The sequence below is a fragment of the Gorilla gorilla genome, chromosome 4 (genome assembly GCF_029281585.2).
Source record: "Gorilla gorilla gorilla isolate KB3781 chromosome 4, NHGRI_mGorGor1-v2.1_pri, whole genome shotgun sequence".
Lineage (NCBI taxonomy): Eukaryota > Metazoa > Chordata > Mammalia > Primates > Hominidae > Gorilla > Gorilla gorilla.
The window spans coordinates 10013008-10137657 of record NC_073228.2 but is presented as its reverse complement, the minus strand read 5'-3'; the positions used below and the strand labels follow the sequence as shown (position 1 = coordinate 10137657).

Genomic DNA, 124650 nt, shown 5'->3' with positions numbered 1-124650 from the left:
TGATTGGCCAAGGGATGCGCGCACTCTGCGCGTTCCTTCGTCGAACGTGGCAGTGGGGCGGAGTTCCCAGTCTAGGGGCGGAGCTGCGGCTGCGCCTCCGAAACCCCTCGTGTTGCATTCTGACTGGACCGCATACCCAACTGGCACGCCCCCCGGACCCCGGGCCGGAAATTGGGGTGACGCAATTTCCGGCGCGCGTGTCAAGCGTGCGGCGGCGGCCCTGGAAGGTGGGGTTGGCCGCCTAGGGGCGGCGGTGGGCTCGGTGTGTGATAGCCGGCCCGGTCCGACGCGCTCCGCGAGGTCACGCGAGACACTCACCGAGGCAGGGCGGCAGGGCGGCAGGGCCTGGGCATGGGAATCGTGTGCACAGTGCGAGGAAGCCTTGGAGGGGATACGAGCACAGGGCGGGTGGTTAGGAGAATGGGGCTGGAGAGACGGGCGGGAGGGGCGGGACCTGGGCCCCGGGGACCTGCCGGCTCCCAGGCCCCAGGATAGACGCTGCCCATGCGTGGAGCGGCCGCAGGAAAGGTACTCCCCGCTAAGGCCTTCAGGGAGCGGCCCTTTGCCCTGTGCGATCTCTTCCCTCCTTTCCCACGGGTTGCCAAATTCTGTGACGCTGCCCCTACTCTGGTGCTTCTCAGATGCTCTGTTCGGCTCAGGAGACCTCGCAGCCGTTACACAGCTGTGGAAATACCCTGGGCGCTGCTTCACTCCGAAGGCAGCAGCTGGGTTTGCCTCCCGACTCGACCCGCCACCGAGGCTGCTGAGCACTTGAAATATGGCCAGTCCACCTGAGACGGGCTGTGAGTGCGCAATGCACATCAAACTTCTAAGATTGAGTGTGCGGGGCCGAGTGCGGTGGCTCACGCCTGTAATCCCAGCACTTTGGAAGGCCGAGGCGGGCGGATCACGAGGTCAGGAGTTCGAGACCAGCCTGATCAACATGGTGAAACCCCCCCCCCCCCGGCCTCCCGTCTCTACTGAAAATACAAAAATTAACCGGGCCTGGTGGCGCGCGCCTGTAATCCCAGCTACTCGGGAGGCTGAGGCAAGAGAATCGCTTGAACCCAGGAGGCAGAGGTTGCAGAGATCGCGCCATTGCACTCCAGCCTGGGCAACAGAGCGAGACTCCATCTCAAAAAAAAAAAAAAAAAGTGTGGGTGTAGGGGCTGGGGGACAGAAGGTACAGTATTTCGTTAATAACTTTACATTGATTACTACATGTTGAAATATTCTGTATGCACATGTTGGATTACATAATAATATTGAGGTCAGGTGCTGTGTGGCTCACTCCTGTAATCCCACCACTTTTGGAGACCGAGGCAGGAGGATCCCTTCAGCCCAGGAGTTCGAGACCAGCCTGGGCAACATAGTGAGACTCCCGTCTCTACAAAAAATAAATTAAAAAAATTAGCCAGGCGCGGTGGTGTGCACCTGTGGTCCCAGCTACTTGGGAGGCGGAGGTGGGAGAATCACTTGAGCCCAGGAGGCTGAGGCTGCGGTGAGCCATGATCCCACCACTGCACTCCAGCCTGGGCGACAGATCGACACCCTATCTCAAAAAATAATAAAAAATTTCCTTTTTTAAAAATTTTTATTTTTTATTTTTTTGAGACAGAATCTCACTTTGTCATCCAAGCTGGAGTGCAGTGGGCGATCTCGGCTCACTCCACCTCCCGGATTCAAGCGATTCTCCTGCCTCAGCCTCCCGAGTAGCTGGGATTACAGGCATGCGCCACCATGCCCAGCTAATTTTTGTATTTTTAGTAGAGACAGGGTTTTACCATGTTGGCCAGGCCGGTCTCGAACTCCTGACGTCAGGTGATCCACCCGCCTTGGCCTCCCAAAGTGTTGGGATTATAGGCGTGAGCCACCGCACCAGGCCTCCTCTTTTATCTTTTAACGTGGCTTTTAGAAACTTTAAAATTACATAGATGGTCTGCATTTTGTTACTGTTGGACACTGGCAGCCCTCCGTCTCCCTCACTGCCTGGAATCTGCCGCTCTCCTTTTCCCCAGGTGCCTGCCCTCTCCATTCCTCCTCACTTTCCTCCGCTGGGAATCGGCACCGCCACTGATTTTAAAGTTGAAACTTGGCAGGCAAAAGGGAGGTACTCCCACGTTAAATGTATACACATTGACTGCAATAGTATCCTGACTTTTGAAATGGTAAAACGTAGAGCAAGTTGCTTTTGTACTTTGAGAGTTTCTGTTTGTTGATCAGTTGTTCCTGAGAACATGCTTCTCCTTCCGACAGGGAACTCCCTCCACTAGAATATGAGTTCCTTGTGGTCAAGACTGGGTCCCGGCCCGGTGCGGTGGCTCACGCCTGTAATCCCAGCACTTTGGGAGGCCGAGGCGGGCAGATCACGAGGTTAGGTGATCGAGACCACGGTGAAATCCCGTCTCTACTAAAAATACAAAAAATTAGCCGGGCGGGCTTGCGGGCGCCTGTAGTCCCAGCTACTCGGGAGGCTGAGGCAGGAGAATGGCGTGAACCTGGGAGGCGGAGCTTGCAGTGAGCCGCGATTGCGCCACTGGACTCCAGCCTGGGCAACAGAGCGAGACTCCGTCTCAAAAAAAAAAAAGACTGGGTCGCCTGTTTCCTTCCCCCCAGTGCCAGCGGAGCGAAGGTCAGTCAGCGGCATAAGTTGTACCTGCTGGGAGAACTGTGTGCTTCCTCCGGGTGACTTTTCTGGCCAAGAAGGAATATGAGTATATGCCTCCCTGAGCACTGGCCTGGAGCCCACTCAGGAAACACCATCTCTTCATAAATGGTTTTGATCGCAGGCATTGTCCCTTCTGCTCTCTGGACGATGGAAATTGCTTCAGGTCACTGCACTATCTTCCAACGTTTTTGTGGTTGCCATGAGCTGTTGTACAGACCACAATTTGGGGCCTGAGACAAGCTGGGCATGGTGTTGCATGCCTATAATCTCAGCTACTTTGGAGGGTGAGGCAGGAGAATAGCTTGGGCCCAGGAGGTCGAGGCTGCAGTGAGCCATGATCATACCACTGCACTTCTGTCTGCGTGACAGAGACCCTGTATCTTACATAAAACCCCAGCCCACATTTGTACCACATCTAGATACGAGGTCAGAGTTCAGATGCCTAAATATTGGAGCTTGTGTTTTGTCCACTGTTGGGGGAAGAGTGAAGAGATTTGACATACCATAATGTTGATTAGCTTGTGATGGTTTGGCGGCAGCTTAGGCCAGAGCATAAAGTAAAAAGGAAAAGTGTTCACAGACAATGAAAACTGGGACCAAGTGGAGAATACTCAAGGCACACAGACCAGGCAAGGATCCCAGTGGCCGTGGATGAGTCTCAGGCTGGCTCTGGGCCAGTGGAACACACCTCAGTGTGGGTGAAGGCCTAGCCAGGGTAGCAGAGGGCAGGGCTACAGAACAGCAGCCCAGGTGGCTGTGGCCGACCTGACATTCTCCTATGAAAATCAGGTGCTCAACCAGCACTAACCTAGATAGATGGCAGCATTTTTTTTCTTTAAAGACAGGATCTTGCTATGTTGCTCAGGCTGGTCTTGAACTCCTGACCTCAAAGGATCCTCCCCTCTTCAGCTTCCCAAAGCACTGGGGTTACAGGTGTGAGCCAGCACGCCCAGCCGAATTAGTATCTTAGACAGATGCCATGGCTGCCCATAGGGTCCTCTCAAGGTGCCTCTGCCCTTGGACTGGCTTCCTACACCAACCTGACAGGTGCAGCAAAGGTGGACTTTCTGGTAAGGCTGGAGGAGGAAGCCTGGTCTGCAATGGCCTGAGACGCCCTCTGTGGGGGTTGTTGAGTGGATGGAAATGTGCAGGGCATGGGTCCTGCCCCCAAGAATGCAGGCTGGTTCCGCTGGGCACCTGCAGAGGGCTGATGTCCTTTTCCTGAGGCCTGCTCCTGTGCCTTCTAACCCTAGGGTGAGAAGATGGGCCATGTTCACCTCCTCCCCAGGCCCTTCGAGGAGTGTGCCCTTGGGGGTCAGAGCCCCCCTATGGCTGGTATTTCTTTGGATCATCACAGGTGCTCCAGACATCCTTTAGGGAGTCTCAGGCTTGGTGAAGGGATCCATTAAATGTTACTTAGTTGGTTTTTGTTTGTTTTTTGTTTTTTCGAGACAGAGTCTCTCTCTGTTGCCCAGGCTGGAGTGCAGTGGCGTGATCTTGACTCACTGCAACCTCCACCTCCCAGGTTCAAGCGATTCTCCTGCAACCTCCGCCTCCCAGGTTCAAGCGATTCTCCTGCCTTGGCCTCCTGAGTAGCTGGGATTATAAGCGTGTATCACCAACCCTGGCTGATTTTTGTATTTTTAGTAGAGACAGGGTTTCACCATGTTTGTCAGGCTGGTCTCGAACTCCTGACCTTGTGATCCTCCTGCCTCGGCCTCCCAAAGTGCTGGGATTACAGGCGTGAGCCATCATGCCCAGCCAACTGGTTAGTGATTAAATGTTTTGATTGATGCAGTTTTTGAAATGTACTGTGTGTACAATATTACTCTTTTGAGACAGGGTCTCACTCTTGTCACCTAGGCTGGAGCACAGTGGTGCAGTCATGGCCCACTGCAGCCTCTGCCTTGTGGCCTCAAGTGATCCTCCTGCTTCAGCCTCCTGAGTAGCTGGGACTACAGTTGTGCACCACCATGCCCACCTAATTTTTATTTTTTTAAAGATGGGGTCTCCTGTGTTGCCCAGGCTGGTTTTGAACTGCTGAGCTCAAGTGATCTGCTTCTGGCCAGCTACTACTCTTAAAAGTAGAGTTCTCAGAGCAAAACAGCTCTCTTTCAACCTTCAGTCCAGTCGAAGGTGTGGTGGGGGTAACAGCAGGCTCATGGATACCTGGGCAGTGCTCCGAGGTCCCTCCTGTGTTCCCACTGAGCAGCAGCCCGCTGTGCCTGGAGTGGAGGTGAGAAATCCAGCAGCAGTGCGGTGGTGAGTGTGGGCCCTGCGGAGTGTGGCAGGTGCTCATTATGGTGCAGGGCAGTGTTGGGCACAGAGAAGGTTCTCAGAAACCACAGTAACCCATGGTTAGTTGGTCACATCCCAGACCCTGACCTAGCACTGGCTGGCACTGTGACTTGTCACCCTCCTGAATGGAAGAAGTGTCCAACTGGGGGTGGCTGAGGAGGTGGATGCTAGGGGACTGCTGGGAGCCACGGACCTGTGGAGGTTGGGAGAGGAGACTGCAGGCGCAGGCTGCTGGAGGCGAGGAGGCCTCTCTGGAGCGCCAGGCCGTACAAACAGGTCCCAGGTGGGGCCACGAGGATCAGGTTAGACTTGGGACCCGAGAGACACGTCATGCCCACTGTGCAGGTGCCACCTCATGTTATCCTGCACCAGGGGAGGGGCCAGCCCAAAGTCCTGGCTGCTGGCAGCATGCCTGTACAGCTTGGCACCTGGGTCTGAGTTCACATGTCTAGCAAAGCTAGGAAAATCCAGGAGCAAGAAGGTGAAGCCCTTTGGCTCAGCCCAAGCTCAGAAGGCCCTTGCCCGATGAGCCGAACTGCTGACAACACCCTGGCACTGGGCTTGGGGACTCCCCTGGAGCATGTAAGAAGTGAACTGGGAGTGTGGGGGAAACTGTCTGGCAGGGGCTGCTGCCTCGGAGCTCACCCTCCCTGGCTGTGCTGGTGTCTGTCCAGTGGGATTAGCCTCCATCCTGTGGTTTCACCACCCCACCAACTCCCTCCCCCACAGCACAGGCAGAAGCAGCAATGCGACACGAGACCACCTCGCTTGGGGCTAGTAGCAGTTTTGGGAAAGGCTCAGTAGGGTCTTTGCTCCCTGCGGAATCAAGGGCTGGGGGCTAACCCAGGCTTTCTCTATGGCTGCTCCCAGATCTGGGTCTGGACCAGGTTCTGCAGGAAGGCGCCATTCTGTTGGGGTGTCTGACACAGGGTCAGCTCTAGGCTCAGCCTCTGCGGCCCCCATAAAGGCTTGGCAAGGATAGGGCAAGGTGGCAGTGGTGCCCGCACGCACTGCCCTGCCACAGGTGTGTGGTTAGTGATCTGAAGCATGAGGGCATCTCCCTGCCCACCCCAGCTGGCGATAAGCCCCTTGCGGGACCCACCCTGCTGATAAACCCCAGAGCAGTATGGCCTGTGTCAGAATGACCAGTAGGAGGGCCCCAGGGTAGCAGCTGCCCACCCCAGCTGCGCGTGTGAAGTATTTTCCTCAACACCTTATACCACAGAAGGCAGATTTTGAAACTGGCATCAGGCCAGAAAAAGAATTTCTGAATGGACACTTCTAAGGGGTACCTGGTTACTCATCTGCCTCTTCCCCCTGCAGGGTAGAGGGGCATGGGTTTGAAGTTCCCGGGGGCTCTTGGAGACTGCAGACACGGAGGAGCTGGGGTTCCTGGATGCTGCAGCAGTTGGGGCCCCTGGCTGAGCACACCTGCCCCAGGAGGCCCTGCGTGGTTCCCCTAGTAGCCCCTTTGCACCACACCGCAGTGAGGATGCCCTCAGTCTCCTGCCGATCCCATCACACCAAGCCTTTTTGCTGTTGGGCTCCTGGCACTGCCTGATCCTGGAGGGCACTTGGCTGCGGCTGTGAAGGGCTGGTGCTCTAGGCACCTCCGTGGCCCCCATTGCCTGGGTACCTACTTCCTGCCTCAGCCACAGCTGCACCCACGTGCGCCAGGGGCCACAAGGCCGACCCTGGCTTGGGCCCGTTCCTCCCTGGGTTTCCTTGGGATCCAGTCATTGGAAGGCCTGCCCACAGCTGGGCCAACTCGACACCTCCAAGCCCGGCCAGGGAATCAAGCAGCTCTCCCTCTGGCAGCATCTGAGCTACACAGGCCAGGCCCGTCTTCCCATTCCCTTAGCAAGGACGGGCAACCCCAGCCAAGGCCTTCTGCACTGTTCTAGACTGTTGCTGCCTAGGGCTGCTGTAGCTGGGAGTCACATTCCTTTCTCCCCAGATAGTTGCAAGGAGCCCAGCAACCACAGCACTTCAAGGGGGCCCTGCCCTTCCCCTCCCACCACCCCACCAGGGTCCCCATCTTCCCTTTTGTCTCCTAAAGCCCGTGAGGCAGCAGAGGAGCCAGGCCCTCCCCTGCCACACCCTGGAGATGCCAAGCAGCAGACACCCCCAGCTCCTTCAGGGGCATTTATTTCCCGGTCAGAAAAGCAGGGACAGGCGCCTCTGCCTGAGCCTGGCAGACACAACACGAAGACCGGGGATGGGGCGGGGGAGGCACAGGAGACGGCTCTCAGCAATGTGTGCACTTGGTCCCTTGTTTGTTCCTGGCTGGGTCAGGGAAGGCCTGCCGGGGGTGGTGGCACTGAGAGCCTGGGGGAACAGGCGGCAGGCCAGTGGCCCAGAGACGGCACGGACGGAGGCAATAAATACTGATGGCCAGGCGGGGCTCCTGGCTGGGCCCAGGTGGGGTGGGTGAGGCTGTCCATCGAGGGCTCTCTGGGGGGTGTGGGCTCTGGGCACTGCCCGCTGAGACAGAAAAGGCAGAGGCAGGACAATACCCAGCCTCCTGGATGGTACTGAGGTGACTTGAGTTTTGGCAATTTGGCTTTCCCCAAGTCGCCGGAGCCATCCCCACAGCCCTGTCCAGGGAAGGGGGCAGGCTGGCCAGGCACTGGTGGGCTGGGGAGCAGCAGCAGCACACCCCACGTGTCCCTGGGTCACTGGGTTCGCCACCGGGGAAGGGACGGGGAGGCCACATGCTCATGCAGACACAGGGAGTTAGAGGCTAGTGAGGCCCCACGGCACACTCCACATGTTAAGGCATCATGGTTAGACGGGACTGACAGCGACAAGGGGGCTGGCCAGGGAGCAGCGGGGCTGGAGGACGGCCCGGCCCCCACGAGGCCGTGCATCCCACACCCCAGCTCCACCCCGGAGCAGCAGACGCACACGTCCAGGGGCAACCACGGGGCCTGGAGAATGGCTGCTCCGCTCCCTCTTGAAGCCAGGCCTCGGGTGTGACGGGGAGATAGAACCTGGGGGGCACAGAAAGGGCAGCAGAGGCCTGGCTGCGGCCTCTCTCCCCCACAGCACAGGCAGAAGCAGCAACGAGACAGGAGACCGAGGAGGCTGGGCCTGTGGGCGGGGGAGGGCTGAGGAGGGGGGTCGGAGGCACTCGGTTGAGCCAGGCCAGGGAGGCGGACCAGGGTGGGAGGGGCAAAGAGGGCCTGTCAGCACTTTGGTATGGGGAGGGGAGGGGCTGGGGGGACACATCCGCCTGTCCGTCGTCCGTCCGTCAGTCTGCCCTGCCAGCCTCTGGCTGGGCTCAGTCCTTCCAGTCCTTCTTGATGGTGAGATTCCACTCCCAGGACAGGTGGTCGGTCTTGTCGTCGTCTGTGAAGCGGGACTTGATGCTGTAGCTGCCCCGGGCCAGCATACCCTTGGGTGCCTCCTCCACGGGGGTCAGGAACTCGTACTCCTCGGCCCGGGGCCCATAGCTGCCTACCATGTAGTCAGTCTTGTCAACTGCGGCACAAGGAAGAGGGCGGTCAGGGGCTCTGCTTCCCCGCCTGGCAGCACGCACCCAAGCGGCCCCCTCTGCCCTGCCCGGGGCCCCACTCACTCTTGACGCCTTTCCTGTACGTGTGCTGGATGTACTTCATGCCGGACACTATCTCTCTGTTAACCTGCAGGACCCGAAGCGAAGATCAGGGAAGGTCGGCCCGGACCCCAGCCCTAGCCCCGCCTCCATTCCCTGGCCACAGCAGCCTGTAGCTTACCCGGAAAGAGATTTTTATCCGGTACTCCACACCCTCCTTCAGCACAAACGACTGCTTCTTGAAGCTCTCCAGGTCGCCTGTTGGGGGGAACTCCCCCTCAATGACTGCCCAGCAGCCCTGGGGCCCCCAGCCCTGCGCGAAGCCCCAGCCCCGCACGGCCCCCTGGCTGCACTTCCCGAGATCCCCACCAGGGGCCGCCCGAACCCCCGCGGCCGCAGGGCACTCACCCGTCAGGTCCAGCTCCAGGGGGCCCGGGGCCGAGCTGCACACCAGGGTCAGGCCAGTCACGACGACGTTGGGGACGTTGGGGTCTGGGGAGTGACAGCAGGTGAGGGCCCCACCCCCACCAGTGGAAGTAGGGGCTGGGGAGCGGCAAGACAGCTGGAGTGAACGGGCGGCCACCCGGCTCCCGCAGCCCAGACTCACCTGCGGAAACGGCCACGCGGCCCAGCAGGGCCTCCTTGTACTTTCGCAGGCTCTCGTCGTCCTTGTCCAGCTCCTGGATCTCCTGGATGCTCTTCTGGGCCGGGGGCTTGTAGTTGACCGAGTGCTCATCCTCCTCGTTCTCCGCTGCAATCTGGGCCAGCTGCTCGGCTGTGGGCTCCTGCTCAGCCATGCTCAAGCTTAGCCTGGGTCGGGACACCTGTGGGCGGGACGGTGACAGGCCTTGGACCTGGATCCCCAACGGAGACGCACTTCTGAGCAGGAGTGTGGGCTGCAGCCGGAGCTCCAAAAGGGCTCCAAGGGGGCCACCTTCGCTCCTCTCCACCCCCGCGATTCCTCCTCGGGGGCATCCTCTGGGGCAGTGTGAGGTGCCCCCACCCCAGGTATAACATCTAAGACAAAATGGGAACTGCAGCCGATCCTGGGGAGAGAGGACACACCTCCCCCTCCACGACGGAGGAGGCAGCAGCCCCCTGTATGTGTGGGGCGGGGCTAGCAGGCCCCAGAATCAACCGGCAGGGCCCACACTAAACCCTCTCTTAGGGTCTCGCCGCTCTTGAGCTGCCCAGGCCCTCGCCCTACGGGGTGACGGGGCTCGGTATCCCTCAGTAGGGTTGCTCCTCTGGCCGTGGTAGTCACATGTAAACGTGTGTGGTCGGCTCAGCGTCATCTTTCAAACAGGATGCCCCTGGAGATCGGATGTTAGGGGCAGCTAGAATACCGCATGGGGCCACCTGGACACGGGGATCCCAAGTATCTCCGGTTTCTCCACAATTGTGAGGGTCTGTGACCTACAACTTGGGAGCTACCACAGCCACTCAGTACTCTCGGGCCCTCTTGTAGATCGTGGGCCAGGAGTGTCCGGGGCAGCACTGACCCGGCAGGGGGTCTGTCAGGCTCAGATCCTTCCCGGCAGCGTGGGAGGTGGGTCAGGGAGCAGCACACCCGGGACACCCAGGCCGGGGTCCAGGCCGCCCTGCTTCCTCCAGGCGCTGGGGCCTCCGCGCCGCGCGAGAATAGCCGTAGGCGCCGGGATCCCAGGGCGCGGCCCGCACTTCCGCAGGGCCCGCAATCCGTGCCGGGCGTGGCCCGGGCGCTGGGGGAGGCCGCGCCCCAGTCCCCGCGTCGCCCCCGAACGCGATGGACCGCGGCTGCCGGCCCGGCGCCCCCCGCGTCCCCAGGGAGGGGCCCTCAGGTCTGGCCCGGGCCCCACGCGCCTCTGCGGCCATGAAAGAAGCTCCGGGCCGCTCGGGAGGGGCCGGCACTCCCCTGGCCCCCGCCGCCTCTCCGGCCCGGGACCCGCACGTGGGGCCGGGGCCGCCGCCGCCCGGTCCCGCCCCGGCCCCGCCCTAGCCCGCACCGCCCTGGCCCGCTGTCACCGCGCCCCCGCCCGCCGAGACCCTGCCGCGGGCTCAGGGCGGGGCGCGAACAAAGGCGGAAGCCCCCACCCCAGCGCCCCACGCCCCCGCCGGCGCCGCCGGTCCCCGCCCCCAGCCCCGACCGGCCGCCTCCGCCCCGCCGCCTCCGCCCCGCCACGGCCACTCACCGGAGGGTTCGGCCGCGCGGTTCAGGCTCCCTCCCGCACTAAATGACGAACGTCGTCGGCCGCACCGCCCGCCCGCCCTGCCTGTCACTTCCGGGGTCACGAGACTTCCGCTCACTCGGGCGGGGAAGGCCAGGGCGCATGCGCGGCGCGCGGGTGGCCGGGGGCACACCGTCGCCATCTTGCGGCCGGGCCTCGTGGGCGCGTTCCGCGTGGGTTCTGGCGTCGTCACCTTCCACCCCAAGTCCTGTCAGTGGTCACCTCTGTAAGCCAGGGCACTTCCCTACGCGAGCCCAGGGCGCCCGCACCCGGGAGGCGACGTCCGGTCCCGCCTCTCGCTGGTGCCCAACCCGCGCCCACTCGAGGCCTGCGGCGGCCGCGTGGGCTGTGGAAGCCCGCGCAGGTGCAGTGCGCTGCCCTCCCCGGCCCAGTCGGTCCGACTGCGACTCTTGCTTCGGGGCCTTGTCACCTAGTCCCGGGACTTCGGGGAGGTAACGGGCACGGGGATTAAGTTCTCGTTAAACACGGGCGAGAGCGCTGGCGCGCGGGCCGTTCCAGTGCCGTGGTGTCCCCCGTGGAAAGACAGGGCTGTGGGGCTAGGAGGAGCCCCTTGCACGCCCCGCGGAAAGCTCGTGGTGGGCGAGGGCGCAGCGGAGGTTTTTTTCTCCGGGCTGAGACAGAATTCGCGCGCAGCACGCGTGGCTGCCTGGCGCAGGCACCGCTGCAGAGACCCTTGTGTCCCTGAGGAATCCCGCGGCTCCTCAGGACCAGGAGGCAGGGAGCTCCTGGCACCGTGAGCAGATGAGGGGCTGCCTCAGCCTGGGCTTCACCGCAGACGCCCTGTTCCCCACTCCACTTGTTCCGAGATTTCACACATTCGCCCACAAGGGCCGTGTTGAAGTATCAGGAACGGCCGCATAACGTGAGTGGCCTGGCCCAGCAGCAGTGTTCGCACCCAGCCCTGGGCTCGCCTCTCCTGGAGGCCAAGCCCCTAAATGCCCTGCACCAGACACTGGGTGGGACGCTGCCCCACGTCCAGCCTGCAGCACTTGTTAGGACTGTGGACTCGTTAACGTGGACGCCTCTGTTATTTATTGATTGATTATTTTTTTGAGACGTAGTCTCAGTGTCGCCCAGGCTTGAGTACGATGGCACAATCTCGGCTCACTGCAACCTCCACCTCTCAGGTTCAAGCGATTCACCTACCTCAGCCTCCCGAGTAGTTAGGATTACAAGTGTGAGCCAACATGCCCACCTGATTTTTGTATTTTTAGTAGCGACAGGGTTTCACCATGTTGGCCAAGCTGGTCTCGAATTCCTGACCTCAGGTGATCCACCCACCTCAGCCTCCCAAAGCGCTGGGATTACAGGCATGAGCCACCGGGGTGCCCAATCTTTTTTTTTTTTTTCTTCAAGACAGGGTCTTGCTCTTTTGCCCAGGCTGGAGTGCAGTGGTACAATCTCAGCTTACTGCTGCCTCGATCTCCTGGGCTCAAGCAGTCCTCCCACCTCAGCCTCCCGAGTAGCTGGGACTACAGGTGTGCAACACCATGTCCAGCTAATTTTTTATTTTTTGTACAGACAGGGTCTCACTATGTTGCCCAGGCTGGTCTTGAACCCCTGAGCTCAAGCGATCCTCCTGCCTCAGCCTTCCAAAGTGCTAGGATTACAGGTGTGAGCCACCATGTCCGGCCACCCAGCCTCTTTTAATCACTCTTGAGCCCCATGCAGACAGGGCCCTGTCTGTTTGGCCCATACTGCCAGGCAACCGAGGCTGATGAAGAGAAGTGGAGACCACACGCGCACACACACACGCACAGCTGCTTTGTTCAGACACAGACCTGAACACAGGAGGGCATTTTTGGGGACAGAACTATGCAAAATACCGAGCTTGGTGTCTTGAACGTTTCTCAGTGTTGGAGGGATACTTGTGAGTTTCTGTAACTGAGCCACACTCAGTGCCAGGTCATCAGCACAGCGTTTCCTAATCGGGTGTGAAATGCTTCACTGTTAAAGACTCAGAGCCCCTGTGCAGGTGATCATGTTGCCCAACTTTCCAATAACCCAAGTGCTTTTTAAAAAAAAACTGTTGGGCCGGGCGCGGTGGCTCACGCCTGTAATCCCAGCACTTCGGGAGGCCGAGGCAGGCTGATCACGAGGTCAGGAGATCGAGACCATCCTGGCCAACACGGTGAAACCCTGTCTCTACTAAAAATACAAAAAATTAGCTGGGCATGGTGGTGGGCGCCTGTAGTCACAGCTACTCGGGAGGCTGAGGCAGGAAAATGGCATGGACCCGGGAGGTGGAGCTTGCATTGAGCTGAGATCGCGCCATTGCACTCCAGCCTGGGAAGCAGAGCGAGACTCTGTCTCAAAAAAAAAAAAAAAAAAAAACAACTGTTGGCGGGGCACAGTGGCTCATGCCTATAATCTCAGCATTTTGGGAGGCCAAGGCAGGTGGATCATCTGAGGTCAGGAGTTGGAGACCAGCCTGGCCAATGTGGTGAAACCCTGTCTCTACTAAAAATACAATAAAAAAAATCAGCTGGGCGTGGTGGCGGGCACCTGTAATCCCAGCTACTCAGACTCAGGAGGCTGAGGCAGGAGAATTGCTTGAACCTGGGAGGTGGAGGTTGCAATGAGCTGAGAGCATGCCATTGCACTCCAGCCTGGGCGACAAGAGTGAAACTCCGTCTCAAAAAACTCCATCTCAAAAAACAACAACAACAAAAAACTGTTGGCTGGGCGCGGTGGCTCATGCCTGTAATCCCAGTACTTTGGGAGGCCGAGGCAGGTGGATCACTTGAGGTCGGGAGGTCAAGATCAGCCTGACCAACGTGGAGAAACCCTTTCTCTACTAAAAATACAAAATTAGCCGGGTGTGGTGGCGCATGCCTGTAATCCTAGCTACTCGGGAGGCTGAGGCAGGAGCATCGCTTGATCCCAGGAGGTGGAGGTTGTGGTGAGCTGAGATAGTGCCATTGCACTCAAGCCTGGGCAATAAGAGCGAAACTCTCCATCTCAAAACAAACAAACAAAAAAACTGTTGGCTGGGTGTGGTGGCTCACGCCTGTAATCCCAGCACTTTTGGAGGCTGAGGTGGGTGGATTACCTGAGGTTGGGAGTTCGAGATGAGCCTGACCAACATGGAGAAATCCCGTCTCTACTAAAAAAATACAAAATTAACTGGGCATGGTGGCGCATGCCTGTAATCCCAGCTATTCGGGAGGCTGAGGCAGGAGAACCGCTTGAACCCAGGAGATAAAGGTTGTGGTGACCCGAGATCACGCCATTGCGCTCCAGCCTGGGCAATAAGCGTGAAACTCTGTCTCAAAAAAACAAAACAAAACTGTTATAGAAAATTCCAAACACATGTTACTTGTAATTTATTACTCTGAAAGATGTACCCTGGGCCAGGCGTGGTGGTTCACATCTGTAATCCCAGCACTCTGGGAGGCCAAGGCGGGTGGATCATGAGGTCAGGAGTTCAAGACCAGCCTGACCAACATGGTGAAAACCTATCTCTACTAAAAATGCAAAAATTAGCCAGGAATGGTGGCGTGCGCCTGTAATCCCAGCCACTCAGGAGGCTGAGGCAGGAGAATTGCTTGAACCCAGGAGGTAGAGGTTGCAGTGAGCCGAGATCCTGCCACTGCACTCCAGCCCGGGCAACTGAGCGAGACTCTGTCTCAACAACAACAGAAAAAGTAACTCTGAAATTTAGCAGCTTCACGTAATCAACATTTATCATTTACACAGTGTCCAAGGATCAGAGAGGAACTCAGCTGGGCGGTTCCGGCTGCCACTCTCATCAGGCCACACTAGCACCAGGCTGTGGTGTCTGGAAGGCTTTTCAGATCCTGTGCACAGGGCTGTGGCAGCAGGCCTCAGGTCCTCGGGAAGCTGTTGGCGGGAGGATTTAGCTCCCTGCCACCCACAGCCCCCAGCCTCTCCCTAGTGCTACTCAGAGCAAGGCAGCTGGCTTCCCCCAAGGGAGGTCTCAGGCAGAGGGAGAGCAGACACCCAGGAGGGAGCCACAGTGTCTTTATCACCTGGCCTGCCCTGTGGATCACACAGACCCACATTCGCGCAGCGGGAGGGGGCAAGACCAAGGCACACGCACCGGAGTCTCCAAACGCCACAAAGGCCAAAGCAGCACTGCCACCAGCTTCCACAGGTATGTTTTCCTTGATTGTATTGTGAATTCTTTTTAAAAACAATTAGAATCCAGGCCGGGTGCGGTGACTCAGGCCTGTAATCCCAGCACTTTGGGAGGCCGAGACGGGTGGATCACAAGGTCAGGAGATCGAGACAATCCTGAGTAACACAGTGAAACCCTGTCTCTACTAAAGATACAAAACAATTACCCGGGCGTGGTGGTGGGTGCCTGTAGTCTCAGCTACTCAGGAGGCTGAGGCAGGAGAATCACTTGAACCCGGGAGGTGGAGCTTGCAGTGAGCCAAGATCGCACCACTGCACTCCAGCCTAGGTGACAGAGTGAGAATCAAATGATGTTGCATACACTGCATTAAGTTGGAGTCTCTCTTCATCAATAGAACTGGTCTTGTCTTAGTCCAGTTGGGCTGCTATCAAGAACACCATACACTGGCTGGCATATAAACAACAGAAATTTCTCATCGCTCTGGAGGCTGGGAAGTCCCAGAAGGTGCCAGCAGATTGGATGCCTGGTGAGGACGGCGTCCTTCGGTATGTGATGGTCTCATTACCTCCCAAAACCCCCACTTCCTGGTAACATCACCGTGGCATTAGGATTTCAACATATAAATTTTGGGAGGACACACCCCTCCACCCCCACCAGCCTCCTTTTACCCCCTGCAGTGTTCTGAAGGACAGAGGTGCTTCCCTGGAGTCTCCGATACCCGGACCTGGCTGGGGACACTGCGCCCCAGTGTGGAACATACTCCTGTTTCCCCATCCTGCTGGGGCGTGGCGGTCAGACCCACAGGAGCCAGAGCCCTGTGAACGTGCAGCATGCTGGGTCCTTTCGTTTTTCTTTTGTTTTTGTTGCCCAGGTTGAGGTGCAGTGGCACAGTTGTAGCTCATTGCAGCCCCAAACTCGTAGGATCAAGCAATCCTCCTGCTTCAGCCTCGAAAGCAGCTGGGACTACAGGTGTGCTCCACCACACCCAGCTAATGTTTTGTATTTTTTGTAGACACATGGTTTCGCTGTGTTGCTCAGGCTAGTCTCGAACTCCTGGGCTCAAGTGATCCACCCACTTGAGCCCATCAAAATGCTGGGATTGCCGGCATGAGCCACTCTGCCCAGCCCCAAAATTCTTTTGAGCTATTTTCACTTGATACCTGCTCCCACCACCCACACCCTACACCCTGTCCTAGTAATCACAGACCTGCTTTCAGTATCTATAAACTTGCCTTTGATGGACATTTAACATAAATGACGATGACACTATGTAATGTTTTTGAGGTTCACTCATGTTTTAGAGAGTATTTTATCCTTTTAAGATTCCATTGTGGCCAGGCGCGGTGGCTCACGCCTGTAATCCCAGCACTTTGGGAGGCCGAGGCGGGTGGATCACAAGGTCAGGAGATCGAGATTGTCCTGGCTAACACGGTGAAACCCCGTCTCTACTAAAAATACAAAAAATTAGCCGGGCGTGGTTGCAGGTGCCTGTAGTCCCAGCTACTCGGGAGGGTGAGGCAGGAGAATGGCCAGAACCTGGGAGGCGGAGCTTGCAGTGAGTGGAGATCTCACCACTGCACTCCAGCCGGGGCGACAGAGCGAGACTCCGTCAAAATAAATAAATAAATACATAAATAAAATAAAAAGATTCGACTGTGTGGGTATACATTTTGTTTGTAACCATTTCAGCTGGCAAATATTTGGTTTCTTTTTTGTCCATTATGAATAATACTGCCATAAACATTTACGAACATTATAAACCATTATGAATGTTGCATTAAGCCTTTTCATGAATATGTGCTTTCATTTCTCTTGGGTAGATTCCTAAGTGGAAGTCCCCAAATGTTTTCCAATGTAGGTGTGCCACTTTGCACCCCCTAGCAACGCTGGGCTGCTCCAGGTGGCCACAGGCTCAGCAATACGTGCTGTGCTTGATCCCAGCTGTACAAGTGTGAAGCAGTGTCGTGTCACACTGTGAGTCGCACCTGCACTTCCCCAGTGAGTGTTCCTGGGCAGAAACCTATTTAAATCTTTTGCTCATTTTTAATTTGGCTGTCTGATTAAGTTATGAGTACTTACATATCCTGTATACAGTCCTTTATCAGATACATGAGGCTGGGCGAAGTGGCTCACGCCTGTAATCCAAGCACTTTCAGAGGCCGAGGCGGGCGGATCATCTGAGGCCAAGAGTTCGAGACCAGCCTGGCCAGCATAGCAAAAAAACTGTCTCTACCAAAAATACAAAAATTAGCCGGGTGTGGTGGTGCACGCCTGTAGTCCGAGCTATTCGGGAGGCTGAAGCAGGACAATCGCTTGATCCCAGAAGGCAGAGGCTGCAGTGAGCTGAGATTGCCCCATTGCACTCCAGCCTGGGCAACAAGAGCAAAACTCTGTCTCCAAAAGAAAAAGATAGGTGATTTGCAGACATTTTATGTGGTTTGTCTTTCATTTTCTTAATGATGTCTTCTCAAGGGCAAAACCTTTTATTCTAGTGCAGTAGTTTTTTCCACATGGTGCATGCCTTTGCTATCGTAAGAACTCCTGAGCTGAGGTAGGCGGATCACTTGAGCCCGTGATGTCGAGGCTGCAGTCAGCTATGATTGTACCACTGCACTCTCCAGCCTGGGTGACAGAGATCCTGTCTCAAACACAAACTCTTAGCCCAACTGGATATTGTAAAGATTCTCTCTCATATTTTTTCTGTGATCTTCTGCTATATTTTGTTTGTTGACATTTAGATATACAGTCTTTATTTGGGTTAACTTTTCGTATGGAGTGAACATCTTTTCTGTGTGTAGGAACATCCACCTGTCCTGGCACCCCTTGTTGAGAAACTGTCGTTTCCCCCAATGCAATGTCTCACCGCCTTTGTTGAAAATTTATTCACCATAGGCCGGGTGCAGTGGCTCACGCCTGTAATCCCAGCACTTTGGGAGGCCAAGGCAGGCGGAACACCTGAGGTCAGGAGTTTGAGACCAGCCTGCCCAACGTGGCAGAACCCCATCTTTACTAAAAATACAAAAATTAGCCGGGCGTGGGGGCACATGCATGTAGTCCCAGCTACTCGTGAGGCTGAGGCGGGAGAATGGTGTGAACCCGTGAGGCAGAGGTTTGCAGTGAGACAAGATCGTGCCATTGCACTCCAGCCTGGGCAACAAGAGCAAAATTCCATCTCAAAAAAAAAAAAATTTATTCACGTAAATCAAAGGGTTTATTACAAAAATTAGCTGGGCATGGTGGCACACACCTGTAGTCCCAGCTACTCTGGAGGCTGAGGTGGGAGGATCACCTGAGCCTGGGAGGTCAAGGTTGCAGTGAGCTGTGATCATGCCACTGCACTCCAGCCTTGGTGACAAAAGGAGACCCTGTTGCTGGGCACAGTGGCTCATGCCTGTAATCCCAGCACTTTGGGAGGCCGAGGTGGGTGGATCACCTGAGGTCAGGAGTTCAAGACCAACCTGGCCAACATGGTGAAACGTGGTCTCCACTAAAAAATATAAAACTAGCCAGGCATGGTGGCACATGCGTGTAATCCTAGCTACTTAGGAGGCTGAGGCAGGAGAATTGCTTGAAACCGGGAGGCAGAAGTTGCAGTGAGCCGTGATAGCGCCATTGCACCCCAACCTAGGGGACAAGAGCAAAACTCTGTCTCCAAAAAAAAACCAAAAAAAGGCCAAGTGCGGTGGCTCACGCCTGTAATCCCAGCACTTTGGGAGGCTGAGGCAGATGGATCACCTGAGGTCAGGAGTTCAAGACCAGCCTGGCCAACATGGTAAAAATCCCATCTCTACTAAAAATACAAAATTAGCCGGGCCTGGTGGTAGGTGCCTGTAATCCCAGGTACTCGGGAGGCTAAGGCAGAATTATTGCTTGAACCTGGGAGGCAGATGCTGCAGTGAGTTGAGATGGCACCATTGCACTCTAGCCTGGGCAGCAGAGACCCTGTCTCTCAAAAAAAAAAAAAAAAAGGACAAAAAAAGACAGACAGACATATATGTCTTTGCCAATGCTACGTCCTAAAATGATGGCATCACATTAACTGGCTTTCTTGCATTACTAAAAGGATGAACTTTTAAAATAATTTTGTTACTTAAAAACCTTGTTTATTTTTATTTGTTGAGATGGAGTCCCACTCTGTTCCCCAGGCTGGAGTGCAGTGGTGCGATCTTGGCTCACCGCAACCTCCGCCTCCCAGGTTGAAGCAATTTTCCTACCTCAGCCTCCCGAGTAGCTGGGACTACAGGCACGCACCACCATGCCCAGCTAGTTTTTGTATTTTTAGTAGAGGCGGGGTTTCACCGTGTTGGTCAGGCTGGTCTTGAACTCCCGATGTCATAATCTGCCTGCCTCAGCCTACCAAAGTGCTGGGATTACAGATGTGAGCCACCGTACCCGGCCAGAAACAACTGTTTTTTTATTTTTCTTTTGAGACGGAGTCTGGCTCTGTTGCCCAGACTGGAGTGCAATAGTGCGATCTCGGCTCACCGCAACCTCCGCCTCCCGGGTTCAAGCGATTCTCTCCTGCCTGAGCCTCCTGAGGAGCTTGGGACTACAGGCACACGCCACCACGCCCAGCTAATTTTTGTATTCTTAGTAGAGACGGGGTTTCACCATTTAGGCCAGGATGGTTTTGATCTCTTGACCTTGTGATCCGCCTGCCTCGGCCTCCCAAAGTGCTGGGATTACAGGCGTGAGCCCCTACACCCGGCCGAAACAACTTTTTAAGATAGGATCTATGTTGTTCAGGCTGGATTCAAGTTCCTGGGCTCAAGTGATCCTCCTACCTCAGCCTCCCAAGCAGCTGGGACTATAGGCATGTACCACTTCATCCAGCTTCCGGCTTTTTCCATGGTTGTAAACTGCCTATTCATGTTCTTGGTGGTAAATGTTTCCCAAGGTTGTTTGTCTTGAATTTGTGAGATTGTCTGATTTACAGAAGTTTTTGTTTGAGAGTCTTGCTCTGTCACCCAGGCAGTACAGTGGCACAATCTTGGCTCAGTGCATCCTCCACCTCTGGAGCTCAAGGGATCCTCCCACCTCATCCTCCCAAGTAGTTGGGGCCACAGGTGGCACCATCATGCCCAGTTAATTTTTTTCTTTTTCTTTATGTTACAGCAATGAGTCTGGGTACTTTTTGCATTTTTAAAATTTTTTTTGGTAGAGATGGGTTTTGCATGTTGCCCAGGTTGGTGACTTACAGAAGTTTTTTTTTTTTTTGAGACGGAGTCTCGCTGTCGCCCAAGCTGGAGGGCAGTGGCCGGATCTCAGCTCACTGCAAGCTCTGCCTCCTCGGTGTACACCATTCTCCTGCCTCAGCCTCCCGAGTAGCTGGGACTACAGGTACCCACCACCACGCCCAGCTAATTTTTTGTATTTTTAGTAGAGACGGGGTTTCACCGTGTTAGCCAGGATGATCTCGATCTCCTGACCTCGTGATCTGCCCGCCTCGGCCTCCCAAAGTGCTGGGATTACTGGCGTGAGCCACCGCGCCCAGCCTACAGAAGTTTTAAAAAGTCCTTACTGTCCTGCAAAGATAGGGACTCTTTTTTACCTAACAATACCATGAACACACCCACCAAAACTGACAATGCTTTCTGACATCTAATAGTCTCTGCTCAATTTTCCCCAAGTCTCTTCTTGCAATTGTGTCCCCACATCAGGATCTGGACAGAGGCCACGCTGTGCACTGGGATGCCCACTGCCTCTATTTCCTCTTCTGCGCTTGGTGCCACCCAGGTGTCCAGGAGCCAGTGTGTTTTGCTGACAATGTCCTGTGTTCTGGATTTGCTGGGCTGAACCCTCCAGGTGTCCTGTGAACCCTCTCCCGTCCTCTGCACTTCTTAGGCAGGATGAGCCCAGTTCGAGTTTTAGAGGCGGTGCTGGGGGCCTCCTGCTGCTTCATGTCATTGGACTTGTCTTCTGGTCCTACCTGTAGTGAGGTATGGTTGGTTCTGGGAAGCTGGGCTGGCCCACCCATTATCAGTGGCCTCCTCAACTGTCGTCTTCAATTTTCACTGTTTCTCACATGCATCATTTTATTGGACACTTCAAAATGGTGATTTTCTAATTTTGGGTTTTTTTTTTTTTTTTTTTTTTGAGAGAGTCTTGCTCTTTTGCCCAGGCTGGAGTGCAGTGGTGCACCCTCGGCTCACTGCAACCTCCACCTCCTGAATTCAAGTGATTCTCATGCCTCGGCCTCCCAAAGTGCTGGAGTTACAGGCGTGAGCCACCGTGCCTGGCCTGATTTTCTAATTACTTCTGTATTTCTTAGCGGGAATTATTATTATTTTTTTTTTAAAAAGGACCCCGTCATCAATTGTTGCCCCAAAATTATATAGTTCATACAGAAAAGACAAATTAAATGCCCGATTCTTTCCTTTTATTTGCCAATTTTTATGAGTCAGTGCCTTACAACTTCCAAAGGTAAACATGAGGCTTCTTTCCTTAAGCATCATCATGAACTCTTAGATGTTGATTTATTCAACACAAACTAAAAAAGGAATGTTCAGTCTTAAGATATCATTAATACTAACTTGCATTACTTGTTTATGAAGGATTTATATACTAAATAGAATATACGCTCACATTTTTATATGTAGATATTAATTTACAAGTAATTAACATGCTAAAACATTTTATAATTCGCTTCAATAACGTGTATAGATAACACAAAAATTAACTCTGGCCTACCTTAGGCTACATGATCACAGACAAGCTGATGTAATTAAAATGAGAAGATTTATTTCTCGGTACTTTCATGGCTTTATTTTTACATTAAAGTCTTTCATGATGTATTATTTATTGCTATCTTCCACCAAATGCTTGGCCAGTCAATCCCAGGGTGATCTTAATAATAACAACTAATACATGTAAACCATAAACATTTATGAAAATTATATATCCTCATATAAATTTCATAATAACATATGTAAGTTACAAAAGAAAGAAAAAGTCAACAAGGATATGGGGGAAGCCAAAAGGAATACAAACTAACAAATGAACCTAACTATGTACAAATTATGCAAATCACATAATTTGCAGGAGGAGGTGGAAAGAAAAGAACTCATCTAGGCAACTGTTGAAACCAGTACTTAGATGCTACAGGTCAAACACAAAAACAACAGTACACGATTAAGGAAGTAAGGTGCCTCCATAGTGACTGCGCCTCCCGGGGGCACAGGTTGAACAGTTCACCTACAGCACTGACATGGCCTAAGCGAATGTCCTGTCAATCTGAGAGCCAGGTTTCTCCCTGTCACAGGAAGAAACTACACATAAGGAAAGGGGCAGGTGAGACAGGAACAGCAGGAACTAGACAGCTACAGAAACCAACAGGGCGGGTAAATGCACAAGCACGTGTCATAGATCCACTTCCCAGCTCTGTCCCAGGAGGGCCCAGAAGCAACAAGCACAGCCAGTGCCCAGGTCTTGGTTGCTAAATCGCAGTCTCCAGTGAGGGAGGGCTCCCTGGAGAAGCAGCTGGGTGCAGAGCTGGGACAAGGAAAACTGAAGACATCCCAAAATAAACAAGTGCTTAAATAAGGATGGGGCACAGGAGACAATCTCCAGGAGCTCCCAATGGCCAAAGCGTGGAAACAGTATCAGATTATGACTCACAGAATCCAACAAACAGCCCTTGCGTTCATACTGATATATAAAGAAAGAAATCGTAGGTCAGGTGCAGTGGCTCATGCCTTTTGGGAGGCCAAGGCGGGTGGATCACTTGAGCTCGAAAATTTGAGACCAGCCTGAGCAACATGGGGAAACCCCATCTCTACAAAAAATACAAAAAGTCAGCTGGGCATGGTGGTGAGCACCTGTGGTTCTGGTTACTCAGGAGGCTGAGATGGGAGATCACGTGAGCCCGGGAGGTCGAGGCTGCAGTGAGCCGTGATCGAGCCACTGCACTGCAGCCTGAGCCGCAGAGCAAGACCCTGTCTCAAAAAAAAAAAGGGAAAAAAGCTGAAGAGACTGCTGTTTCTTAGAGATGAATTCCAATTAATAAACGTCAAAGGAATGAGGAAAATGCAAAAATCACCTTTGAAAACTAAGTTAATAATTACTGCATTGCAAGACCCACCAGTGGATGCTGAAATTAATTAGTGGGTAGGCCGGGCACTGTGGCTCACGCCTGTAATCCTAGCACCTTGGGAGGCTGAGGCAGGTGGAGTGCCTGAGCTCAGGAGTTGGAGACCAGCCTGGGCAACACGGTGAAACCCCGTCTCTACTAAAAATAAAAAAAATTACCTGGGCATGGTGGCGCGTGCCTGTAATCCCAGCTACTTGGGAGGCTGAGACGGGGGAATTGCTTGAACCTGGGAGGCGGAGGTTGCAGTGAGCTGAGATGGCCCCACTGCACTACAGCCTCGGCAAGAGTGAGACTCCATCTCAAAAAAAAGAAAAAGTGGGTAAAACTTGGAAGTGAAACAGACATTCACTTAGTCTGGAAGTATCTCCCCAAGGTATTTATGGATGACAAAGGGAAAACAGTAACTATGTAGGGGAGGAGCCCCGGCAGCCGCTGCCACCACCTGAACTAACAGGACCAGGAGTTGGACAGACTGACATTGCATATCTCCACCATGCATTGAGAAGACGACATCCCAGCTGTGGTATTCATGCCAAAAAATAAAATAAACCAGCAGGGCGTGGTGGCTCAGGCCTGTAATCCCAGCACTTTTGGGAGGCCAAGGCGGATGGATCATGAGGTCAGGAGTTCAAGACCAGCCTGGCCAGCATGGTGAAACCTTGTCTCTACTAAAAATACAAAAATTAGCCGGGCGTGGTGGCGGGTGCCTATAATCCCAGCTACTCAGGAGGCTGAGGAAGGAGAATCGCTTGAACCTGGGAGGCAGAGATTGCAGTGAGCTGAGATCACACCACCGCACTCCAGCTTAGGAGACAGAGAAAGACTCCGTCTCAAAAAAAAAAAAAACAAAAAAACAAAAAACAAAACCTTGTCCAGTCATAAGGTCAGAGTCCCCAGTGTGAGGGACATTCTACAAAATAGCTGAGAGTACCCTTTAAAAGTGTCAAGGTCATAAAAGACAAAAGCTTCTATAAATCTGAATATAAAAATAACACTTCAGAAAATTCATAAATAGAGAAATAGGCTGACATTAATAGGCTATGTTCGGTGTGGTGGCTGAGGCCTGTAATTCCAACACTTTGGGAGACCAAGGCAGGAGGATCCCTGGAGCGCAAGAGTTCGAGACCAACCTGGGCAACATAGTGAGACCCCATCTATACAAAGTTTTAAAAATCAGCCAGGCGCGGTGGTGGGTGTCTGTAGTCCCAGCTACTAAGGAGGCTGAGGTGGGAGATCCCTTGATCCCGGGAGTTCCAGGATGCAGTGAGCTGTGTTTGCGCCACTGCACTCCAGCCTGGACATCAGAGGGAGACCTTGTCTCAAAACACAATTTTTCAAAAATTTAGTTTTTTTAAAAAAGATACTGAGATGCTACAATGTCCATTTCAGGAAGAATATCATAGCACTTTTGAGACAAGTTTTTCTTTTTTTTTTTGAGACAGAGTCTTGCTCTGTCACCCAGGCTGGAGTGCAGTGGTGCGATCTTGGCTCACTGCAAGCTCCGCCTCCCGGGTTCACGCCATTCTCTTGCCTCAGCCTCCCGAGTAGCTGGGACTACAGGTGCCCGCCACCACGCCTGGCTAATTTTTTGTATTTATAGTAGAGACAGGGTTTCACCATGTTAGCCAGGATGGTCTCGATCTCCTGACTTTGTGATCTGCCTGCCTCAGCCTCTCAATGTGCCAGGATTACAGGCGTGAGCCAATGCGCCTGGCCTCAGACAAGTTTTTCTACAAAATGTAATGACATTAAGGTAATATGAAGACATGATCCTCATCTTTATGTAACTGGAGTTCAGGTATTCATTACGCGCAACAATATCAACCTTTTATGATGCTATTTTGTTGAATGTGATGAATGCCACTGATAATAGGACATTTAATTCCATTTAGAATATCTGTATTTCCAAGTAAAGTCCTAAATCTGCCAGGGTGGAGATTTATCCATGGTAAAGTCTATTCAATCCAGATATTAAAAAGATAGAGATTGAGGGCCAGGCGCGGTGGCTCACACCTGTAATCCCAGCACTTTGGGAGGCCGAGGTGGGGGGATCACAAGGTCAGGAGATCAAGACCAGCTTGGCCAACGTGGTGAGACCCCGTCTCTACTAAAAATACAAAAATTAGCTGGGCGTGGCAGCACGTGCCTGTAATCCCAGCCACTTGGGAGGCTGAGGCAGGAGAATTGCTTGAACGGGGACCCGGGAGGCAGAGGCTGTTGTGAGCTGAGATTGCACCACTGCACTCCAGCCTGGGCTACAGAGCGAGACTCTGTCTCAAAAAAAAAAAAAAAAAAAGAGATTAAAGACATTAAAAAAAAAAGATTACAAAGAAGAAGAAACTGCAAAGCAAAATCACAATGAGATATTACTTCACACCCAGTAGGATGACTAAACTGAAAAAGATAAGTGTTGGTGAGAATGTGGAGAAATTGGAACCCTCATACATTGCTAGTAGAAATATAAAATGCTGCAGCTGCTTTGGAAAAGTCTGGCAGTTCCTCAGAAAATTAAACAGTTACCTCATGACCCGGCAATTCTACTCGAGAATTGAAAAGATGTTAATATGAAATGTATATAAAAATGTTCACAGCAGCATTATTCTTATAAAGCCACGGAGTGGAGACAACTCAAATGTCCATGAACAGATGGACAAAAAAAAAAATATGTGGTATATCCATGTCAGTAGTCAGCCATAAAAAGGAACAGTCTTACACATGGTACAACACAGATGCACCTTAAAAATGCTGGCTGGGGACAGGCGCAGTGGCTCACACCTGTAATCCCAGCACTTTGGGAGGCTGAGGCAGGCAGATCACGAGGTCAAGAGATAGAGACCATCCTCGCTAACACGGCGGAACCCCATCTCTACTAAAAATACAAAAAACTAGCTGGGCATGGTGGCTGCTGCCTGTAATCCCAGCTACTCAGGAGGCTGAGGCAGGAGATTGGCATGAACCCAGGAGGCGGAGCTTGCAGTAAGCTGAGATCGCACCACTGCACTCCATCCTGGGCAACAGAGCAAGACTCCGCTTCAAAAAAAAAAAAAAAAAAAAAAAAAGAAAAAGAAAAAAAATTAACCGGGCAAGGTGGCAGGTACCTGTAATCCCAGCTACTTGGGAGACTGAGGCAGGAGAATTGCTTGAACCCGGCAGGCGGAGGTTGCAGTGAGCCGAGATTGCGCCATGGCACTCCAGCCCAAGTGACAAGAGTGAAACTCCATCTCAAAAAAAAAAAAAAAAGAAAAAAGAAAAAAACTTGCTGGGCGTGGTGGCATGTGCCTGTGGTCCCAGCTACTTGGGAGGCTGAGGTGGGAAGATTGCTTGAACCCAGGAGTTTGCATTTACAGTAAGCTATGATTGAGCTACCACACTCCAGCCTACAGAGCGAGACCCTGTCTCTTGAAAAAAGAAACCCGGTCGGGCGCAGTGGCTCACGCCTGTAATCCCAGCACTTTGGGAGGCCGAGGGGGGCGGATCACGAGGTCAGGAGATCGAGACCATCCTGGTGACCACGGTGAAACCCCGTCTCTACTAAAAATACAAAAAATTAAGCCGGGCGTGGTGGCGGGCACCTGTAGTCCCAGCTACTCGGGAGGCTGAGGCAGGAGAATGGCGTGAACCTGGGAGGCGGAGCTTGCAGTGAGTGGAGATTGCGCCACTGCACTCCAGCCTGTGTGACAGAGGAAGACTCCGTCTCAAAAAAACAAAAACAAAAAAAACCATAGGCTGGGCGCAGTGGCTCACGCCTGTAATCCCAGCACTTTGGGAGGCCCAGGTGGGCGGATCATGAGGTCAGGAGATCGAGACCATCCTGGCTAACCGGGTGAAACCCCGTCTCTACTAAAAATACAAAAAACTAGCTGGGCATGGTGGCGGGTGCCTGTAGTCCCAGCTACTCAGGAGGCTGAGGCAGGAGAATAGATTCAACCTGGGAGGCGGAGGTTGCAATGAGGTGAAATCGTGCCACCACACACGTCTGTGAAACAGGAACGAAACTCCATCTCAAAAGAAAAACAAACAAACAAACAAAAAAAAACCACCTCTAAAATGAAAGACTGTATCCCTAGATTGCTGAGAGGTACATGAAATGTATGTAGAACATCCAGCAGAGGTGCAGCCTCAGACACTGGCTGACCATTTGTGCAACCTGAGAGAGGCGTGCTCTTGCAGCTTGAGTTCCAACCATGCCCCACACTCCACTCCCATTAGGCTACACTGCAACCTATCACTTGTATGTTTCCTATATTAGACCGTCAGTTCACTGCAGGTTAAGAACCAAAAGTTACCATTTACATGACAACTCTGTTGCCAGGTACAGACATAGCCATCTCATGAGATCTAAAAGGATGTCTGAGAGCAACGTTGTAGCCCTTTAACCCACGTGAGGCTGAACAGGATTCAACCAGCTGCCCAATGTAGACTGCTCCTTAGATCCGTGCACACCAGCCAGAAGCCAGAGCACTGTGGGAGCGTGTGCACGCTCACACCCGAGACCCTCTCCAGGGACCTCAGGCTGAAGACGGAGCTGCGCAGACCATGAGCCACCCTGGAAGAGCTCCAAGTCCCACAGGAATGCTGCCTCTCCTGCCCGGGGCTGGCCAGTTCCTACTCTCAGCCCATGCCGGCCAGGGAAAGGGACCAGGAAGAACAGGGCTTCCCTTTTCTCCCCACCCTGAGTGTAATTTCGCTTGGCGACACTTAAGTCATGTGTCCAATCTGGGCCAATCCCTGTGCTTTCTTTTTTTTCCCCGAGACGGAGTTGTGCTCTTTTTCACCCAGGCTGGAGTGCGATGGCGCGATCTCGGCTCACTGCAACCTCCAGCTCCCGGGTTCAAGCGATTCTCCTGCCTCAGCCTCCGGAGTAGCTGGGATTACAGGTGCATGGCACCACGGAACCACAGGACAGCTAGAGGCAGAGGGGGTTCCCCAAGTGCCCATGGGGCACAGGCTGCCAGTTCAGTTTGTCGGCCATAGCTCGCTGTCTGAGCAAAGCATCACTCAGTCACCATGTGGGGGGCAGCAGGGTACTGGGCAGTGTGGAGTGTCCGCCCTGCAAAGCCCTGTGCCCGGAGGACTGGCAGCACCCTTCAAGAGGGGACCAGACAGCCCAGCTGGCCAAGGCCTCATGTCTACTTGCTGTCTGTGCAGTCAGTGGAAGAGCCCCACTCTTCTTTGTCTCACAAGCACCCCAATGGGACAATAAATTAAATAGTCCTCTGGCCTTGGAAGTAAAATAAGGTTTTGTGTTTTATGAATAAGGAAATGAAGACTGGGTATGATGAGGCTCGGCCCAGCTACCTGACCTGCTGCCCACCAGAAGCCCTGGTGGCTTCCAGACCCAGCCTCTACCCTAGTTATAAATGGCCAGCCCCACCTCCACCACAGGCACAGAATCAGGTCATTCTCCTTTGACCACCCGGCAGCACCTGCCTCAATGACCCCACCACTGGCCCCCCAGCAAATATCAGCTGTTGCTTCTATGACATCATTCTCTCTACTTCCTTTACCTCCAACCCTCCCAAGACCATGCCACATATGGACACTACTTCGACGTGTCCACGTGCTATCAGCTGACAAACTGGAGAGGTCCGGCTCTAGGCAACGCTCTCCTGCGGGCCAGCTGGTGCCTCTGCCCAGCCTGTCCAATGCTGACGCCCCTCAGCTGGCTCCTTCCTGGGGCCTTCTCTCCAATGACACCTACCCACCCAGTTCCCCAAGGCCTCATAATACTTCATTCCCATGCCCCTCACTCCCGAGAATGCCAGGAAGTCCCAAATCCTGGTCATTCCTCCCTCCAAATGCCTGTTACACCACTACTGCACAACCAAAGCAATGCTGCTTGTCAGTCCCGTCATTTGTCACACCCTGCAGGGGCTGACCACACCAGTCCACCAGGTGCCCTCTCCACTTCCTAAGCAGCAGGGAGCCAGTCCTAGCACGGCCCCAGAGAGCAGACCCCCTGCCTGGCATGGGCCTGCTCAGGCCTTGCTCCAACACCGAGGCCCAGGCCAAGGGCACCTGCTTGGGGATAACCTGACTCTAACTCACTGAACTGATGACATTTGCTGTCACATTCACAGCGACTACAGCTGGGGACTTAGTAATCCTTTCTCCTGCTAGACTGGGCTTCTGGAAGGGCCAAGATTAGTCATGCTGTTCATCTGGGTTCCCAGACTGTGGCCCTGGCTGGCATGGGGCAAGCTGCTTAGATGGCAGCTGCTGATCTGTAGTGACATCTGTGACCGACAGCGAAAGAACCACCCTTAGTCACACTCCCTTGCCCATGACTCAGCCAGGCCCATCCCAGCGTGGAAGCAAGCTTAGCCTGGGATGTGTGCCCGCAGGAGCCGCTGGTGCAGGGAAAGGTTTCTGCAGACACGGCATGCATTCCTGTCTGTCTCTCCACTGCCACTGCCCACTGCCCTGGTCTTCCTTACATCCCAGCTGTGGGACAGTGGGGTCAGACAGAACTCTGGAGCTCTCTTGTCCCCCTTCCCATCTCATTCTCAAAGTGCTGTCACCAACCCAGCATCAGGGGGCACAAGGCTCTCTCTCCACTGCCCAGCTTGGAGTGCAGTGGCGTGATAATGGCTCACAGCAGCCTCAACCTCCAGGGCTCAAGCGATCTTCCCACCTCAGCCTTTAGAATAGCTGAGACCACAGAAGCATGCCACCACACTCAGCTAACTTTTGTACTTTTAGTGGAGATAGGGTTTTGCCATGTTGCCTAGGCTGATCTCGAACTTCTGGGCTCAAGAGATCCTTCTGCCCTGACCTCCCAAAGTGCTGGGATTACAGGTATCAGGCGTTGCCCTACTCCTTTTTGAGACGGAGTTCACTCTTGTTGTCCAGACTGGAGTGCAATGGCACAATCTCGGCTCACTGCAACCTCCACCTCCCTGGTTCAGGCGATTCTCTTGCCTCAGCCTCCCAAGTAGCTGGGATTACAGGCATGCACCACCACACCCAGCTAATTTTGTATTTTTAGTAGAGACGGGGTTTCGCCATGTTGGCCAGGCTGGTCTTGAACTCCTGACCTCAGGTGATCCGCCTGCCCCAGCCTCCCAAAGTGCTGGGATTACAGGCGTGAGCCACCGCGCCCAGCCGCCCCACTCTTAAATGGACGGATTGTCACAGCTTCCACCAGCCACTTCATCAAATATACAACTAAGAGAGGATCCTCATGCCTTGCTCCGTGGCAAGGTTAAAAACAACAACAAAAAAACAGAAAAAGGAATTACACTACAAAGTTAAAACTGCTGAATCCACGTTTCTCTGAAAACCAGAGTACAAGAAGGAAAGGAACAGCCCAGAAATGTTCTGTCTGTGGGAAGCCTGTGGACGGCACACAGGGCAGCCATCCCACCCCAACCTCCCCTCACCTGGAGGCACAGGCACAAGGGTCAACAGGTGGCTCCCGGGCAAAGGTGTCCTCCCACCTGGTGAGTTAGAGAGGAAGGTGTTAGGTGTGAGGCAGGAAAGAGGATGAGAAAGGAGGCAGGCAGCTTCGGCCCTCCAGGCGCGGGGACCCCACCGCCACCCCCACAACCCATGCCAGCTTCAGGTGTCCAACACCAGATAGGGCTGCTCCCCCCATCCCCAACTCAGGTTCTCCCGCCCCCTCCCAGCTGGACAGACACCAAAATCCTGGCCCAGGCCTGGACTCCAACAGTGGGACGAATCAAACAGTTCCAGTTCTACACACATTTCTATTTTATTATGGAAAAGGTGGAAACGCCACCTTCTCCACAACAGCAACCAGTAAAATTTATCCCAAAAATAACTCAGTACAAAACAGGTCTGTTTCAGAATTAAAAAAAAAAAAGAAAAAAAAAAAAAACCTTTACATGAGTTTTTAAATCCTATTTTAAAACATAAAAGAAACAAATCCATCATTGGCCGCACAGCCCCAGCCACCGCCCCCCCACCAGGGAGCAAGAGGAGACGCCTGGGTCCTGTTCCGCACGCGGATTTGCTGGTCTGTTTAACTGGTGTCCATCTGAAACACAGAGAGAAAGAGGCTCGCATTCACAGGAGGCCTGCTCCCCACTGTGGCTTTGACCAGGCCCCCAGCTGGCTCCCCCGGGACTCACTCTCGCATTATAGGCGTCCAGCTGGGCATCCAGCTCCTCTGCCGAAAGCTGCTGCTTTGAATTCCTGCCGGCACCTCTGCCTCTTCCACGGGCGCCTCCACGGGTGCCTCTCCGGGTGCCTCCACCACCACCAAAACCTCCAGCGCCACGGTTTCTAGTCATGCCACCTCTGTTTACGCTAGCAAGGAAAACGAAACTGTTCACATACCTGGAAGGACCCCAAGAGCGATGCAGCCACACCCTCGGCCAATACCCTTCCCCAAAGGCCCCGGAAGTCACCTCTGTGCAGGTCTCCGCTGTGTGTCAATCTGTGATGTGACAAGCTGAATGTTCATGGGGCGGCCTGCGGCAAAGAATACAAGAAGGCACGTTCTATTGAGAGGCTCTGAAACCAACCCAGCTGGCACCACACCCTGGTCTCCATGCAAACACTGGAAAGGGCCTCTGTGCGTCTCAAATGCCCCCGACAAGGGAAATGGCCTGGAGATACTGGTGGGAGAACGAAATGGCAAGGAAGCAACCCCACCAACACCTCCTCACTCCTTCTCAGTCCAGACTAGGTGGGCTGCTTGCTGAGGTATCGGGGTGCTCGTGGGTGGAGAGGTGTGGGTGACCTGACGAAGAAGAACCGGTACCTTTGTCTTTACGACTACAGCCCCGCACTCAGAGGTGTACTATGGCGGTTCTGAGAAGGCTTCACAGAAGTGAATCTTCCGGAAGGAGCTGAAGGAGGGGAGGGATGTAGCTTGCTGGATGGGGGTTCACAAGAGGTTGGTCCAGATGTGTGGGGCAGCATGAGAGGTGGCAGATGGAAGAGAGAGACAAAGGGGCAAATGCAAAGTGTCCTCAGCCACAGGGGTACCCCATATTCCTACCTGAACAGGTGCCAGCCCCAAACTCCACGAGCCCCACAGTCAGCGTGGGTCCACCCCCAGACTCACCATCCAGAGGGACGCCGTTGTACTGCTTCATGGCCTTCAGGGCATCTGCCTTCCGCTCAAAGTGCACGTCTGCTGTTCCTAAGCTGCGACCAGAGCGATCATAGTGCACAGCCGCCTTCTTCAGCGTTCCAAATTCAGCAAAGAGTTCCTGGGAGTTGCAGAGAGCAGTTGTCAGAAAAACAACAAAACTGCGCTCCTTCTGGTGGCCCAGGGACAGGCCCTGGAAGCGTGAGTTGCTTTGTGGGTGGTTCTCTGGGAGGCAGGACAGCGGTAACGGGAAATGAGGGAAGGGCGGGGCAGGAGGGACAGCAACTTCCAAGAGCACCTGGGTCTGAGGGCTCCTGCCATTGTGGGGACCTGACATGTGTACCACGACGCAGGGAGAGGAAGTCGCAAAGCCCACTAGCAACGGGCACAAAATTAAGCCACTATCCTCTTCAACAAAGGAAAATTTACAACACACCCAAGGGCTGTTCCAAGAAACGGTAAAGGCCAAGATCAAGAGCAAGGGAAGCAGTCCGATATCAGACCAGCTTGAAGGGCCTGTAGATTCGGGAGCCCTGACCCCAGCCCCTCCCCCAAAGGCAGATTCTGGCTCACCTTTCCCTCTCCTCCTACTCAAGCCTGCGGCAAAGTCTGAAGTCAAGCGCTGCCATGGAAACTGCCCTGACCTCAGGCAGGCTGGGAGTTGGAGAGGGAACCCAGAGTGTGGGGATACTCCGGCCGCAGGCACACAGCGGGAACTGGAGTTCACCAAAAGCGGTTTCCAGTGGATGCTAGAAACCACCTTAAAAAAAGTGTTGAGACACTGTGAGTGCTCACTGGCCCTACTCTGTCCTCCCAAGGCAAATGGCTGGGCTGTGGGCAACTGAACCCTGCCCAGCCATCTCCAAAACTGATTCCCAAAAAGTCATTTCTTAACCAGAAAACAAGTTTAAATGCCATTGGGATTCAATTTTTCTTTTTTAAAAAAAGAAAAGCTACAACCAAAGATGGATTTGAGAGTCATGTCACTGACGGGACACGGCGGTGGGAAATGATAAAACCACAGCGTACAAGGTCTTATAAGACAGTACTCAAGGCAAACAGAGCCAGAAAAACAGACTCCCTGTGCTTCATAAGATACATAAAGAAGATTCTTTTTCTCACATTAACCCACTAAGACAGGCACAAAATTTAAAAAGCAACTGGGCTGGCTCTAACAGCCAAAAACCACTCACATTTGGTCAGTCTTTGTCCCTGTTAGAAACTGGAAGCCCTGGCAGGGGATTTTCACTCACAGAACCCATCTTCAGACTAACAGCAGCAGTTCCTCAGGCTCAGCTAGGCTCGCACCTGCCTGCGCACTGACCCCGGCTTTACTAGAACTAGGTCTGTCCTGCAGCCCTTCAGAGCTGGGAGGGCTCCCTTCGCTAAAGCGGGAAGGGGACTCAGGGCCACATCCCCAAAATCACGATCCGTCCTGTGCAGGGCGAACGGCTCACCGAGAAGCCCTCGTCTCTTACCTGAATATCGGCGTCTGAGACTCCAAAATCCAGATTGGACACCAGCAGTTTCCCACCCGTCTCCACGCCGGCACCACCCCCGAAGCCACTGTCGAAAAGATCGTGCTGCCACTTGTCGGGAAGTTGTTTTGGCTGAAGAAAAAAACCGCAACAACAGCAGATCTGTGAGTCTCAGTCCAGGGCTTTCCTGACCCTCACGGCTACTCCGGACCCTTCCTCTTCCCGGCCTGAGAGGATCCGGCCGAGACGGGGCCGCCAGCGCTCCCTCCGGCGCTGCAGCTGCCCCAGCCCGAGGCCGCACGGTCCCACCGCGGCCGCACAACTTCAGTTCCCTTAGACTAACTTCCCGCCGCCCGTGCCAAGCCCAGCGTCCCCTCCTCTCCTGCCACGAGGCCCCAGCGTCCGGAACAGACAAAGAGCTGGGAAGGGTCTCAGCCTCCGAGACCGCACCCCGAAAGAACGACCTCGCTCCCGCCCACCACCCCCTCCGCGCCCACACGCACTCTCCGGACCTCCGGGCGGCCGCTCCACCAGCCTTATCCACCCGCCGGCCCGGGTCTCCGCCGCGAGCGGCCCCGGCCCCAGCCCCAGCCCCGGCTGGCCCCCTCCCACTCTCAGGCGCTGCCGGCCTCCGCACTCACCCTGCTGTAGGGCGCCGGTCGGTTCCTGCCGCCTCCGCCGGCCGCGCCGCGGGCGATGGCCGGCCGGTTCCGGATGGGCCCGCCGCCTCGATTCACTCGCGCGGCGGCCTGCGCCCCACCGCCGCGGCCGCCCTGGGAGCCGGCCCGGCCGCGGCCCCGGCCCCCGCCCCGGCCGCCTCGCTGGCTTCGGTTCAGTTTAATGATGTCGTCCAGAGACATGTCCATTTTGTCGGCCATGGCGGGCGCGGAATCGGGCATCGGCTCGAGCCCGCGCGTCAGCACGCCGGCACGTCACTTCCGGCGCCGCGTGAGGCCTTCCGGGGCCACGGCCTCGGAGCGGCTGCTGATTGGCCGCCGGCGGAGGGCTGCGCGCGCGGGACGGGGGTGAGGCGGGGAGGCGCGTGCGCACTGGCGTGCGAGACTCGGCGGGCGCTGTTGAGGGAGTCGGGCCGCGACTGTGGTCGTTTTTATACCTTCCCGCGCGGACGCCGGCGCTACCAACGGAAGGGCGGGTAGGGCGGTGCGTGATTAGGTTGGCGAAGGTGCGAGGGCGCAGGGGGTGGGGCGGCGGCCTTTGGAGGCGGAGCCTACGCGCCCCTCCCTCCCCGCACGCTCCGCCCGATCGGCCAGGGCTGGGGGCGCTGGGGGCGCTACGGGCGCGGCGGGTGCCTGGGAGCTGCTGGGAGTCCTTGTTTCCGCTCCCGCCCAGGACTGTGCGCTCGGCTCGCGGTGGGGTCCGGCGGGCGAGGCTTCGGCGGGCGGCAGCCGCTGCAGACGAGCTGCGGGTTGGTTTTTTGGTCTCCACCTGCAGCCCCCCAAGTCTGCACTGTCACATTTTGCCAGTCATATCCTTTACAAGTTTTCTTGCCGGCCAGGCGCGGGCCTCACGCCTGTAATCCCAGTGCTTTGGGAGGCCGAGGCAAGAGGTTCGCTTCAGCCCAGGAGTTTGAGACCAGCCGGGGCAACATCGTGAGACCGCCATCTCTTAAAAAAAAAAATGAGTTTGGCATGGTGGTGCACTTCTGTACTACCAGCTACTTGGGAGGCCGAGGTGGGAGGATTGCTTGAGCCCAGGAGGTCGAGGCTGCAGTGAGCCGTGGTGGCACCACTGCACTCCAGCCTGGGCGACAGAGCCAGACCCTGTCTCCAAAAAAAAATTATATGACATATTTTTGCAACTTATTAATGAAAACCAGTGTGCCGTTTCATTGATTTTTTTTTTTTTTTTTTTTTTTGAGACAGTCTCATTCTGTCGCCCAGGCTGGAGTGCAGTGGGGTGATCTCGGCTCACTGCAACCTCTGCCTCCTGGGTTCAAGCGAGTCTCCAGCAGCAGCCTCCCGAGTAGTTGGGACTACAGGCACGTGCCACCATACCTGGCTAATGTTTGTATTTTTAATAGAGACAGAGTTTCGCTATGTTGGCCAGGGTGGTCTTGAACTCCTGACCTCAGATGATCTGCCCGCCTTGGCCTCCCAAAGTGCTGGGATTACAGGCGTGAGCCACCACACCCAGCCCATTTCATGGATTTTAAGTTGTTTTGAGATACTTGCTTTTGTTTTTGTTTTTTGAGTCAGGGTCTCCCTCCATCACCCAGACTGGAGTGCAGTGGTGTGATCTTGGCTCACTGCAGCCTCAAACTCCTGGGCTCGAGCTATCCTCCCATGTCAGCCTCTCAGGCAGCTGGTGCACGCCACCACAGCTGGCTTTTTTTTTTTTTTTTTTTTTGAGACAGTCCCACTATGTTGCCTAGGCTGGAGTGCAGTGGTGTGATCTCGGCTCACTGCAATCTCTGCCTCCCAGGTCCAAGTGATTCCTGTGGCTCAGCCTCCCGAATAGAGCTGGGAGCTGGCGTGATCTCAGCTCGCTGCAACCTCCGCCTCCCAGGTTCAAGTGATTCTCCTGCCTCACCCTCCCAAGTAGCTGGGATTATAGGTGCCCACCACCACACCCGGCTAATTTTTTGTATTTTTAGTGGAGACAGGGTTTCAGTATGTTGGCCAGGCTGGTCTTGAACTCCTGACCTTGTGATCTGCCCGCCTCGGCCTCCCAAAGTGCTGGGATTACAGGCGTGAGCCACTGCGCCTGGTCTCTAATTTTTGTTTTTTTGGTAGAGATGGGGTTTCACCATGTTGGCCAGGTTGGTCTCGAACTCCTGACCTCAAGTGATCCACCCTCCTCGGCCTCCCAAAGTGCTGGGATTACACGCATGAGCCACCACCTGCGGCTAATTTTTTTGTATTTTTTGTAGAGACGGAGTTTCGTCATGTTGGCCAGGCCCATTTGAGATCTTTGAAGATATCCTCAATGTGAGGTAAAACCAAACTCCTGACTGTCCTGTGCTCCCAAATGTGATCTCCTTGTCCGTAAGGAGCTGAGTCCGTTCCCTTGGAGAGAACAGTGTGCCCTTTCTCTAGATGGCTAAAGAAACCTCACAGATAGTTCTTTTTTTTCCTTTTTTTTTTGGTAGAGACTCAGTCTCACTGTGTTACACAGGCTGGTCTCAAACTCCTGAGCTCAGGCGATCCTCCCGAGTTGGCCTCCCAGAGTGCTGGGATTACAGGTGTGAGCCACAAAGCGGATTGCTGCTGGGGCTTGCTGTTCTCCAGTAGCTCCCCTGTAGCCCTGACCCTCTGGGCCCAGAGCCCTTTACTTGTTATTTGTTTTAATAGAAACAGGGCTCATAGCAGGGCACAGTGGTTCACGCCTGTAATCCCAGCACTTTGGGAGGCCGCGGTGGCAGATCGCTTGAGGCCAGGAGTTCAAGACCAGCCTGGCCTACACGGTGAAACCTCGACTACTAAAAATACAAAAATTAGTCGGGCGTGGAGTCGCGTGCCTATAGCCTCAGCTACTCAGGAGGCTGAAGCACAAGAAATGAGCTGAGATCATGCCACTGCACTCCAGCCTGGGTGACAGAGTGAGACTCCGTCTCAAAAAAAAAAATTAATAAAAATAAAAGTAAAGTAAAATAGAAACAGGGCTCACGATGTTTCCCAGGCTGGGTTCAGACTCCTGGGCTGGTATGATCTTCCTGCCTTGGCCCCCTGAGTAGCTGGGACTACACTGTGGCAGGCTTATACCTATTTTGGTGCCTAAATGTTCTAGTTCTGCAGACTCAATTTAGCCAGTCGTCCTGTTCCCCTCCGCCACAGGCTCTGCTGCCATGAAGGTGAAGATTAAGTGCTGGAACGGCGTGGCCACTTGGCTCTGGGTGGCCAACGATGAGAACTGTGGCATCTGCAGGATGGCATTTAACGGCTGCTGCCCTGACTGTGAGTGTCCCCTCCATGCTGTCTGAGCGGCCCCGACTGTGAGTGTCCCCTCTGTGCTGTCTGCTGCCTGTTGGACTAGCCTCAGTAGCTCCTGTTAAATACCTGCACGAAATACCCAGTTTCATTTTCTTTTCTTTTTTTTTTTTTTTTTTTTGAGACCAAGTTTTGATCTTGTTTCCCAGGCTGGAGTGCAATGGCGCGATCTCGGCTTGCCGCAACCTCTGCCTCCCGGGTTCAAACGGTTCTCCTGCCTCAGCCTTCCAAGCAGCTGGGATTACAGGCATGTGCCACCATGCTGGGCTAATTTTTTTATTTTTAGTAGAGACGGGGTTTTGCCTTGTTGGCTAGGCTGGCCTTGAACTCCTGACCTCAGGTGACCTGCCCGCTTCAGCCTTCCAAAGTGCTGGGATTACAGGTGTGAGCCACTTTGCCTGGCCCACATTTTCATTTTCTTTTCTTTCTTTCTTTTTTTTTTTTTTTTGAGATGGAGTTTCACTCTTGTTGCCCAGGCTGGAGTGCAATGGCGTGATCTCGGCTCACTGCAACCTCCGCCTCCTGGGCTCAAGCGATTCTCCTGCCTCAGCCTTCCAAGTACCTGGGATCACAGGCATGTGCCACTACACCCGGCTAATTTTGTATTTTTTAGTAGAGACAGGCTTTCTCCATGTTAGGCTGGTCTCGAACTATCAACCTCAGGTGATCCACCCGCCTCAGCCTCCCAAAGTGATGGGATTACAGGCGCGAACCACCGTGCCCCCCGCAACATTTTCATTTTCATCTCATGAAGAAAAGTTGATAGAAAAAAAGCCAGGTGGTTGGTACCCATGTTTATATAAAGATCCTGTCACAGACTCCATAGGATGAAACTCAGCTGTGAAATACGTGGGATTAAAAAGAGATTAGAGTCTGGGCGGGCGGATCACAAGGTCAAGAGATGGAGGCCGGCATGGCGGCCCATGCCTGTCATTCCAGCACTGTGGGAGGCTGAAGTGGATGGATCTCAAGGTCAGGAGATTGAGACCATCCTGGCCAACATAGTGAAACGCCATCTCTACTAAAAATGCAAGAATGAGCTGGGTGTGTGGCGTGTGCCTGTAATCCCAGCTACTGGGGAGGCTGAGGCAGGAGAATCTCTTGAGCCTGGGAGACGGGGGTTGCAGTGAGCCAAGAGCAAGACTCCATCTCAAAAAACAAACAAACAAAAAGATTAGTTTAAACTTTTTATTTGAAAATTCTCAAAATTGAATGGCATAGGCCAGGCACAGTGGCTCACACCTGTAATCCCACCACTTTGGGAGGCCAAGGCAGGCGGATTGCTTCAGGCCAGGTGTTTGAGACCAGCCTGGCCAACATGGCAAAACCCCGACTCTACTAAAAATCCAAAAAAATTAGCCGGGCATGGTGGCAGGTGCCTGTAATCCCAGCACTTTGGGAGGCCGAGGCGGACGGATCACCTGAGGTCAGGAGTTTGAGACCAGCCTGGCCAACATGGTAAAATCCCATCTCTACTAAAAATACAAAAAAGTAGCCGGGCATGGTGGTGCATGCCTGTAATCCCAGCTACTCAGGAGGCTGAGGCAGAAGAATCGCTTGAACCTGGGAGGCAGAGGTTGTGGTGAGCCAAGATCGCACCATTGCACTCCAGCCTGGGTAACAAGAGTGAAACTCCATCTCAAAAAAAAAGAAAAAAAGTGGAAATGTTTGATTATGTTTAGGTTGAAAGCAGAGTTTTGCATCAGCGAAATGGTTTTTCATGAGACCGAAATGAGCGTAAAGCAGAAGCAAGGGTCAAGGTTTTGCCCAGGGAGGACAAGAACTCCCCAGAGGACAGTGGGGAATGGAGAGGACAGTGGGGAATGGGGAGGACCGAGAAGCTCCTCACTACCCCAAGTAACCAGGTGTATTTTTGTGGGGCCAGGTGCATGCCCATATTGATTGACAGGGTCTCACTGTGTTGCCCAAGCTGGGCGTCAACTCCTGGGCTCCAGCCATCCTACTGTCTCAGCCTCCCAAGTAGCATACCACCACACTCATCTGCCTCCTTTGCTTTTTTTTTTTTTTTTTTTTTTGAGATAGAGTCTTGCCCTGTTGCTCAGGCTGGAGTGCAGTGGCACCATCTCAGCTCACCACAACCCCCACCCTTCTGAGTTCAAAGGATTCTCCGGCCTCAGCCTCCCAAGTAGCTGGGATTACAGGCATGCACCACCACAGCCAGCTAATTTGTTGTATTTTTATTTTTATTTATTTATTTATTTTCGAGACAGAGTCTCACTCTGTCACCAGGGCTGGAGTGCAGTGGCACGATCTTGGCTCACTGCAACCTCCGCCTCCCTAGTTCAAGTGATTCTCCTGCCTCAGCTTTCCGAATAGCTGGGACTACAGGCGCTCACCACCACGCCCAGCTAATTTTTGTATTTTTAGTAGAGATGGGGTTTCACCATGTTGGCCAGGATGGTCTCGATCTCTTGACCTCGTGATCCGCCCACCTCAGCCTCCCAAAGTGCTGGGATTACAGGCATGAACCACTGCGCCCAGCCCTTGTTGTATTTTTAGCAGACACAGGGTTTCACCATGTTGGCCAGGCTGGTCTTAAAACTCCTGACCTCAGGTGATCCGTCCACCTTGGCCTCCCAAAGTACCGGGATTACAGGTGTGAGCCACTGCACCCGCCCCTGTCTTTGCTTCTTAAGGTGAAATTGAGATGACTGAATCTTAGTACAATTTTTTTTTTTTGAGACAGGGTCTTGCTGTCACCCAGGAAGCAGTGCAGTGGCAAAATCATAGCTCACTGTAGCCTTCAATTCCTCGGCTCAAGTGATCCTCCCACCTCCACCTCTCAAGTAGCTGGGACCACAGGCATGCTCCACAATGCCTGGCTAATTTTTTATTTTTTTATTTTTTGTAGAGACAGGGTTTTGCTATTTTGCCAAGGCTAGTCTTGAACTCCTGGGCTCAAGGGATCTGCCTGCCTTGGCCTACCAAAGTGCCGGGATTACAGACGTGAGCCACCATGCCTGAACAAAACTACATAAATTTTTAACTTTTTTTGTGGAAATGGAGTCTCACTATGTTTCCCAGGCTGGTCTCAAACTCTTGGCTCTGTCCTGCCACAGCCTCCCAAAGTGCTGGGATTATAGGTGTGGCGCCTGGCCTGTACAAATAACTTTTTATTCTAGGCTTAACTTTTACATTGGCCCTAGCTAAATAGAAATCTCATCACTCAGGAATTAATCCTCATTTAATCAAATGGGTAGGGTGTAATCTTAGGAAATTATTGATTGACTCTACCTGATTGGATTTGTAGTTAACAGCTAATTAGGTTAATAACTAAATTCACAAGGCACGGTTTTATTTGATCTCTTTTAAATTGCTCTTAAGGATGTAACAAAGAGTGCATGGGATGCCCTGAGGGCAGGCACTCGACTTCTGGAGCAGCAGCTTAACTTCTGAAATTCCTCCGAACCATGTGTCCACACCTCGTCTGGCTGCATCCGTGGGCCAGATGTGGGTGGTGAATCCTGTGGATTAGAGGTGGTGCTAGGTAGCCCCCAAGTGACTGCAGTGGTGGGTCCACAGGCAGCCTGCAGAGCCCGCCCTGCAGCATGCCAGCTGGGCCTGTGATGGGGCATCCAGAGGGTGTTGCCTTGAACACTCAGCATCTCTCCGCTGACACAGTGTGCTCAGGCTTTGTTAACATGGGGCCTGTTGGCTGCAGAGACTCTGGAGTTGAGAGTCTTAATTTTTGGACCTGCTGATGGTTAAGTCATAGAGAGTCAGTGTTAATGCGCAAAGCGTTTGACGAGTCTAATGTGCTTCCATGCTAAGCAGCACCAGGTTTCTTTTGCTAAAATTCAACTCCTGTGAAAAATTCACAGTGACTAAGTTCATTCAACAAAGACGGTGGGAGCCCGAGGCTGGTAAACAATGAGTCCATCCCGCATCCCAGGGGACTCTGGTGGCAGTGCAGTTTTGCCGAGAGGAGTTTTAATTTAAAAAAATGCAATCAGGAGACCAGCAGGTCCTGGAATGAGTCACCCTCAGTGCATCTGCGGACTCATCAGACACCCCAGGCCGGCTTCGGGTGGGGAATGCACTAGAACGAAGTGGCACCTTTGACTAAACGAGGCCTCCCCCGAGTACTCAGAGTGGCCCAGACCCCTCTCCTCGGGGCTAGCAGGCTTCAGCTCTCATTTGAACAGGCCGACATCAAGCAGAGTTGTGCTGAGGCCAGAAACCCCCACGGGCAGGTCCTCCCAGGGCTGGGAGTGGGCATGCCGTGGGGCTGGCGCCGCCAGGACAGGAGGGTGGCCACGAGCTCCAGCTCCACAATGCCAGGCCGACCCTGCCGTGGGGCTGGGGCTGGGACTTGCTGTGCTCTGCTGGCAGCAGCTGTTCCTTGGGGGTTTCCAGGCTCTTGGAGATCAGGGACACTCATTTCTCTTGATCATGGCTGATATAAGCATCCCTCTCTGTGTCAGGCCCTCTCCATGGAGAAAGCATTTCTAGGTGTTTGGGCTGGTGCCCGCAGCCTGTGCCTGTCCTGGGAGGCAGGGCCCATCCACAGGTGCCCATCAACACAGCGTCCCCAACACCTGGGCAGCACACCGGATCCCTGATGTCTAGGGAAGAGTCTTCTAGGTCCCCAGACCCCACCCCTCCTGCCCTTGATCAAGAAACCAGTTCACTCCTCAGATGCACGTCTCCTTGTTGCCTTGACCATTCACGTGACCTTTTTGGCATCACAGATCAAGTGTCTGCAGATGGGCCCAGGGCCTGTAGGTCAGACATCGCCCTTTTTCCCCAGCCTCAAGCACAGGGGACACAGGGTGGGCTAGGCCAGAGTGCCACCTCCTCAGAGAGGCCCCTGGGCTCCCCACTGAGCATGATGAGCCTGGGTGAGGGGAGGCGCCTGCTGCGGTTGCCCCAGGTGGAGGCCGCATGTCCGGTGTCCCTTGGTCATTGCTGGTCTTCGCCTGGGGGTGGGCTGGTCAGGAGACCGATTGGGTAACACTCCTGATTTCGGCTTCTCTGAAACATGAGAGGCTGCAGTGCTGAAGCCACTGCCCAGGGTCCCTACCTGCACCCCTGCCTGGCTTGTCACATGCTCTGTGTCCAGCCTGGTCATGCCTGTCCTTTTCCCCACCTCCCCTCCGTAGGCAAGGTGCCCGGCGACGACTGCCCACTGGTGTGGGGCCAGTGCTCCCACTGCTTCCACATGCATTGCATCCTCAAGTGGCTGCATGCGCAGCAGGTGCAGCAGCATTGCCCCATGTGCCGCCAGGAATGGAAGTTCAAGGAGTGAGGCCTGAACTGGCTCTCGCTGGAGGGGCGTCCTGAGACCCCTTCCTCATGCTGGCGCCGATGGCTGCTGGGGACAGTGCCCCTGAGCTGCAACAAGGTGGAAACAAGGGCTGGAGCTGCGTTTGTTTTGCCATCACTATGTTGACACTTTTATCCAATAAGTAAAAACTCATTAAACTACTCAAATCTTGCTGGAGGCCTCTGGGTGCCTGTGTTCTCGGCATATTGATGTGGTCTCGGTGTGTTTTGATATGAAAACTCTCATGAATAAACATCTCCGTGAAATGCCAAGGCCCTCGTCAAACCCTGAGTCACGACTGGGAGGAGAAGGAGCAGGATCAGACGGTAGAGCCTGGGGCATGCTCTTCAGGCATGCTCTTGCCTGCTGGATTGCCGGCGGCGGCCCTGGGACCCTCCCTCAGGCTGGCTCTGAGGGACCCTGGCTGTGCAAAGCTGGCGGCCACTGCTTGTGGCGCTTCCAGACTGAAGGCTACCATCTCTGAGTGGGCGTCCATTGTTCTCACTGGGACTGTCTGCAGCGGGGCTGGGCCTCCCACAGTGTAGGGATCAGTGTCCTGACACTGGGAAGTGTGTTTACACATGTTTGAGGCTTCCCTTCCTAGGGAAGGGTGGTCCTGGGAGGCTCCTTTGTGTGCCTCTGCTCCCCACAATCGTGGTGGGAAGGGGCCGCTGGGGGAGTGGCAGCCCCGGCGTCTCAGGCTGCTTCTGGACAGAGCACAGGCTGTGTCTGCAGTAACCTAGGGAGCCCTTGGCATTCATGGGGCCAGTGACCCGTGCCCAGTGTGTCTCTTGACACTTCCTTCCTCACAGCAACCTGAGGAGTAGACCAGGCCTCACCTGAAATCTGTGTCAGGGTTCTCTGGAGAGACAGGACTCTATATGAAGAGTATATATGAAGAGTTTATTGGGAGTATTGACTCACGTGATCACAAGGTGAAGTCCCACAATAAGCCTTGTGCAAGGTGAGGAGCAAGGAAGCCAGTCTGAGTCCCAAAACAAAAGTAGAGAGGCTGACAGTGCAGCCTTCATCCTGTGGCCAAAGGCTGCAGAGCCCCTGGCAAGCCACTGGTGTAGGTCCGAGAGTCCAAAAGCTGAAGAACCTGGAGGCCGACGTGCGAGGGCAGAAAGGATCCAGCATGGGAGAAAGATGGAGGCCAGATTCAGCCAGTCTAGTCTTCCACGTTCCTCTGCCTGCTTGTATCCTGGCTGTGCTGGCAGCCGATTAGGTGGTGCCCACCTGGATTGAGGGTGGGTCTGCCTCTCCCAGCCCACTGACTCAAATGGGAATCTTCTCTGGCAACACCCTCGCGGACACACCCAGTGACAATACTTTGCATCCTTCAATCTAGTCAAGCTGACACTCAGCATTCACCATCACACTTGGGAAGCATGGAACCCAGAAACAAGTGCCAGGGCTCCAGTGCCAGTGCCTGTCGTGGGAAGATACCCAAGAGAAGACATGACCAGGACCTTGGGGGAGCATGAAATGGTGAGGGCACAGTGAGCTTGAAGGCTGATGTCACCTGCCAGGAGAGTGGCTGGCAGTCCTGCCTGGTGCCCCCAAGGGGCAGAGCTGGCAGAGAGGGCCCTCCAATCGAAGGCCAGGAGTCGTGGAGCTCCAGTGCCTTGGTGTGGCTGGCCTTCTTGCCCCCCTCCCAGAGGACCCCGCCAGTAACAGCCCTGCTGGTGGAACCTTCCCCAATGGGCATGAAAGAAATGAGGGCCCCACAAGCCATATGGACTCTGATGCCTGGAGCCAAGAATACCCCTTAGGGTGGTAGAAACCGCCCCCGGGGCACTGTGCAGTGTGGCTGGCTCTCCAGCATCAGGAGTACCGGGGACTGCCTGGGGGACGACTCCTAGGGCTGGGCGCCCGTGGGCCCTCCCCTGCTCCCACTGAGGCCCACGCAAGCCGGGCCTGAAGGGCGCGAGCGGCATGGGTGGGGAGCTTGAGGGGGCGTTGGGCTCCCACCAAGCGCCAGATCCTTGCGCGCCTCCAGCGCTCGCCTGGGCGGCTGGTTCCTTTGGCATGCGGAGGTGCGACGGCTCCTCCGCGCGCGCCCCCGCCCGCTGCGCCCGCCCGCTGCACCCGCCCGCTGCACCCCCAGCCCGCCCGCCGCCCCTCCCGGCCCTCTGCAGCCTCGGCCCGCCCTCGCCGCAGATATAAGGCGGCCCGGGCGGTGGCTGCTCCGAACCCCGACGCCGCCGCCCACCAGTCAGCCGGCGTCCCCATGGCCCGGTCCGCGACACTGGCGGCCGCCGCCCTGGCGCTGTGCCTGCTGCTGGCGCCGCCTGGCCTCGCGTGGTACAAGCCGGCGGCGGGGCACAGCTCCTACTCGGTGGGCCGCGCCGCGGGGCTGCTGTCCGGCTTCCGCAGGTCCCCGTACGCGCGGCGCTCCCAGCCCTACAGAGGGGCGGAACCCCCGGGCGGGGCCGGCGCCTCCCCGGAGCTGCAACTGCACCCCAGGCTGCGGAGCCTCGTGAGTCCGGCGTGCCGGGGGCTGATGGGGGGGCGGCGGCAGGACGTGGGTGGGGGTGCGGCGGCCCCTCAGCCTTTGCTTGCCTGCCCCCAGGCTGTGTGCGTCCAGGACGTCGCCCCAAACCTGCAGAGGTGCGAGCGGCTCCCCGACGGCCGCGGGACCTACCAGTGCAAGGCGGACGTCTTCCTGTCCCTGCGCGCAGCCGACTGCCTCGCCGCCTGAGCCCGGACCTCTCCTGGCACCGCTGGGGGCCCCCCGCCCCCACCGTCCCACTCGGTGACCCCAGGCCCCTCCGGCGCGGGATGGCGCCCCAGGTCTCCCCTACTCCGATCACCCCGCAGTTAATGGCAAACGAATAAATAAATGAGGCGGCCTCGGAGTGAGGGGTGCTGGAGGACTGGCAGCCAGGCCACGAGGGGAACGGGACCTGGAAATCCCCAAGCCTGGGTATGAGAAGGCAGCCGAGTGTGCGGCGGCAGGGCAAGGTTGGCCTGGGCCGCCCAGAGGTCTTCAGACCCAGGGGCGAAGCTGGCCACGACCCAGCCCTGCGGTGAAGCCGCGCCTAGCCTTGGTGCTCCCTAGGGGAAGTGCAGGGCCACCGCTGGCCCGGTTGCCAGTGTCCTCCCCCAGCCCTTCGCTCCCCAACTCGAGAGCCAAATCTGTGAGGGCATGGGCTGGAGCCCCTGGCTGCCTTCCTCTTACCCCCATCCCTTCTGGCCAGGCCAAGTCCAAGGGTGCAGGGGCAAGGAGGAGAGCTGGGGGCCTGAGCCCTGGCTCCAGAGGCCCAGAGCATGCCTCCCCAGAGCTGAGGGTGGGAGATGGGTAGGTTCTCCCTCTGCTGTTGGGTGTGACTCCGGAACTGGCTTGGGCTCTGGCCTCCAATGCTGCTAAGGGGCCAGGCCCACCTCCGGGCCCAGGCAGCAGCACTGCAGGGCCTTTCCACCCTCCCCAAGCCTGGGGCCCAGGCAGCCCCTGTCCGGCACCAATCTGTCTATGGGGAACTGCTGGTCCCTCTGCTCAGGGGACCCCGCAGTCCAGGGTTCTGAGTGGGAGCATTGGCACCACCCCACTCCTGAAAGTGGAGGCCTGGCAGGACAAGGGTGGCCTGTGCCCCTCACACCTTGGCCCCTGGCTCGGAGAGCAGGGTGAGAGGCTGCCTTCCTGGGCTGTGGAGAGCCTCGTGTGCACCTCGCCTCCAGCTCCTGTGCTGGGTCGTGAGGTCGACCTCACAACAGCAGAGGACAGGCCCATGGGGTGCCACATGGGCCAGGTGCTGTAGGGCAGAGGCCATTCTGGAGAGGAATGTGGGGCTGAAAAAAGTACTGATCATAAGCCTCATTTTGAATGCGGCGAGACCAGGCAATCTATGGCCTCCCTAGACACCTCCCGGAGGCTGCAGTAAGAACCTCTTCGGCCTCTGGGCTGCTCCAGGCGGGCCCTGACAGGGGTGCGGGAGACAGAGATCCCATGGCCCTTGGAGGGGCCAAGGGGCAAGGAGCCTCAGCTCTGGCTCTCCTCCTTATTCTAGCATCGCCTGCTACAGGGGGTGGCCCCAGGCTTTGGAGGGCTGGAGGCCCGGGTTTCACTTACTGCCAGGCTGCCCGCTGCACTCCCGGCTGCTGGGTACATGGTGGGGGCAGGGCCAAGAGGGTCTCCTTGCTGAGTGGTTCCCTGGTCCTTCCCAGCAGGGCTGGGAGCCCCGCACAGCACTGCCACCAGGCTTTATTCGGTTGTACCAAAGAGATTTACGTCAGCCATGTACAAACAGAACAGAGTCCATAAGGAGAGCGGCGAAGCTGCCGGGAAGGAAGGCAAGCGTGTTTTCCTGGAGCCAGGCGCTGGGTGGCAGGACACCGTGTTGGGGGGTGCCCAGTGGGAGGTGGTGTGGTCTACACCCAGAGAACTAAAGGGGTGACCGCAGTCACTGCTCCCTAAAGCCCTCTGCTCTGTACCTCCTGCCACAGCTGGGTGGGCAGTCAGTGTGGCCTCTGTCCAGGTGGTGGGGGCATCCGGGGACCAGGTGGGGGCGCACGCAGGAGCGGTGCGTTTCAGGCTGCAGGTGCCGTCTGCCCGTCTCACTTCCGGCCTCTCCACTGTGCTGGACACCCTCTCTGAGCAGCTTTGCTGGAAAGAGCAGAGAGCCTGCTGCAAACCAGGCACCTTGTAGGCAGGCAAGGAGGCAGAGTCCTCACCAGCCCTTCCAGAGCCAGGCCAGTTAGAGAGGGCAGCCCTGCAGAGTCCTATGTCCAAACGCAGAAGGAGCAGAAGCAGAGCAGGGGGAGGGCCGGCCAGGGCCTCCGCCGGGTCAGAAGTCGCCATCGCGCTCCCCCAGGGGCTGTGCTGCCTGCCGCCTGGCAGCCTCCAGGAAGGCCAGCTCCTTGGCTTCCTTCTTCTGGTTTCGTGCCTCATACTCCAACCTGGGAGGGCAGGGTAAGTCTAGCGGAGAGCGCCCATGAGGCGGCTCCGAGGGGGAGGCCAGGGTAAGTCTAGCGGAGAGCGCCCATGAGGCGGCTCCGAGGTGCCCCCACCCAACTGCACCTGTTGGTGATGATCCGCTGGACGATGAGGTCTGTGGTGAGGTTGCTGCCACTGTCAATCTGACGGAAGATGCCCCTTCTCTTGGGCTCCTGGGGGTCCAGAGAGGAGGAGCAGGATGAAGGTCCCTGCTGACCTCCCCAAGACCCATCTGATGCCCTGCCCCAGAGGGAGACCAGCGCCCAGGGTCCCGTGGGAGTGGTGCAGTCAGAGCAGCTGCGGCCACCATGCCTGTTTCCCAGGCAGGCACAGTGAGACATTAAATGGCTGGGAGGTGCCAATGGCAACCCCTGTGCCCAGCAAGGGCCAGCAGGACCCACCTGGTATGGGTCGGAGCCATCCCTGTCAGGGATAATTTCTGTCTTGCCGTGACACACCAGGTCCACCTGGAGAAGGAGTGGGGTCAGGAGCCCTCCCCGGGGAGGCAGCGGCCGTCGCCACCCACAGCCCAGCACAGGCCCCGGGGCTTGGGAGAGCTGACCTTGCCCTTTCCTCAGCCCAGGTACCTCCTGGGCCCCGCCTAGGAGCCCACAGCCAGCCTGCATTCCCAGCCCATGCAGGAACAGAGGTGAACAGAGGGAACGAGGTGAGCCCATGCGGAGCCTCACCTTGAAGTGGCTTAGGAGCTCTGCTGTGACCGCGTATGGGGCTCCAATCACCACTTCTGACACGTACTGTGGGGACAGTGGAGGCAGAAAGACTTGCTCGGTCCCTGCTACTGGTAAGCCAGGGCCACAGGATGGTGAGAGACAGCTCAGACATGGCGCGGGGCTGCCAGTGAGTAGCAGGGATGGGCTGGGCAGGCTGGGGACCCCTGGGGCTCCTCCATGAGACAAGAAGGAACAGCACCTGGAGACCTGACCACCCCTCCTCATGCCTCAACAAACAGGTATGGGCAGGTGCCACAGAACTCGGGGTGCTGGGTGCAGCTCTGCCAGTGATCCAAGCCCCCCTACCCTGGCTCAGGGAGGCCCTTAGTAGGGGGGATGTTGTTGGAATGTCCCCCCATCCTTGGGCTGGCTCCTGGCCCCCACTCACCCGGCAGGCCAGCACGCTCAGGGTCCGCTCATGCAGATTCATGATGGGGTAGTTCTTCCCCTTGTAGTGATTGACCTCCTGTGGCCAGAGTGAGGCTAGCTCAGCCCGGAGACTTTGGGGGGACAGGGTGTGCCCCTCCCAGCTGTCCCTCATGGGAAGAAGTCGGGGAGGTTGCTCGCCCTTGTGGGGATGCCCCAGACAGGACAGCCCTGGACCCCAGAAGCCTACGTTCACCCCCCAGGGTCTCCTCTGACTTCACCTGGGGCCTCTTCCCAGAGACCACCTGCACCTAACATCAACCCTTAGGGCCCCTCGAGGGCCCATCAGCTGCCCAGGGGCCCAGGGAGCAAGAAGGCAGTGACCTGGTCAAAGTGTAAGCCCGCGATGATGTAGGGCCTCTCTGCCAGCCTGTGCACCTTCTCCAGGAAGTCCACATGCCCGATGTCTGCGCCCAGGTTAAGAAGCAGTCGGGATGGGGATGACAGGGAGCAGCTCCCTGACAGCTCATGCCCAAGGGCCTCCCCGCCATCCTCCCTGCTGACAGCTGCTCCCCTGCAAACCAGCCAGCCCAGTCTGGGGGCCCCAAGGAGTCAAGTGAGGCCCCTGGGTCCCACCCCATGTGGCACATGTAGGGGAGCAGCAGAGGCCCAGAGGATACGGAACAGGTCGAAGGCACCAGCCACATAGATGACTGTCTCCCCTGGCTGGGGCTCCTTCCCAGAAGCAAACTGGATGATCTTCTGAGATGTCTGTAGGAACTGGGATACCCCGGTCCAGGGGTTCCGCCCACCAGGGCACTGCAAGCCAAGAGAGGGAGCAGGTTGGCGGGGGAGGCCTCCCAGGTGCTGCCCTCACCAGGTCACCAAACCCTCAGGTGTCACCTGCCAGCAATCTCATTTCCAGCCAGTCACCTCGGGCAGGGGACACACTGCCAGGCCAGGTGGCAGGTGGGACTGTGGTGCCACCCCACAACCACAGCAGGCACCGCAGCAGACACCACTTCAGCCCAGCCAGCGACCACCAGGAGGAGGCAAGGAGCCCTGCGGCAGGTGCACACAGCCCTTGGGAGGGACCTGGCACCCTGAGACCACTGTCTGGTCACCTGGGAGCAGCCTTCTGAGGAAAGTATGTCCCCGGCGGGTATCGGGTGAGGGGGCTACAATGGGAGACAGGGCCAGGCCACTTGGTTAGAGGCCACCTGTCCACAGGCAAATCCTTGCTCCTCCTCCAAGCAGTGGCTGCCGTGACCGGCCAGCTGGTGCCACCACCCGCCTGCCCTCCCTCCCAGCATCCACCAGTCGGCCAAACCTGGCAGTCAGTGCCTGGTCAGTGCCAGGGACAGAGGGAGGAGGGTGAGGCTCTGGGCTGGCCTTTCCCCAAGGGATGGCCGGGACAGGTGGCCGGGGGAGCCCCCTGCAGCTGCGTGCTCAGCTCTCCCTGCACAGCCGCACTCACCTTGCCAAAACTGTCTGCATACTCCCGGTACTCAGAGGACATCTCCTGCACAGAAGGTCAGAGCAGGGCTGAGGGGCCTGCCCTCCAGGCGTGGCCACCCCAGGACCGGCTGGGGATGGGGAGCAGTGGGCAGGAGGACCCTGAGAGGGCAGAGAGGTGCCCCTCCTTTCCCCTGGAGACCTCGACCCAGGGGCCTCGGGGATTCCGCCGCCGACTCACCTGGCTGCTGTGATGGGCTTTGGTTACCAACAGCATGCGGCCCACGAGGTCTGTGGTGGACACCCCTTGCGTGCGCTTGCATTCTCTGGGGGACACAGTGGGAGTGGGGTCTCATCCTGGGACACTCGCAAGGCTCTGCCTCCTGCTACCACCACTAGGGACACTAGCAGCCCTGCTGTGGCAGAACCCACGGCTGCCCCAAAGACTGAGGGTCCCCTCCCTGTGCAAGGCCATAACAGAAAACCTGGGTTGGGAACGTGGGGAAGGCCTCCACGCTTTTATTGACTGAAGGGAGTGGCAGGAGCACTTTGGAAAAGGACCCTCGCTGGGGCCCAGGTGTGCAATGCCAGGGAGAGCGTGGGCACTGGGGCAGCAGCTCTGCTTCCTGCCTCCCTCACACCCACGTCCTGCCCGCTGAGCATCTGCAGCCGAGTGAATTCTCAGCTGCAGCATCTCGTGCGGGAGCCACTGGCCTCATGTCCCTGACGTCTGGTAATTCAGATATAGTGCCAGCTCCCCAGCAGTGCCAGCCACGTCCCCCGAGCTCAACAGCTGCCACCTCACAAAGCTGTGCTTTTGGAGCCCTGGGGCCATGGGTCTGCAGCACCAACTGGCGAGGGCCTCCAGGCCACCCCACAATGGCACCTCCATCCCTCGAGTTCCCAGTCCTGGGCGTGAGGAACATGGCCCAGGGCCTGGACGCTCCCCTCACGGGCTCCCGGTAAATAGCAAAGCATGAGCCAGGAGGGAGCCCCGTGTCCAGCTCCCTGGATGGCCGGGCCCGCGGTGGAGACTCACCTGTACCTCCCAGCCTGCTTTACCTCCTCATAGGTGTCCCGGCCATCTACAGTCAGGGTGATGTCATCTAAGCAGTGACACACAAGGACAAGGATCCTTAACCCAAAGCCACCAGAACCTTCAGAGCCCAGGACCCTCTCGGCCCCTGGCCTGCCCTAGTGTCCGCGTGCCCATTTCTAGGTGGGGGCCCGGAAATGTCTCAGATCCTCGAAGGGCAGAGGCCCCCGTTCCCGGATGTCCCACCAGCAGATCTGATCCTGAGCCACCTGATGTCCCCAGGCCCCCAGGTCCCAGCCCCGCCACTCACTGCCGTGAACACAGAAGTCACAGTTGTATTTGTCCAGGGTCTCTAGTGTAGTGACATAGGGAGCCGCTGGCACCACCTCGTCCACCCATTTGATGGCCTGCACCATCTTGTATCTCTCCTCCTGAGTGAACACCGGGGGCCCCTTGTGCTTGGCGATCTCCTCTAGGAAAAGGACAACGGGGAGACTGGGGACCCCAGCCCACCCGGCCCCTCGAGTAGGAGGCCCCTTCCTAGCACCCAGCTGTAGCCACACAAGAGGGCCGTTGGGGGCAGGCTGTCTCTCTACCCTGGCCCTTAGCCCACTAGTGCTGGTCAACTGGGTGGCTCTCTTCCCTGCGAGGGTCTCAGGCAAAGGCAGAGATTCCTTCTGACAAGCAGCTGCTCAGCCCCTGAAGGCTTGGGAGCCTCGCTGGCAGTGGTGGGGAGCAGGTGCCCCTTCTCTTTAGCTGGGACAGGAAATGCAAGATGGGAAAGGCATTAGGCCATCCTCAGCTGGGGCTGGGCTGGGTGAGCCTACAGTGCCCTCCCCTACAGCTGTGCCCTGGCAAGGTGGCCCCAGGTCTGCAGGCTTTCAGTCAACAGTCGCAACCTACAGGAGGGCTGGGGGGCCGCGGGTGGGCGAGGCCATCTGTGCTTACCATCGGTGTGCACGCCTACGATGAGGTAGTCACCCATGGCCCGTGCCTGGCGCAGCTGGTTGGAGTGGCCGTAATGCACCATGTCATAGCTGTGGAGACAGAGAGAGCGGGTGGTCCCTGTGCCAAGGGTGGGGACCAGGTGTCCCTGTGGGTTAGGGGCAGAGCTTTGCTCCTCTGAGGACTCCTTAGGAAGCGCTCTGAGAAGCTGCTGCTGGGAGCCCTGGGACTGGGATTCGGAGGATGTAGGTGCTCAGCTCTCCACCCCACTGGCTCCTGGGCCTGACGGTGGGACCCCTGTGCCAGATCTAGAAAGGGTGGCGGGGGCAGAGATGTCAAGGCCTGGCTGGGTCTAGAGGACTGGTGGGTGCAGGACAGACTGGAGCCCACTGAGAGCTGCAGGGCCACGTGTCCTATCCCCTCACCAAATATCAACTGCCCTGGGCAGTCACTTTAAAATAAGCCAATGTTAACTCTTGGGGTAGGGTTGGATCCTAGACTACCTTGAGACAAGCAAACAGTCCCTGGGGCTAACCCAAAACAAATCCAACCACAAAATAAAACCCTGGGAATCACTGGCCCTGAAAATCCTGTTTCCTCATCCCTTACGGCCTCTGAAGCTCAGCAGGCTTAACGTTAAGGGTGAACAGCCACTGCCTTGCCACCTGATTCGAGAGTTTTCATTCACAAATCTGGGTCTGCTAACACGTGAACTCTCAAGCCCAAAGCTACACAGCCCTGCCACCAACTGGGCCTCGCTGCCCTGGCTTCTTCGCCACTTCCTTACAGCAGCTGCCCATCCCCTCGAGTGGACAAAGCTGTCCCTGCCTCTCCAGGGAGAGGTGTGACCCTGGCAGCCCACACAGTGCACAGAGTTGCTCCACTGCACACCACTGCTTCCTCCCAGCACCCCTGCCACAGTGCACGGAGCCCGGCAGACATGCTGGGTAAAATCTGGCGGGCCCATGTACCCACTGGACAGGCTGGAGGGGAGGAGGGGGCAGAGGCTGGGCCAGGGGAGCACAGTCTGGAATGGGGCTGGGGTCTGGTCAGGGCAAGGTCAAAGTCCACTGACACAAAGCCACATTCCTTTTCCCAGAGGTGACTCGGACACAGAGGACAAGGCCCTGCTTGCTCTCCTGGGAAGGGCTAATCAGATAGAGGCGCTTGCTTCCTGGATTCCATCCGGCAGGCACGTGAAAGGGTCAGAGGTAGCAAATTATCAGTAACGGTCATCTTCCTTTCACTTGTTGACAACCCGAAACTTTTCTTAAAACAATGCCCTCTGACTGGCCAGGGAAGACCGATCGCATTCTAGCCCCGCGGAGGAGGACCCGGGAGCCCGCGGGCTTCACTGCGGGTCCCGGACAGGCAGGTCACACCGGATGCCCACCTACAGGGACGCTCGCCCGGATGCCAGGGGAACCCCTGGACCGGAGCCGGGCAAGCTGGTTGCTGGTGGTTACGGAGAAGCAGGGAGGCCGTGGCTCCAGATCTCAGCGCGGTGGCTGCACCGGAGAGGTCGGCGTGACCGGGCGGAGCCTCCGCCAGAGGTAGACGGGGTCGCCCACGGCAGGGCGCGGAGCCTCTGCAGCCCGCCCCTCCCGGCGGGCGAACCCCGCAGCCTGCCAGCCCCGGCCCATGCCGGACGAGGACGCCACCCAGAACAGCGGGCCCGGTCCCCGGGCAACGGCTGGCGCGGCGCCCCGGAAGGAAGCCGGCCCCGGCGCCCCCGCGGCCCGCCCCGGCCCCGCGCTCACCAGCCATCGCACCACACCCTCACGGCGCGCCTGCCCCCCGGGCCCGGCTGCTCTGCGCCGCCTGCAGCCCCGCGCCCATTCCGGATCATGGCCCCGCAGCGGCGGCGCGGACAGCCTGGCAGCTCCCGGCGACTCCGAGCGCCGCCGCCCGCCGCGCCTGGCGCACGCTCAGCGGCCGTCACGCGGGCCTCACCCGCTGCGCACGGCCAATGGCGTGCGCCGCTCGGCCCGAGCCCCGCCCCCGCCTCCCCCGCCCCGCTTTCCGCCCTCCGGCCCGAGCCCCACCCCCAAAGGCCGCGCCCCACCGCACCTCCGCGCACGGCCAATGGCGTGCGGCCCTGACAGAGTCCCGCCCCCCCCAACGCACAGCCAATGGCGTGTGCCGCGCTGCCCGAGCCCCGCCCCCGACCCACACCTGGCCTCTCCGCACCGCCCACACCTGGCGCTGGGCTGGCGGGACAGTGCGGCGAGGAGACCGTCCCACCGCCGCCACCTCCGGGAACCTCCACGGGGCGCTGTCCCAACCAGGGGAGTTTTTTTTCTTATTTTTTGGCACAATAATCTACAGTTGTCCCCTGTCCAACCAAGGGAGTTTTAAGCCAGGACCGAGCTGCCAGGCGGCAGACCTGAGCCCGGGGAGCCCGCGCCGACCACTCGGGGACACCGGAAGCCAGTGCAGAAACGTTTAATAGAAATAAGAAGGTCTGCATAGAGCCGAGGCTCGGAGCCACCCCTCTGCCGCACATCCAGTACAGAGAGGATTATAAAGTTCACACTTTTTCGTTAAGTAGTAGTAGAAATACGGTGAGGCCCTGAGACTGGCCTGGTGAGTGAGGAAAGGCCGCTGGGCGCTTCCACTCTGCAGGCCGGGGCTGAAATAACCCGAGTTCCGTTCTCACAGAAAGGTGCGGCTGCCACCTCTTGACACAGAGGCCGGATGGGCAGGTGTCCTCGATGGCCAAGCCGTATCAGGGTACAACCGCAGCAGTGCAAGGGGCTTCCTCAAGGACAAATGGCTAAAAATGTCACGGTGAAAATGTCATCCCCAAAGAGTTCTCCCTAGACCCGTGGGGGCAACCCAGCCTTCACCGTGACACTGGCCATCTGCAAAGTGCCAACTGTTCTTCATCGAGCACCTGGTTACGTCACTTTCTTCCTTTTTGTGCGTTTTGTGCAGCCCCTGCCAAACCAGCCCCCTAGGATGGGGGCTGAGCTAAGCGGTGCACCCCGGTCCCCAGGCGGGGCCTCCTCTCTGCTTCTGCACAGCGACTTCCGACTGTGGCTGCCTTCTTCACCAGCACGCAGGGGAGTCGCCAGTGAGAAAATGGGATCCTGCCACCTGCCAAAAAGGGAAAGCGGCATCAGGTGGGCCTGGGAGCCTCTCGCAGTCACACCCGCCCCAGCTTGGGAAAGCTGTCTGCGGTCCCTGCCTTCCCATCCCCTTCCCTCCCGTGTCAACTGCGGCGGGGCTCTGGTTGGCGGCAGCTTCATCGTTACCAAGCTGCAGAATGGATGCGGGAGAGGTCACCTCTTGGGTGGTGACTCAAAGGCCAGCACCCACACTAGCTTGGTCTCCTCAGAACTCCGTGTCCTTGTCCACCACTGAGCGGCGTGCACACACAGGGTGGGGCAGCAGTGGCCCCAGGGCTGCCTCCGTCTCCAGGGATGAGTCACTAGCAACTCTGGGCCCCACCTTCCACTTGTACCGCGGGGGCAGGTAGACCCGACCCTCTCCCCCTTCCCAGCTGACTAGGGAGGCGTGGCCTACAGACGACCCCGTGAAGAAAGCATGTGTCTGACGGAGATGCAGAACCACAGATCATAACTTAAGATACAGATACGCACTGATAAGGAAAATGAGCTAAATTAATGTAAAAAAAAAATACAGTACACGATAGCCCACATCACAGAACACCACACACATAACATACAAGAAGTGCCAGGCCCAGAAGGTGAAGGGATCCTTAATTTCTTGAACCCTTTGATTAAAAGAAGTTATTGATTTCCCCTATAAGACCCTGAAAATTCACAGAGAAAGAGAGTGTAAACTTTTTACTCAATACATACACCAAGTCTAAATTATCACAAATTCTGTATTAAGGCACAGTTTGTTTAAGCTTTCCCAAAGTACGCCAACTCCCAAAACCAAGCACACAGATTCTGTCTGACCAGAGCTGCCGAGTGCTCGTCCCCTCCAGATGCTTCCCACCAGGCGTCTCGGAGAGCTTCACGGGGAGGCCTGGAGCAGGAGCACGCGGGCAGAATCCCTCTCCCCGCGGGGATTGTGTGTGCCACATCAGCCAGGGCAGGAGTGGCACACGCAGGGTCTCCGCCAACCACCGAGGTCAGGCCCTCTGGAGACCACCACGCTTCAGTCATGCCTCAGACACCACTGCAAACACCTCAGAGCTTCCTCCACACTCAGCTCACAAGAGAAGACAGACAAGGCCCAGCACACAGAGGTGCGGGGAAGCAGGCTGCTGCAGCGGCTCACTCACCTGCTATAGGCGGGGATCTCCAAGCCTAGCTCGGCCATGAGGAGCCGCATGACGTCATCACACTTCCCATGTAGCTTCAGGGCAGCCCAGTCATCCTTCGGGGTCCACTGAGGACAGGGAAAGCCGAGTGAGAGTAACAGCAGCCCAACCCTTCCCGGTGGCCTGTCAGCCTCGGCCCCTACGGGCTCAGTCGGTGCTCCCTGAACACCCACGGGGGCCCTATCAGACCACCCTGGTGCATGGGTGTGGGGTGTCTCTGGCTGTGCGTTCTAAGACCCAGATCTAAGGATGTGGCTCTCAGCACCCGAGTTACCTGCAGGTTCACGATGTAGAGCTTCGGCCGCCGGCTAGGGGGCTTGGTCATGCACCAGAGGTGTGGGTACTTCTTTAGAACCTGTGGAAGCAGGCAGACAGACACCGCACACACACAAGGGACAAGTCTGTAGAGTGCTGGGCCGCAGAGCTGGACACCCTCGGGCGGGCGGGGGCTCGGTTCACTCACGGTGTCATCAGCACGTACCTTCAGGCTGGACCCTAGACACAGGATGGTGTCTGCTCTGCTGGCAGCCTCGGTCGCCGCTTCCCAGTTCAGAGGCTGCCCCAACGTCCCCCTCTCCCCAAAGTGCACAATGGTGTCCCGCAGTTGGGTCCCACACTTGTGGCAGGTCCGGCCTGTCTGGTGTCTGTGGAGGGCGGTGCGCTCTGTCACATCGAACACCCGCACGTACTCCCTGTTGGGAACGCAGGAGGTACAGACCTAGAGGCAAGAGGGCACAGTGAGTGGGACCCGCCTGCCCGTGGAGACCCCGGGTCCCTGCAGGACTGCTCACTTCAATGTACATGTTCCCGTGGAGCTCGGAGATGGCCGTGCGCGGCAGCCCACTCCTCAGGTGGAGCCCGTCACAGTTCTGAGACACCACATGCTGCACCTGGAAGGCAGAACGGGTGGCAAGGGGAGGGATGGCCGTCAGTGGTGGTGGGGAGGTCAGTACCCGGCCACAGCGAGGCTGTTCTGAGCCCAGCCGATGGCTCCCAAAACCAGGGGCAGCTCCGACCCCCCAGAGAGCCTTAGAAAGTAAAACACACAACAGGTCCAACCACCAGGAGTCAAGAGGGCCTGTGGTGGGGAGGGGCTGTCCTTCCTCCAGCCCTGATGCACCTGGAGCGGCTGGGAGGGCAAGAGGTTGCACTGTCCCGGCAAGGTTGGGAAGTGGCTCGGGGTTTGGCAAGGGCCACTCTGCCCCAGATCCATGCTCTCTTGGGTCATGACATTTCAGGTCCCTGGGGACCTAGGCAGATCAACCGCTACGCCCCATTGGTTGAGGGTGTTCAGCAGAAGGTCCCCAGAGATGTCCTATAAGCCTCCCCTGTGACTAGGATGGCTTCTGAGGTCCACAGAAAAATGCAAGGGAATCACAAAGGGGAAAGGCCACCAGCAGCTCTGAGGCTGAGGCTGGCTGTGGATGGGATGGTTCAGAGGGGGAGCTCCCCTTCTGTCCTGGAGGGTCAAGCACAGAAGGATCAAACCCGGGCCTAACCCAGTTGGTGCGTGCTCATCATGGGAGTCAACTGGCAGACAGAGGGAGGGTGCAGTTGCCCACTGGGCACCAACGTGCTCTGCCTGGTCCCTGGCAAGCGTACCAGCCACCCAGGGCTCTTACCAGCTTCTGCTCATGCAGACGGGTGATGCTCATGTGTGTGAGGGTTGGCTCGGCCTCACTCAGGTCGGCAGCACTGCCAGGCAGAAAGGAAGGCAAGGTGAGGAGAGCTGGAGCTCAGGCCCGTGCTGCCGCTGCCCAGCCTATGTGGGAGGCCGTGCCTGGCCCGCTTACCTAACGCTTCTCCCTTTCTGAAGCAGTGTCCACACTCCATTAGGGCCCCGGTAGTCTGGGATAGATGCTGCCTGCATGTCGAGAAAAAAGGTAAGCCAAGTCAAAAGGCACCACTGTAGGTACTGGCAGAATTCCCAGAAACGGAAAGCCATTGTCACTTCTGCTGCATTCCGGGCTGGCCCGCATGTTGGCCTCTATTCATTCCACAGGCTGACCTGCCTGAGCCCATATGGAGTGTACCCCAATTCGGCTCCTCCCTTCTACCTAGACTTCCGTTTCCCGCCTGGCCTGGCTAATCCTTCCAGGCTGCACGCAGCCCTGCCTGCCTCTGGAAGCCTCTCTGGCACCAAGCACAAAGCTGGGCTCTGTGGCACATGTGTCCTCCACACTGCAGGGGAAGACTAGTCATGTTCCTAAGTGCCCCCAGGGCCGAGCCCACAGCTCACACATTTAGCAAATGGTGAATCCCTAGGTGGGTCCAGGCGACTGTCCATTCTCACGTCCCAGTGCTGACTATTCCCGCTCCACCTTAACAAAGGCAGAACAACTTCTCCAGATGAGATGAGCATCTAACTTCCCAGGTTTTCAATCCTGTGAAACAAACTGAGGCCCACAGAGGGCACACAAGATATGCCAGGATCAAGGTGTCTTGTGTTCCCTTTTGGGGACTCCCGACTCCTGCTTAAACTCAGAAAAATGCACCACCCCCCTGGGCAGTAGTTCCGACAGTCACATTCAAGACGGGAACCTCAAACACTCAGATGAAATCCACTAGCTGCATGTGCTTTTAGTTGCCATTGGAAGTTCCATAAGAGGTCACACGATTGTTGCACAATTACATGACTGGACTTTTTTTTTTTTTTTTGAGAGACGGAGTTTAACTCTTTCGCCCAGGCTGGAGTGGAGTGGCACGATCTCGGCTCACTGCAACCTCCGCCTTCCAGTTTCAAGTGATTCTCCTGCCTCAGCCTCTCGAGTAGCTGGGATTGCAGGCGCCCGCCACCATGCCCGACTAATTTTTGTGTTTTTAGTAGAGACAGGGTTTCACCGTGTTGGCCAGGCTGTTCTTGAACTACTGACCTCATGATCCGCCCACCTCGGCCTCCCAAAGTGCTAGGATTATAGGCATGAGCCACCGCGCCCAGCATGACTGGACTTTTACATGTGACTTGTGGAGGGAGGAGACTAAACCCCAGGGCTCCGGGTATTTGAGTCAGTAGTGAACTCCCTTTTTGCATTCTTGCTGCTGAGCCTCTGCTGTTCTTTGCTTGGAGTGCCTCATTCCAACCTTCTGTAAATCTCACCCATCCTTCAAGGCCCAATCAAGGCCACCTCCCACAAAAAGCCAACGCAGGTGGGTTTCCCAACTCCAAGAGCGCAGAGTGTGTGTCTGCGTTTGTTCTAGCGACCCAGCACAGCCAGCTTTACAGTATGGTTATTTGTTCACATGCCTGATCCTTGTCACCTAAAAGCTTCCTGAGAACAGAAATCACCTGGGTTCAGATCTGCTAGGCCGACGCGTGCCCAACACCCCACACACACCCACCAGATTAGATGGACGAGGTGCCAGCTACACTTTCAAAGCTAGTGATGTCCCACAGCCCAGGATAACTTGTCAGTGAAACTTCTCAAAACACAATGCAATTCTCTCCTTCACCTGGTGTATTCTGGCTCTTACTGTGTCACTTTCTACTCATCTTCCCTCAACATGGACAGAACAGAGTGGAAAATCACGACAACTTTGGGCTTAGCTCTGTCCACATAACCTGGGGGTGCCTGCGAGCAGTCGGCTACTACACCCCATTCGTATCTCTACTCCTTGTTTTTTTTAACTGGCTGTAACACAGAGGCCAAGCGTTTAAAAAGCGTTTACCTTAGGTAAGTTTTGGTCATTTCGTTTCTTTAAGAGAAAAAACCTTAGAGCTGCTTTAAAGGCGAGTTTTTCGCGATTACTGGAGCTCATACTCCGTCCTGGGGTACGCCTCCGCCTCCCTCCCTACCGTGCTGATTCCCGCGCCTGTGTAGACGACCAAGTATTTGGCGTTCCGGACGGCGCTGGCCAGCTCCCGGACCTTCCCCCGCAGCTCCTCCGGGTCGTCGCACACCTGCCAAGACGCCAGGGTGGTCACCGCCCCGGGCCGCCCCACCCGGGACCGCCCGTCGCCCCAGCTGCTCCCGAAACCGGGGGCGCCCGAGCGCCGCGCGCGGAACTCGCCTCCTCCTGCCGCCGCTTCAGGCCCTCGCGCCGCCGGCTCCGGCCCTGCAGCTCCGTTACCAGGTCCGCGCTCTCGGCCAGCAGCCGGCCCTCCTCGGCGCTGCGCTCCGCCGCCGCCTTCCTCAGGATGCGCGACACCTGCGGGCAGGCGGACGGTGAGCGGCGGCGCGGGCCGGGCATGGCCGGGCCGGGGAGCGGCGGCGGCGTACCTGGCGGAGGCGCTCCCTCTGCTGCTCCTCCCGCAACCTCCGGACCCGCTCCGCCGCTTTGCGCTCGGAGCGGCTCAGACCCCCGGCTGCCATCGCTCCCCTGGAGACCTGCTCTTCCGCTTCCGCCTCACACGGCAGGCCGCGCTCAAGGCGCATGCGCAAGATGGGCCCCGCCCCCACCCACCCCTTCCGGCTCCGCCCGCCGCGTCGCCCCAAAGAAGCACCTGCCAGTCTCTTTAAAAGGTTTATTGATCATATACAAAATAAAGAAAACCTTATATATCACAAACATACACTATGTACAGCAATAAATACCCGGGGGGCCAGGCCCAGTGCTGCCCCTCCTGGACAATAATTTAGCAATAAATACTGCGCAGGGCAGGGGTAGGGCACCAAGGCCACTGCCCTGCAAGAGGTCAGGCCCCTGCCCGCCCTACACGACGTGTGAGCGCTCGGGCCTCACCCCGCATCCAAACCCCAGCCCCTCCTCACTTAGATCTTTAATAACCTCCATCCCACCCCAGCAGATCCCGGGGTCTTCTCCCACACACACAACCTCCCCTGGCTAGACCTAGGCAGGGCAGGCAGGGACTGATCAACTCTGCTTGGACCCACCTCTCAGCGCCAGGAGAGCAACAGGGCTGGAAACGCGGGCAGCCCTTGTCCTGTTGCCAGGAGAAGGCTTTCTGTGCCCACTCCCGTTTGGTTAAAGGCTTCAGGGACTAGCAGATTGAGGGGGTGGGAAGAAGGGCAGGGCTGGGACACAAGGTTGCTGGAGGGGCCAAAGCCCAACTGGGGTCACCAAGAACAGGGAGGTCTCACAGTTTATCGGGGACACACTCTAGCTCAGACTCAAGGGACACCCATGGTATCAAAGCTGCTGCTCCAGGGGCAGGGTGGAAATGTGTGGGACTGGCCCAGCAGGTATGGTACACACCCAGGACACAGGCCAGAGGCAGGACAGGCATTAGTCTCTCAGACACGCCCTGCCTCTGTGTGGCACTGATTATGTACTCCACTCTCCCGACCTGCTCCAAGGCCAGACAGCCAACAGGAAGGCAAAAATACACCAAAAAGAATTATTCAGTGGCTTCTGGGGGAAAAATCGTTAATGTGTTGGTTCCTTTCACCAAACCACAGCCTAAAAAAGTAACTCACAAGATCCCAGAGCGGAAACGGTGCAGCAGGCTGCGGCTCAGACTTTCCAGATGTGGATGGGCGCTTTGGCCAAGTGGCCACTCCAGAGGGAGGCAGCAGGGACAACATGGGACCTGACCATCGTCCCAAAGCAGGCTGCAGCCACTCAGGGCCGTGGGCCGGGCCCTGACCACCAGGCAGAAGTGTGCACACATATCTGAAACATGCACCAAGAGCTGAGCCAGCAACACCAGTGCCACCCCGTGCAGCAACCAGGGGCCTCACTCTCCTGGTGAGAGCTGACCTGTCCCTGCTGGCTATTCCTCTGAAATCTGAGTGTCCATGTTAGGATAAAAGAGGAGTTGGGGCAACGTTAAGGTGGAAGGGAAGACATATATCATGGTTTACTTGGCGGACAAGTTTGAGAGACCTGGCCTTGGCCAAAGCCCTCGATTCGCTGTGTCAGAAAAACTGAGGTGAGAAGAGACCACCACCCTCTCCACCACCCTCTCAGCAGGAAAGCGGGATCAACAGAGATCAGGACAGCACACTCACACCTGCACATGAACACACCATCTATGTCAGGAAATCCAGGGGAAGGGGAAGAGGGGTGGAGTGGCTCCGCAGGGCTGACCTGACAGGGGACAGGAACACTCCCCTAGACCGAGGGAAGTCGCCCCGAATCCAAAGCTCTTGAAAGGAGGTATGGCCTCGAAACTCCAGAAGCCTCTTCTGCCAACGCACCGAGGACCTGCGCCTCCCATTCAGCACGCGTCGACCCTTACACCCTCCTCTTCCACACTCCCTTCGCCTCCAGGTCTGCAGCCTGGCAGAGGTGCTCAAAATGGATGGCCACCCACAGCCAGGACAAAAGTGGGGGCCGCACAAGGACAGGGAGGGCCTGTTTCTCCCCACTCCAAGGCAGATCATGACGTTTTCTTTATGGATACTTATGATATGATTCCAACTAACGCCTGGATTCTACTTAGACAAGATCAGACTGAGGGGAGGGGGATGAAGTCACTAAATGACAAGAGTCAACAGCCAATATTTCCATTTTCAGGCTGACGCAGGTAGACACAGGACTTGTCTCTGAACACCTCGAGCAAAGAAAAGCTCATTAACATCACAAGTGTTGACGGTGCCTCCCTGTTCCCATCCTGTGGGCACACCAGGCCAAACTCTTGGATAAAAATCCCACCACCCATAGGGTTAAGCCCTGTTGGGCCAGTTTTTCATCTTACCCACATCTGTGTGCTTTACAGAAGTCTGGGCCCCACAGAAAAGAAACCAGCAACCCGGCGAAAGGCCAGGGCTCACATGGCCAGACACAGGGCTGTAGCCTCTTGGAGGTGGGTAGGGGCACCCCCTCCCCATCGTATGCCTACAAGGAGCCTCCTGAGCCCAGCCAGGAAGGGCAGCAGCCTCTGGTGAGGAACTGAGAGCAGGAGGCAGGCTGCGCCCCCACAGGGAGGCACCTCCAGCAGAAGCCAAGCAGCTGATCCCTGGAAGACACAGATCCCAAAGGGAGGCAGAAGGCAGGCCCGAAGCCAAGAGCTGCCAGCGTGGACCAGCGGAGAAGAGGGACAAGACCCAGCCCTGGAGACTGTAGCCCTTGTCTGCACTGGTGGAGACCCCCAAGGCTCTCAGAGTGAGGCAGGGACAAGGAAGAAAGGGCGGCCCCCGGTGGGCCCCCACCCACTCTGCCTGGAAGCACCACCCACAGCATGGAAACACCTCAGGGATCAAGCGGGCGGCGAGACCTGCAGCCCACGGCGCGGGCAGCCTATAGGAACAAAGCTGAGGCCAGAGGAAGACGGCCAGGGAACGCTTGGCCATAGCCCTGTGGCCACCCACAGTGACTCCTTCATCCCTGTAATGCCACCACCCAAGGCCAGAGGTGGTGGGTGTGGAAGCAGCGTGCGGGGCCCCAAGGGACCCCAGTTTCACCTACCCTGCCACTAGATCAGCCCAAGCCCTAGACACAGATGTAGCCAAGGCTCAGTGGAGGGGGGCATGACAGAACCCCATGTCTCACCTCCTACGGACCAGGAGCTGGTGGTGGGCACAGATTCCTTGAGCTCTGACGCAGCAAGCGCCACTTGGCACCCCAGCCCAGGTCCAGCAAGCCAGCAGAAGCAAAAGCACAACTAAACCCAAAAAACGAACACGGGAAAACAGACACAAGAAGTGACACCCACAGGTCAAAGGTCACCAGAAGCACCAGCACTTTACCGCTGCACAAAACCTCACCAGGCACGGACAACACCACGGCACCGGCAAGAGACGGAAGCAGGAAGGGCAGAGGAGTAAGTCACTTTCGGTACAATTGCAAAAGATATCAAAGAGGACGGCCTTCTGGTCGGCTCACGGCTTGGCTTTTTTTTTTTTTTTTGTCTTTTTTTTAAACTAAGTTTTATAAATAATGTCTGATAACTCTGTGTATATAAAAACTAAACTCCAACAGCCACAAAGAGGTGTCCATAAGTTTACAAGAAAGGGATTTTTTGTTTTTTTTTCTTTTTTTTTTAACTAGCAAAGTTTCTATTATACTTTCTTCCCTTTTCCATTCATATGGTCAAACGGTCTTCTTGCTTGTTTTTTTTCTAAAAGACAGTTTTATAAATACTCTGCAGCTCTTTTTTTCTTTAACTTTTAAACATATAATTAATAACTTTGTAAAAGGAACTTCTCTCTTTTAAATAAAGGGCTATATAACCACACAGATAGGTCATGTAAACAGTGACACGGGACCCATCGCAGGGCACACTGGGCCCACCCTCACGTTAAGCGCACAACCAGCGATTTGGTCTTGTTCAGTGCAACGGGTCAGGCCTGAGCGCACAGCCCCTGGGCCCAGCTGCACGCCCCCAGCACCACTGCGCCCAGGCTGGTGGTCCACCCATCAGGGCCTTCAAGCCCGCCCTACTCTCAGAGCAGAGCCCATCTCTTCATGCTGGGCTAAGCTGAGCTGCTCCCCTGGGGCTAAAGAGAGTGAATCCTTCCCAGCCCGAGAGCCTGTGGCCACTCGGGAGTGGAGGGAACACTGGGACCCTCACTGCTCGGGGACACGCGAGGCCCAGCGTGCCTGCTCCTTCTCTCTCCCGCAACTCTCTCTAGTCCGTTCCCACAGCACCAACTCTGGACTCCAAGCCTGCATGGCCCTGGTACAAAAGGGGTTGGGGCGACCCCACGTCACCGCCAAACTGACCAATCCCAACATACAAAACACACGACGACAATGACGAGATCAAAGGGGCTCAGCCCGGCGCCCCTGGGGTACAGGTTGTGCTTTGCAGGGAAGAGAGAAGGGCGGCGAAGAGAGGGAGGAAAGAGAAGAGAAGGAAACAGAGGGACAGGGCAGCCGAATTCGCCATGTGCCTAGTGGCCCCGCAAAGACCCGCCTGGGCAGACGCGCGTCCCTACGATCGGGCATCCGTCTTGGACTTTACTATTGTGATGACGCTGGTGGCGGCCACCTTGCCTGGGACGAGGGGCCCCAGGCCGGCGGCAAGGGGGCCCCGGGCTGGCGCCACGGGGCTGCGGGCCACCGTCCGGGCGAAGGTCTGCAGCGCCTCGTACTTGGAGCGCAGCGCGTCGAGCTCCAGCTTCATGCTGGCGTTCTCCGAGGCCAGCTTCTCCACCTCCTGCTGCAGCTCCGCCTTCTGCTTCTCCAGCTCCTCCTTCTGCGTCACCCGCTTCACGCGGCAGCTGGCAGCGTAGCCGCGGTTCTTGAGCGTGCGCCGGCGCTGCTTCAGCTGGACGATCTCCTCCTTGGACAGGCCCCGCAGGTGCTGGTTCAGCTCCCGCACCGACATGGTCACCAGCTCCTCATCCGTCAGGCTGGTGCCATTCTCACCCGGCTCCCGCTTCACCTGGGGCACAGTGCAAGGGGTCACAGGCCAAGCGGGCACGCCCACTGTGCCCCCCCACCCCAGCCCGCAGGCTCCTGTCCCTGCCCACTCACCTTCAAGGCCTTGTTTCCTTTATTGGGGGTCGTCATAACCCGGGGGCACAGCGAGCAGGCGCTCTCTGCAAGACACGGAGCAGGTCAGTACCCTGGAGACCACCCTCGCCGCCCCCGCCCCCCGCCCCCCACCCCAGTTCACAAGAGCCCTTGCCGCACAGCCCGCCCCAGCCTGCTGTCCAGGTGCCCAGCCCCCAATACCTGATGGGAGGCAGCCCTTGGCCTCTCCCAGGCTGGGCTGAGCTGCTTCCTGTCCACCCTGCCCCTAGAGAACCAGGTGGGAGGTCAGGAAGGTCTGACGGGAGAAGGGGAACTGAAGGCTGTTAGGAAGGCAGGCGCAAGACAAGGGGCGGGGGAGAGATTAGAAGGAATAAGACGCGGGAGAGGCAGGCCTAGAAGGAAGCCGGGAGCTTTAAAAATAACCCCGGCACTGCCCAGAGCGCGGCTGTTCCTGGCGAGTCACGCTGACTCAGCACATTGCCTCTGGCTCCCGCCGCGCCCGCACTCCCTGGCCCGCGCCCCACGAGAGCCGCAGCCCCCCGCCTGGCCAATAGCAGGTGAGGGCCAGCCAGTGACCCTGTGTGTGCATCTTCCAGGGTCCTACCTTCTACAGCCACCTCCCCTGAGCCGGCCTGGGACAAAGCCCCCTGCTCCCTGGGTGCACAGGGGCCCCACTGGGGACCTGGCCAGAGAGGAGGCTACAGGGAACCCCGAGTCTCCCAGCCTCCTAACTTTGAAAAGCTGGGGGTGGGCCGTCCATCTAGCTCTGGTCTGTTGGCAGGACTGACCAGGGAGTTCCCCCACCTTCCAGGTGGCAGGCCATCAGCTGGGAGGAGCCTGGCCCGAGGCCCCTCTAGCCCTCCCAGTCCACCTCCTCCACTGATGGAGTAACCATCCTGTGGCTTTGGGCTGCAGGAAGCAGCCCCTGCCCCACCCCATCCAGGGTATTTCACAAGGGCTCCCACAGTGAGCCACCCCGGGCCTGCCCAACGTGAAGGCTGGCGGAGTCAGCCCCTCCGAGCTGCAGCCTGCTCTCTGGTCCCTGCCCCGGGTGAGTGCCCACAGGGCCAGGGAGCAAAAACAAAAGTGCTGGGGTGGCTGGACTTAACAACCAACTCTCACCCACTCAGGGTCCCTCCAGCACTCTGCTCTCACTTTCTTGCTAAGGACGTTTCTGGGATTCCCAGCTCAGCCCAGCTCCCACCAGACCCTTGGGCATGGACCCCCGCCTCATGCTCCATCCCCCACTTTCCAGGTTTGATGCAGAAGATGGGAGGCTCCTCCAGAGGAGCTAGGATCACTTCAGGAAATTATGGGCTGGGGGGCTTCTTACTCTCATCAGGGGAGCTGAAGTGTGGCCAGGCGGATGCACACATCCTCACCAGGCTCAAGACTCCACCTCACCCAGCCTTGGACCAGGAGGTGAGGCTGCAAGCACAGAGCAGGGAGGGGAGGCCAGAGACCCCTCCCCACAGCCCAGCCAGCTCAGAGGCAAGGTCCCGAGGCTCCAGCCACTGGATTCTTCCAGATAAAGGATGGGGAAGACCTGAGCTGGAGGTCAGAAGGCCCACAGGAGCTCTTTCCTACACGTCCGGCACAACACTGCCCCAGGAGACAGGCCCTCAGCCAAGCATGGAGGGGCGCCCCAGCCTTGAGTGCAAGTCAGGGTGCAGAGACACTGCCCTGGCACCAGCTTCTCCCACCCCCATCGCCCCCACCCCTGCTGCTAAGCACAATGACAGTGGTGACTTCCTGAAGAGATCACACGGAAAAGTGCCTCCTCGACAGATTTTGCCCTCCGCAGAAGGCCTGAACTCAGCACAAGTGCAAGCCATCGCCTCCTATCAAAGGTGCGCCGGGGGGTGGGGGAGGGGCAGCCCTGAGCACAGCCAGTGCGTTCCAGGCTCCTGGCCTGGCCTCTGGCAACCCGGGACTCACTCTCAGCAGAGACAGCCTCTGGACCTGGGCTGAGAGGGACCATGCAGGGATCCCAGGAGCTGGACTGAGGAGAAGCTGCCCCCGCTCTCCTCCAGCCCGCAAGGCTGGCCAGAGCTGGGGCCTGTCATGCACCCTCTGCTCCCACAAAGGCTAATAAGGCCACCTCACGCAGGAGGCACAGATGGTCACGGCTCCGCAACCTGCGAGGGTACCTAGGCCACCCATTCACACTGACAGCCAGGAAAGGGAGGGAGATTTGGGAGCTCCGTCTCCTTTGGTTAAAGTAGAAACTCCCGTGCCTGAACACAGACAGCCCCACCTGGCTGCAAAGCCCAGCGGCCGAAACTCCCCGGCAGTCATGGCCTCTGCTCCATAAGCTCTCAGCTCCTGAAAGTCACTCTTTGAGCAGAACCTAAAACTTAGTTTCCACTGATGCATAAGTGACTGAGAAGATGTACATAAATGGGCCGGGAGCGGTGGCTCACGCCTCTAATCCCAGCACTTTGGGAGGCCGAGGTGGGCGGATCACGAGGTCAGGAGATCAAGACCATCCTGGCTAACACGGTGAAACCCCGTCTCTACTAAAAATACAAAAAATTAGCCGGGCGTCGTGGTGGGCGCCTGTAGTCCCAGCTACTCGGGAGGCTGAGGCAGGAGAATGGCGTGAACCCGGGAGGCAGAGCTTGCAGTGAGCTGAGATCGTGCCACTGCACTCCAGCTTGGGCAAAAGAGTGAGACTCCGTCTCAAAAAAAAAAGATGTACATAAATGCCCCTCCAGGACCCCGAAATTCTCCCAGGGCATCAAACTCCAGGCCAACGGTCAGCTAAAGCATTGAAACATCTGGAATCTATAAGCCCCGGGGCTCACTGAGAGTGGACCTGTGTTCTGTGTGTATGTGTAGAGGGTGCTCACTGAGAATGGACGTGTGTGTGTGGCGGAGGGCGGGGGGTATCCCTGAGGGCAAACCACAAAGTGGCCTAACCCAGCCATGAAATGAACTCCTGGGCAAAGGAAGTCTACCTTCGTGAATCTCCACATACCCGAGGAAAGGTGGCTCTGGCCACATCACTCCCAAGCTGCCACTTTCTAAGCGTCCTGGGCTGCCAGGCCAGACACCCAACAGGGCCACTCCCTTTGCTAACTTCACACAACGCTGAGACCCCACTTCAGGTAGCGACAACTTTAGGGTGGCTGGGTGCTGCGTTCTGCCACCCTGTGCCATCCACACCAGCCCATCTGCTGCACCCCAACCAAGGCTAGGCACCCTGAAGCTCCCACCACCTACCGTCTCAACCCAGACTCCAGGGCCAACTGGGGAGAGAGGCTGGGCTGCTTCCTCCCCTTTGCCATTTCCTGGTACAGCTGCCCCTCCTTCCTCCCTGCCCAGCCCACTGTCACCCAGGGCTTGGTACACACACCCCTCTTTCTCCCAGGGCCTCGATCTCTGGCCAGGGGCTGTCCAACCAGGCCAGTCCCAGGGAAAGCCGACTTCCCCTTTGGCTAGCTCGGCCCACCGAAGCTCCTCCCCTCCCTCACTCAGGGAACTATTTCCCAGTTTGGGAAACTGCTCCAGACTTGGGACCAGGACCAGCTGCCGGAAAAGAGCCGCCTGGGAAGGGGTGGACCGCCCGGGGCTTCACCTTTGACCCCGGGAGAACACCTGCAGCGAGCCACCCTCACTTCCTCTTCAAGCACCCCTGCCTTCAACTGGATCGCTCGGCGCTCACTTAAACAGGCAACCCAAGGCGCCGGGCCTGGCCCCCTCCCACATCCCCACGGCTGCTCCCTCCCACCTCCCGCTGGCGGCCTTTTAGTCTCCGAGGCCCCTCGCTCGAATCCCCTCCGGTATCAGCTTGAGCACCGAGTGACCTCACGCTGATGACTCAGCAAGTCTCCCTCCGGGCTCTGGCACGCGACTGACGGAACCCGAGCCCGAGCCAGGGGCAGGGTCTTCCCCGCAGCACCCCCATCGCCGCCCCTCCTCCCGGGCTCGCCGCGGACCCCCGCGCCGGGGAGAGCTGACGCGGCCACCGGATGAATCAGCAGCTGCGGGCCGGGCCGCCGGGCCCTGGCGCGGACCCCCGGACGCCTCGCTCGACCCCACCCTTTCCTCCCGCCGTCCAGTGCCCCTCCCTCCAGGACGCCCGGGTCTCCGAGTCCGCTCCGCACTCTCCCGGCTTCGCGGGTCCGCCGCCGCCCGCAGCGCACCTCCAGTACCCGGGCGCCAGGGGCAGGAGGAGCTGGCTCCTGACCGCTGGGGAAATCGAGGCACGGGCCGCCAGCAGGGTGCGCGGCAGACCCGAAACCAGCGGCCCCCGCCGCCGGACCCTCAACCGCCCGCCTAGCTCCGGGAGGAGCCCTGCCCGCGCGCCCCCTCGGCCCCTGCCGCCCCCACCGCGCCGCCCCCACCGCCCGGGCCCGCCGCCGCAGCCGCACTCACCACACTGCGGGCCCGGCGGGCCGAGGCCGGGGCGGGGCGGGGCCGCGCGCGCTCCGAGGCCGCGCGGGGCAGGGACCGGCGCGAGGGGTCCGGGCCCGGGGCTCGGAGGACTCGCCGCCTGCGCGGGCCGGGCCGAGCGCACTGGGAAGGCCGGGCCGGACCAGGCTCGGGATCCGCCGCCGCCGCCGCCGCCGCTCCACAGACGTCACATGATGTTTGGTCACGTGGGCTCCATTCATGAAGCGGCGACGCGGCCGGCCGGCGCTTAAAGGGGAAGGCGCGGCGGCGGGAGGGCAAACTGCGCATGCGCAACCCGCGCGCCGTCGTCCCTGGCAACACTGGCTGCGCTAGCGCCGGGCGGGGTCTCACGGGCGGGCCTGGGCGCACGGCCAGAGCGCCAGGTCCCCACCCCCAGCCCCCGGCGTCCTGCAGCCGGAGCCTGCCTCGCCTGGCTCCTGCTCCCGCCGTCCAGGGCCCCTGTCCAAGCTCGCGGACGCCGGCGGCGTTTTCCAGCTCGAGTGCTCAGCCTAGGGCAGGCTCTGCGTGCGCCCCCTCGAGTGCTGGCCTGGGCCCTGCCAGGCAGAGGCGCTCTTGCGTCAGGACGGCGCCGCCGGGGCCCCGCGATTCCAACTCGGGGGTCCCGGAGCGGCGCGGTGCGGGGACGGCCTGGCAGCTCCCAGCAGCGAGGGGCGATCCCCCCCCGCGCAGCACACCCCGAGCTGCCCAGGCCCTTCCTGCGCCACGTGTACCCAGAGCTCCGCCCGGGGGAGACTTCGCTGCTTGTTGGAGATGCCCAGCGGTAGGGGGAGAGGACTCGGGAGGAAGGTAAACGGGGGATCCCGTGTCTGGACTTTCTCCTCCACCCTCTTCCCTTCGCAGCTGTGAATCCTGGGAGGGGAAGGGTGGCCGCCCCGCCAGCAGGTGAGCGGGGAGGAAGGGGCGGGGACGGGCTGTGGGGTCCTCCTGAGCTCCGTCCATGAACAGGCCGGCCCCGAAGTCCCGAATCCGTGAGGTGTAAGGCTCAGAAGCGTCCCTCCGCCCGTCCCTGCCAGACCCCAGGAACTCCTCCGAGCCCCACAGCACGTTGTCGCCGTGTGCGCTGTGGGGCTGCGTGTGGTTCTTACAGTGGTGTCCTTAGTCGTCGGGGACCTGCTCCCCCTGCTCTGGGCACAGCCCGAGTCTCACAGGCTCTAGGGGCATGATATGGTCCTGGCGTGGCTTCCGAGGCGTCAACCTTAGTGTACAAAACAGCACACGGGGCCCTGAGGCCAGGAGTGCAGCCCCGTCTCCTGCCTCTCCTCCCTGCTCGCGTCCTCATCCTACCACACCACACTGGGCTGGCGCGGGGAGGGCGCCCTGAGCCGCTGGGCATCCTGCTCCGCGGGAGGGTGAAGTCGTGCATTGCTGGGCGGTGAGGGCTAGGTCCACACAGCGGGGACCTGGCGGGCCCCCGAGTCTCCTCAGGACCCGCCCTCCGTGCCACACAGCGGGAGCTGGAGCGACGGTGCCGTCAGGAGCCAGGGGTGATTGGCCCTGAGGCTGGCAGCCCCCACCCCACGGGCAGACGCTCACCAGGCTGTCCCCACTCACTCCCACATCCCAACTCCTCCTCACAGGGTCGAGCCCACTCTCATTTGCACCTCCGCGCGAATTTGGAACAGATTTATGAATCGTCCTCACTGCGGTGCTGTCTTCTCCTGGGAAGGAGCCTCAGTCCTCCCCTCCCTGGGCACTGTCATAGAGATGGGCAGGACGGGCTGGGGAGGACACTCAGGGAGCTGCCCAGGCTCCTTTGCTGCCCCTCACCCCAGAATCTTCTTGGGGTGGGTGGGGTCCCAGGCACCTGCAGAGTAGCAGACGGTGGCTTGTAGAAAGGGTGTCGAGGGAGGGGAGGTGCCGCGTGGAAACAGCCCAAGCCAAACCCCTAGGACCTGTCTCCCTGTCCTCCTAGAGAGCCGAAGGTGTTCCGTGGTCAGTGAGGGCTGGCACTGGCTCTGCACGAAGATCTCCTCACCTCCCCAGCGGCTCCTGGCCAGCTCCCCATGGAGAGCCCAGGGCACTTGTCCCTGGAAACAGTGGTGCAGCCATGCTTGGGCCAAACCATGAGGCCGCCAGAACCGCGAAAGGCTACTCTACTGAGAGGGATACTGCGAGAGAGGCCCATGGGTTTCCAAGCATCCCTCTCACTCCGCACACTCATCTCCACGACCAACTTTAAGTGCTGCCTTGAGGCCTGGCTCCCTGTTTGGACTTCTCTGCACCTCCAGGAGCTCACTTCCCGTCACAGCTGGATGCCTCCTCCCGCCCCAGGCTGCAGCTTCTGTGGGACTGACCTTAAGACCTCGTGGGTTCCTCCTGAGAGCAGCAGATCTCAGCCAGATGCTGCCGGGAGGGAGGTGCTAGCGTCCACACCCAGACAGGGGTCCAGTCCAGCCCTGCTCTCCCTGGTCTCCAGGCAGGGCCCTCCCAGGGTGGACATTGCCCATCTCTGCCTGGCCAGGGGCTGCTGACCCACTGGTTCCAGAGTCTGAGCCTGTCCTGCACAAGTACCATGGACAGGGGTCAGCCGGGCACTGAAGAGGCGTGGCAGAATTGGGCAGGGCAAGGGCCCCAGCTGGCAAGCTGGAGTCAGGGCAATTCCAACCAAGAAACTGCGGCAGGCCGGGTGTAGTGTCTCAAGCCTGTAATCCCAGCACTTTGGGAGGCAGTGGGAGAATCGCTTGAGCCTGGGAGTTTGAGACCAGCATTGGCAACATAGAGACACCCTATCGCTACAAGAAAAAAAAAAAAAAAAAAGCTGGGCATGGTGGTGCACACCTGTTGTCCCAGCTACTCAGGAGGCTGAGGTGGGAGGATTGCTTGTGTCCAGGGGTTGCAGGCTGCAGTGAGCTGTGATCATACCACTGCACTCCAGCCTGGGCGACAGAGAACCTCTCTAAAAAAAAGGAAAATGAAAAATAAACGGGGGCAGAAGCTGAGCCAAGCAGAGGCGGGCAGCTCCTCCTCCAGGGCCCACCTGGCCTGCTGGGGACTCACTCCAAACCGCTTCATTTTTGGAGGGGGCTTTCCAGGACTGAGAGGTGTCAGAGCTGCTGGTGACAGGAGCAGGGAAAGCACCATCTGGCTGGCCCCCAGGGGCCCCATGTAGGGTTCCTCTGCCTGTCAGCATTTCGACGCTTCTTAGCAGGATCCTTGGGTCCTTGGTCCCCGGCACCATCTCCCTCCTTGACCTGCTGAGACCCACATAAAACATGTTGCTACTTGGCGTGGGCCCGTCCTCACGCTCTGGTGTCCACCTCCCCACAGCCTGCCTCACGTACCTCCCCAGACTTCTCACGCATGTCAGGAGCCTCCTGTGGACTCTGGCTCTACCTGCCTCTGGCCTCTGCTTAATCAGGAACCCACAGTGGGAAAGCTCCTAGGGCCCGCCTGCTGAAGCAAACGCCTCCTTGCAAAGCCCGTCTGCAGCCCCCCACACACCTCACCTCCCCGTGCTTCCTCTGGGGCCCAAGACCTGTCTGCCTCACTTGAAACCCGCGTCGCCTGCTGGCTTCCCTTGTGTCCCCGGACCAGAAGCATCTTTGGCAGCCCCGCGCCCCTCGTCTTGCTCTGCGTCAGCACCTGAGAGTGGGCGCTAGCAGGGAAACTGGCTTTGAGGGGAATGGTCAGGGGGCAGCTTTGGTCCTGGGACAGGCGTGTGGCCTGTGGGACAGTCTCTTCTGGGGGCACCTCTGCCCAGGTGGGAGGAGTTGCCAGGGTCTCCCAGCACTGCCAGGCACTTTGCTGGGGCAGGGGGTTATTCTATTGCTCACAGCCCTGACACAAGGGCATTCCCCACCCGCCCTGATGCCCACATCCACCCATACAGGAGGGTGCCTTCAGGGGAGCCTGCAGGGACTCCCGGCCCAGCACTGTCCATCTGTGTCCCCCGCTTAGCTCCTGCACTGCCAGATCCCAGCCAGACAGCAGGGACTCACCCCACCTACCGTCCCCTTTGTGCCTGGGTGTGGTGAGTACTCAGTTTATGGGGAGTGGCCAGGACTCTTGCCAGGGGGAGAGTGGTGGTGGAGGATGTACCCATGCCATCTGCCCTGCCGCAGGGTTTCCTCCCTGTTTCCCTGCATGTCTTCCCTCCCTCGGGGGAAACGCTGGATTCTGTTCCCCAAGTGCCCTCTACACGCCCCATATATACCAAGCATGGTTCTGCAGTGAGCCTGTGGGGTCTCTGGAAATGAGTTCCCGGGATAAGTTCCAGAAAGTTGCTCAGCTCTCCTAACTCCTGGCACACCTTGGACCCCCCTGCACACCCTGACACCCTGCTGCTACCCAGCCCAGCTCCCCTCACACAGTGTGCACTGCCTCCGGAGGGAAGGGGGCCTCATCTTGCTGTCTCCATACTCGGTAACTATGTGTTGGTTGAAGGAACCAGACCACCCCTGGCCCTTGTAACCCAACCCTCAGCAGCTCCTCCAATCCTGTGGGCCTCCTGGAATGGCTGATTGTATGTGTCCACTTCACTGGGCTACAGGGTGCCTGAGTGTTTGGTCAAACATTATTCTGTTTCTGGCAGGGGTGGGGAGGGGTTGCATGAGACTAACATTTGAATCTGTAGACTTTTGCATTAGATGACATTGACATTTTAATCAGTAAGGCAGATGTCCTCCAAGATGTGGGCGGGCCTTGTCTAGTCAGTTGAAGGCCTCCACTATTCCACCCACAGTAACCACCCTCCCGCACAGGCAGGGCCTCCCTCCTCATGTGGCAGACAGAAGTCAGGACACTGGGGGCTGGAAACCAACTTATAAAACTGAAAGGGCCAGGACAGAAGTGATAGCACCCTGCCAGGGAGGTCAGGAGCAGGAGGTGGTGGCCACAGGAAGTTCACCAGCAGCCCAAGGAGCCCTTTCCCTAAATGTCCATGGGATCTGGGTGCTTGGCAGCCAAGAGGGGCTGTGGCCCTTCACGCTGGACTTGGGATGCCTGGACCCTCTGGCCCTTCTCACACGGGAAGGAGAGGTTTCTCCCTGAATGGAGGGCAGGGAGGGGCCGGGAGTGGGCGTGGGATCCCACCTCTGCTGAGCCTTCACAGAGGGGGTCCTTGACCTTTGCACTCAGGAAAGAGCCCATGCCAGCTGATACTGGAGTAGGAGTGGGTGAAGACCCTCCAGGCTCCCGAGCTCTAGAGGAAGGTGGTCCTGACGTGGTTTGGGAGCAGAGAAGAAAGGAGGTTGAGGTTGGGGAATCCACCCCTGTTCTGGGCTGGGAAGCACTTGCAGACCACAGAGATTTCCAGTGGGAAGTGATGTGGCCCCTCCCTGGCTATGTCCCTGGCTGGCCCCTGTGCTGATCAGAGCCACAGATAGTGGGCCACTTTGGGGACCCCCGAGTCCCCCTAGTGACGAGAGAAGAGAAGGTGGTGGCAGGATGGTGGTCAGGCAGGACGTGTCAATCCTTGCCCGCTGGGGCCAGGCTGCGGGGGAGCAGCTTGATGTGGCCAGAAGGCGACAGAGAGGTCCCTGCAGGGGAGTCCAGCTTCACCTTGTCCAGGATGGTCTTCTTGATGGCGGCTGGTGACACCTGCTCCTGGTCAGCCATGGACTGCAGCTCCCTAGAGAGGCAGGGAGAGGTTGGCTTTGGAGCACAAGCGTGCACCCAGGAAGAGGGAGTGAAGCCCACAGCTCCCAGTGCCAGTCAGCCCTGGGCGATGCTGTCACCCTCACCTCAGCACCTTTATTCCCCTCTGTCAGCGACACGCCCCCACACAGCTGCTGGGCTCCTTCTCACCTCATTTGAATCAGCTCAGCATCACCAAATCTCCCCGCAGTGCCCCCCAGACCTGAGTTCTCGTGGCCCCACCACGGGATGTGGGTTTACACCTGTCTCCCCTGCAGGCTGGAGGTGAGGCCAGGCCCCTTGTGTTCCCCTCACTGTTACAGGGTGGCACTCGCAGAGTCTGAGGGTGTCTGGACTGGAGAGTGGGCAGTGTGGCGAGAAAGACGTCCTCAGCCACCCCGCAGACCTGAACTGGGGACAGCGGCTCCCAGCCTGGCTCTGCCTTTGACCAGCTGTGGGATCCCAGGCAAACAGCAAACTCTGTCTCTCTCTTGCTCTTAGCTTCTTTCACCTTCCATGGAATTTTCCTTGTGCCCGGATGTTGCTGCGTGTCCTGCTGGTCTAACTTAATCCCCCAGCGAGGGTAGGAGGAAGGTGGGCCCCACAGAAGTTTCCTAATGTGCCTGGCCACCCCGCCACCCCACTGGTGTGGCCCCTGGCTCGAATGACACTCCTGGGTATGACAATGGTGGACCTATGTGGGGAGCACAGGGCAGAGCATCCGGGTCCCTCTGTGGATGTTCCCTCCTCGCAGGAAACGGAAGGTGGGGAGGGGCACTGCCCACAGTAACCCAGGGAACCTCAGGGCCCCGTGTCCTGCGCAACACCGGGCTGGAGCTCAATACATATCTGCTGAGTGCGTGAATGAGCAGATGTGTGTGAGACAGGCCTCTGCCATGCAAGGACTGGAGACCAGGGAAGCGGGCAGGGCGGGGGCCCACCGTGTGCGGATGCAGGAGGCCTCCACGGCGTTGATGAGCAGGGAGCGGAAGCCCCCACTCTCCAGCACGTGCAAGGCATGGATGGTGGCCCCACCAGGAGAGCTGACGTTGTCCTTGAGCTGGCCTGGGTGCTGTTCTGAGTGCAGCAGCATCTTGGCAGCCCCCTGCAGCCAGAAGAAAGGCTGACGGCTGTGGGCACGCACCTGCCTCTGCGGGGCACTGCCCCAGCCACTGTAGCACACACTGACGCCCCACTTGGCTCCTCCCAGTGAAGCCCCAGGGCCCTGCAAAGAGTGGCCCCACCAGAGGCTCAGGAAACACACTGACCAGGAGGGCCTGGGCCCCGAGGCGGACTGCCAGGCGCCTTGGAAGTCCCATCTTCACGCCCCCATCAGCCAGGGCATCCAGGGCTGTGAATGCCTGTGGGGAGAAGGCACCCTGAGCCTCTCTCCTGGGCTTCTCCTCCTTCCCTTCTGGGCAAGCTCCAGTTCCCACAGCCTTGGCGCCCTCCACCCTGGCCCTCCAAGCGGGGGCAGGGACAGATGTGCCCGGTGGTCTCGGGAAGTGCCCGCCGCCGCCAGCTTCCTCCGCAGTCCTTACATAGGCGGGGCCGCTGCCACTGAGCCCCGTGACGGCATCAATCAGGTCCTCTTCCACCTCCGTGCAGAAGCCCACGCTGCTCAGCAGCTGCTCCATGAGCCTTCCGTCCTCCACCTGGGCGTGCGTGCCTGTGGCATACACGGTGGCCCCCTCCCGCACCACGACTGGAGTGTTGGTCATGCAGCGGATGACCCTGGGGGCTGGCCGAAACGCTGACAGCTTCTGGAAGAGAAACCAGTGTGTCTGTCTGGCCTTGGACGCAGTGCCTAGATGCACTCACCCCACCAAGCAGTGCCCGAGCTCTCCCAGTGGGCCGGGACGCTGCAACCCTTCTGCAGATGACAACTGAAGTACTGAGGGCCCGAGCTCTAGACAGCCCCTCTCCACACCCCACTGGGCCTGCGGTGCTACCTTCTCAATGGAGCTGATGGTGACGCCGGCCGCGCAGGACACCACAATGTGTCTGTCCTCAATGTCGGCACCTATTTCATCCAGGATGAAGGGGATGATGTGTGGCTTCACAGCCAGGAAGAGCACATCACTGTGCTGCACCGTCTCCTTGTTGTGGGGTGTCAACTTCACTCCCATCTTCTGCAGGGGCAACAGGTGGGCTCAGCCTGGTCCCGTGGCTGTCTGCACCCCCACCAAGCCAAGAGCCCCACAGGTAGAATGGCACAGAGAATGCTGGAGTTGGGGGTGGGCAGGGCTGGGGGCTCAGGGCTCTGACCACCCCCTTGATGACCCTTCCCACCCAGAAATGGAGGAAGAACTCTGTGTGGAATATGTCCCTGCTGCAGACGGAAAAGGACCCTCCATCCATGCCACCAATCTGCCCCCAGCGTGAGACTGCCGTCCTCCAGACCTGGCTCTCCACGTGGGAGTGGTGGTCTCGAGCAGCCCCCAGGTGTGTTCCTTGGCTGCCAGGCTGTGGCCCCACCTGCCAGGCCCCCAGAGGACCCCTCGAAACTTTAACCCTGTGCAGGGAACTCCATTCCAGAACAACGCCCTCCTATCAGCTGTACACACGCCCACCACCCAGGTCCCAAGAGCAATCAGCAGGGCGAGGAGGTGGGGTCCATGAGACCCCAGCCCAGGGCCCCTGCCCTCACTGGGGTGGGGGCTACAGCACACACTCCTGCCTCTCCACGCCCAGCCCCACAGGGACTCAGTCTCCTTTCTCTCTTTCATCTGCACCTACCCTGAGAGCAGAAACCGTGGCCAGGTCCATGTCTGGGGAGCTAGCCATTATCTTGTGGGCAGCCAAGACGCCTGAGGGGAGAAACAGTTCCTCTTCAGTTCTTTTTTTTTTTTTTTTTTTTTTTTTTTGAGATGGAGTCTCACTCTGTCGCCCAGGCTGGAGTGCAGTGGCGCAATCTCGGCTCACTGCAAGCTCCACCTCCCGGGTTCACGCCATTCTCCTGCCTCAGCCTCCCCAATAGCTAGGACTACAGGCGCCCGCCACCACGCCCGGCTAATTTTTGCTATTTTTAGTAGAGACGGGGTTTCACTGTGTTAGCCAGGATGGTCTCGATCTCCTGACCTCGTGATCCGCCCACCTCAGCCTCCCAAAGTGCTGGGATTACAGGCGTGAGCCACCGCGCCCGGCCGGAAACAGTTCCTCTTCATGGCCAGCTTTGGCTTCCCTCCCTCCCCATTCCCAGGAAGAAGAGTGAGACAGCACAGGTAAAGCCCCAAACACACAGAAGTTGCCAGTTCCCCCAGGACTCAGGCCTTGTGACCCAGCACCCACCTTCAGCCCCCAGCCCTGCAGAAGTGGAAAGGGGCCAGTCTCTCCCACTGGGCCTCACCGTCCCCCACCTGGGGGCCTACCTGCTGCTGTGAAGCCCTTGGCCAGGGCAAAAGCCAGCTGGCCAGCGCCGATGAAGCCCACGCTCATGCTGTCAGGAGACCCCTGGCCCAAAGCCCCCACAGATAGCACCGGCTCTGCGGGACGAGACCGGCAGGATCGAGAGCAAGTTAGGGGGGCAGTGCCAGCCTGGCCACTCCTCCCGCAGCCGGGTGCCCACCTCCCCTGGTCCCAGCTGGTCTAACTTTCCACTTTGCTGTCCGGCCCGCTAACTGCTTCGGGGCCCCCAGTCAGAGCGGCGGTGCCTGGCCTGCTGCCTAGCGTCCCGCACCCACTGGAGGGGTGGAGGTTCCGCAGAAGAAATGACTGGGAAGGGGGAAAAGTACGAGGAGGGGGAGTGCCCGGCGCCTAGGGGTCCCCCGTCTGGGTTCCCACCCCGCCTGGAACTGGGCTACCGTCGCGCCCCACCCAGCGACCGCCGCCCACCATTCCCGGAGCCCGACCCCAACCCAGCTACCGTGCGCGGGTCGTACCCACCCCTCAGCGTTGCGCCCGCCACGCGGCACCCGCACCCAGGCCCCGCCCCCGTCGCGCCAGCGAATGCGGGCGCGGCCGCCAGGCGCTGGCCAATCAGAGCGCGCGGCGGCGCCAGAGCGGTTGCATCATCTGCGCGCCCCTCCCACGCCGACCGCCGGCCCCCGCCTCTCTCGCGCCCCGGGATCCCCCGGCCCCCGGATAGACACCCTCTCCGGCACGCGGTCCCCTGACCCGCGCTCCTCCTGGTCGCGCTTCCCGGGATCTACACGTGGGGTCCGAGGACGCGGGCGGAGGGGGCGGCCCGATTGGGGCCTGTGAGGCGCCCTCCACGCAGGGCTTTGTCTTGGGCCACCCGGACACGGACGCGTCCAGCTGGCGTCCCTGGGCGCGCGGCCGGCGCTCTCTGGGAATCAGTCCCTTCTACTGTCATCGAGTTTGGAGAAGCCCGGCTGTACAGCGTTTTCCTTCCTTTTTTTTTTTTTTCCCGCGGGGGCAGAGTTGAAAATAATTTGCCAAGTGGAAGCATTTTAAATATATCACTATTTTGGCCGGGCGCGGTGGCTCACGCCTGTAATCCCAGCACTTTGGGAGGCCGAGGCGGGCAGATCACCTGAGGTCAGGAGTTCGAGACCAGCCTGACCAACATGGTGAAACCCCCGTCTCTACTAAAAATACAAAAAATTAGCCGGGCGTGGTGACAGGTGCCTGTAATTCCAGCTACTCGAGAAGCTGAGGCAGGAGAATCACTTGAACCCTGGAGGTGGGGGTTGCAGTGAGCCGGGATTGCGCCACTGCACTCCAGCCTGGGCAACAAGAGCGAGACTCCATCTGAAAAAAAAAGAAAGAGAGAGAGAAAGAAAGGAAGAAAAGAAAAGAAAGAGGCATGACAGTGCGGCCACAGGTGTTCCTCTAACTGGGCACGCAGCGGTGTTCCACTAAGCAAACGAAGGAAGCCCACCCCATCATGCCCCCACTCCCACGCAGCCCGGAGCATCCTCCAATACCCAAACCTCTCGCCCGCCTGGGTTTTAGGGGGAGTGAAGCTCCAGTCACTTCCCCCTGAGGACATGCTCAGAGTTCATCTGATTCGGGCCTGCATCTGGGGCTCGGGATAGTCAGGGTCCCTGTCAGTGGCCAAGATTAAGGGCGAAGTCAGAAGGGGTCACTGGCGGCCCATTCCTCTGCCAAGGGGTGAGAGGAGCTGCCTTATTTTTTCTGTGCTGTATCTTAGATGATGACAGGCTATTCTAGCACATCTTTTCAGAAGGCCTGGGATGCTCCTGCCACAGCGGCAGGGCCACGCGTTCTGGCTATCTGTCTACCTGGTCCCCCCACCGTGAACACGTAATGACCACCACCAACACTGGGAGGCTGCCCTGTGGTGGCCATGGGAAGAGCTTGTCCAGATGGACAGCTCAAACCTGGGGCACGGAGGCTAGCATCGCCTAGGCGCTTTGAGAGCCAAGCTCCCCAGGCCGTTACAAAATCACTTTTCCCCAAGTGATAACAGCAAGTAACACTTTTACCTAAAAACCCAAAAACCCAAAATGGACAGCCCTCTGGGCCAGGGATACACTGTCAACAGGACCGACTCTGAAGGAAGTCTCCCAGCCCTGGGTCCCCTCCCCTTCCTTTCTGTCCCTCAGGACCTTTGCGAAGGTGGCAGAGGGCCACCGGACAGGGAGGAAATTGGGAAGCTGGTGACAATTAACTCGTTTCAGAATTCTGGCCACGTGAAAAAAAGGAGAGAAGTAGGCTGGGTCCTCTCCAAGACTGGTGCCCAGGTCTCCCCTGAGTCAGGAAGCAGGTGATCCCTATGCCCCCTCCGTATCACCCTCAGCCAGCGGCAGGCCCTGAACACCTGACTGCCCTCATCTGGGATCTGTCATTGACCCCAAAACACCCACCCCCTCTGAGTAAAGGATGTCGGCCGGACCCTGTTTGTTGGCTAACATGAGTGAGACCCTTCCTCAGCGGCCAGTGAGGCCCTTTCCTCACATTCTTCATGGCAGCAGCACAGGCCTGGCTGTGGGGACCGCCGTCTAAAAGGAGCAACAATGCGTCTGTCCATTGCTGTGTCCAGGGCCTCTCGAGACCCCCAGATGGGCGTGGGGGAGGAGGTGAGTGCTGCGGGCCTCTGGGAGGGACGGGCATGAGCCACAGGCCCATCGGAGCCAGGCTGGCCTGTCACCCCTGTGAGGCAGAAGACGCTGCCTGCCCCTTCCCCAGGAGGCTGCTCAGACCCTCAGGAGCCCAGCCTGCCCTGCCTGTGATCCCAGGCCACTTCCTTCCTCAGCCGTCCCCCAGAGCACACTAGGAGGGGCCGCCAGGGGGGGGCAGGTGCCCACAGTCCCCTCAGAAGAGACTGCTGGTCCAGAGGCAGGGTACGTATAAATGTCAGCATTTATTTCCTGCTCAAGGACGTCAATGGGGCCCAGTCAATGGGCTGAGGGGCTGTTGTGCCACTGCCCACCCGGCTTGGACTCAGGGGTGGACAGTGGGTCAGCTCCTGGCTGGACCAGGCTGGGCTTCTGTGCAGGAGAAGCTGGCTGGAGCCTGGAGGATGATGGCCCCGGCGTCAGGAGTGTTTCGGCAACTGGACCCTTGAGCAGAGGCAAGCAGTACCCAGACTCTGTGTCCAGCGGCCGCCCTCAGCCGGGCTCCCTCCCAGTGCCACAGATGCCCACAGTGCACAGATGCCCACCCAGCACTGCTGAAGCTGCTTCGTCACAGCCAATGGTGAGTGTCCAGGTGGGGCTCCGTGGCTATGGCGGAACCAGGTCCTCCCCGTCCACTGTGCACTCGGTGCCGCCGGGCTCTGCAGGCTCTTCCAGGCCACCCGCGCCACCTCCAGCCTGCGAAGACTCCGGAGGAAGCCTGCTTCCAAACACTGTGGCTACCAGCCCAGAGGCTTCCCGGATGTGGGTGGGAGAGGCTGGTCCAGATTTCTGGCTCCTTCTCTGTGAGCTGGCACAGCTCCCCAGGCAGGGCTCTCTTCCCAGGGTTCTGGGAGCTGCCTCTCTGAACCAGGAGTGGTTCTGGCTCCCCACGCCCCTCCCTCCCCTTGCCTGGCCCGGCTACTCTCCCGGGTTCGTCTCCTCTGGAAGTCATTCCTCTTTCAGCTTGCCTTACCCAGCCTGAGTGTGGTCTCCAGACACTAATGGAGGTACTGGGTGCCTCGCAAATGCTTCTAGCCTCCATGTCCCCAGCTGCAAAATGGGTCACAACAGCAGCTACTTTAAAGTTTTCCCTTATGATGTTCCAGTGACCAGCACTGAGCCCCAGGAGCACTGGGAAATGGTGAGAGAGAGTTGGGGATTGGCCTAGGTGAGGCTCTGCCCTGCGTCTGCTCAGGGCCTGTGCCCTAGTGTCCTGCCCCTGTCCCTCTGAGCCCAGTCTGGAAGTCGGGGAGCGACCTGTCCCGTTGTACTTCATCTCCCCTGAGCCCGCGGCTTCCCTCCTGCTCGCTACTTGACATTTTGGTTCACCTGAGTTTCCCTCGCAGAGCCTGGAGCTGGTGGCCAGAGAGCAGAGGTGGGTGGGCTGCCACTGTGGGCTACAGGCTGGGCACGAAGCGAATCCTCTGGGAGTAGGCGAGGTCAGCGACATACAGGAGCAGGTTGACGTAGGTGAAGATGGCCACCACCAGCTGGCTGTCCCAGGGACAGCTGCCCCGAGCACAGTTGGGGGGCCGTCTGGGCTCACCGTACTTGGGATCGAAACAGAAGACCGGCCAGATCACGGCGGCGCTGAGGTACAGGAGCACAGCCAGGAAGGTGTACACCACCACCAGCCGGTCGAAGGGGCAGCCCAGGCCCCCTGTGTGGCCCATCACACTCAGGGCCACCACGGCCACTGTGGCCAGGAAGCACAGGCTGTAGACGGCCACGCACCACTGGGTGGCCACATAGCGCCCGTAGCGGCTGTCATGGACCAGCGCCCCGAAGATGATGCAGGCCACGAAGGCCTGGACGATCTTGAGGAGCCCCGACACCGTGGCCATATAGCTGCTCACCTGGCCGGGCCGGGCCCGCGTCAGGGCCACCTCCACGGCGTAGGCCAGGAAGAGGAGCCCGGCGAAGACACTGGCTGCCAGGCGGAAGTCCCTGGCAGCACAGCCGGCGGGCTCGGGGGGACACTCCCGCCGGGCAAAGTACAGCGGATACAGGACCGCAGCCGTCGCGCACAGGAGGGTGGCCAGCATGGCGAAGGCGGCGGTGAAGTTGCCCCAGGAGAGCCGCAGGCAGCCGTGGAGCCGTGTGAACTCACAGGCCACCACCAGCGCAGAGACAGCGAAGCAGAAGCCCCAGGCGGCCATGCAGAAGGTGCCCTGGACGCCCGCAAAGCCACCCCGGTGGGCCACCAGGCTGAAGGTAGTGCAGCCAAAGGCCAGCTGCAGCACGCGGGCTGTGCCCACAGGGGACGTCACCGCGCCCAGGTGCAGGTACGCACCCCCAGGGGGCTCCATGGTGCTGCCCATCTGGCCAGCCACGTTTCCAGCTCACACAGTGCCCCAAGGCCCTGGGGTCCCTGCTGGGCCAAGGCCCCTCAGTCCCCTGCGGTAGTGGCAGGTGCCTGCAGCCTGCAGAGGCAGTGACGACAGTGACATTGCAGCAGGGCAGCCTCTCTGCTGCCTATGTGAGGCGGCCCCCCCCCAGCGCTATAAATAGACAGCCGTGATCAGAGCCCCGGAATAGCAGCCTGCGTGCCTGTCCCCATCTTAGAGAGACATCTGACCCCTGGTCCCCTGTGGAGCCCCTGCCGGGACCATTAACCCATTGGCTGCTGGCACCACCCCCACCTCCGCCTCCCGTGCACCTGCATCTGTCAATCTGGTCAGTTGGTTTCATGGCTTGTGGGGGAGGGGGAGGGAGAAGGAGGGGAGCAAAGAGCATGAGGGTCCCCACGGGGTAACCCCAGCTCCAGCAGCCTCCAGGGCCAGCTGTGCGGAGGAGGGGTGTAGGAGGCAGGAGGCGGCAGCCCGGGCTCCTGGGGCTCGCGGGGGTGGGGGGTGGTTTCCCCAAGATTTATCTCACCCCTTCCGGATGGCCGCGTGGTTCAGAGCCTGCATGGGCTTCAGGATCCTGCTGTCATTGCCTGGGGTTCACAGGGCTCTGCTGTGGCCAGAGGAGCAGAGCATGGAGACCGTGGCCTCTGCTCCCCGAGCCCCGCTCCCCACCCTCATTCTGTCTCGTCCCTAACCTGCCTGGGGCAGAGACATTTGACTGTTAGTTACTGTCTGCAGGGGCCGTTCTGGGGCTTTTCACTTGTCCTTCACATTAATCACCTAGAAAAACACTCAACTCTTCCCTTTTTTTTTTGAGATGGAGCCTCGCTCTGTCACCCAGGCTGGAGTGCAATGGCGCGATCCCGGCTTCCAGGTTCAAGCAATTATCCTGCCTCAGCCTCCCAAGTAGCTGAGATTACAGGCGTGAGCCACCATGCCTGGCTAATTTTTTTGTATTTTTAATAGAGACCGGGTTTCACCATGTTGGCCAGGCTGGTCTTGATCCCTTGACCTCGTGATCCGCCTGCCTCGGCCTCCCAAGGTGCTGGGATTATAGGCGTGAGCCACTAGGTCCAGCCCTTCTTTTTTTTCGAGATAGGGTCTAGCTCTGTCACTCAGGTTGGAATGCAGTGGTGAGATCACAGCTCACTGCAGCCTCGACCTCCTAGGCTCAAGTGATCCTCCTGCCTTAGCCTTTTTATTTATTTACTTATTTATTTATTTAACCACTTGCACTCACTTCCAACTCTTCCATTTTTAAGCTAAAATATGAAATGTTTTTAAAAAGGAAAAAAATGATATCTTTTTTTTTTTTTTTGAGACAGAGTCTTGCTCTGTTGCTCAGGCTGGAGTACAGTGGCGTGATCTCTGCTCACTGCAAGCTCCGCCTCCCAGGTTCACGCCATTCTCCTGCCTCAACCTCCCGAGTACCTGGGACTACAGGCACCTGCCACCACGCCCGGCTAATTTTTTGTATTTTTAGTAGAAACAGGGTTTTACCATGTTAGCCAGGATGGTCTCGATATCCTGACCTCGTGATCCACCTGCCTCGGCCTCCCAAAGTGCTGGGATTACAGGCATGAGCCACCGCGCCCGGCCGGAAAAAATGATTTCTTACTAATTTTTTTTTCTTTTCTTTTCTTTTTTTTTTTTTTTTTGAGACAGAGTCTCACTCTGTTGCCCAGGTTGGAGTGCAGTGGCGCAATCTCGGCTCACTGCAAGCTCTGCCTGCCGGGTTCACGCCATTCTCCTGCGTCAGCCTCTCAAGTAGCTGGGACTACAGGCGCCCGCCACCACGCCTGGCTAACTTTTTGTGTTTTTAGTAGACATGGGATTTCACCATGTTAGCCAGGATGGTCTCGATCTCCTGACCTTGTGATCCGCCCGCCTCAGCCTCCCAAAGTGCTGGGATTACAGGCGTGAGCCACCGCGCCCAGCTTTGTTACTAAAAAGAGAAAGAAAAATTGCCTGTAATTCCATTACCTGGATTCAACCACTTTGAACATCTTCCGGTATATCCTTGTAGGTATTTCCTGGACCTTTTAGTTAGAAAAACTTAAATCCAGCTGGGCACGGTGGCTCACACCTGTAATCCCAGCACTTTGGGAGGGGCTGAGGTGGATGGATCACGAGGTCAGGAGATACAGACCATCCTGGCTAACATGGTGAAACCCCATCTCTACTAAAAATACAAAAAAATTAGCCAGGCGTGGTGGCACGTGCCTGTAGTCCCAGCTACTCAGGAGGCTGAGGCAGAAGAATCGCTTGAACTCAGGAGGCAGAGGTTGCAGTGAGCCGAAATCACGCCATTGCACTCCAGCCTGGGTGACAGAGCTAGACTCCATCTCAAAAAAAAAAAAAAAAAAAAGGGCCGGGCGCAGTGGCTCACACTTGTAATCCCAACACTTTAGGAGGCCGAGGAAGGCGGATCACAAGGTCAGGAGAGATTGAGACCGTCCTGGCTAACACAGTGAAACCCCGTCTCTACTAAAAATACAAAAACAAAATTAGCCAGGCATGGTGGCACGCACCTGTAGTCCCAGCTCCTCGGGAGGCTGAGGTGGGAGAATGGCGTGAACCTGGGAGGCAGAGCTTGCAGTGAGCTGAGATCGCGACGGAGCGAGACTCCTTCTCAAAAAAAAAAAAAAAAAAACAAAAGAAAAAAAGAAAAAGAAAAAGAAATGCATACTGAATCTCTGCCCTGGGTTTCTGAGACAGAACTTCCAAGACCCTTTCAGACAGAGGCAGGAGGAGTCTTTTATTGTGGTATTTGGTCTTTGACCCCGGTTCCTGACATAGAGCTCCTAAAACCTTTATAATCTCCTAACCTATAGGATCATCTGACATGGGGCTCCCAATCCCCTTGAATTTCCTGGGTGACAGGAGCGTCTTTTGTTCTAATGAGGCGACTCCTGGTGGGCTCCTGGACAGCCTTGGGGTGGGGGGTTGGTGGCAGCTACTATGTGATCAGAAGGGCAGAGCTTCTAGCCCCACTTGCAGCCTCCAGGAGGGACAGGGGCTGAAGGCTGAGCTGATCACCAGTGACCAATGATGTAATCAGTCATGCCTACGTAATGAAGCCTCCATAAAACCCAAAAGGACAGGGTTGGGAGATTTCCAGGTGGTGGAATGCTTGGAGGGTCCTGGAGGCTCCCTGGAGAGGCCTCCAGATGAACAGCATTGCCTCTATCTGCTGTTCATCTGGGTCCTTTGTCACACATGGGGAAACATAAATAAAGTGTTGGCAGAGCTCGGTGGCCAACGCCTGTCATCCCAGCGCTTTGGGAGGCTGAGGCAGGCAGATCACTTGAGCTCAGGAGTTCCAGACTAGCCTGGCCAACATAGTGAGACCCCATCTCTAAAAAAATACAAAAATTGGCTGGGCGCAGTAGGTCACACCTGTCATCCCAGCACTTTGGGAGGCCGAGGCAGGTAGATCATTTAAGGTCACGGGTTTGAGACCAGCCTGGCCAACGTGGTAAAACTCTGTCTATATTTAAAAAAAAAAAAAACAATTGGCTGGGTGCGGTGGCTCACACCTGTAATCCCAGCACTTTGAGAGGCCGAGGTGGGCGGATCACGAGGTCAGGAGATCGAGACCATCCTGGCTAACACGGTGAAACCCCATCTCTACTAAAAATACAAAAAATTATCCAGGTGTGGTGGCGGGCGCCTGTAGTCCCAGCTACTCAGGAGGCTGAGGCAGGAGAATGGCGTGAACCCGGGAGGCAGAGCTTGTAGTGAGCCAAGATAGTGCCACTGCACTCCACCCTGGGCAACAGAGCAAGACTGTCTCAAAAAAAAAAAAAATTGGCTAAGTGTAGTGGCACATGCCTGTAATCTCAGTTACTGGGGAGGCTGAGGTAGGAGAATCACTTGAACCCAGGAGACCGAGGTTGCCGTGAGCTGAGATTGCACCACTGCACTCCAGCCTGGGCAACAGAGTGAGACTCCATCTCAAAAAAAAAAAAAAAATGAGTTGGGCGTGGTGGTGCACATCCGTAATCCCAGCTACTTGGGAGGTTGAGGTGAGAGGACTGCTTAATCCCAGGAGGTTGAGGGTGCAGTGAACTGTGATTATGCCATCAAACTCCAGCCCGGGCAACACAATGAAACCCCATTTCCAAAAGTAAATCAATAAATAATAAAATGAGGAAAGTGCTTCCCTGAGTTCTGTGAGCCACTCCAGCAAAGTCACAAAACTGGAGGAGGGGCCGTGGGAACCTCGGTTGGCCAGAGGGCGGGTGACACCTGCTACATTTGGTCATCTGTCCTCAGGTTCCACACCCAAGTATTCAACAAGCCTCAAACTGAAAATACAAAAAATATTGGACCGGCGCGGTGGGTCACGCCTGTAATCCCAGCACGTTGAGAGGCTGAGGCAGGCAGATCACCTGAGGTCAGGAGTTTGAGACCAGCCAGGCCAACATGGTGAAACCCCATTTCTACTAAAAATACAAAAATTAGCCGGGCATGGTGGTGGGTGCCTGTAGTCCCAGCTACTTGGGAGGCTGAGGCAGGAGAATCGCTTGAACCTGGAAGGCAGAGGTTGCAGTCAGCCAAGATCGTGCCACTGCACTGTAGCCTGGCGACAGAGCAAGACTCAGTCTCAAAAAGAAAAGAATAAAAGGCCGGGCGCGGTGGCTCACGCCTGTAATCCCAGCACTTTGGGAGGCCAAGGCGGGCGGATCACAAGGTCAGGAGATCGAGACCATCCTGGCCAACGTGGTGAAACCCCATCTCTACTAAAAATACAAAAAATTAGCCAGGTGTGGCGGTGGGCGCTGGTAGTCCCAGCTACTCGGGAGGCTGAGGCAGGAGAATGGGATGAACCCGGGAGGCGGAGCTTGCAGTGAGCCAAGATCATGCCACTGCACTCCAGCCTGGGCAACAGAGCGAGACTCCGTCTCAAAAAAAAAAAAAGAAAATACAAAAAATAAATAAATAAAACAGTAAATAAGGCCAGGCGCAGTGGCTCGTGCCCATACATCCAGCACTGTTGGGAGGCTGAGGTGGGTGGATCACCTGAAGTCAGGAGTTTGAGACCAGCCTGACCAACCAACATGGTGAAATCCCGTCTCTACTAAAAATAACAGAAATTAGCCAGGCCTGGTGGTATGTGACTGTAATCCCAGCTACTCCAGAGGCTGAGGCAAGAGACTTGCTTGAACCTGGGAGGCGGAGATTGCAGTGAGCCAAGATCATGCCACTGTACTTCAGCCTGGGTGACAGAGGGAGACTCCATCTCAAAATAATAGTAATAATAATAATAATACAAATAATACAAATTTAAAAAGCAATACTATGTAACAACTGTTTACATAGAATTTACATACCAGGTGTTATAAGTAATCAAGAGGTGATTTAAGTCCAGAGGAGGGGATGCAGAGGTTATATGCAAATAACATGCCATTTTGTATCAGGGACTCTGGCCTTGTGGATTCTGGTGTTTTGGAGGTACTGGATCCCATCCCCCAAGGATACAAAGGGACAGCTGTACTTGGGACTGGCATCTGAAGTGGAAGACACTCTTGTGGGACTGAGACCTTAGCCTGCAGGATCGGGTACTGTCTCCAGGGAGAAAGCGTCACAAGGGAACAGGGTTGGAGGACGTCCAGCGGGTGTCCGCGGAGACTGGATGGAACAGGGTTGGGGGACGCCCAGCGGGTGTCCGCGGAGACTGGATGGAACAGGGTTGGGGGACGCCCAGCGGGTGTCCGCGGAGACTGGATGGAACAGGGTTGGGGGACGCCCAGCGGGTGCCTGCGGAGACTCGCTGGAGCAGGGTTGGAGGACACCTAGTAGGTGTCCACTGGAGACTTGCTTGGTGTTTGGGGAAAATCCCCACACACATTTTGGTGACCAGAGATGAAGTATTCCGTGTTGGATGTTTGTTGAGTGTGTGAGAGCAGGGAAAACACTTGTTTTTTTTCCTGTCTCAGACACCAGCCCAGCCCTGGAGTCAGCCATGTCTCCCAGGAACCTGGTTCCTTGTGTTGGGGGAATGGCATCAGAGACCAAGACATGGGGGCCAGGCACGCTTGTTGCTGCTGTGGTATACATTCACAAACGTTAACAAATATTTTTATTTTTACTTATTTATTTATTGAAGATGGGGTCTCGCTCTGTTGCCCAGGCTGGAGTGCAGTGGCATGATCTCAGCTCACTGCAATCTCCGCCTCCTGGATTCAAGAGATTCTCTTGCCTCAGCCTTCTGGGTAGCTGGAATTACAGGCACGCAGCACCACACCCAGCTAATTTTTCTATTTTTAGTAGAGACAGAGTTTCACCATGTTGGTCAGGCTGGTTTCAATCTCCTGACCTCGTGATTCACCTGCCTCGGCCTCCCAAAGTGCTGGGATTACAGGCGTGAGCCACCGCGCCCAGCCAAGGATTACAGGCGTGAGCCACCGCGCCCGGCTGGCTTTCTTTTTTTAAGTGCATAGTTTAAATTTGTAATGTTGTCACACAGTGGAAGTTCCCTGCTTCCAGTCCCTGAAGAGCAAAGGCTATGCCTCGGCCATCGCTGCTGGAAGAGACACGGCTCAGTGTTGGGTGAATGTCCTGACTGTTTTCCCCCGAGAGAATGAAAGGCGCCAACCGTCCTGGGAAAGGTGAGAAGTCAGCGTGGACAAGCTGGGGTGACCGTCACTGCGGAGCTACAGGCCAGCGTCCTCTTCGTGTCCTAGGGCTCGTTTTGTCCCTGGTCCTGCAGGACAGCCTGGGGTCACCGTCACTGCGGAGCTACAGGCCAGTGTCCTCTTCATGTCCTAGGGCTCGTTTTGTCCCTGGTCCTGCAGGACAGCGTGGCAGCAATTGACTGATTGACCATTAGGTGAGCTGCGCCTCTTTCTCTTTCGGCACAAATGTGGGAAGAAAGGGTTTATTTGTCAGTGAAATCCCTTTGGGCCCAACCCACAAGTGTCCTGTTCAGTGAGCCTGGTCCCCCCAGACACACACCACCATCCGCCCTCAGGTCCCTTTCAGCCACCTCAGAGGAGCAAACATCACGCCTGCCAGACTGCAGTGCTCAAGCCAGAGTTGGCCAAGAGCCAGCACCTCGCATGTGGCTTCCCCAGCTCCCACAGTACGGCAGGCCCCCTGTCCCAGCAAAGTCTCCCCAGACAGGGTGACAGCCAGGCCTCTTTCGGGCCCCCCAGCCCCCTCTCCCTCCCGAGCTCTGTCCTTGTGGGGAGTCCTGTCCAAGGCCCTGCCTGGAGGTCTGGCTCTGGAGGCCCCGAGAAGGAGGCCACCAGACTCCCCTGGAACCCTTCTCTCACCTCCAGCCCTTGGTCTCCACATCTCTGACCTTGTCGTCTCCATTGGCTGCTGGGACTCCATGGATTCCCTCCAGAGACCACATAGGAGTGCTCCACAGGGGGATCGTAGACAGGCCACTTGGCTCTGCCTGGGGTGGCAGACACCTGCCCACGGGCACCAGTCCTGTCTGGGTATTCTCAGGCCCAGGGCAGCCCTGACTCATTGGCACAGAGAGTCAGACCCCAGGACATGTCCCCAAGGCACAGGGTCCTACAGTCCTGGCCACTCTGGGAATGGAGCCGTGGCCGCAGGGCAGGTGTGAAGCTCAGGCTGACGTGGCCCCGTGTCCTCTGACCCTTATGGTCACATTGCCTCTCTGGGCCTGTTTCTTTGTAAACTGGAGTATTTTATTTTATTATTTTATTTTATTTTATTTTATTTTATTTTTTGAGTCCGAATCTTGCTCTGTCACTCAGGCTGGAGTGCAATGGTATGATCTCGGCTCACTGCAACCTCTGCCTCCTGGGTTCAAGCAATTCTCCTGCCTCAGCCTCCCGAGTAGCTGGGACTACAGGCACCCGCCACCACGCCCGGCTAATTTTTTGGTATTTTCAGTAGAGACGGGGTTTCACCGTGTTAGCCAGGATGGTCTCAATCTCCTGACCTCGTGATCCACCCGCCTTGGCCTCCCAAGGTGCTGGGATTACAGGCATGAGCCACTGCGCCCGGCCTTTTTTTTTTTTTTTTTGGTATTTTTGGTAGAGACGGGGTTTCACCATGTTGCCCAGGCTGGTCTCAAACTCCTGGCCTCAAGCAATCCGCCCACCTCAGCCTCCCAAAGTGCTGAGATTACAGGCATGCGCCACCGTGCCTGGCCTGTAAACTGGCGTTTATAATGAAACCCACCTTGTAGGGCTACATGACAATTGGCATGGAATGCTTTGCTCAGAAAGCTCCACCTGCAACCATGCCCAAGGTTGGCATTGGTGTGACCTTGGTATTATCAAAACTACAGAGATTCATGGGTGTGTGTGTGTGTGTGTTTTGAGACAGAGTCTTGCTCTGTCACCCAGGCTGGAGTGCAGTGGCACAGTCTCGGCTCACTGCAACCTCCACCTCCCGGGTTCAAGCAGTTCTCCTGCCGAAGCCTCCCAAGTAGCTGGGATTACAGGTGTGTACCACCACACCCTGCTAATTCTTGTATTTTTAGTGGAGACAGGATTTCACCATGTTGGCCAGGCTGGTCTTGAACTTCTGACATCAAGTGATCCACCAGTCTCAGCCTCCCAAAGTGCTGGGATTACAGGTGTGAGACACCGCACCTGGTCTGTTTTTTTTTTTTTTTTTTTTTTTTTTTTTTTGAGACAGGGTCTTGCTGTCACTCAGGCTGGAGTGCACTGGCGCGATCACTGCTCCCTGCAGCTGTGACTTCCCAGGCTTAAGTGATCCTCATACCTCGGCCTCCTGAGTAGCTGGGACCAGAGGTGTACATCACCACACCCAGCTAATGTTTTAATTTTTTTTTTTAGAGATGGGGTCTCCCTTTGTTGCCCAGGCTGGTCTCAAACTCCTGGGCCAAAGCGATCATCTCACCCTGGCCTCCCAAAGTGCTGGGGAGACAGGCTAGAGCTTCATGTTTTTGCCCCAGGAATCCCACATCTGGGGTTTAGTCCACAGACATACTTGCCCTCATGCAACGTGATGACCACACGACAAGGCTATGCACGTGCACCCTTTGCACCTGCGCGTGCCGCAGAGCCTTCCGCAGGCCCTGGACTGTCACACCTGCGGCAGCTCGCTGCACACCCCGAAATACAGTGTCAAGTGGAGGAGACACCAGTGTGTAGTGTGTAGCCATCTGTGTAAAAGAAAAAAATGCATGTATGTCAACGTGTGCACCTGTTTACCGGAATTTTCACGAAATGATCTCTGGGAATATCCACAAGGTAACACTGTTTGCCCTTGGAAGCAGAGCCAGGGAACCTGGGCTGTGGGGGAAACGGGCATTTGCCCTCATATCTTCTGCATCTTTTGAATTTTGAACCATGTGCAGGAATGACCTAGTAGAAATAAATAAAATGCAAGTGTTTAAGGAATTGTCAGCTGGGTAGGAAGTGTTCTGGATTGATAAGAGTTTTGAAACTAGGGGGTGGGCGTGGTGGCTCACATCTGTAATTCCAGCACTTTGGGAGGCCGAGGCGGGTGGATCACCTGAGGTCAAGAGTTTAAGACCAGCCTGGCCAACATGGCGAAACCCCATCTCTACTAAAAATACAAAAATTAGCTGGGCGTGGTGGCACATGCCGGTGATTACAGCTAGTCAGGAGGCTGAGGCAGGAGAATCGCCTGAGCCCAGGAGGCAGAGGTTGCAGTGAGCCGAGATTGCGCCACTGCACTCCAGCCTGGGAGACACAGCGAGACTCCATCTCAAAAAAAAAAAAAAAAATTATTTTGTTTTATTTATTTATTTTTTTTGAGACGGAGTCTCGCTCTGTTGCCCAGGCTGGAGTGTAGTGGTGCAATGCAATCTCGGCTCACTGCAACCTCTGCCTCCCGGGTTCAAGCCATTCTCCTGCCTCAGCCTCCCGGGTAGCTAGGATTACAGGTGCATGCCACCACACCCAGCTAATGTTTTATATTTTTGGTAGAGACAGAGTTTCACCATGTTGGCCAGGCTGATCTCAAACCCCTGACCTCGTGATCTGCCTGCCTTGGCCTCCCAAAGTGCTGGGATTACAGGTGTGAGCCACCGCACCTGGCAAGAGTTTTGAAACTAAAAACGGGGATCGCAGGGCACTCTGAGTGTGACAGATGCCGAGTCGCTCACTTGGAAATGGCTCATCCTGTGTTATGCGAATTTCTTCCCAATAAAAAAATAAAATAAAAAGGGGCCAAGTGCAGTGGCTCACGCCTGTAATCTCAACACATTGGGAAGCTGAGCAGGGAGGATTGCTTGAGCCCAGGAGTTCAAGACCAGTCTGGGCAACAAAGGGAGATTCCATCTCTACAAAAAATTAAAACAGTAGCCGGGTGTGGTGGCGCGTGCCTGTAATCCCAACTATTCAGGAGGCCAAAGTGGGGAAATTGCTTGAGCCCAGGAGTTCAAGGCTGCAGTGAGCTGTGATTGTGCCACTGCAGTCCAGTCTGGGCAACACGACGAGATCCTGTCTCTAAATAAATGAATAAGTAAAAAGAAACGCAGCTGCTGCCATCCGCCCTGGGAAGTGGGTATCTGCAGAAGGGTTGAAGGGAAGCAGGGCCCCTCCAGAAGACCCTGCTCTGAGTCTGTGCATCCAAGAAGGGGTCAGAGTTGGAGAGTCCCCACGGCCCCTCCCTTTGTCTCCCTGCTGCCCTGGGGCTGGGGAGGGAGGTGGGGGAGGGAGAGGAGGGGAGAGAGGGAGGGAGAGGAGGGGAGAGAGGGAGGGAGAGGAGGGGAGAGAGGGAGGGAAAGGAGGGAGGGGAGGGAGAGGAGGAGGGGAGGTGTGAAGCAAATAAACACGCCGGCAGGGTGAGATTCTTTTTTGTCTCTTTTTTTAAAATCATTTAAAAAAAGTTACAAAACAATATCATTCATCATATATTCTTATTTTCCTTTTTTTTAAAAATTAAAGTAATAAAAAAGTCACTTTATAAAATAATATAAAAGGGCTTGATGGGTGGGGCCGGGGGGGGCTGTCTGAGCTGGTGGACTGAGGAATCCAGTGCTTCTCTTCTGGCTACCCCCTCGTCGTCGGGAAGGACCCCCAGGCCACAGCTGGGGATGACAGCAGGTCCCTTGTCTCTGGCTGGGCTGTGGGAGAGGGGCAGGGAAAGCCGGGGCAGGAGGGCAGTGGGCAGACCCAGACAGGGGGACGGCTGGGGCCCTGTCCCGAAGAGACGGGAGGGCCTGCCGGTGGGGGGTGAGGTGGCACTGGGGCAGCGGGTGTCTGGGCCCCTCAGTGCCGGCTCCTCCTCCAGACAGTCTGCCTAGCTTCCATTGCTCAGCATCCCCAGCAGCTCACTGGGCTCCAGTCCCTGCGGCTGGGCCACCGTCTGCATGTCGAAGCCCATGTGCATGAGGAACTGGGCCACATTCATCTCTTGCCCCGTGAACTGGTCTCGGACGGTGGGGCATGAGGGGTTGCAGTGGGGCCAGGGGCAGCTGTCCACCAGGTGGACGGGGCAGCCCTTGAGGGGGGTCTTGCTGGCCTTGTGGCTGTCATGGAGGCTCCTGTCCCAGCAGTGCAGTGCTCGGGGCAGCGATGTCCCCTTCACCTGGACATCCGTCCAGTGGCTGCAGAGGAAAACCGGGGGGGGGGGGTCACATGTGGGGAGTGGCATCAACACTGAGGCAGCTGTTTTGTTTTTTTTGTTTTTTTTTTTTCTGAGACCAGCCATGGCAGGATCTCGGTTCACTGCAGCCTCCGCCTCCCGGGTTCAAGCGATTTTCCTGCCTCAGCCTCCCGAGTAGCTGGGATTACAGGCGTGTGCCACCACGACTGGCTGATTTTTGTATTTTCAGTAGAGATGGGGTTTCACTATGTTGGCCAAGCTGGTCTCGAACTGACGTCAGGTGATCTGCCCCCATAGGCCTCCCAAATGTTATCTCCCATCGGCTGAGATAACAGGCGTGAGCCACTGTATCTAGCCTGGGTTTTTTTGTTTTGTTTTGTTTTGTTTTTTGAGACAAGGTCTCCCTCTGCCTCTCAGGCTAGAATGCAGTGGTGTGATCACTGCTCACTGCAGCCTCAACCTCCTGAGTTCAAGTGATCCTCCCACCTCAGCCTCCTGAGTAGCTGGGATTACAGGTGTGAGCCACTGCTCAGCCTGAGTCTTTTTTTTTTTTTTTCTTTTTTTTTTTGAGATGGAGTTTCACTCTTGTTGCCCCCAGGATGGAGTGCAATGTTGCAATCTCGGCTCACCGTAACCTCCGTCTCCCGGGTTCAAGCGATTCTCCTGCCTCAGCCTCCCGAGTAGCTGGATTACAGGCACCCGCCACCATGCCCAGCTAATTGTATTTTTACTAGAGACAGGGTTTCACTATATTGGCCAGGCTGGTGTTGAACTCCTAACCTCAGGTGATCCACCTGCCTCAACCTCCCAAAGTGCTGGGATTACAGGCGTGAGCCACCGCACCCAGCCGAGGGCTGAGTCTTAATTCTTGCCATACAGCTGTTGGTACAAGTGGCTCTGGCACCCCTATAAGGAAATCCCACCCCTAGAAGCGCCAAGAAGAGGCCCGTGGGAGGCCAAGTGCGGTTGGGGAGCCTGTGGACTTTTGAAGTTGATGTCATGGACGCAAGCTACCCGGAGCAGGGACACTGACCTCCGGATGATGATCTCATGGGAGAGGCAGGCGGGGGCAAAGCTGGCCCTGTTGGAGAGGAGACAGTGGCTCGTGAACTCCCTACCCCCTCAGCCCCTTTTCCACCCCCACTCCCCTAGAGCTGTCCCCCGCCTGGCCATCACCCCTTCCTGTTGCTATGGCTGCCAGCTGCTCCTCTGGCCCGGGCCTCCCCCTAGTTGGCCAGCTCCCGGCTGACCCTTATCCCTTTGTGCCTCAAATCTCTGCTCAGAGTCCACCTCTTCCAGGCAGGCCCTCCCAGGTGATGGCAGGAGGCTGCCCTTGACAGGCAAATATTCTGCTACTATCTAGAACTCTATTTTCATTTTATTTTGAGTCGGGGTCTGGCTCTATCGCCCCAGCTGGAGTGTAGTGGTACAATCGAAGTTTGCTTGCCTCCCACAGGCAAGGTTAGCTCACTGTAACCTTGAACTCCTGGGCTCAAGGGATCCTCCTGCCTCAGCCTCCTGAGTAGCTGGGATTACAGGTGATGCCACCATGCCTGGATAATTTTTGTATGTGCAGTAGAGACAGGGTTTCACCATGTTGCCCCGGCTGGTCTTGGACTCCTGGCCTCCAGCAATCCTGATGCCTCAGCCTCCCAAAGGGGTGGGATTATAGGCGTGAGCCAGTGTGCCAGGCCCAAGACCGATCTCGATCTGTCTCTCTCTCTCTCTCTCTCTATATATATATATGTATTTTTTGAGACAGAGTCTTACTCCGTCACACAGGCTGGAGTGCAGTGGCACAATCTCAGCTCACTGCAACCTGCACCTCCCAGTTCAAGTGATTCTCCTGCCTCAGCCTCTTGAGTAGCTGGGATTACAGGCGCCTGCCACTACACCGGACTAATTTTTGCATATTTTGTGGAGATAGGGTTTTGCCATGTTGGCCAGGCTGGTCTGGCACTCCTGACCTCAGGTGATCCACCTGCATGGGCCTCCCAAAGTGCTGGGATGACAGGCGTGAGCCACCGCGCCCGGCCTACAAGACCTCTATTATTTTTTGCTTTGGTTTTTCTTCTTTTGTTTTCTCAGGACCTCTATTTTTAAATAAGGAGGGAGCTACCCGGCATGGGGCTCCCGGGGCCCACACACTCACGGCACGTCCTTGAGCGTGTGGCGCAGCTCGCGGCCGAGGTTCTGGATGTATAGCCGCAGGCCCTCCTGCACCGGCTGCCCCGTCAGGTGCACGTTGTCCACCGTCAGCTGTGCCTCATCAAACAGCCACTGCACCACGAACACAGGGCCTGCGGGCGCCGGGGCTCAGTTCGGCCTCCCCTGACCCCCGCTGCTGCCCCCACCCCAGGCTCACAGCTCAGCACCCCCAGGCCCCTGCAGTGCCCCCCACCCCAGGCTCAGAGCTCAGCACCCCCAGGCCCCTGCAGTGCCCCCCATCCCAGGCTCAGAGCTCAGCACCCCCAGGCCCCTGCAGTACCCCCCATCCCAGGCTCAGAGCTCAGCACCCCCAGGTCCCCGCTGCTGCCCCCGACCCCAGGCAGAGCTCAGCACCTTCCCAGGCCCCCTGCAGTGCTGCTGAGGCTCACAGGCCAGCTAGCCTTGGCCCAACTCTCCCCAGGGGTGTCAGTCATAAGCCCCCACAGAATGTGGCTTCCTTCTTTCAAACCAGCCTTTTTATAATCCACAGCTTCATAACTAAATCAATAACTAAATCAACAACTAAATCAATAAACTGCCTTTCCTTGAAGACGGGCTCTGTTTAACCCCTCCATGACCTTGGCCTGGTTCTCAGCGACTCCACTTTCACCGAAATATGGTGATGATGCCCTTGCATATAACCTCACCATTCCTCAGAGCGTGGGGCTGGGGAGGAACTAGCCCAGGACCCTGCAGCAGGGAGGGGCAGCGTGGGGATGAGCTCCAAAGCACACTAGCCACCGGTATAGGCAGGGTGACCACCTGTCCCACTTTGCCTGGGACTGGGGGGTGTCAGTGCTGAGGGCAGGCAAGTCCCAGGCATGCCGCAGCGACTAGGCCCCCTGGCACACAGCCGGCCTCCTCCCTGGACCAGGGCCGTGGTCTCCAAGCCCAGCCCAGAAGACTGGAGTCCACGCTGGATTTTCAGAAGCAAGGAAGCGTGGCCACCCCTGCTGCCCTGTGTGCTCCGCTCTGCCGCCCACTCACAGCGCAGAGTCGGGTAGACCTTGTAGCCAAAGAAGCAGTTCCACTCCTCGCCCTCCTGGAACTGGCGTCGGCAGCGCTCCGGGACCACCCCGTTCCAGTACCTGGAGCCACAGCCACAGCCACAGGTTAGGCTGCCGTGGGCCTCATCCCCCGGGGCTCCCCACCCACAGATGCCACTCCACCCAGGCCCTTCTGGGGCAAAGCTGCAACATGAGGACGGGCCCTCCCCGCGGGGCACCTGATGCCACGGCGGATGGCTTCCGTGGGCGCGCAAGTGATGGTGTCGACGCAGTCTGTGTGGCGATACTGCTTGTTGTCCAGGAACCAGCCGGAGTCAGCCAGGCCTCGCACCTGGATGGCCGGGTAGCCCAGCTCCTCCAGCTGCTCAGCCACACGGTCCACATTCAGCAGCACTCCGGTGCCCCCCGCGCTGCAAGGAGGGCCGGACATGAGGCCAGGTGGCTGGGGAGAGGCACTCACCTCCCCAGAGTCTGCTCAGCGTCAGCCCGTGCCCCGAGGGGGGCAGGAGTCCTGATGCGTTCTGAACTGCGGATGCATTCTGCATTCTCTGTTCGCGTGCAAGACCCATGGCCATCTCCTCCAGAGCAGGCCAGGGCTCAGGCTGGCAGGCCACATTTCCCTGACACAGCCAGGCTCTCCCCTTCCTCCTCCCCTTCCTCTCTCTCTTTACCTCAGTTTCCTTATCTGAAAATGAAGATAAACTATGTGGCCTCAGGCCCCATCATCTATTCCCCATTTGTCTCCTGGTCTCCTGTATGCCTGCTGGGATACAGGAACCCACAGGGGTGATCCTCATCTACCGGGCCCTGGAGAAGGAGCATTAGTCCATGGCCAACCCCTAACCAACGACTTAGGTCCCTGCAGCCCAAACCTTCCCCTATATCCAACAACCATGGCGTCCAGAAGCATCCTCTGGACAGCGTCTGGTTACCCAGCACTCTGAAGCCAGGCCTCAGAGACGTCCCCAATGATGTGGGTTCTCCCAGCTCCAGCGTCTCACCCTCCTAGCCACCTGCCAAGATCTGCACAGGCTCCACTCCATCCTCACCTCCCATACAACCCCACCCCACACCCCTTCCATGCGCCCTGCACACCGTCCTCGCCCCTCACCTCCAGCCCTGCCCCGCCCTGCCCACCTGCTCCCGGCCAGCAGCAGCACCTTGGCCCCGCTCAGCCCTCTGCCCAGAAGCTCCCGCACCACCTCCTGGATGATGAGGGCGCCCATGAAGGCGTACTCGTCTGCAAGAGGGAGGGAGTGGCCTCAGGTAGGGGCCTGGGCAGAGAGAACCACCTCCTACCCCAGAATGGCTGGCAGAGGAGTTCTTGCCCCACTGGGGGACTGGGAGGAATCTTCTGAGAAGGGGTCAGGGGCTGGGGTGGACTGGAGGAAGGTGGGTGCACCAGGCCATGCTGGGGCCTCCTCCCCAGGGAATATTCAGAAATAAGGATCCCCTACAGTTGTGGACAAGCAGGCAGTGGGAGCATGGGGCAGGCACCCTGGGACATACTGTCAAGGGCTTTGAAAGCACGACAAGGCTGAGAGTCAGCTTTTCCCCAGAACCCCACCGTCCGGCCTCCTCCCTGCCCTGCCGTCCGGCCTCCTCCCTGCCCTGCCGTCCCGCCTCATCCCTGCCCTGCCGTCCGGCCTCGTCCCTGCCCTGCCGTGCCCTGGGAAGGCCGAGACTCACTCTTCTCAGACTTCGATGAAGCCCCGCTCCAAACATCACTGGAGCAGTAGGGGATGAAGCTGCAACACAGAACAGAGTGAGCCTGTCACAGTGCCTGCCGCCCGGCAGCCTCCAGAAAGGACCCCCAGGACAGGACCCTCAGAAAAGACCATCCCAGGACAGGATTCCCCTGGAAGGACCATCCCAGGATAGAACTTCCCCTCAAGAAAGACCTCCAGCATAATACCCCTCAGGAAGGACCAACCCAGGACAGGACCCTTCCCAGGAAAGACCAACTCAGGACAGGACCCCCCAGGAAAGAAGGACCATCCCAGGACAGGATCCCCCCAGAACTACCATCCCAGGAGAGGACCCTGCCAGGAAGGACCATCTCAGGATAGACCCCTCCCCACCAGGAAGGACCATCCCAGGACAGGACCCCCTCCCCACCACGAAAGAAACACCTCCAGAACCCCTCTAGGACAGGACCTCCCCAAAAGAACCATCCAGAACAGGACCCCCAGGAAAGACCATTTCAGAATATGACTTCCCAAGGAAGGATCCCCAGGAAGAACCACCCTCCAGGCAGGACTCCCAGGCAAGACCCTGCGCCCCCTTACACCATGTTTGCGTTCCACCAGTAGGGGTTCTCCTCCGGCTGTGAGGACAGGATCCCTGTGCCTGGGGACACAGAGGCGGTGGGTCTTTCTAGTGGGAGGAGGCTGTGTAGGGTCGGGTCTGGGAACCCTGGTGAGGAGTTGGGGCTCCTACTTGGCCCCAGGAAGGGAGGTGTGCTGGTGTTGTTAGCCCGAACCAAGGTTGCCGGGAAAGTGGAGGACAGTTGGGTTTAGTTACCCCCGGGAAGCCACCATGGCCACGGTGCCCGGCTAGGCTGGACACCAGGTCTGACCTTGACTTCAACCCCTTGCCCTGCTTTGACCCTGGGGAGGGCCAAAGCCGCTGGCTAAGCGCCTGAATGCTAATGTGGAATGGGCCACAAAAGGCGAGAGTGAAGGGCGCCCCTTGCTCTTAGGAAACCCGGGCGCCGGGCTGGGCATGATGTGCGGGGTGGGGGCCTGGCTGGGGCTCCAGGACGCGGGCGCGGCTTCCTCCCGGGCCTCACGTCGAGACGCCTTCCCCAGGGCCCGCCGCTGACCTGTGCGAGTGCGCGGCCAGTCCCGGGAGCTCATGAGGCGCCGCATGGTGTCGTATCTGGAGTCGCAGTTCTCGCGGTTGAAGCAGTACCAGCCGCCTGCGGACACGACCACCGCTCAGGCCCGCGCGCAGAGACCCCCGGCCTCCCCCCGCCTCAGCCCTGGACGCACCTTCCAGGAAGAGGAGCCACCGCCGGCTGCCCCTGGACTCCTTCAGGTAGTAGCTGCGGAGGGAACGCACCGCGGGGGTCGGCCAGGGCTGCCGACCCGCCGCGCCCCGCGCGCCCAGCTCTGGCGGAGGGAACGCGCCACCTGTTCCGGCCGCGCGCGACGGTCGCACGGGGGCGCCCTCGGCCAGGCCCACGCGGAGCTCAGGGACGGCGGCGGTCCCGGGAGGTGGCGCTCGCGGGGCGGGGAACGGGCCGCGCGGGGCTGTGGTCCGTGGAAAATCCCCACGTTCCGCCCGGCGCGGGTCCCGCTGTCACCTCGGCGCGGGCGGCGGTCCTCCCGGGGCGCGCGGCGGCGCTTGAAGCATAAAACGCGTCCGCACTGAAGGAGCGCGCTTGGCAGGGGAACGGGACGCTGCGGGGAGCGCGGGAGGCGCGGGCGGCACCGATCCGGCGGGGGAGCCTTCCTGCCGAGCCCCGACCCCACGCCCAGGTCTCCCGCTGTCCCCGGCTGTCCTCGGCCTGTTGAGCGCGTGGGCGGCCCCGCCGCTCCCCGACCCCCGGGCTCACGTCTTTTATCTACTTCGGGGCTGCAAGGAGGTGGGCAGCAGGCCTCTCCCCGCCCCCCGGTGTCGCCGGTTCCCGCTGGAGCCAGGCGCGCTCTCGGGCTGCCATCTCCCCGCCCCGGGACCGAAGGACGCCAGCAGAGCGGCTGGGCCCAGAGGCCGAGGGGTCAGTGCCCGAGCTGGCCGGGGACCAGCCCTTCCAGCGCCGCTCTGCTCCCCACGCGGAGAGTCACCGAACCGGGCCCTCCTCGGGGCCAGGACCGCGGGGCGCCCGACGGAAGCCCTTTCTCCCCGGGGAGAGAACGGCCGCTGCCCGCAGGGAAGGTCCAGCCGGAGACCGGGCGCGTCGGGCGGGGCGGGGAGGCGCAGGGCGCGGGCCTTACCCGGCGGGGCTGCCGTCGTTGCAGGTCACCGAGGTGTTGAGCAGGAGGTGCAGGCGCAGGTCCTCGTTGAGCTGCTGCGCGGAGCAGGGGTACAGGGACTGCGCCAGGCTCTTGACTTGCGCCATGAAGCTGTCCATGTTACCCTCCACGGCCGTGAAGTCCAGCGGGAAGCTCTCCACGGGCTGTCCGGCCGCCGGCGCCGCCTCGGTCCGCGGGGGAGGCGGCGGCTGCTGACCCCGGCGCCGCCAGGTCTTCCTGCCCTCGCTGCCCCCGGCGCAGTGCAGCAGGCTCAGCAGCAGCAGCACGCGCACCCCTCGGCCCATGGCCGCGTCCACCTGCGGGGAGCGGGCGGCCTTGAGGCGGTGGCGGGGGATGCCGGGCCGGGGGTGTCGGGCCGGGGGTGTCGGGGGCACTGGCCGCTCCTGCTCCCTCGCCCCCGCTCCCGCCCGCCGGGCCTGGCGGAGAAGGAGCGCGCGGCTGGGCGTCGAGGCGCTCGGGGACGGGTGCCGTCGGCCTCCGCAGCTGGGGCTCCGTGCCCGGCCGTCCGAGGGCAGCGCAGGGTCTGGGTGCGCTGGCTGCGGCCCGCGCCAATGAGCGGCGGGGGCCGAGGCTGGGCTTATTTGCGGGGGCCGCGGCGGCCCGGGTGCCCGCGCGTTAGATGTGCCGCCGCCGCCGCCCGGGCTCGGCGGAGGGGGGAGGGGGCCGCGCTCGCTCTTTTCTTGGCGGAGGCATCGCCTTTTCTTCCCAAACCGCAAGTCTGACGGAGGGGCCTGGACTACCCCGCCGCGGCCGCCGGAGGCGCTCCCGGCCCGGCTCCGTGGGGGGGCAGCGCGGCCGGGCGGCCCCGGCGGCTCCATTCACCGCGGCCAGCCCGGCGCCGCCGCCCCCGCCCCCGGGGCAGCTGGAAGGGGCGGCGGCGACGGGGAGGGGCGAGGCTTTTCCGAGCCGGCGGGGCGGGGGGCGGGGAACTCCGCCCGCGGCGCAGCTGGCCGCGCCCGACGGGCTGGGGGCGCGGGGCGGGCGCGCTCACCTGGAGCCGCCAGTGTCCCTCCCATCCCCCAGTGCCCAGGCCCAGAGCAGGCCGTGGGGGACTCGGACCCCGGCCCGCATCTCCCCACCTCGCGCAGCCCTGGGGCCCCGCTCTCACCGCGGCCAGCGCGGGCGGCCCAGTGGCTCCGTCCTCTCAGCGCCCCTGGCCCTGCGCCGTCCCGCTGGTGCGCCCGGCTCGGCTGCGCTCCCCCTCTGGCGCTGGCGCGGAGCCGCCAGGGACTTTTATCCAGCAGGGCCCCCCGGGATCAAAGCGGCGGCGGACACAGGGCTTCCAGCCGAGGGCCCGGCAGCAGCGGCGCCGGGGCCTCCTGGAGAAGCGGACAGGTGGGGCGCGAGGTCCTGGCGGGAGACCTGCGGGAGCGACCGCGCGCCCCAGCAAGGCGCCGCGGGGGAGTCGCCCAGTTCTGGGGCGCTCTTGCTGGCACTGGGGTCAGAGAAGCAGCTACGACTTAAGGAGATCGCGGGGCCAGAGGTGAGGTCCTGGATCTCCGCCCGCCCCAGCCTGGCTGCTGCCCCCATGCCGAGGACCCCCAAGAACCTGCCCCAGCCGCCACTGGGGGAGGAGGCCAAAGGTCCAGTGGCTGCCCGCTAGGCCTCTGCTTGCGGCCCTTCATGCCACGAAGGGCACCTGCCCCATGCTTCAGTTTGGAGAGCACCCCTGTCCACTCGCGAGGCTCTGGGCAGTGGGGTTGGAACAAGGTTCCTGTGGGAAATCAGTACTGGAGCAGCGTGGACAGGAGGGGCTCAGGAGGCTTCCTGCTGGGGGGAGCGGGGGTGGGATGGACAAAAGAAAGGAAAGGACATATGCAGGGCCAGCGGGGCCGGGCAGACTTTCTCCTTCACCCTCCGGTCTGAAGCCTGCTGGGCGCCATGACACCCATTTTAAAGATAGGAAACAGGTCTTACGTTTCAGGACAACCAGGTCTTAAGTTTCAGGACAACGATCTAGACGCAAGCGGAGCTTCCAGAGCCCCTCCTAATTCAGGACAGTGGGGAGCCTACGGCACCACGTGGGGCAGGAGAGCAGAGGCGCAGGGCGGTGCCTGCAGCCAGGATGCCCCCTGAGCCGCCGGCCGGGGCCCTGTGGACGTCCTCCTTGCCAGCCCCGGGCTGAGTGAGGAGCTTAGGGAGAAAGTCCCAGCGCCGCCTGCACCTGCAGACAGCCGCGTTACCTGGGCTCTTGTGAAACAGAGAGACCAAACGCTGAGAGCTGTTGCCCCGCGCATTCGATGGGTGTAAGGCACCCCAGTGTAAACCACAAGGCCTAAGATCAGGCTGGGGTGCCCTGGAGGTCAGCCTAATCTGGGGACATTCTCAGAGGGAGGCAGGCTGTTACAAACTCAGGTCCCTCTCCCCACAGGGCAGGTTGCAGCATTTCCCTGACGAGGGGAACTGAGGTTCAGGGACACTAACAGAAGAGCTGAGGCTCGCCCTTAGCTCCCTGCTCACTCAGAAATCCCCCCTGCTGTCCCTCCGCCGTCGGGTCAGTTTAAAAGCCAAGTGTGGGGCTGGCCAAGGGCAGTAGCTTCAGACGCAGGTCCCATCCTGAGGCGTTCTCCCACCCACACCCCGGCGGGGAAGGCTGACCCAGGGCAGATTTCAGCGTCCAGCAGGAACCTGTCCCGAGGAGGCCTCTCCCGCCGGGCACCTGTTATTCCAAGTCCGGAGCGTGATGGCATCTTCCAGCTGGCTGCACAGGGTTGATCTTCACACCGCCCTGGCTCTGAGCCATCTCCTGGTGCAGTGTGGAGATCCCAGGGAAGGCCTGTGACCTTTCCTTATGCCTGTGCTTCCTCTCATTTATTTATTTATTTATCTTTTTGAGACAGAGTCTTGCTCTGTCACCCAGGCTAGAGAGCATGACGTGATCTCGGCTCACTGCAACCTCTGCCTTTCGGGTTCCAGCAATTCTCCTGCCTCAGTTTCCCAAGTAGCTGGGACTGCAGGCGTGTCCCATCACGCCTGCCTAACTTTTTTGTACTTTTAGTAGAGACGGGGTTTCACTGTGTTAGCCAGGATGGTCTCGGTCTCCTGACCTCGTGATCCGCCCACCTTGGCCTCCCGAAGTGCTGCGATTACAGGTGTGAGCCACGGTGCCCGGCTGCTTCCTCTCCTTTAAAGCGGGGTGATAACAGTGCCTCCGTCAGAGGGCTGTTGTGGGATTATAAGAGCCCACTTGTGAAAGTGCATGGTAGGGGTGGCAGTCATGATCACCGATGAAAATTCCAGGACGGCGGGAGAAGACCATGCGTGTTACAGTTTCTGACGTCTCCTGTAATGCGATGGAGCCTGCATGTTGAACCAAAATGAGTTCACATTTGGTTTATTCAACACTGGTAGCAGACGCCAGAAGAGGCTCAAACCCAAGACTTCCCCAGAACCTCTCTGCCCTTCCTCCACCTCCCCCATCCCCCTCTCCTCCGAAGCCCCTTGCCGTGACCGGATGACTGACAAGGCTGCAGCCCTATGGCCGGGGACAGGGCTCCCGAGGCTCAGCAGCTGCTCACACCCATGTCCTCCTCTTGACTCACACCGACTGGCTCTGTCCTCACACTTCCCCAGCCCCTGGGGCAGCTTTATCCTCTGCACCTGGGACTCCCCACCCGGAGTTTTGAGCACCCAGAGCCTGGCAGCAGCTCCCGTGGCGGGTCCTGTGGGCCAGCAGGTGCTGGGCCTTTGCTTCCAGGCCACCTGCATCAAGACGGGACCAACCTGGCCCTGACAGGTATAAGGATGACAGGTATAAGAAAGGGGGACCCAGGTCCACCAGTAATGGGTCAGATGCTACCTCATGCCCACTAAGATGACTACAATCAAAACACAGAAACTAACAAGCGTGGGTGCAGCCGCGGTGACACAGAAGCCCCAGAGCGTCGCTGTGGGGATGGACAGTGTGGTGGCCACGTCCCTAACCATGGAAAACGGTTTGGTGGCTCCTCAGTATGTTACACAAAACACGTGGCCCAGCAGGCCCACTCCCAGGGATACACCCAGAGAATTGAAGACAAGTGTTCAAACAAAAACTGGCTCATGAATGTTCACAGCAGGACTAGTCACAATAGCCAAAAGGCGGAAAACAGCCCCAAAGTCCATCAGCAGATGAGTGGGTAAACACAATGGAACACAGCCATACAACAGAATATATTCTAGCCGTAAAACAAACGAAGTTCTGACATACGCTGCACTGTGGGTGAATCTTGAGAATATCAGCCAGGTGACATGAACTGGACACTGAAGGGCACATGCGGTATGAGTCCATTCATTTCGAGTGTCCAGAAGAGGCAACTTCATAGAGATAGAAAGTCCGCTGGTGGTTTCCAGGAGATGGGGAGAAACAGGGAGTGATTACTAATGGGTACAGGATTTCTTTTTTTCTTTTGTTTTTTTGTAAGACAGAGTCTTGCTCTGTCACCCAGGCTGGAATGCAGTGATGTGATCTCGGCTCACTGCAACTTCCGACTCCGAGGCTCCAACAATTCTCCTACATAGCTGGGATTACAGGCGTGCACCACCACGCCCAGCTAATTTTTGTATTTTTAGTAGAGATGGGGTTTCACCATGTTGATCAGCTGGTCTCTGACCTCAGGTGATCCACCCACCTCGGCCTCCCAAAATGCTGGGATTATAGGCGTGAGCCACTGTGCCCAGCTGGTACGGGGTTTCTTTTTGGGGTGATTAAAATGTTCTAAAATGGATTGTGGTAATGGTTGCACAATTTTCTGAATGTACTCTGTCATGTGATTAGATTTTTTTTTTTTTTTTTTTGAAATGGAGTTTTACTCTTGTTGCCCAGACTGGAGTGCAATGGCTCGATCTCAGCTCACTGCAACCTCTCCCTCCCGGGTTCAAGCGATTCTCCTGCCTCAGACTCCTGCGTAACAGATTACAGACATGCGCCACCACACTCAGCTAATTTTTTTTTTTTTTTGTATTAAGTAGAGACGGGGTTTCACCATGTTAGGCTGATCTCGAACTCCTGACCTCAGGTGATCCACCTGCCTTGGCCTCCCAAAGTGCTGGGATTACAGGCATGAGCCACGGCACCCACCCTGATATTTTAAAGTAGTTAGTTCTGACTGGGCACGGTGGCTCACGCCTGTAATCCCAGCACTTTGGGAGGTCCTGGAAGAAGGACTGCTTGAGCCCAGGGGTTCGAGACCAGCCTGGGCAGCACAGCAAGATCCCGCTTCCATCTAAAAGAATCGGCGGGTAAGACCAACAACGATCAGGCTGGGCACAGGGCACCAGGCGGCGGGGATGAGGCCTGAGGCCCCGTGAGCGGAGTGGCCAGCTTGGGGTGGAGTGGGCTGGCTCCTCTCTAGAAACCTTCCTGGCAGGTAGGGTGTTTCAGAACCCTCCTTTTGCATGTTAGACAGATATCCACTTCGTCTGCACCAGAGCGGATGGGTTAGGACAGCCAAGTACCGGCCGCTGCGGGGCCTGCAGTTGCGTCTCGGGTTCCTCGTCTGTAAAATGGGATGAGAACAGCACCTGCCTCACAGGGTCCTCGTGAGCATCAAAGGTGCAGGATGTTTGGGGCTCTGCTCGGCGTCTCCGGCGATGACCATGTGATAGATGACAGTTATGCTGCCCAGGCGCCGTGGGGGGGTGCAGGCGATCCCCCAGGGACCAAGGTTGACTGCGAGGGCAGACATGGGGGCCTGGCGACAAGAGCACCACCGTGCCCATCTCAGGCTGCATGGTTGCGTGTGGTGTCCCTCACAGGGTGTGTCCTTCTCTGCTCCCCTGGCCCTGCCCCATCCCCACTGTCCTGTTCAGGGAGGACCATACAGGGTTCCCCAGGCTCCCATTCAGGTGGCGCCGGGGCTTCTGACTGAGCCTAGACTCTGTGTGCCCCGCGGCAGGAAAGCTGGGGAAACGAAGGCCCAGAGGGGGCTCTGTGCTTCAGGAGAGGCACCCCGAGACAGGACGGGGTGAGGGTTCTGTTCACCGCCTTCCCCTGGGGAGGGAGCTGGGGATGCACGGGTGGTTCTGAGTCAACCCTCCGGGGTCACGGCTGTGCTGGGGGGCCGGAGCCCACCCCCTGGGAAAAAGGGGTCAAGACAGCACATTTCAGGAAGCAAGGGCCCAGGCTGGCGGGCAGGCGCAGGCGGAGAGGGAGGAGGGTGTGATGGAGGGCAGCTGGCGGTACAGGGGTCCCCTCGAGACCCCGCGTGGGGCCCTGGAACTTGGTGATATGAGCGTCCAGCACACAGCATGTCAGGCAGCCCCGGACCCGGCTTCCTTGTCCAGACTGGAGGCGGCTCCCTGCCGCACATCCTGGGCCCCTCCCCCCAGGGCCTTGAGCGCCAGGGCCGCTCTGGGCTCCAGCTGCTGCCAGCCGTCTGGGGCCCAGCTGTTGTGTGCTGGCCTCAGCCGCCCCGCCCCGCCTGGCCACCTGGGCTGCCCTGCGCCCCAGCTGCTGGCCTCTGAGGCCCAAGTGAGCAGGGAAGTGAGGCGGGCCACCCGCTTCCCCATGTGGCTGGCTGTTGGGGGAGGCCGCCCGCTTCCCCCTTGGCTGGCTCTTGGGGGAGGCCCTGCTCTCCAACAGGCTCAGAGTGGGGGAGGTGCCGAGGCCAGGCGGTGCCGTCGCAGAGCATGGCCCCTTTTTGGTTTCCCCCAACCTCCTTTTCTGGTCACCCCATCCATCAGAAGGACCCTTCTTGGCCTCATATCCTGGGACCTTGATGAGCCAAGTCCCTTGTCAGGAGCTGCTGTGGCTCTCGCCCAGGTCCTTGGAGGGGCGAGGGGGGCCCCTGGGCGGGGCGGCTGCTCCTGGGCTTGGTGTTGGGGCTGCCCTCTCCCTGGCCCCAGTGCCTGGGAGTGAGTGGCCTCTGGATTCCCTGGTGGAAAGGATCGGCCTTGCCCTAGGATGTCCTTCACCCAGGTGAGAGCTCCTAGAGTCCAGCGGGGAGGCCGAGGCTGACATTTTTGGACCCAGGTATTTGGCGGGATCTGCCCCTCTTGGCACCCCTGCAGCTGAGCTCCGCCCCATCCCGTCTCCTCCCTACGGCTTCACCCGGCTGGTGCCAACATGCAGCCTACTGGGCTAACCATGGAGTGGCAGGGCCACCAGGGAAAGGCCACCTTCCAAAGCTGGGGGAGGAAGGGCATGGGGATGGGGGAGTCCCAGCTCATCAGTGGAGATGCCGCCTCTTGGGACATCACGCAGACAGCGTGTGGCTCCTTCCTGGACAGGTGAGGGAGGCTGGAGGTCAGGCTCCCGGGTGCCAAGGGGAGGGGCAGAGAGGCTGGTCCTTTGCCCTCCCAGTTGCCAGGCTCCACCGCCCTCACGAGCTGCAGGCCGCGGCCCCCACCCGTCCAGCCTGCTGGTCCCCACGCTCCTGCTCCTGCCGCAACAGCGGCAGCAGGCCAGGGAGGCCATGTGACCTTCGCTGGCCCTCCCTCCCTCCCTGTGATCCCCACGTGGCCTCTGGGGAGGCAGAAACAAACCCTCAGATCTTGCCACTGGGAACCTTTCAGCGCCAGCGACATCAAAGAGGGGCGGCGGCGGCGGGGGCGGCCGGCGGATGCTTCTCTTAAAGGGCCACGCCACTTTTAATTCAAAGCAGATCCTGGGAGCAGCTGTCTAGCTGCTGTCTGGGAGGGAAGGTGGCAGCCGAGCCCTCTCCAGACCCGGCTGCAGTTGCTCCTTAGAACTAGTTCAACCGGGCTGGGTGCGGTGGCTCACGCCTGTAATCCCAGCACTTTGAGAGGCCAAAGCAGGGAGAACACGTGAGGTCGGAAGTTCGAGACCAGCCTGGCCAACATGGTGAAACCCTGTCTGCTAAAAACACAAAAATCATTACGGAAAGAAAACTCATGGGATGAAAAAAAAAAAAAAAATCAGCCAAGCATGGTGGTGGCGCGTGCCTGTAATCCCAGCTACTTGGGATGTTGAGGCACGAGAATTCCTTTAACCCAGGAGATGGAGGGTAGAGTGAGCTGAGATCACGCCACTGCACTCCAGCCTGGGTGACAGAGTAAGACTCTGCCTCAAAAAAAAAAAAAAAAAAAAAAAAAAAATCTAGTTAAACCAGAGAGGGGTGGGAACGGAGAACAAGAACCAGCACTATGCCGCCCTTAGAACTGAGGCTGAACAAGGTCCCAAGTGGCCAGACGGCAGCAATGTAGAAACTAGATTTGTTTAATGAAATAAATAGTGTGAGCCCTCTCGCACATTTATGTATGAGCTGCGATTCTTTTATTATTATTATTTTTAGAGACAAGGTCTCACTCTGTGTTGCCAGGCTGGACTGCAGTGGTGCGATCACGCCTCACCGTAGCCCTGAACTCCCGGGCTCAAGTGATCCTCCTGCCTCAGCCTCCTGAGTTCCTTGGACTACAGGCCTGCACCACCACACTCGGTTACTTTTTAATTTTTTTGTAGAGATGGGGTCTCACTATGTTGCCCAGGCTGGTCTTGACCTCTTGGGCTCATGTGATCCTCCCCCTTAGCCACCCTAGATGCTGGGATTACAGCCGCGTGTCACCCTGCCTGGCCCTGAGGTGGGACTGTGAACCTGTCCAGGTGTCTGTCCTGCCTAGAGGCCACTGACTGAGGCTGGAAGTGAGGCAGCTCCATGAGCCACAGGAAGGTTCCCTGAGCACCTCCCATTCATTTGCCTGAGCCCTGTCCCAGGCACGGGGACATGGGGCCGGGATGGCAGGTGCACCTTTGCAGGGCTTGTCTTCTGGAGGAAGCTGGTACTGAAAAGTAGCTGTTCAAGGAGCTCCCTGACAGGGTGACAGGGGAAGGGAAGACAGGAAAGCCAGGCAGAAGACAGCCCCTGTGCTGGGCATTCAGTGGGCCTGTCAAGGGCCTCGGCCAGCCCTGGGATTGACTTTGTGCAGCCTTCGGGGAGGAACCCAAACTCATCTTCTGGCCCGGCTCAGGCTTCCTGCAGCCCACCGGGGACTCACTGCCTGCAATGACCTCTTGGCCTTCCTGTGCCAAGTCAGGGTCCACTCACCTGCCTGGCGGGTGCTACAGGTGAGGATCTGAGGCCTGGGCAGGCGAGGCTCTATGTTGGAGGCCAGCACAGACCAGGTCAAAGTTCAGTTCGGTGCAGGTAGGGGGCTGGACCTGGTCCTGGACCATTCCACGCCTGGACGCTGTGACCTCCCATGCAATGTCCAGCAGTGAGCACTTTGTGCTTTTGACTTAGTGCATGGTGGAGAAGAGTGGAGTCATAGGTGGCTGCAGAGTGGGGTCATGCGTAAATCTTTGAAAACGTGGGTGGGCTGCAGTGATAACAGCAAAAGAGACTGTGATATCCTGTGGTCACCTGTTGTATAAGGAGGAACGTAGGTTAAGAATCTACATCTGGCTGGGCGCAGTGGCTCACGCCGGCAATTCCAGCACTTTGGGAGGCTGAGGTCGGCGGATCACTAGAACCCGGGAGGTGGAGGTTGTGGTGAGCCGCGATCACGCCATTGCACTCCAGCCTGGGCAACAGAGTGAGACTCAAAAAAAAAAAAATATATATATATATATATATACACATATATATATTTGATTCCAAAGTATAAAGACATGGCCTGACCTGTTTCTTCTCCCACTCATCCTCATAGAAAACCATTTTCTTTTTTTTGTCTTTTTAGAGATGGAGTCTTGCTCTGTTGCCCAGCCTGGAGTGCAGTGTTGTGACCAAGCTCACTGCAGCCTCAAACTCCGGCCTCAGCCTCCTGAGTAGCTTGGGCTACAGGCACACGCCACCACGCCTGGCTAATTTTTTTTTTTTTTTTTGAGACAGAGTCTTACTCAGTTGCCCAGGCTGGAGTGCAGTGGCTCGATCTCTGCTCACTGCAGGCTCTGCCTCCTGGGTTCACACCATTCTCCTGCGTCAGCCTCCTGAGTAGCTGGGACTACAGGCACCCGCCACCACACCCAGCTAATTTTTTTGTATTTTTTTTTTTAGTACAGACGGGCTTTCACCGTGTTAGCCAGGATGGTCACGATCTCCTGACCTTGTGATCCACCCGCCTCAGCCTCCCAAAGTGCTGGGATTACAGGCATGAGCCACTGCACCCGGCCAATTTTTTTTTTTTTGAGACAGAGTCTCGCTCTGTTGCCCAGGCTGGAGTGCAGTGGTGCTATCTTGGCTCACTGCAACCTCCGCCTCCTGGGTTCAAGCAATTCTCCTGTGTCAGCCTCCTCAGTAACTGGGATTACAGGTGTGCACCACCACGCCGGGCCAATTTTTGTATTTTTAGTATACGGGGTTTCACCATGTTGGTCCGGATGGTCTCAAACTCCTGACCTTGTGATCCGCCCGTCTTGGCCTCCCAAAGTGCTGGGATTACAGGTGTGAACCACTGTGCCCGGCCAAGAAAACCATTTTCGTTAACTTCTAGGGTAGCCTGCTTGTTTTTCTTTTTGCAAAGATGAGCAAATTCCTGTGTCAGGTGCCAGGTGGGCACATACGTAGATTCTTTTTTTTTTTTTTTCTGAGACGGAGTCTTGCTCTGTCGCCCAGGCTGGAGTGCGAGTGCAGTGACGCCATCTCGGCTCACTGCAACCTCCACCTCACGGGTTCAAGAGATTCTCCTGCCTCAGCCTCCAGAGTAGCTGAGATGACAGGAACACACCATCACGCCCGGCTAATTTTTGTATCTTTAGTAGAGGTGGTGTTTCATCATGTTGGCCAGGCTGGTCTTGAACTCCTGAACTCAGGTGATCCAGCCGTTTTGGCCTTCCAAAGTGCTGGGATTACAGGCGTGAGTCACCACACCCCACCTGAATCAAATAAACCTTTTGAACAGTGAAAATATAGCACTATAAAAAAGGATGAAGAAAAGAACCCCAAATTTAGTAAAAAACAAAATAAATAAATGTAACCTAACCGTGCATCAGATTGTTAAACGGACCTAACCTACCTATAATGGTTAATTGTATGTGTCAACTTGACCAGGCTAAGGGATACCCAGAGAGTTGGTAAAACCTCATGGCTGGGTATGTCTGCAAGGATGTTTCTGGAAGAAATTAGCATTTGGATCAGTGGCCCAAGAAGATCCACCCTCACCATAGCGGGCAGGAATCATGCAATCAGTTGAGGGCCCAAATAGAACAAAAAGGTGGAAGGAGGACACATTCTCTCTTCTTGAGCTGGGACGTCCATCCTCCTGCCCTTGGACATTGGAGAAGGGCAACCTGCTTCTCAGGCTTTTGGACTCCAGGACTTACACCAGCCGCCCATCCTACACTTCTGGGGCTTCAGGTTGGGAGTTGCACCTCTCGCTCCCCTGGTTCTCAGACCTGCAGACTTGGATTGAATTAAATTATATTGTAATTATATTATAAACCAATGTATTGAGTTATACACTGGTTTGAGTATTCAGTTATACACTGGTTTATAATACACTGGTTTTCCTGTCTCAAGCTTGCAGACAACCGACCATGGGACTTCTTTCTCAGCCTCCATAATCATTTGAGCCAATTCCCATAATACATTTCCTCTTTTTTTTTCCGAGATGGAGTCTCACTCTATCACTCAAGCTGGAGTACAGTGGTGTGATCTCGGCTCACTGCAACCTCCACCTCCCGGGTTCAAGTGATTCTCCTGCCTCAGCCTCCCGAGTAGCTGCGACTATAGGTGTGCAGCACCACACCCGGCTATTTTTTGTGTTTTCAGTAGAGGTGAGGTTTCCCCATGTTGGCCAGGCTGGTCTCTTGTATATATCTGTGCATATCCTATTGGTTCTGTTTCTCTGGAGGACCCTATAATACACTAACCTAACCTAACAGAGAAAAGTAAATTAATTCAAATAACTTTTGAACACAATACTCTATGTTTCTTTAATGGGACATACTCTAAAGGACAAAAATAGCTACAAAGACATCTTGAAATTTCCACAGTAGATCTGTTGTTAATAGCAAGATTGCCGCAGTACCTCTGAAACTATTTGGAGGGCATTTTAGAACAAAGCAAATGAATAAATATACTGATTTACTGACAATTAGGGTTCTCACTGCGGACAAAGGAGGTATTAGGTTGAACCATATAGGTTTTGTCATTTTTTTGGAGATCAAAAATGATCGGCTGGGCGCAGTGGCTCATGCCTATCTATAATCCCAGTACTTTGAGAGGCCGAGGTGGGAGGATCACCTGAGGTCTGGAGTTCAAGACCAGCCTGGCCACCATAGCGAAACCCCATCGCTACTAAAAATACAAAGATTAGCTGCTCATGGTGGCAAGCTCCTGTAATCAAAGCTATTCAGGAGGCTGAGGAAGGAGAATCGCTTGAACCCGGGAGACGGGGGTTGCATTGAGCCGAGATTGTGCCACTGTATTCCAGCCTGGGCAATAGGGTGAGACTCTGTCTCAAAAAAAAAAAAAAAAAAAAAGCCTGGGCGCGGTGGCTCACGCCTGTAATCCCAGCACTTTGGGAGGCCGAGGCGGGCGGATCACGAGGTCAGGAGATCGAGACCATCCTGTCTAACATGGTGAAACCCTGTCTCTACTAAAAATACAAAAAATTAGCCGGGTGTGGTGGCCAGCGCCTGTAGTCCCAGCTACTCGGGAGGCCGAGGCAGGAGAATGGCGTGAACCCGGGAGGTGGAGCTTGCAGTAAGCCGAGATTGCGCCACTGCACTCCAGCCTGGGTGACAGAGTGAGACTCCGTCTCAAAAAAAAAAAAAAAAAGAAGAAAAAAAAGGTTGACTAATAGAATTCAACCAAATACAAATATGGAATGAGGGAAGAAGGGGGAGAAGGCTGAGGTGTGGCTTAGAAATATTCAGATGAATTCATCACACTAATTGTGTCCCCTGAGAGGGCCCAGAAAGCAGTGACATCCCAGTAGCCATGAGCACACTCAGCACCCAGAACTTGGTCTCTAAATCCCATTTCCTTGTAAAAGGGATTGGGGTTTCTCTGAAAAATGGCTGACTTCAGGGTTTGGGCAGAGAGGAGATGCCCAAAGAATAATGGAAATGCCAAAAGGATGCAGGAAAGATGTCCACACTTGGACAATTAACTGTGGATTAACTCAGAGTGTGATACCAACATTAGATTTCCCAATTTTGTATGAAATTATGGTGGCTATATAAGAGACTGGCCTTATTTTATGTATTTATTTTTTTGAGACTGAGTCTCGCTCTGTCGCCAAGGCTGGAGTGCAATGGCGTGATCTTGGCTCACTGTAACCTCCACCTCCCACAATCAAGCAATTCTCCCACCTCAGCCTCCCAAGTAGCTGGAATTACAGGCACCTGCCATCACACCCAGCTACTTTTTGTATTTTTTGTAGAGATAGGGTTTCACCATGTTGGCCAGGCTGGTTTTGAACTCCTGACCTCAGGTAATCCACCCGCCTTGGTCTCCCAAAATGCTGGGATTACAGGCGTGAGCCACTGCACCTGGCTGAGACTGGCCTTATTCTTAGGAAAGAGAAAAACTGAAGTATTGAGTGGCGAAGGTGCGCAATGTCTTTACTGCAGCCTCGACCTCCTGGGCTCAAGTGATCCTCCTGCCTCAATCTCTCAAATCGCTGGGACTACAGGGACATGCCACCATGCCTAGCTAACCTTTGTATTTTTTGAAGAGCTGGGGTCTCACTATGTTGCCTAGGGTGGTCTCAAACTCCTAGGCTCAAATGATCCTCCTACTTCGGCCTCCCAAAGTGCTGGGATTATAGATGTAAGCCACTGTGCCTGGCCAGAAAAAGTTTTTACATGTATATGGAGAGAGAGAGAGGGAATATGATAAAACAAATGGGGTGACATGTAAACACTGATTTATCTGGCTAAAAGATATACAGGAGGCTGGGCGTGGTGGCTCACACCTGTAATCCCAGCACTTTGGGAGGCTGAGGCGGGTGGACCACGAGGTCAGGAGATTGAGACCATCCTGGCTAACACGGTGAAACCCTGTCTCTACTAAAAACACAAAAAATTACCCGGGCGTGGTGGCAGGTGCCTGTAGTCCCAGCTACTCGGGAGGCTGAGGCAGGAGAATGGTGTGAACCCGGGAGGCAGAGCTTGCAGTGAGCCGAGATTGCACCACTGCACTCCAGCCTGGGCAACAGAGCAAGACTCCATCTCAAAAAACAAAACAAAACAAAAATTAGCTGGGTGTGGTGCTGCGCACCTGTAGTCCCAGCTACTCGTGAGGCTGAGGCAGGAGAATCGCTTGAACCCGGGAGGCAGAGGTTGCAGCGAGCTGAGATTTTGCCACTGCACTCCAGCCTGGCGACAGAGGGAGACTCCATCTCCAAAAAAAAAAAAAAAAAAAAAAAAAAAGAAGATATACAGCAGGAATTCTTGCTTTTGCAAACTTTTCTTCTCTTTCTTCCTTCCTCCTCCCTCTTCTTCTTTCTTCTCCTTCTCCTTTTTTGAGACGGTATCGTACTACGTTGCTCGGGCTGGGGTGCAGTAGTTATTCATAGGCATGAATAGTGGTTCACTAAGGCTGGAACTTAAGTAATTCTCCTGCCTTGGCTACCGGAGTAGCTAAGACTACAGGTGTGAGCCACCTTGCTCGGCTAAGTTTGAAATAATATCAGGATAAAAGGTCATCCCTCCTATCAAAAAAAGCATAGGAGCCAGCTTAAAGGAGGTCTCACTGGCCAAATTTGGACCAATTTGAGCATCAAAAAGAATGCTGACTGAATGAAAAAAATACATGAATTCATATTAATAAATATATATATTTCGAGATGGAGTTTCACTCTTGTCGCCCAGGCTGGAGTGCAATGGTGCGATCTTGGCTCATTGCAACCTCCATCTCCCAGGTTCAAGTGATTCTCCTACCTCAGTATCCCGAATAGCTGGGATTACAGGCACGCACCGCCATGCCCGGCTAATTTTTGTACTTTTTTTTTTAAGTAGAGACAGGATTTCACCATGTTGGCCAAGATGGTCTCAATCTCTTGACCTTGTGATCTGCCCAACTCAGCCTCCCAAAGTGCTGGGATTACAGGCGTGAGCCACCGCGCCTGGCCACATTTAATTTTTTTTTTTTTTTTTTTTTTTTTTTTTTTGAGACAGAGTCTTGCTCCGTCTCCCAGGCTGGAGGACAGTTACGTGATCTCAGCTCACTGCAAGCTCTGCCTCCCGGGTTCACGCCATTCTCCTGCCTCAGCCTCCCAAATATTTAATAACTTTCTAAAGAAGAGGAAGCTTGACCGAAAGTGACTATAAATGTAGAAGAAACAATAAACTTGGGAAGCCATGATTTTGCAGCTTTACGGTGTAACACTGAATCTACTCATTAACTGATGCTAAAACTGTTGGGCAAATGGTTATTGGGAAAACTTGATACTTGTGGTCTCAGAGGATGACCTCACGCATGCCTTAATTACTCTACAAGGAGCAAGGGACCTTGACCATGGAGGAATTTAGCAGACCCAAAGTTGACCAAGTGGTTCAACTTCACGTCCTCACTCATGGCCACGCTGATGTCCTGCACCTCCTGCTGACATGTCACCTCCCTTCATCATTGCCCCAAACGTTTAACCAAGGATCCAGACTGTGGGACAGTCTAAGGAAAATAGGAACAGACTCTTCAAAAACGCCACTAAAGAATTAAAACCCACCAGGTGATGTGTGGCTCAGTAAGGCGCTGAGGTTGCACAGAGCATGGGACTGGCTGGCTGGATGGGAGGGCTATGGCTAGCCTGGGGCTTTCCCCAGGTTTCTCCAATGTACATAGATGTCCGTGTTTGTCAGCATACAGGTGTGTGTGGGTGACATGGATATGTCATCGACAGGAAGGCAAAACAGCACCCATGCAGAGATGTCCTTAGACTCAGCAATGACTGCCAGGTGCGGTGGCTCACGTGTGTAATCCCAGCCCTGTGGGAGGATTGACTGATAACTGCACCAGTTCCCCCTTCCACAGGCTACTGTGCATCTGAGCCCTGGCCAGGAGTCCGCAGAGACAGGCAGGCACATGGAGAGAGGAGCGCCAAGGCCCGGCTAAGCCATGGAGGTGGGGGGCGGGGCGGAACACGTGCAAGTTCTGTCCATGAGTGGCCCAGGTGCTGGGAGCTAAGCACATTCGACGGCTGCGAGTCAGGAGGGCAGCTCCTTCTGGAAGCCTGGAGCTGGTGTTTCCTGAGGCTTCCACCAAGCCCCTCCTCAGCATGGGTTGGTGCGGGAAGTCCTTGAGTGCCTGTGGGTCGGCAGGAGCTCCGGTGCGACTCAAGTTCGCTCACCCCACGGTTCTGAAACCGGTCTCCCGCCTTTCCTGCCCTCAGGTTTAGGGACCGTCGCAGCAGCCCTAGGGCTGCCAGATTCTGCACTCCCATTTTAGGATGAAAGAAATCAGGTCTAGACTGAGGGCCACGAGCCCCAACACCCAGGGAGGATCCGTACAGGGGCGGGGGGACTGCCCCAAACCATAAGGTCAGGAGGTGGACGCTGACCACAGGGACAGGTGGGCAGGGAAGAGGCTCAGCTGCTGGAGTGGAGGAAGCCGGGAGGGTCGGGGGAGAGCAGGGCACCGAGCTGGGGACGTGTCCGGGACGAAGCGAGGGTGGGCGAGCGCGGACGGCTGGGACCCCGGGGCTCAGTGCCGCTCACCGGGGGTGACCGCGCGCCCAGCCCCGGCCCAGCCTGGCCCCGGCGAGCCCATCCAAGCCGCGCTTCCCGGACGCAGAGGACGGCCGCGCTTTCCGGGTCTGGCGCGGGCTTTGGCGGCCCAAGGGCGGGGCCGGGGCGCCGTGGGTGGGGAAAGGGCGGGGCCTGGCAGGACCCGGAAGTGCGCTGCGGCCCCGCCCCCTGGGCGCGTGGCTGCGCGTCCTGGCTGTTGCCAATAAAGTTGTTTGACGCCGGCCTGGCGGCGGGTCACGTGAGCGGAAAATGGCGGCCCCGGCAGGCGGCGGAGGCTCCGCGGTGTCGGTGCTGGCCCCGAACGGCCGGCGCCACACGGTGAAGGTGACGCCGAGCACCGTGCTGCTTCAGGTGCGGCCGCCGGCCCAGGGCGGACGGGTAGGCGGGCGGGGGGCGCTGCGCCGAGGCCCCGCCCACTGCGGTCGGCGTCCCGGTGTTCGGGGGCGGGGCCTCGGCGGCCAATGAGCGGCCTCCTGCGCGGCGGCCCCGCCCCCTGCTCGCGGTCACCTGCGCTTCCGCTGGGGTCCCGGGGGTCCCGAGTGGGGGCGGGGCGGTGGCGAGCCTTCCCAGGGGTGAGGTAGAACGGCGCCGCGTGTCACCCGCATCGAGTACTCGGCGCCCGGCCGAGCCCAGCTCGTGAGGGCGCCGGGAAGAGGGAAGAGTGGAGCCCTAGACCCGCGTTCCCATTCCGGGGCGTCCCCCGGAGCGGGAGCCCGGGTTGCGCGGTGGCAGATGTCCCGGCCGTGGGGCCTGGAAGCGATTTTTGCCGAGTCACTCACTGCACTTTTACTCGGGCACCTTGTGACCGCGAATCAATTAAATGTAAAAGTATTGGCTGGGCGCGGTGGCTCACGCCTGTAAATCCCAGCACTGTGGGAGGCCGAGGCGGGTGGATCATGAGGTCAAGAGATCAAGACCATCCTGGCTAAAACGGTGAAACCCCGTCTGTACTAAAAAAATACAAAAAAATTTAGCCGGGCGTGGTGGCGGGCGCCTGTAGTCCCAGCTACTCTGGAGGCTGAGGCAGGAGAATGGCGTGAACCTGGGAGGCAGAGCTTGCAGTGAGCCGAGATCGCGCCACTGCACTCCAGCCTGGGAGACAGAGCAAGACTCCGTCTCAAAAAAAAAAAAAAAAAAAGTATTTATTGAGCCTCTGCTGCGTGGGGGAGACCGTGAGGATCCGAAGGTGCACACGACTCGGAGTTTGCGGGAGCAGCCTACGGCGTGGGGTCGCCAGGCCTGGGCAGGTAGAGGGCGCAGCCAGGAGGCTGTTGGTGCCAGGCGTGCAGAGTGCGGAAGTGGGGCGCTCCCGCAGAGGCTGCGCGGGACCCCTTGGTGCAAGGCCACGGCTTTGGCTTATGGAGAAGAGGGGCGGAGGCGGTGCAGGCAGTGGGAGCAGGTGCACAGAACCGTGCCAGAGCCAGGGGGTAGCTTGTGCTGGGCAAGTTTAAGGCAGGTTGCAGAACTACAGGGTTTGAAGGAGAGCCCAGGGTGTGTGCCAGGAAGATGCCCGTGTTGCTGTACTGCAGGGGAACTCTTGAGTGGAGCTTTCCTACAAAACTGAGGGGATGGTGAGGAAGGGAGGGAGAGTGGACAGGATTTGCAGGTGAGAGCCTGCACTTGTTGCGGGGACTGTCCATAGTGTGGTCTTGTGCTTGGCTTTGCCTGGGCAGAGCCACCTGGCTCACCAGGAAGCTGAGTGCCCTTGGCTGACCTGGCCCACTGCGCCCGCCAGCCCTGCACACTCAGCAGTTCACCATCCTTTCATCTCACCCCCAGGTTCTGGAGGACACGTGCCGGCGGCAGGACTTCAACCCCTGTGAATATGATCTGAAGTGAGTTTGCTCCAGCTCAGCAGCAGGGTCTGAGTATATCTGTGCCCCTGCCCCCTGAACATACTGGCTCTCACTTGGAAAAGCCCCCAGGTGGTTTTAAACAGTCATATATTCCCTCCCAACTCTGGAGACCCAAGGCCTTGGCAGGGCCACACTCTCTCCAAATGCCCTAAGGGAGAATCCCTCCCGCCTCTTCCAGCTTCTCATGGCTCCAAGCGTTCTGTGGCTTGTGGCCGCATTGCTCTCTGCCTCCGATTTCTTGTGGCCTTTTCCTGTTTTCTCTGTGTCTCAGGAAGACCCTTGTCATTGGATTTAGGGTCCACTTGGATAATCTAGAACGATTTATCATTACATCTTCAAAGACCAGGATCCCTAGTAAGATGTTCAGAGGTCCTGGGGGTGAGGACATTGACCTGTCTTTTTTTGGGGGGGCCACCATTCAACCCCCTGTAGGTTTTATTGCATTGAGTTGCATAAGTTCCCAGTGGGGCCCTGAGGGGAAAGAGGTGGCCATGGAGAAATAGGATGCCTTGAAAACTGCGGGTGGATCCCTGCAGTCTCACAGCCTCTGGAATCACATGTACGCTTCTGTGTGGGGATATTGTTCCCAAGAGAGGGCTTCTGCCAGACTCTCAAGGAGTCTGAGACAGCAGAAGGGTCAGAGCCCTCATATGGGTAGGATGTGCGTGTCTATCCCACACGCGAAGCTTTTCACTTTAAAGACCTGTTTTCTGGTGTTTTTTTTTTTTTTTTTTTTTTTTTTTTTTTTTTTGAGACAGGGTTTCACTCTTGTCGCCCAGGCTGGAGTGCAGTGGCACGGTCTTGGCTCACTGCAACCTCCACCTCCTAGGTTCAGGTGATTCTCCTGCCTCAGCCTCCCGAGTAGCTGAGATTAGAGGTGCTCGCCAACACACCCAGCTAATTTTTGTATTTTTAGTAGAGACGGGGTTTCATCACATTGGCCAGGACGGTCTAGAACTCCTGACCTTGTGATCCGCCTGCCTCGGCCTCCCAAAGTACTGGGATTACAGACATGAGTCACCATGCCTGCCCTTGAAGACCTGTTTTTACAGTACTGTTGTCCTAACACTGGGGGCAGAGGGCAGGAGCTTGCCCTCCTGGCATTGCCCACCCTGCCTTACGAGGCTCTCCTGGGAGGAGTTTCTTAGGGGTGATACCTGCCAAGTCATTCCAGTCTTCTACCTTGTGTCTGGACTGCGTGGGAATCCCAGGACCTGTGCTCTGAGTGCCAGGTGGTCTTGGGCTTTCTGCCCCAAACCTTCACACCATCCTTCTCCAGTCTCTCTTGTCAACTGAAGAATGAGGTTCATATGTTTGGAAAGGAGGGCTTTATTTCTCATAACCGGTTGCAGCTTGCAGGGTGGCCATTCTAACAGGCTGGGAAGTGTAGCCTCCAGCCAGAAGCTGGAAACAGACACTTCAAGAGAGCGAAGAATAAGACAGGGATTCACACCAAATGGGGTGGCTGATACAGACGTACTGAATACGCTGTAGGAGGGTCATGAGTATTCCTGAAAGGAGAACTGTGCACACAGCTGAGCTTCCTGCCTCTTCATGGGTCCTATTTTCAAAAAATGTCAGTGCCAGCATGACCTGAGGGTGGAATTTTTGGCCTCTGAAGTCAGAGGTGAAGCAGGCTGGGTGAAGTGGCTCATGCCTGTAATCCTAGCACTTTGGGTGCCTGAGGCGGAGGATTGCCTGAGCCCAGGAATTCAGATCAGCCTGGGGAACATAGTGAGACCCTGTCTCTACAAAAAAAGTAAATAAGTAAATAAATAAATAAATGGCAAATCAGAGGACATGAAGACTGTGCCACGAAAACCCTGACTGTGTCAGAACCACTCCATGGTTGGTGGTTTCTTATCAGGAAATACCTGTGGGTTATTTTGAAGAAACCGCAAGAGAGAAGGGCCTGGCGGGAGGTTGGCTGATGTCAGATACCAGCCCAGGGGTCTTTGGAAAGGGCTGCTTTCTGTTTATCCCTTAGGGAAGACAGCCTGCAGGTGTGTCTGATCTCCCACCCAGCCATGGCCAGGAACTCAGCTTTCAAGGTTTCTGGGGTCCCCTGGGCCAAGAGGAGGCTGGTTCAGTTGGTTGGGGGGGGGGGCTTAGGGTTTCATTTTTATTTCTTTTTTATTTTATTATTTTTTGAGGTGGAGTCTTGCTCTGTCACACAGGCTGTAGTACAGTGGCGCTATCTCGGCTCACTGCAACCTCTGTCTCCCAGGTTCAAGTGATTCTTCTGCCTCAGCCTCCCGAGTAGCTGGGATTACAGGCATGCGCCATCATGCCCAACTAATTTTTGTATTTTTAGTAGGGACGGGGTTTCACCATGTTGGTCAGGCTGGTCTTCAAGTCCTGACCTCAGGTGATCTGCCCGCCTTGGTCTTCCAAAGCGTTGGGATTACAGGCATGAGTCACTGTGCCTGGCCATTTTTCTGAAACAGAGTCTTGCTCTGTCACCTAGGCTGGAGGGCAGTGGCATGATCTCAGCTCACCGCAACCTCTGCCTCCCGGGTTCAAGCGATTATCGTGCCTCAGCGTCTTGAGTAGCTGGAATTACAGGCACGTGCCACGCCTGGCTAATTTTTGTATTTTTAGTAGTGACGGGGTTTCACCATGTTGACCAGGCTGGTCTCAAACTCCTGACCTCAAGTGATCCGCCCATCTTGGCCTCCCAAAGTGCTGGGATGATAGGCGTGAGCCACTGCACCTGGCCTCATTTTTATTTCTTTTTTTTGAGACGGAGTCTCACTCTGTCGCCCAGGCTGGAGTGCAATGGCGCGATCTTGGCACACTGCAACCTCCGCCTCCCGGGTTGAAGCACTCCTCCCACTTCAGCCTCCCGAGTAGCTGGGACTACAGGCCTGCGCCACCATGCCTGGCTAATTTTTGTATTTTTAGTAGAGACGGAGTTTCACCACATTGGCCAGACTGCTCTCAAACTCCTAACCTCAAGTGATCTGCCCGTCTGGGCCTCCCAAATTGCTGGGATTACAGGCATGAGCCACCGCGCCCAGCGCATTGTTACTTCTGACTGTTCACCTGCCCGTGGTCTGTGTGGCGGTGTCTGGTGGGAACCAGTGAGTGCGATTTTGAGGCAGGTCCTGCAACACCATAGCCATGTTTTCAGGTGCCCTTTTCCTCTGCTAATGGTACCACTTGCTTACAAAGTGCAGCTGGTGCAGAGGAATGCAGCCCCAGGCGTGAACAGTGCCCTCCGCTCCAAGGTTCCCAGCCCGCCTGCCCTCGGGATCCCCCCGATCTGCTATCCTGTCTTGATGTAGACATTTCATGTGGCAATTTCCAGAGTCACT

At 57.4% G+C, this 124650-nt stretch overlaps 11 protein-coding genes and 1 long non-coding RNA gene across 47 annotated transcripts in view; 4 read left to right on the top strand and 8 right to left on the bottom strand.

Annotated features, from left to right (window-relative positions):
* Nucleotides 1–7098: 7098 nt before the first annotated feature.
* On the bottom strand, nt 7099–10814 carry ARHGDIA (Rho GDP dissociation inhibitor alpha). 6 transcript variants are annotated; one of them, XM_031011676.3, is made up of 7 exons: nt 10694–10814; nt 9130–9346; nt 8931–9014; nt 8704–8780; nt 8547–8610; nt 8363–8449; nt 7099–7959 (listed from the first exon to the last, which is right to left on the bottom strand). In XM_031011676.3, the coding sequence occupies exons 2-7, from the start codon at nt 9317–9319 to the stop codon at nt 7754–7756; spliced, it is 708 nt and encodes a 235-aa protein (XP_030867536.1). In that variant the 5' UTR covers nt 9320–9346; nt 10694–10814; the 3' UTR covers nt 7099–7753. The 6 variants fall into 6 exon arrangements, with proteins under 6 accessions (XP_030867536.1, XP_055245401.1, XP_030867537.1 ...); XM_055389426.2 differs by lacking the exon at nt 10694–10814 and adding an exon at nt 10025–10466; XM_031011677.3 differs by having other exon boundaries at nt 7099–8449; nt 10694–10811.
* A 19816-nt stretch (nt 10815–30630) lies between these two features.
* ALYREF (Aly/REF export factor) lies at nt 30631–34429 on the bottom strand. Its single transcript, XM_004040774.5, has 6 exons — nt 34122–34429; nt 33481–33612; nt 31976–32123; nt 31314–31377; nt 31035–31212; nt 30631–30940 (listed from the first exon to the last, which is right to left on the bottom strand). Exons 1-6 carry the CDS (start codon nt 34377–34379, stop codon nt 30926–30928), a joined length of 795 nt encoding a protein of 264 aa, XP_004040822.1. The 5' UTR covers nt 34380–34429; the 3' UTR covers nt 30631–30925.
* Nucleotides 34430–34462: 33 nt separating this feature from the next.
* Nucleotides 34463–42886, top strand: ANAPC11 (anaphase promoting complex subunit 11). Of its 8 annotated transcripts, none has more exons than XM_004040775.4 (4): nt 34499–34641; nt 36371–36433; nt 37275–37394; nt 42551–42886. In XM_004040775.4, exons 3-4 carry the CDS (start codon nt 37286–37288, stop codon nt 42694–42696), a joined length of 255 nt encoding a protein of 84 aa, XP_004040823.1. In that variant the 5' UTR covers nt 34499–34641; nt 36371–36433; nt 37275–37285; the 3' UTR covers nt 42697–42886. The 8 variants fall into 8 exon arrangements, with proteins under 8 accessions (XP_004040825.1, XP_004040823.1, XP_018881992.1 ...); XM_019026446.2 differs by having other exon boundaries at nt 34512–34633; XM_004040778.3 differs by having other exon boundaries at nt 34512–34663.
* A 669-nt stretch (nt 42887–43555) lies between these two features.
* NPB (neuropeptide B) lies at nt 43556–46501 on the top strand. The gene is made up of 2 exons (XM_031011683.3): nt 43556–45196; nt 45290–46501. The coding sequence occupies exons 1-2, from the start codon at nt 44948–44950 to the stop codon at nt 45416–45418; spliced, it is 378 nt and encodes a 125-aa protein (XP_030867543.1). The 5' UTR covers nt 43556–44947; the 3' UTR covers nt 45419–46501.
* Nucleotides 46502–46917: 416 nt separating this feature from the next.
* PCYT2 (phosphate cytidylyltransferase 2, ethanolamine) lies at nt 46918–54175 on the bottom strand. Of its 6 annotated transcripts, none has more exons than XM_031011671.3 (13): nt 53944–54175; nt 52187–52275; nt 51549–51710; nt 51242–51308; nt 50444–50528; nt 50225–50269; nt 49428–49566; nt 49132–49214; nt 48770–48847; nt 48340–48405; nt 48052–48117; nt 47735–47823; nt 46918–47613 (listed from the first exon to the last, which is right to left on the bottom strand). In XM_031011671.3, exons 1-13 carry the CDS (start codon nt 54030–54032, stop codon nt 47502–47504), a joined length of 1170 nt encoding a protein of 389 aa, XP_030867531.1. In that variant the 5' UTR covers nt 54033–54175; the 3' UTR covers nt 46918–47501. The 6 variants fall into 6 exon arrangements, with proteins under 6 accessions (XP_030867531.1, XP_004040834.1, XP_030867532.1 ...); XM_004040786.4 differs by lacking the exon at nt 53944–54175 and adding an exon at nt 53577–53878; XM_031011672.3 differs by lacking the exon at nt 48052–48117 and having other exon boundaries at nt 53944–54168.
* A 437-nt stretch (nt 54176–54612) lies between these two features.
* Nucleotides 54613–60860, bottom strand: SIRT7 (sirtuin 7). Of its 6 annotated transcripts, none has more exons than XM_004040789.3 (10): nt 60698–60857; nt 60489–60626; nt 60274–60378; nt 58274–58344; nt 58103–58175; nt 57272–57370; nt 56962–57198; nt 56755–56835; nt 56442–56548; nt 54613–55282 (listed from the first exon to the last, which is right to left on the bottom strand). In XM_004040789.3, the coding sequence occupies exons 1-10, from the start codon at nt 60851–60853 to the stop codon at nt 55084–55086; spliced, it is 1266 nt and encodes a 421-aa protein (XP_004040837.2). In that variant the 5' UTR covers nt 60854–60857; the 3' UTR covers nt 54613–55083. The 6 variants fall into 6 exon arrangements, 5 of the variants coding, with proteins under 5 accessions (XP_004040837.2, XP_055245390.1, XP_055245394.1 ...); XR_008680377.2 differs by adding an exon at nt 55875–55961 and having other exon boundaries at nt 55149–55282; nt 56755–57198; nt 60698–60860; XM_055389415.2 differs by having other exon boundaries at nt 56755–57198; nt 60698–60858.
* A 68-nt stretch (nt 60861–60928) lies between these two features.
* Nucleotides 60929–70393, bottom strand: MAFG (MAF bZIP transcription factor G). 4 transcript variants are annotated; one of them, XM_031011682.2, is made up of 3 exons: nt 70182–70393; nt 65802–65866; nt 60929–65709 (listed from the first exon to the last, which is right to left on the bottom strand). In XM_031011682.2, exons 2-3 carry the CDS (start codon nt 65835–65837, stop codon nt 65257–65259), a joined length of 489 nt encoding a protein of 162 aa, XP_030867542.1. In that variant the 5' UTR covers nt 65838–65866; nt 70182–70393; the 3' UTR covers nt 60929–65256. The 4 variants fall into 4 exon arrangements, with proteins under 4 accessions (XP_030867542.1, XP_063561823.1, XP_004040840.1 ...); XM_063705753.1 differs by lacking the exon at nt 70182–70393 and adding an exon at nt 69027–69281; XM_004040792.5 differs by lacking the exon at nt 70182–70393 and adding an exon at nt 66003–69020.
* An 84-nt stretch (nt 70394–70477) lies between these two features.
* LOC101149247 (uncharacterized) lies at nt 70478–74710 on the top strand. The gene is made up of 2 exons (XR_002005829.4): nt 70478–71006; nt 72133–74710. It is a non-coding gene; the product is annotated as an uncharacterized lncRNA (long non-coding RNA).
* Nucleotides 74711–74795: 85 nt separating this feature from the next.
* Nucleotides 74796–79740, bottom strand: PYCR1 (pyrroline-5-carboxylate reductase 1). Of its 7 annotated transcripts, none has more exons than XM_063705748.1 (8): nt 79680–79740; nt 79166–79279; nt 78534–78604; nt 77747–77926; nt 77336–77557; nt 77063–77155; nt 76736–76899; nt 74796–75789 (listed from the first exon to the last, which is right to left on the bottom strand). In XM_063705748.1, exons 2-8 carry the CDS (start codon nt 79230–79232, stop codon nt 75627–75629), a joined length of 960 nt encoding a protein of 319 aa, XP_063561818.1. In that variant the 5' UTR covers nt 79233–79279; nt 79680–79740; the 3' UTR covers nt 74796–75626. The 7 variants fall into 7 exon arrangements, with proteins under 7 accessions (XP_063561818.1, XP_063561819.1, XP_063561821.1 ...); XM_063705749.1 differs by having other exon boundaries at nt 79660–79686; XM_063705752.1 differs by lacking the exon at nt 79680–79740 and having other exon boundaries at nt 75293–75376; nt 75720–75789; nt 79166–79646.
* A 2324-nt stretch (nt 79741–82064) lies between these two features.
* On the bottom strand, nt 82065–84396 carry MYADML2 (myeloid associated differentiation marker like 2). Its single transcript, XM_004040791.5, has one exon. It carries the CDS (start codon nt 84157–84159, stop codon nt 83236–83238), a length of 924 nt encoding a protein of 307 aa, XP_004040839.3. The 5' UTR covers nt 84160–84396; the 3' UTR covers nt 82065–83235.
* Nucleotides 84397–93067: 8671 nt separating this feature from the next.
* Nucleotides 93068–104106, bottom strand: NOTUM (notum, palmitoleoyl-protein carboxylesterase). 3 transcript variants are annotated; one of them, XM_055389414.2, is made up of 12 exons: nt 104019–104106; nt 102872–103206; nt 101927–101979; nt 101758–101853; nt 101222–101282; nt 100623–100681; nt 100071–100173; nt 99152–99343; nt 98914–99014; nt 97871–98018; nt 96752–96799; nt 95013–95719 (listed from the first exon to the last, which is right to left on the bottom strand). In XM_055389414.2, the coding sequence occupies exons 2-12, from the start codon at nt 103192–103194 to the stop codon at nt 95413–95415; spliced, it is 1491 nt and encodes a 496-aa protein (XP_055245389.1). In that variant the 5' UTR covers nt 103195–103206; nt 104019–104106; the 3' UTR covers nt 95013–95412. The 3 variants fall into 3 exon arrangements, with proteins under 3 accessions (XP_063561815.1, XP_055245389.1, XP_018881978.3); XM_063705745.1 differs by lacking the exons at nt 95013–95719; nt 104019–104106 and adding an exon at nt 93068–93304 and having other exon boundaries at nt 102872–103748; XM_019026433.4 differs by lacking the exon at nt 104019–104106 and having other exon boundaries at nt 102872–103747.
* A 15510-nt stretch (nt 104107–119616) lies between these two features.
* LOC129533952 (tether containing UBX domain for GLUT4) overlaps nt 119617–124650 on the top strand; it is a 41839-nt gene continuing 36805 nt past the window's right edge. Inside the window, exons 1-2 of one of the 3 annotated variants that reach the window (XM_055389388.1) lie at nt 119617–119828; nt 121257–121312. In XM_055389388.1, the coding sequence (XP_055245363.1) occupies nt 119727–119828; nt 121257–121312 (158 nt within the window). In that variant the 5' untranslated portion in view covers nt 119617–119726. Of the gene's footprint in view, nt 119829–119952; nt 120300–120327; nt 120725–121256; nt 121313–124650 lie in introns of those variants that run through there. The other 2 variants (XM_055389389.2, XM_063705738.1) reach the window with 2 other exon arrangements.

Bases quoted from the DNA above. Each gene is read 5' to 3' on its own strand.
- ARHGDIA (XM_031011675.3), bottom strand. From the start codon at position 9,319: ATGGCTGAGCAGGAGCCCACAGCCGAGCAGCTGGCCCAGATTGCAGCG. The intron at 8,611-8,703 runs GTAAGCTACAGG...CGGGTCCTGCAG, and splicing joins GGATAAAAATCTCTTTCCGG to GTTAACAGAGAGATAGTGTC. The intron at 8,450-8,546 runs GTGAGTGGGGCC...CTTGTGCCGCAG, and splicing joins GTACAGGAAAGGCGTCAAGA to TTGACAAGACTGACTACATG.
- ALYREF (XM_004040774.5), bottom strand. From the start codon at position 34,379: ATGCCCGATTCCGCGCCCGCCATGGCCGACAAAATGGACATGTCTCTG. The intron at 33,613-34,121 runs GTGAGTGCGGAG...TTTTTTCTTCAG, and splicing joins GACCGGCGCCCTACAGCAGG to CCAAAACAACTTCCCGACAA. The intron at 31,213-31,313 runs GTGACTTCCGGG...TTTCCTTGCTAG, and splicing joins CAGCGGAGACCTGCACAGAG to CGTAAACAGAGGTGGCATGA.
- ANAPC11 (XM_004040777.4), top strand. From the start codon at position 37,286: ATGAAGGTGAAGATTAAGTGCTGGAACGGCGTGGCCACTTGGCTCTGG. The intron at 37,395-42,550 runs GTGAGTGTCCCC...TCCCCTCCGTAG, and splicing joins TAACGGCTGCTGCCCTGACT to GCAAGGTGCCCGGCGACGAC.
- NPB (XM_031011683.3), top strand. From the start codon at position 44,948: ATGGCCCGGTCCGCGACACTGGCGGCCGCCGCCCTGGCGCTGTGCCTG. The intron at 45,197-45,289 runs GTGAGTCCGGCG...GCCTGCCCCCAG, and splicing joins ACCCCAGGCTGCGGAGCCTC to GCTGTGTGCGTCCAGGACGT.
- PCYT2 (XM_031011671.3), bottom strand. From the start codon at position 54,032: ATGATCCGGAATGGGCGCGGGGCTGCAGGCGGCGCAGAGCAGCCGGGC. The intron at 50,270-50,443 runs GTGAGTCGGCGG...CCTTCTGTGCAG, and splicing joins AAGCCCATCACAGCAGCCAG to GAGATGTCCTCTGAGTACCG. The intron at 49,567-50,224 runs GTGAGTGCGGCT...CTTGGCTTGCAG, and splicing joins ATGCAGACAGTTTTGGCAAG to TGCCCTGGTGGGCGGAACCC.
- SIRT7 (XM_055389415.2), bottom strand. From the start codon at position 60,853: ATGCGCCTTGAGCGCGGCCTGCCGTGTGAGGCGGAAGCGGAAGAGCAG. The intron at 58,345-60,273 runs GTAGGGAGGGAG...CTCGACATGCAG, and splicing joins CAGGCGCGGGAATCAGCACG to GCAGCATCTATCCCAGACTA. The intron at 57,199-57,271 runs GTGAGCAGTCCT...TCTTGCCTCTAG, and splicing joins ACGGGAACATGTACATTGAA to GTCTGTACCTCCTGCGTTCC.
- MAFG (XM_031011682.2), bottom strand. From the start codon at position 65,837: ATGACGACCCCCAATAAAGGAAACAAGGCCTTGAAG. The intron at 65,710-65,801 runs GTGAGTGGGCAG...ACTGTGCCCCAG, and splicing joins AAGGAAACAAGGCCTTGAAG to GTGAAGCGGGAGCCGGGTGA.
- PYCR1 (XM_063705746.1), bottom strand. From the start codon at position 79,232: ATGAGCGTGGGCTTCATCGGCGCTGGCCAGCTGGCTTTTGCCCTGGCC. The intron at 78,605-79,165 runs GTAGGCCCCCAG...TTCTCCCCTCAG, and splicing joins CAAGGGCTTCACAGCAGCAG to GCGTCTTGGCTGCCCACAAG. The intron at 77,927-78,533 runs GTAGGTGCAGAT...TTGCCCCTGCAG, and splicing joins CCACGGTTTCTGCTCTCAGG to AAGATGGGAGTGAAGTTGAC.
- MYADML2 (XM_004040791.5), bottom strand. From the start codon at position 84,159: ATGGGCAGCACCATGGAGCCCCCTGGGGGTGCGTACCTGCACCTGGGC.
- NOTUM (XM_019026433.4), bottom strand. From the start codon at position 103,728: ATGGAGCCGCCGGGGCCGCCCGGCCGCGCTGCCCCCCCACGGAGCCGG. The intron at 100,682-101,221 runs GTAAGGGGGCGC...TCTGTGTTGCAG, and splicing joins TGGTGGAACGCAAACATGGT to CTTCATCCCCTACTGCTCCA. The intron at 96,800-97,870 runs GTGAGTGTGTGG...CCTCTCCAACAG, and splicing joins CACACGCTCAAGGACGTGCC to GGCCAGCTTTGCCCCCGCCT.